Genomic DNA, 132,301 nt, shown 5'->3' with positions numbered 1-132,301 from the left:
GCCACATTGGGATTTTGCAATTTAACGGAGGGACACATTTTTTGGGGGAACAATTGTTTGTTAAAATCAATTTGCGGGGGCCTCCTGAGTGGCGCAGTGGTCTAAGGCACTGCATCGATCCCAGGCTGCATCACAGTTGGCCATGACTGGGAGACCAATGAGACGGTGCACAATTGGCCCAGTATCCGGGTTAGGAGAGGGTTTGGCAGGCCGAGATTTCCTTGTCCCATCGCGCTCTAGCGACTCCTGTGGTGGGCCGAGCGCATGCACGCTGACACCGTTGCCAGGTGTACGGTGTTTCTTCAGACACATTGGTGTGGCTGGCTTCCAGGTTAAGCGGGCATTGTGTCAAGAAGCAGTGTGGTTTGTCTGGGTCGTGTTTCGGAAGGTCGCACAGCTCTCAACCTTCGCCTCTCCCAAGTCCGTACGGGAGTTGCAGCAATGGGACAAGACTGTAACTACCAATTGGATACCACGAAATTGGGAGGGGGGTTTAAGAAGATATAATAATAATAAATACGTCCCGTACTTTGCCCCCCTAGGAGCTAAGGGGTGGGGGCTAGGGTTAGAAGCTAGGGGGTAGGGGCAGGAGCTAGGAGGTAGGGGCTAGAGGGAGAGGCTAGAAGCTAGGGAGTAGGGGTAGAACCTAGTGGGTAGGGGCTAGGAGTAGGGTCTACGTGTAGGAGCTAGGGAGTGGGGCTACAGGTTCAGGGCTACAGGGTAGGAGCTGGGGGTAGGGGCTAGGAGTTAGGGGTACAGGGGAATGGGGTAGAGGCTATTGGATAGGGGCTATGAGTAGGGTTACGGATACAGGGTAGGGCCTATGGGGTAGGGCTACGGGGTAGGAGAAAGGGGGTAGGTCCTACGGGTAGGAATGAGGAGGTAGGGGATAGGGGCTAGTAGTAGGAGCTAGGGGTAGGGGAAAAGGCCTAGAGGGTAGGCGCTAGGGAGTAGGGGCTACGCGTTAGGGGCTATAAGGTAGGAGCTAGAGGGTAGGGGAAACAGGGTAGGTGGAAGGGGATAGAGGATACAGGGGAATGGGGTAGGGCCAAGGGGTAGGAGGTATGTGGTATGATCTAGAAGTAGGGGCTAGGTCTAGGGGGTAGGGACTGGGGGTAGCAGCTAGGAGGTAGGGGATAGGGACTAGGGGTAAGAGATAGGGGCTATGGGTTAGCAAACACACACAACCTGTTCTACTGATATGTTGAACTAGCTGTCAAAAGCCACATTTCATATTATGAGCCAAATCTACTGTAAAAGAGCGTAATGGGAGTTTACTGGTATTGTCATAAACATATAGTTAAAAAGACCTCTCATAAGATTAACAACACTAAAAGAGATGTAAAATACAATCATGGGTGGGAGAGCTTACTGGTATTGTTATAAAGCATATTGTTCATCTGTCTTTATCCCTAATCAAACAACCTCATATCACACAATAGCCAATGAAATAGTCTGTAAAGTAATAGAAGCAATACTTATGTCTTTTGAAATCTGTGGCTTATGGTATGAAGGCAAATACTGATAGTAAAAACAAACATTGCATTGTAGTGAAGTAATTTGATAAGAATTGATCACACTAAAATGCAACCTGGTTTCAGAGCATTTCATATTATTGTGTATGTAAATCTGTGACAATCCATTTAGTATGATATGTTAGGTTTTGTATGTTATGTATTCATTTGTGGATGTCCATCATGCATTTTGAATGATATGTTACGAATAACAATTTATATATGTTACAAATTCGCAAAATGTACAATATGTTAGGAATTTGCTAACTGTACAATATGAAGCAAATTTGCAAAAACGTATGCTGTTACGAATTCCAATTTGATGCGATTAACATTAGCTGGATGGCTAACGCTAACTTTAGCTAGCTGGCTAACAATAGCTCGGTTAGGGTTAAGTTAAGGAATTTGTATAAAAGGTTAAGGTTAGGGTTAGTTAAATGGGTTAAGTTTAGGGTTAGGGTTAGCTAACATGCTAAGTAGTTGCAAAGTAGCAAGTAGTAAAAAAAATGGCTAATTAGCTAACATGCTAAATGAGATTTGAACACGCAACCTTTGGGTTGTTAGATGTTCGTGTTATATAGCCAAGCCATCCACCCCGACCAACCACCCTCCTTTCATCCTTTCATTGAGTAATATTCTGTCTCATGAAACCATACCAAATGTAACATGTCACACTAATTTGAGTGTCCAGGATTTAGATTTACTATGTTATGTCCAGTGGTGACCCGTATTTCAGGGAAGGTGGGGCCCCAATTTTTTTTTTAAATATATATCATTGAGATAATAAAGCCGCATAGAAACGTGGTCTCTTTTCTGTTTTTTATTAGTAAATCAGCTCCAAAATGCAGGTGTTTCAGCGTAGCTCAGTGTTTTCTGTGGGAGTGTTGCACCGTGATTGTCTCAGTGTTCTGTCACTCATGAGGACACATCATCATCGCCAAGTCTAAGGGTAGAGCTAGAAAATTCCAGCCCCTTGGGTGCTGCCACAGAGTTACAATAGAAGTGCCCATCCAAGAAGGCTCAAGGTCATTGGCCACTGATAAAATGTCAAATCACATTACATCTACAATAGCTTTGATTGCACTGATCATGTCAACATCATACTTTCAAAATCTTAGCTAACAGTCATCATCATGAATCAAGTCGACAATCTACTGGCAAATCCTTTTTAATCCTTGTCATATGAAGAGAAATAATGAAGAGAAATTATAGATAAAACGTATTGGTGTTCATCGGCCAAAAACATTACACAACAAGTTGGAAATTGCAAATTCAACAATGAGTGGTTTGGAAGGAATCAGTGTGGCTAACAATCAGTCAGTGTGGCTAACAATCGATCAGTGTGGCTAGCAATTATTAGCCTGCGATTCAGTGGAGTGGCTGTGTGGTCCAAAGTCTAAGATTAAGAGTCTCTTTTCCTAGTTTAAAACTATAAACATTCAACATTGGCCATACTGTCAATGAAGCATGATTTGTGCCGCGCTCAAAACAACTGTTAACTCGGAACTGCAAAATCTGACTTTAGTGAGTTCAAGACAACTGGGAACTTGGGAAAAACGAGTTATGACTGGGAAAATACATTTCGAACATTCATCCAACTTGGAATTGTACATTCGGAACAGGGGCCTCTTTCAAAAGCTACGACCTGAAGATCACTGACGTCATCATGACTCAATCACCCCCACCCCAGGGTTCCCAGGTCTCTTGAAGGCACCCTAAATCCAGAGAATGCCAGACTTGGACGACAAAGTTTGATGACAAAATTTTCCCACGAAGGAAAATCCTTCCTGTTCAAGTGAGTACAACAAGGTGAGTACAAAATATGTATTGTATGCTGTTGCATAAATTATGTAATATGCCAGGGAGATACAGTTGAAGTTGGAAGTTTACATACACATAGGTTGGAGTCATTAAAACTCATTTCTCAACCACTCCACAAAATACTTGTTAAAAAACTATGGTCTTGGCAAGTCGGTTAGGCCATCTACTTTGTGCACGACACAAATATTTTTTTTACAGACTATTTAATTTATAATTCACTGTATCACAATTCCAGTGGGTCAGAAGTTTACATACACTAAGTTGACTGTGCCTTAAAACAGCTTGGGGAATTCCAGAAAATGATGTCATGGCTTTAGAAGCTTCTGATAGGCTAACTGACATCATTTGAGTCAATTGCAGGTGTACCTGTGGTTGTATTTCAAGGCCTACCTTCAAACTCAGTGCCTCTTTGGTTGACATCATGGGAAAAGCAAAAGAAATCAGCCAAAAAGCAGGTGCGAAAAGTGCAAATCAATCCCAGAACAACAGCAAAGGACCTTGGAAGATGCTGGAGGAAACAGGTACAAAATATCCACAGTAAAACGAGTCCTATATCGACATACTCTGAAAGGCCGCTCAGCAAGGAAGACACCATTGCTCCATTAAAAAAGCCAGACTACGGTTTGCAACATTACATGGGGACAAAGAAATGTCCTCTGGTCTGATGAAACAAAAATAGAACTGTTTGGCCATAATGACAATCGTTATGTTTGGAGGAAAAAGTGGGATGCTTTCAAGCTGAAGAACACCATCCCAACTGTGAAGAACGGTGGTGGTAGCATCATGTTGTGGGGGTGGTTGCTGCAGGAGGGACTAGTGCACTTTACAAAATAGATGGCCTCATGAGAGAGGAAAATTATGTGGATATATTGAAGCAACATTTATTTTTATTTTATTTATTTATCCGTTATTTTACCAGGTAAGTTGACTGAGAACATGTTCTCATTTGCAGCAACGACCTGGGGAATAGTTACAGGGGAGAGGAGGGGGATTAACATCTCAAGACATCAGTCAGGAAGTTAAAGCTTGATCGGAAATGTACGATGACCCAAGCATACTTCCAAAGTTGTGGCAAAATGGCTTAAGGACAACTAAGTCAAGGTATTGGAGTGGCCATCATAAAGCTTTGGCCTCAATCCTAAGGAAATTTGTGGGCAGAACTGAAAAAGTGTGTGCAAGCAACTAGAACTACAAACCTGACTCAGTTACTCCAGCTCTGTCAGGAGGAATGGGCCAAAATTCACCCAACTTATTGTGGGAAGCTTGTGGAAGGCTACCCGAAAAGTTTGACCCAAGTTAAACAATTTAAATTTGTTACCAAATACTAATTGAGTGCACGTAAACTTCTGACCCACTGGGAACGTGATGAAATAAATAAAAGCTGAAATAAATCATTCTCTCTACTATTATTCTGACATTTCACATTCTTAAAATAAAGTGGTGATTCTAACTGACCTAAGACAGGGAATTTTTACTAGGATTAAATGTCAGGAATTGTGAAAAACTGAGTTTAAATATATTTGGCTAAGGTGTATGTAAACTTCTAACTGTATATCTCTCTCTCCCCTCTTACCTTGGTAAGGGGACAACGATGACAGGTAGCAGTCACCCATGCAGGCAGAAATCCATAGCCTTTCGCATGAGAAAGGCTGGAGAAAACTTACTAAGAAATCACACATTATTTTGTTTCTTATATTTAGTTGTTTTTGAAGTATTTTAGTAAATTAGGTGAAGAATGCTGAAGGGAGGGAGTACATAAATATTGATTACAGAGTAAGCCAACAAAAGATTCAGTGTCCCTTTCAAATCGCTTAATGAACAAATGGTATGGATTTTTTTTATTCTATTGTACATCTTTGCTTGGAACCATGGTTACCACAAACAAAGACTGCGGATTTAATCAAACACTAATTAATGAAACATATATTCTGCCCTCAAATCAATGGTTGAATGTGTTGAAGATTTCTTTTGACACTACCTAACCCCCCAACAGGTGTATGTAAATGTCTGACTCCAACTGTATGTATACTGTAGCTAAGAAAGTAAGACAAAGTGTATGTTGTATAGTAAGCTGTTAGTAACCCATGTGCCTCACCATAATAATTTGGTCTATTTACCCCTCTTAATTTTGTCTACTGTTCTGACGTGGTGGTGCACATGTAGCCTATAACCTGTTTTGAGAAATTCAATCATCAAATATTGTAAGAGCTTTCATTGTCTGCTTTTTTGCCCCCTTTATTTATCCTACTGTTCTGACTTGGTGTACAGGGAGAACACCTTAAGAACAGCCCATGTTCTCAATTCTGTTGCTGTACATTTCAAAAGTGCTGAACAAATAGTTATATTGACTACATCCATCGCAGCTCTCTCATTAATGTCTTAATCGAAATTACGGATTGCCTCTTATCCGCTTGTCATCCCCTTATGCCCTAGTTTGTACATCTCAATTGTCAGTAGAAACCACATTTGTTTAAGCAAATCAGCCATATCAGCTATGTTTCTTTTGAAAAAGGCAGTAAATGAGGCTGAATGAACTGTTTCACTGCCAGACAAGGCTCCGCTGATAGCCAGGTGTAGCAGTGGTAAGGTGTTGGGACTGCTCAAATCAAATCAAATTTTATTGGTCACATACACGTGTTTAGCAGATGTTATTGCGGGTATAGCAAAATGTTTATGCTTCTAGTTCCGACAGTGCGGCAATATCTAACAAGTAATATCTAACAATTTCACAACATATACCCAATACACACAAATCTAAGTAGAGGAATGGAATTCAGAATATATAAATATGTGGACGAGCAATCTCAGAGCGGCATAGCCTAAGATACAGTAGAATAGTATAAAATGCAGTATATAATGTACCTGTACATGAGGAGTAATGCAAGATATGTAAACATTATTAAAGTGACATTAACAAATGGAAAACAAGCCACTTTACTAAAGTGGCCAATGATTTCAAGTCTGTGTATATAGGCAGCAGCCTCTCTGTGCTAGTGATGGCTATTTAACAGTCTGACGGCCTTGAGATAGAAGCTGTCATTCTCTCTGTCCCCAGGGTGAACAGGCAGTGGCTCGGGTGGTTGCTGTCCTTGATGATCTTTATGGCCTTCCTGTGACATCGGGTGCTGTAGGTGTCCTGGAGGGCAGGTAGTTTGCCCCAGGTGATGCATTGCGCAGACCGCACCACCCTCTGGAGAGCCCTGCGGTTGTGGGCGGTGCAGTTGCCATACCAGGCGGTAATACAGCCCAACAGGATGCTGTCAATTGTGCATCTGTAAAAGTTTGTGATGGTTTTGGGTGACAAGCCAAATTTCTTCAGCCTTCTGAGGTTGAAGAGACGCTTTTGCGCCTTATTCACCACACCGCCTGTGTGGGTGGAGCATTTCAGTTTGTCAGTGATGTGTACGCCGAGGAACTTAAAACTTTCCACCTTCTCCACTGCTGTCCTTTCGATGTGGATAGGGGGGTGCTCCCTCTGCGTTTTCATGATGTTCATGATCATCTCCTTCATTTTGTTGACGTTGAGTGAGAGGTTATTTTACTGGCCCCACACTCCCAGAACCCTCACCTCCTCCCTGTATGCGGTCTCGTAGTTGTTGGTAATCAATGCTGTTGGGACAAACTAACCGTTTGTGGACACCATTCGTCACCGTTATCACGCAATTCATGTATTGTTTAGTGTTGTATTGCGTAGTGGCTTTGCTGGCATGCATCCCAACATAGATTTTTCCCCACCAAGATTTTCATGCTAAAATCACCACTGGTTATGTCTAGTCTATGATACCAGGCTGTAAAATGCAGTGCAGCAAAACAATGGTTGCTGGCTTCTTATCAATGCTTCTGGGAAACATTTGCATAGAAGGCCTGAAAGAAAATGTAGATAGGCACAACTCAGACTTCCTTGATGTCAATGGGAGACTTTCTTAAAAATGTTGTGTGAAGATCTCAAGTCCGAAAAACCACCCAGACTGAGAAAGTTGAAGAATTCCAAGTGGCCTTCCACACATGTAACTTGACTGAGAACCTCAGATGACACTCGTAACAGCCATATAATCGAACCCTAAACTTAGCCCCTAGAATTCCCTTCAAAAACACTTAAAACCGAACCCAGGCATACATCCTAATGCCTCCTCTATTAAAGATGACCCGCCTTAAACCCTAACATTCTCTAACATCTACAGCAGGGATGGGCAACTTTGATGGGGGTGGGGGCCACTAAAAATCTGAACTCATCATAAGGGGCCCCAGTGGCTCGTGGGTCTGTGTACCCACATCCATACCCCTCCAACTGGCATGTAAAACATTTTAGCGGCCCCCTCGTAATAGTGAAGGGGGGGAAAAAAATCTGTTTTAAAGTTAATTTACTGCAATTCTGCACATTTTGCCATGGGGCATAGAGAAAATGTTGCAGTTTTAAAGCAAGTTTGCTGCATTTCTAATCATTTTGCCATGGGGTGGAGATAAAAATGTGCAGTTTTACAGCTAATTTCCTGCAATTCTACACATTTATTGTTTTATTTCACCTTTATTTAACCAGGTAGGCTGGTTGAGAACAAGTTCTCATTCACATCTGCGACCTGGCCAAGATAAAGCATAGCAGTGTGAACAGAGTTACACATGGAGTAAACAATAAACAAGCCAATAAAGGGTCTATATACATTGTGTGCAAAAGGCATGAGGAGGTTGGCGAATAATTACAATTTAGCAGATTAACACTGGAGTGATAAATGATCAGATGGTCATGTGCAGGTAGAGATACTGGTGTGCAAAAGAGCAGAAAAGTAAATAAATAAATAAAAACAGTATGGGGATGAGGTAGGTAAATTGGGTGGGCTATTTACCAATGGTCTATGTACAGCTGCAGCGATCGGTTAGCTGCTCAGATAGCAGATGTTTAAAGTTGGTGAGGGATCTAAAAGTCTCCAACTTCAGCGATTTTTGCAATTCGTTCCAGTCACAGGCAGCAGAGAACTGGAAGGAAAGTCGGCCAAATGGGGTGTTGGCTTTAGGGATGATCAGTTAGATACACCTGCTGGAGCGCGTGCTACGGGTGGATGTTGCCATCGTGACCAGTGAACTGAGATAAGCCGGAGCTTTACCTAGCATGGACTTGTAGATGACCTGGAGCCAGTGGGTCTGGCGACGAATATGGAGCGAGGGCCAGCTGACTAGAGCATACAGGTCACAGTCGTGGGTGGTATAAGGTGCTTTAGTAACAAAACGGATGGCACTGTGATAAACTGCATCCAGTTTGCTGAGTAGAGTATTGAAGCTATTTTGTAGATGACATCGCCGAAGTTGAGGATCGGTAGGATAGTCAGTTTTACTAGGGTAAGTTTGGCGGCGTGAGTGAAGGAGGCTTTGTTGCGAAATTTAAAGCCGACTCTAGATTTGATTTTAGATTGGAGATATTTGATATGAGTCTGGAAGGAGAGTTTACAGTCTAGCCAGACACCTAGGTACTTATAGATGTCCACGTATTCTAGGTCGGAACCATCCAGGGTGGTGATGCTAATCAAGCGTGCGGGTGCAGGCAGCGAACAGTTGAAAAGCATGCATTTGGTTTTACTAGCGTTTAAGAGCAGTTGGAGGCCACGGAAGGAGTGTTGTATGTCATTGAAGCTTGTTTGGAGGTTAGATAGCACAGTGTCCAAGGAAGGGCCAGAAGTATACAGAATGGTGTCGTCTGCGTAGAGGTGGATCAGGGAATCGCCCGCAGCAAGAGCAACATCATTGATATATAGAGAGAAAAGAGTCGGCCCGATTTGACACTCTGTACGGCTGCACAGTACTGTCTTATAGATGGCGGTTATGATATCCGATTTGACACACTGAACTCTGGCTGAAAGGTGCAATTGTGACCAGCTCAGAAACAAGATTGCACAGCGGAGAAGGTACTGAGTGGGATTCGAGATGGTCAGTGATCTGTTTGTTGACTTGGCTTTCAAGACCTTAGATGGGCAGGGCAGGATGGATATAGGTCTGTAACAGTTTGGGTCCAGGGTGTCTATCGATAGCACTTTGAAGAGGGGGATGACGTGGCAGCTTTCCAATCCTTGGGAATCTCAGACGATTGCACAGCGGAGAGGTTGAACAGGCTGGTAATAGGGATGGTCAATGACCTGGATAGTTTCAGAGACCTTCCAGATTGTCAAGCTCAGCTGATTTCTATGGGTCCAAGTTTTGCAGCTCTTTCAGAACATCTGCTGTCTAGATTTGGGTAAAGGAGAAGCCGGGGAGGCTTGGGCGAGTAGCTGCAGGTGGGGGGGCAGAGCTGTTGGCCGAGGTTGGAGTAGCCAGGAGGAAGGCATGGCCAGCCGTTGAGAAATGCTTGTTGAAGTTTTCGATTATCATGGATTTATCGGTGGTGACCGTGTTACCTAGCCTCAGTGCAGTGGGCAGCTAGGAGGAGGTGCTCTTGTTCTCCATGGACTTTACAGTGTCCCAGAACTTTTTGGAGTTAGAGCTACAGGATGCAAATTTCTGCTTGAAAAAGCTGGCCTTTGCTTTCCTGACTGACTGCGTGTATTGGTTCCTGACTTCCCTGAACAGTTGCATATCGCGGGGACTATTCGATGCTATTGCAATCCGCTACAGGATGTTTTTGTGCTGGTCGAGTGCAGTCAGGTCTGGAGTGAACCAAGGGCTATATCTGTTCTTAGTTCTGCATTTTTTTAACGGAGCATGCTTATCTAAGATGGTGAGGAAGTTACTTTTAAAGAATGACCAGGCATCCTCAACTGACGGGATGAGGTCAATATCCTTCCAGGATACCCAGGCCAGGTCGATTAGAAAGGCCTGCTCGCAGAAGTGTTTTAGGGAGCGTTTGACAGTGATGAGGGGTGGTCGTTTGACCGCGGACCCGTAGCGGTTACAGGCAATGAGGCAGTGATCGCTGAGATCCTGATTGAAGACAGCGGAGGTGTATTTGGAGGGCCAGTTGGTCAGGATCATGTCTATGAGGGTGCCCATGTTTACAGATTTAGGGTTGTACCTGGTAGGTTCCTTGATGATTTGTGTGAGAGTGAGGGCATCTAGCTTCGATTGTAGGACTGCCGGGGTGTTAAGCATATCCCAGTTTAGGTCACCTAATGGAACAAACTCTGAAGCTAGATGGGGGGCGATCAATTCACAAATGGTTTCCAGGGCACAGCTGGGAGCTGAGGGGGGTTGGTAGCAGGCGGCAACAGTGAGAGACTTATTTCCGGAGAGATTCATTTTTTAAATTAAAAGTTCTAACTGTTTGGGTGTGGACCTGGAAAGTATGACATTACTTTGCAGGCTATCTCTGCAGTAGACTGCAACTCCTCCCCCTTTGGCAGTTCTATCTTTACGGAAAATGTTATAGTTGGGTATGGAAATCTCAGAATTTTTGGTGGCCTTCCTAAGCCAGGATTCAGACACGGCAAGGACATCAGGGTTGGCAGAGTGTGCTAAAGCAGTGAGTAAAACAAACTTAGGGAGGAGGCTTCTGATGTTGACATGCATGAAACCAAGGCTTTTTCGATCACAGAAGTCAACAAATGAGGGTGCCTGGGGACATGCAGGGCCTGGGTTTACCTCCACATCACCCGCGGAACAGAGGAGGAGTAGGATGAGGGTGCGGCTAAAGGCTATCAAAACTGGTCGCCTAGAGCGTTGGGGATAAAGAATAAAAGGAGCAGATTTCTGGGCGTGGTAGAATATATCCAGGGCGTAACGCGCAGACAGGGGTATGGTGGGGTGCGGGTACAGTGGAGGTAAGCCCAGGCACTGGGTGATGATAAGAGAGGTTGTATCTCTGGACATGCTGGTTGTAATGGCTGAGGTCACCGCATGTGTGGGAGATGGGACAAAGGAGGTATCAGAGGTATGAAGAGTGGAACTAGGGGCTCCATTGTAAACTAAAACAATGATAACTAACCTGAACAACAGTATACAAGGCATATTGACATTTGAGAGAGACATACAGCGAGGCATAAAGTAATCGCAGGTGTTGATTGGGAGAGCTAGCTAAAACAACAGGTGAGACAACAACAGCTAATCAGCTAACACAACAACAGCAGGTAAAATGGCGATGACTAGGCAGAGAGGGTTGGATTAACTACACACAGAGCCTGAGTTCGCGGCTGGGGCTGACAGATAAAAAAATTAATAAACAGAATGGAGTACCGTGATTAATGGACAGTCCAGCTATGTAGCCAAGTGATCATAGTGTCCAGGGGGCAGCAGTAGATGGAACAGGGAAGCCGCCACTACGCTAGCACGCGGGTGACACAGCATTTAAAGTTAGTAGCCCGGGGCTAGTAGGAGCGTCTGCTCCGACGGAGGCCGGTTGAAGGCACAGCGGATGGAGTATATGTCGGCAGACCAGTCGTGGTGGTGCGGCGGGGCGCCGTGTCGACAGAGAATCCAAGCCAGATGGCGAAAGAGGTGTGAAGATCAGAAGTAGTGGTCCAGGGATTACGGCAGGAATCCGGCATTGTTCTGGAGAGATAGTCCGATACTGGTAGACTGGCGAGTATTATCCAGGCTAAAAACAGGGCTGTTATCTGTGCAGAAGGTAAAAGCCGCTAGCAGTGGCTAACAATGACTAAATAGCTTGTAGCTAATTAGCTGGTTAGCTTCTGGAGGTTCTTGAATGTGTTCTAAAATTTTAAATAATAGTGATTCCATATCACATTGGGTGAGGCAGGTTTCCGGAAGGTATAATCAAATTAAAAATCGAAAAGAGATTGAAAATAAAATTGAAATATATATATACAAATAAATACGAAAAATACAAAAGTACACGAGAGGACGAACAAAACCCGTCTTCACTGCTATGCCATCTTGGAAGAATGGCCATAGGTTGCCATAGGTTGAAGGCAAATGTTTGCAGTTTTTAACATGATAGCTGATGATCAATGGGCCCCTACCCCGGTTTGTAATTCGACCATGCTTACTACAAGTTTAGATAGCTGGCCACTACACTAACTTACCAACCTAAAAAAAATGACATGGGCTAATTGAGTGACTGGTGACACACAACCAAATTTCCAAATTGCACCTTATGTATTATATTATTCTAACTATCAACAGTAAGTTAAGACTCCGAGTTTTATGGGGGGGACTCCAGTCTTTACCATTTTGGTCGTCATTGTCAAAAGTTTCACTGCAGAAGTCATAGAAAGGACCCAGTTCCACGAGAGTGCAGTGGACCACACTTTAAGGGTATAAGATGCTATTTGGGACACCCAACCCTGTCTGGATTCTCTGAAAGCACTACTACTGTGTTTAAGCTTCCGTTATCAATACAGGTGCCATTCATAATTTATCATATTTCATTATGACGCATAATATTGCTTGGAATTGCCTTTTGAAGGTACAGCAACAGTCAGGGTGTCTAGTTGTAGTGGATATATATTGACTTTGTGTTCAGGAAATGTTTATTCAGCCAGCCTGACGTATAAGGCATGTGCAATATTTTGTCACCCGGGAGAGGGTGACTGGTAAACTCACTCAATAAAGTTGTGTAAGGCCCAGCACAATATTTGTCCATCCTGTACTTCAAAGGTAGACTATTCAGGATATCCTCTCTTGTATTGCTTAAGTTTGAGTTAATCAGTATGACTCTTATACTGGAAGCAGACAATGCTGTGTTTAACATAGGTCTATGCAGGTAGGCCAGAACTAACAAAGGATTCTATAGGACTGTGGGTGGTTGTCTGGCTAAACATTCTAGATCCCAAACCTTCAAAAATAGAACTCTACCTTTTCTCCAGGAATACCTTTCCCAGGCACCCTCTGTCCCTCGCAGTCCTGGCAAACCAATCTCACCCTGTTTCAAGACACAAAGAAAATGAAGACTATAAACAAGTTAACAAGTTATGGAATAACTACTTCAAATGTCTGTGCTCTTTATACTCTATAGTACATGTACAATGGGACCTAATGAACTTTGACCTCTAAATGAACTTTGACACCTTGCTTACCTTAGATTCGACCACTCCATCTTCCCCAAGTATACCAGGTATCCCAGAGGATCCGTCAGGTCTTGGTTCACCCTGGAAACGACCACAGATCAGACACACACCTCCACATTCAACACCTGCTCATCTCAGCTGTATATTGTATGCTGCATTGGAGACCTTTGCCATCCACTCACCTCTGGCCCTGGATCCATGACTCCTCTCTCTCCCCGTGGTCCGTGCTACCCTGGGAAGCCCTGGTCACCCTGTGGAAAAGACAACTGAATCAGTCCCTGATTAGAGGACCTGGACCCTCTCTTTCTAAAATTATCCGCCGCAATTGTTGCAACCCCTATTATTAGCCTTTTCAACCTCTCTTTCATATTGTCTGAAAATCCCAAAGATTGGAAAGCTGCCGCCGTCATCCCCCTCTTCAAAGGGGGAGACACTCTGGATCCAAACTGTTACAGACCTATACCTATCCTACCCTGACTCACTAACTTTAAACATCAGCTGTCAGAGCAGCTCACAGATCATTGCACCTGTACATAGCCCATCTGTAAATAGCCCATCCAACTACCTCATCCCCATATTGTTTGTTGTTTTGCTCATTTGCACCCCTGTATCTCTACTTGCACATTAATCTTCTGCACATCTATCACTCCAGTGTTTAATTGCTAAATTGTAATTACTTTGCCACTACGGCGTATTTATTGCCTTACCTCCCTAATCTTACCTCATTTGCACACACTGTATATAGACTTTTTTGCAATTGTGTTATTGACTGTATGTTTGTTTATCCCATGTGTAACTCTGTGTTGTTTCTGTCGCACTGCTTTGCTTTATGTTGGCCAGGTTGCAGTTGTAAATTAGCACTTGTTCTCAACTGGCCTACCTTAAATAAAGGTGAAATAAACTAAAAAATAAATAGAGGTGAAGAATGAAAACCAGCAGTACTAAGGAAAGCCCATCAATCCTGGGAACCCTGGGCCTCCTGTGTTTCCCTAGAGGTCAGAAGTTAGAGGATCAGGGGATAAGAGGTAATCCCTTAGTGCAGGGGTTCCCAAACATTTTTTGCGTTGGGACCCCATTTATGATAGCAATCTCATCAAGGACCCTGTCATAATATCAGAGCACAACTCCTACTACAGTGTGATAAAAATGGCATAAAAAAATGGCATTTTACTATGACTTCTGCAGTGCATGGCCGGACTTATCAAGTCTCAGTCCCCGGGACTGGACAATAAAAAAGGCCCCCTCTTGGCATCAGAGAGACCATTTTCAGATTTTAAAGCACATTTCCTGCTATTCTACAAATTTAGACTTGGGGCAGAGAGACAATTCTGTCGCCGGACCCCCTGCATTACCCCACTTTGAGAACTCCTGCCTTACTGTACTCCATGTTTTCATGACCATCATCACCATAGACACACAGCATTTCAATACCTCACATCTTGAGGTGGTTTAGGTTAAGGTCAGGGTTAGGGTCAACATACCTTGTCACCTTTGAACCCATGTCATCCTGAAACACATAAGACACTGAGACATTATCTAGGTACATACTTCACTGTATGAGTATGAGAATACTCCAGTACATGTCATATCTCACATACAGCATAGCGTACACATACAGTACATATTTACATTTACATTTAAGTCATTTAGCAGACGCTCTTATCCAAGCTAGACTAATCAGTGGGTGGAACAGCTAGTGATGGTGTCTCACCTTAGGCCCTGGTAGATCCTCTCCTGGGAACCCTTGTGTTCCCTGAAGCCCTGGAGGACCAATCAGACTCTAGTAGACATACTAAAGAAGAGAAAAATCATTTCTATCCATCAGAAAAGAGCATATTTACAATATGTCTCCGCCTAGTGTACATCCTGACACACTGCAGGGTAATTCTACAAGAGGGCTATGTCAACCATTGACGTACGGAAGATATCTAGTCATAAAACCTAAGTCAAATCAAATCAAATTGATTTATATAGCCCTTCGTACATCAGCTGATATCTCAAAGTGATGTACAGAAACCCAGCCTAAAACCCCAAACAGCAAGCAATGCAGGTGTAGAAGCACGGTGGCTAGGGAAAAACTCCCTAGAAAGGCCAAAACCTAGGAAGAAACCTAGACAGGAACCAGGCTATGTGGGGTGGCCAGTCCTCTTCTGGCTGTGCCGGGTGGAGATTATAACAGAACATGGCCAAGATGTTCAAATGTTCATAAATGACCAGCATGGTCGAATAATAATAAGGCAGAACAGTTGAAACTGGAGCAGCAGCACGGTCAGGTGGACTGGGGACAGCAAGGAGTCATCATGTCAGGTAGTCCTGGGGCATGGTCCTAGGGCTCAGGTCCTCCGAGAGAGAGAAAGAAAGAGAGAAGGAGAGAATTAGAGAACGCACACTTAGATTCACACAGGACACCGAATAGGACAGGAGAAGTACTCCAGATATAACAAACTGACCCTAGCCCCCCGACACATAAACTACTGCAGCATAAATACTGGAGGCTGAGACAGGAGGGGTCAGGAATGCTGTGAACTTACCGGCAGTCCTGGTTCACTCATACCCATGGGACTGGTGGGTCCAGGTCTTCCCTGGTTTCCTTTATCACCCTAGGACACAGGATAAATTAGGATTAGAGTCTGAGATATCACTAGAGAGATTACCCCTAGAGAGTCACCCCTAACAACAGATTTAAACTGGCCTTAGGTGTAGGAAACCCAATGCCAGTATCCCCTGGAGGTTCCGTCACTCCACTAGGTCACCCCAACTTTCTCTGTACATTTTAGCTGTATCTTTATCTAGAACATTTCTGGAGGTATAGGAAGTTTAGCATCATCCTTACTTTGGGCCCTACAGGTCCTTCAGGGCCCTGGTCCCCAGGAACTCCACTAACTGGTGCAGCGGTCTAAGGCACTGCATCTCAGTGCTAGAGGCGTCACTACAGACCATGGTTCGATTCCAGGCTGTATCACAATCGGCCGTGATTGGGAGTCCCATAGGGAGGCGCACAATTGGCCTAAAGTTGTTAGGGTTTGGCCGGGTTAGGCAGTCATTGCAAATAATAGTTTTTTCTTAACTGACGTGCCTAGTTAAATAAAAATGTATTCATTAAAAAAGACCCTGAAAAAGAGACAAGACAAACACCTCGGTCAATGCCTGAATATAAATCTTCTGCAGTGGGCTATAATCACAGGGCCTTGAGGTTTTCACAAATACTGCATAATCCCAAATAAGAAAACCAATCAGTCAGGGCCTCCCAAGTGGCGCAGAGGTCTAAGGTACTGCATCGCAATGCTATAGGCGTCACTACAGACTAGGGTTAGATCCCTGCAGGCTGACCTCGGTCGTCATTGAAACCTCTAAGTTTATTTAGTTTTTAAAAAATATCTCTCCTGGAAATGCGTGTGAGTAAGAACATAGTATGGTATGGCAAACAGGTCATGTATATTTTGGAGGGTCAGGGTGTGGTCAATCAAATGATGTTTCCACTCCCCATGTGAACATGGTCTGGACCAGGTCTGAAACTCAAATCACCAACCGTATTCAGACGATGGACTGATGTTGTTATGGCAACACTGGAGGGGTGTGAGAAGCATTTAAGGAGGAATGAAGAGGGGGTGGATAACATGTGCAAAACACTAATCCTGCTGGACAATAGTCTGGTGGGAGATAAAGACAGTGCACTGCAGGCTTGGATTGACAGCTTTAGATAGGCTCCACTAGGACAAGGATAAGAACTTAGCCAGGACTCACATTCCACAAGTGCAGACTGGGAGAAGAGCTTCATACTCAGTGTGCATGTCCATGAGATACTGATGGTTCCAGTGAAGGGTCGGATGTGGGGGTGTAGACACAGGAATCGTTCAATTTGACCCCTCACTCATTCACACACAGGTATGAATGGGCAGAGTGTTGTGTGGGGAGTGGGATTTATGGCCATAAAAGTTGCATTGTATTATATCGAGTCACCTGCTCTCCTCTGGGTCCCTGAGGGCCTGGAGGTCCGTCTGGCCCCCGTGGGAACAGGTCACAGTCGGGAGGGGAAAAGGGACAAAACAGCCTATTGAGGATATGTGCAATTCTCACTCACAGTTACAAGCTTACAGGCTGTTAAGTCTAGCGTATAGCTATTTCTTCACATAACAATGTATTTCATCCACAGTCGGAAAGCCAAAAGAATGCACTGAGCAGCAGTTAGCTTTGGGGAGAGCCATTCACAATGAACAGAGCAGAGGCATGGGGAGAGTAGGGAGAGTAATTCATAAAAAACCTACTTGATCTCCCTTCATCCTGGGGGTGCCGCACTTGTCTCTCTTCCCCTGGAAAACAGGAAAAAGCTGAGAAAAACTGCATTTTGACTGCGCTGAGCCTTTTTAAACAGTGGCGTGCCAGAGGACCATGGCCACTGGTTCAGACTGATATTATCTAGCTAGCATGTAGTGTAGAACAATCACTACTGTTTGTTGTCAGGGTCAGGATTGTTTACAGACAGGTTATTTCACTTATAATTCACCGTATCACAATTCCAGTGGGTCAGAAGTTTACATACACTAAGTTGACTGTGCCTATAAACAGCTTGGAAAATTCTAGAAAATGATGTCATGGCTTTAGAAGCTTCTGAGAGGCTAATTGACATCATGTGAGTCAATTGGAGGTGTACCTGTGGATGTATTTCAAGGCCTACCTTCAAACTCAGTGCCTCTTTGCTTGACATCATGGGAAAATCAAAAGAAATCAGCCAAAACCCCAGAAGACAAATTGTAGACCTCCACAAGTCTGGTTCATCCATGGGAGCAATTTCCAAATGCCTGAAGGTACCACGTTCATCTGTACAAACTATAGTACACAAGTATAAACACCACGGGACAACGCAGCCATCACACCACTCTTGCTTTATCTTGGCCAGGTCGCAATTGTAAGTGAGAACTTGTTCTCAACTTGCCTACCTGGTTAAATAAAGGTGAAATAAAATAAATAAATAAAAGGAAGGAGACGCGTTCTGTCTCCTAGAGATGAACGTACTTTGGGGTGGAAAGTGCAATCCCAGAACAACAGCAAAGGACCTTGTGAAGATGCTGGAGGAAACAGGTACAAAAATATCTATCTCCACAGTAAAACAAGTCCTATATCACTACTCCAAAACCGCCATAAAAAAGCCAAAAGTAGAACTGTTTGGCCACAATGACCATCGTTATATTTGGAGGAAAAAGGGGAGGCTTGCAAGCCGAAGAACACCGAAGAGCAGCCGAAGAACACGGGGGTGACAGCATAATGTTGTGGGGGTGCTTTGCTGCAGGAGGGACTGGTGCACTTCACAAAATACATGGCATCACGAGGCAGCAAAATTATGTGGATATATTGAAGCAACATCTCAAGACATCAGTCAGGAAGTTAAAGCTTGGTCGCAAATGGGTCTTCCAAATGGACAATGACCCCAAGCATACTTCCAAAGTTGTGGCAAAATGGATTAAGGACCACAAAGTAAGGTATTGTAGTAGCCATCACAAAGCCCAGACCCCAGACCTCAACATTTGTGGGCAGAACTGAAAATGCGTCTGCGAGCAAGGAGGCCGACAAACCTGACTCAGTTACACCAGCTCTGTCAGGAGGAATGGGCCAAAATTCACCCAACTTATTGTGGGAAGCTTGTGGAAGGCTACCTGAAACATTTGAACCAAGTTAAACAATTTAAATGCAATGCTACCAAATACTAATTGAGTGTATGTAAACTTCTGACCCACTGGGAATGTGATGAAAGAAATAGAAGCTGAAATAAATAATTCTCGTTACTATTATTCTGGCATTTCACATTCTTAAAATAAAGTGGTGATCCTAATTGACCTAAGAGAGGGAATTTTTACTAGGATTACATGTCAGGAATTGTGAAAAACTGAGTTTAAATGTTTTTGGCTAAGGTGTATATAAACTTCTGACTTCAACTGTACATATGATATGAGTAATGTAAGATATGTAAACATTATTGAAGTGGAATTATTTAAAGTGGCATTGTTCAAAGTGACTAGTGATTCATGCATTAAAGTGACCAGTGATTGGGTCTCAATGGAGGCAGAAGCTGTTTTTCAGTAACTCGGTCCCCACATTGATGCACCTGTACTGACCTCGCCTTCTGGATGTAACGGTGTGAACAGGCAGTGGCTCGGGTGGTTGTTGTCCTTGGTGATCTTTTTGGCCTTCCTGTAACATCGGATGCTGTCCTGCACCTGACTCTCTACACCAGCTACACATAGGACCCATTACAACAACCTGTAATTTAAATGAATTTTTATTTGGATTTCATTATAATGGACATACACAAAATAGTCCAAATTGGTGAAGAGAAATTAAAATAACTTGTTTTAAAAAATTATAAAAAATTAAAAACGGAATGCTGTCCAGTGAAGTTCATTGAGGGCCGTCGTGGTGTCTGTTTGAGGGGGAATGTACACAGCTGTGAAGATAACTGATGAGAATTCTCTTGGGAGGTATTATGGCCGGCATTTGATTGTAAGGAATTCTAGTTTGGGTGAGCAGAAGGACTTTAGTTCCTGTATCTTGTTATGATTACACAATGAGTTGTTAATCATGAAGCATACACCACCACCCTTCCTCTTCCCTGAGAGGTGTTTATCTCTGTCGGCGCGATGCATGGAGTAGCCCAGTGGCTGAATTGATTCCGACAACATATCCTGAGAGAGCCATGTTTCCATGAAACAGATAATGTTACAATCTCTGATGTCTCTCTGGAAGGCAAACCTTGCTCGAATTTCATCTACCTTGTTGTCAAAAGACTAGACATTGGCGAGTAGTATACTCGGGAGCGGTGGGTGATGTCGTTTACGGAGCCTGACCAATGGCCCTTCTGCCGCGTTGTATTTTTGTGTGGGCTTCTGGGAGTAGATCCATTGTCCTGAGTGGTGGTCCAAACAGAGGATCCGCTTCGGGAAAGTCATATTACTGGTCGTAATATTGGGAAGTTGTCACTCTTCTATCCAATAGTTCTTCCCGGCTGTATGTAAAAAGACTAAAGATTTCCTGGGGTAACAATGTAAGGAATAATACATAAAAAACGAAATACTGCACAGTTTCCTAAGGACTCGAAGCGAGGCGACCATCTCTGTCGGCGCCATTTTGGGGCCTCTGTGCTATATAGCCTTAGTAACCTCAATAGAGTCAGCGGCCTCTGTGCCGTATAGCCTCAGTCAACTCAACAGAATCAGGGGCCTCTGTGCCATATAACCTCTCATCTCCCTAATGCCCCAACTCTGAATGGGGTACTAACCCTGGGAGAGCCCCTGGTTGCATGCAGAGGGTGTGTAGGGGGTTATAGCAAATGGTTGTCCAACTGGTGAACTTGCCAGCAATAACACAGACCTGTCTGTGACCTGTCTGAGGATTACTGCTCCTACTGCAGAGTAAACCTCTGTCAACCTGGACACCTCAACACACCAGATCTGACACACAGACACAACACTGGGAAATATGAAGGAAAGGTTTGAGGTCAACTTCATGTAAATTCAGTCAAACCAGTCATTGCCTTTCAAGAGGAAAATTGGAATTGAAATTTCAGTGTACTTCCGGAACTGACCGTTATAGTGTATGACGTTAACTGGCTACTAGAGGATGCTTTTGATGAATTAAGGTCACTAATTTTAAAATAACTCCTTTCACCTTTCACCTGGTATTAATTGAAAGGAGAAAACAAAAACCAGCAGACACTAGGATTTCTGTGGAATGAGTTTGACACTATCTAGGTTAGCTGATGAGACAGATAAGAAAGTGGACTGACTAGGCTTCCAGGGGGACCTCTCTCTCCTATATCACATATACAAGAATTTGGCTGTGGGCACTGAAACCAAGATATTTATTTTATAGATGTTTTATTTAACTAGTCAGTTAAAAACAAACTCTCATTTAAAATGACGGCCTACTAAGAGGCAAAAGTTCTCCTGCGCGTACGGGGACTGGGATTGTAAGCATTTCACTATAAGGTGTTGTATTCGGAGCATGTGACAAATACAATTTGATTTGATTAAAAATACAAATGTAGAACAAAACACACATCACGACAAGAGACACCGCAAAACCACATAAAGAGACCTAACACAACAACACAGAATGGTAGCAACACAACATGACAACAACACGGTAGCAACACAACATGGCAGCAGCACAAACATGGTACAAACATTGTTGGGCACAGACAACAGCACAAAGGGCAAGAAGGTAGAGACAACAATACATCACGCGATGTAAGAGAAGCAACATTTAAATATACACCTCAGAGATAATCATCTTTACATTCCCAATGGATGATTACAAAAAAAGGGACTTACCCCTGTGTTGACAAGCACATTCTAAAAAATAATAGCTCACACTCAGTGCTCAGTAATGTATGTTCCAATTTAGCCATTTTAATCCTGTTCATTCATCTCACTGCATGAGCTCTACTGAACTGGGATTTAAGGTTTGAGGGAAAATATAAACATCTAGAATTGTATAGTAATGTCAAGACATGTTGGTATCCTTGAGGACAGATCACTCCCACCACTCACCAGTTCTTTAAAGAGTTTATCCTCCAGCAGGTTGTCTGTGAGGCTGAGGACGTGCTGCTGTGGCGGGGTGCTGGCGATGGAACGTAGCCTGGCGTTGGTGGGCCAGTCCCTGCCTGGGTAGTCCGACAGCCTGATGGTGAACAGACAAATGTTGTGGTTCTTGGCCTCGGCCGCAGCACTGGGGCTGCAGGGATGGTCCACACTGTCGGTCATCAGCGACGTCACCCTCAGGCTGTCAGCCGCTGTCTCACGGCTAAACACCTGGGTTTTATAATTATTTCAATGGACATTGGTGTTGGGTTTCATACTTGTTTTTTGTGTTTGGTTTTATATATACACACACACACACACACACACACACACACACACACACACACACACACACACACACACACACACACACACACACACACACACACACACACACACACACACACACAGAAGATTTCTATGACTATTGTACACACTAGATGGGCGCCAACACCATAATACAAAACATTAATTAATGCCAGATCAATTTGGGCCAGTGTAATAGTTTATAGGAACAGGTTGCACATGAAGTCTCCAGTGAGGGAATAACTGCAGGTGTAACATAATGACTATCCAGGGAACCAGAACTACTAGTCTCTGTCAGATCCTCTGTTTCATTCACCCGATAGAATGGATTCTGATGCCAAGTTATCCTCAGTTACCTTTTGCCTCTATAGCAGTAATTTGCAGGATATGGTCAAACCATTTTTTCTTCTGAAATTTTCTCCATTTAATTCCCAAAAAGTTTTACATTTCTTGAATTCCATTTCAATTGATTTATTTCATATGAAATATTTCATTGTAAATATGTTATTATAAATGTATAATTCCTGAGAATTATTCTGAGAACTAGTTAATACTCCCAGATCAATGGATTGATTCATTTAAAAGCACAAACAACCCTGAGCTCATCATCAAAATGACAGGGTTACCCATCATCATTTGTAAAAAATAGCATTTCGATCTGCAACACAACATACAACACATGCGATTTTCATTTGCCTACAACAAATTTCTCTCTGGAAATGACTTGATGTTCAATAGCCTACAGTGCATTTGACACGAATGTTACATAACATAGTTTCAAATCAATTAAACCGTCCCTTGATTCTTATTTAAATACAATGAATCACAGTAATAGTCAGCTAATTTGCTCTGAAATACATAGTCCGGTGGGCAACCTTTTTAATCCCCGGTTTAGTCCTAAAGCAGGAGAGAGCCACCGTGATCAACCTGCTCGAATCGATTCAAACCTGTACAAGGGGGCTGCACTGGAACACTGAATTTTTATGAAGCGCACCGACCATCACACTGTTGTCAAACGGATTGATGGAAAGAAATATGAGTATAGGTTATTGCACATTCTTGACGTTGATAACATCAATAGTCATTCCGTTTTTTTCACTCTACAACATTGAGGTCAGACCACCTTGTGTTCTCAGTCATCATTCATACCGACTAAACCATGTTGTGGCCTATCAACGTGCAACATCCCTCCCACCCAACCTCTAATGTTATTAAAGTGCTACAATTAAATAAATAACGTTAGTTGGACTACTGTATATGTCTATATTCATATCTGTACACTACGGAGTCCCATTGAACCCACACAGTCATGGTGAACCTCTGTTGCCCTTCCGGTTCAGAGTGATCAAGTGTCTAGCATGATCCATTGAGTCAAATATCAATCCTCACTGACATGCCACTAAAAGTCGACAGGGGAAATATGGCCCTAATTATGATTTATAGGTAAAACACATGAGTACTGCAGACCTGGAGCAAATACTTACTGTCAGCCAAATACTTTCAAAACCTGGAGGTGCACTTGATTTAACTTGCCCGGTAGGCTAGCCTACAATGAAGCCAACGTAATAATCCCAAAAGTGCAAACACGGCCCACCTTGTGTGTTGGTCAAACTAATTATAATCAAGTGCACCTCAAGAGTTTGAGTTATAATTTTGACCTAGGTCTGGAGTACATGTAGGTCACCCAACTGCTACACTCTTAGAAAAAAAGGGTTTCTAAAGGGTTCTTCGGATGTCCCCACAGGAGAACCCTTTTTGGTTCCATGTAGAACTCTCTGTGAAAAGGGTTCTATCTGGAACCAAAAAGGGTTCTTTAAAGGGTTCTCCTATGGGGACAGCCGAAGAACTCTTTTAGGTTCTAGATGGCACTTTTTTTCTAAGAGTGTAGGGATGGTGTGAATGATCTGTTAAGGGAAAGGAATAGGTTGAACATATTATTGATCAATGACCATTGAGTAACATCTTGGATCCACTCCAAGCAGCAACCCAGCACTGTTCAGGGACTAGCAAGCACCAGATCTCATCTGGATGACTTCAATGTGAAAGAGACATCATCACTGTACCTGTCTCCTTCCTATAACCTACAGCACATAGACATGACCAAGAGGGTTTTCATGCCAACTCCTGAGGATGTAAATAAAAAATGTCTGAGAAAGAGGGATTGCTCCAACTGAAAAGGTTAACAATCTTCCCATGAGATGTATCAGGTTTGGTGCAACAGGCCAGAAGGACTACAGATGTTGACACAATATGTTTTTCTGAGATGTAATGAAGACACCTAGCGACTTCATCAAGGTCACTCACTATCACAAGATCCCAGGTTCACAAACTTGCTCAAATGACAAATTACCAACCTATATTGACAATAGGACACATGTTGGTGGCATTAGTAGCCTCATATATTTGTCTTTCACAGTACTTAAAATGTCATCCTGAGGAATCGGCCAGAAACATCCCTAGTTGAAGGGTGCTCATTAGCTGGAGGGGGACAGTGATCTACATCTACACTGTGACAGGGACCATGCTGCTTCTTCTTCCACACATTATAAAGATGTCAAACCACAGAACATGTCTGCCAAAAAGTTCTACTTCTGAGAATGTTCAAGGAATGATGCTTGATAACTGCATGGCTGGAATTGAAGTACTGTGTTGCTCTATTGGTAAGAGCAGGACACTATCCAAACCCAAGGTTGTGGGTTCAATTCCCACAGGGATTACAAAGGCCTACACAAAATGTAAGAACTGTCCTATGCTGTAAGTCAATTTGGATGAAAGTGTCTGCACAGTGGCATATAGTGTTATTATTATTCAGTGTGGTTGTTGTGAAAGCCATGCTCTGGCACTGTGAGAGTGAGTACTGGGTCGGTAGCTGGGGTCAGGCTGGGTGTCTGGGCCAGGCTATGTTAAACCAACAGAGCCGGGCATCAGGACCGATGCCAGCCCTGCCACCACTGGCCAGGGAGTTTGAAGGGCGGCTTCCTGACATCTCTTGGGATGCAGCGACTAAACATGAGACTGAGATAACAAAGAAACAAAACTATAGACAGCAGGCTCTGATGGAGAATAGAGGACTCCAACCCAGGTTGTCTTGTCTCTCCATCAGTTGGGCGTTTGCACAGTCTGTCATCCAAGAGGCAAGAACACCAAATAGTGTCATGACTAGACATGTTGTTCAACAGAGTCCAATGTTCAGAGCGTTGCTGCAGATATAAATATGGCAACATTCTAAAGGTTCCATATCATATCTGCAACATTCTAAAGGTTCCATGTTCTATCTGCAACATTCTAAATGTTCCATGACCAATCAGACACATTCTAAAGGTTTCATGTTCTATCTGCAGCATTCTAAATGTTCTAATGAATAAGACCTTGAGCAGGACTTGCAGTGGCATCCATGGTATTTCACTAAATAAATTCCAAAGAGATCTTCTGCCAAGGCCTGTCATTTAGAGAGACGTGAAGCTGCAGAGAATCTGGTGTGTGACCTTTTTCTTTTTAATTATTATTATTTATTTTTTTTACAGCATTTCCATTGCAGCTTGTGTACAAGCACCACAGAGGCTTGGATTTAAAATGTAGTATAATCAAAAAAGAAGTGTTCAAACTGTACGAAATGTGACTTCAAAGTGTTTACATACCCTTACCCAGGTGCCCTCTTCACGACTGTCTTGGTGTGCTTGGACCATGTTAGTTTGTTGGTGATGTGGACACCAAGGAACTTGAAGCTTTCAACCTGCTCCACTACAGCCTCGTCAATGAGAATGGGGGCATGCTCGGTCCTCCTTTTCCTGTAGTCCACAATCATCTCCTTTGTCTTGATCACGTTGAGGGAGAGGTTCTTGTCCTTGCACCACATGGTCAGGTCTCTGACCTCCTCCCTATAGAGCCTACAGTGCCTTGCGAAAGTATTCGGCCCCCTTGAACTTTGCGACCTTTTGCCACATTTCAGGCTTCAAACATAAAGATATAAAACTGTATTTTTTTTGTGAAGAATCAACAACAAGTGGGACACAATCATGAAGTGGAACGACATTTATTGGATATTTCAAACTTTTTTAACAAATCAAAAACTGAAAAATTGGGCGTGCAAAATTATTCAGCCCCCTTAAGTTAATACTTTGTAGCGCCACCTTTTGCTGCGATTACAGCTGTAAGCCGCTTGGGGTATGTCTCTATCAGTTTTGCACATCGAGAGACTGAAATTTTTTCCCATTCCTCCTTGCAAAACAGCTCGAGCTCAGTGAGGTTGGATGGAGAGCATTTGTGAACAGCAGTTTTCAGTTCTTTCCACAGATTCTCGATTGGATTCAGGTCTGGACTTTGACTTGGCCATTCTAACACCTGGATATGTTTATTTTTGAACCATTCCATTGTAGATTTTTCTTTATGTTTTGGATCATTGTCTTGTTGGAAGACAAATCTCCGTCCCAGTCTCAGGTCTTTTGCAGACTCCATCAGGTTTTCTTCCAGAATGGTCCTGTATTTGGCTCCATCCATCTTCCCATCAATTTTAACCATCTTCCCTGTCCCTGCTGAAGAAAAGCAGGACCAAACCATGATGCTGCCACCACCATGTTTGACAGTGGGGATGGTGGGTTCAGGGTGATGAGCTGTGTTGCTTTTACGCCAAACATAACGTTTGGCATTGTTGCCAAAAAGTTCAATTTTGGTTTCATCTGACCAGAGCACCTTCTTCCACATGTTTGGTGTGTCTCCCAGGTGGCTTGTGGCAAACTTTAAACGACACTTTTTATGGATATCTTTAAGAAATGGCTTTCTTCTTGCCACTCTTCCATAAAGGCCAGATTTGTGCAATATATGACTGATTGTTGTCCTATGGACAGAGTCTCCCACCTCAGCTGTAGATCTCTGCAGTTCATCCAGAGTGATCATGGGCCTCTTGGCTACATCTCTGATCAGTCTTCTCCTTGTATGAGCTGAAAGTTTAGAGGGACGGCCAGGTCTTGGTAGATTTGCAGTGGTCTGATACTCCTTCCATTTCAATATTATCGCTTGCACAGTGCTCCTTGGGATGTTTAAAGCTTGGGAAATCTTTTTGTATCCAAATCCGGCTTTAAACTTCTTCACAACAGTATCTCTGACCTGCCTGGTGTGTTCCTTGTTCTTCATGATGCTCTCTGCGCTTTTAACGGACCTCTGAGACTATCACAGTGCAGGTGCATTTATACGGAGACTTGATTACACACAAGTGGATTGTATTTATCATCATTAGTCATTTAGGTCAACATTGGATCATTCAGAGATCCTCACTGAACTTCTGGAGAGAGTTTGCTGCACTGAAAGTAAAGGGGCTGAATAATTTTGCACGCCCAATTTTTCAGTTTTTGATTTGTTAAAAAAGTTTGAAATATCCAATAAATGTCGTTCCACTTCATGATTGTGTCCCACTTGTTGTTGATTCTTCACAAAAAAATACAGTTTTATATCTTTATGTTTGAAGCCTGAAATGTGGCAAAAGGTCGCAAAGTTCAAGGGGGCCGAATACTTTCGCAAGGCACTGTATATCTGGGATAGATGTGTGAAACTGGGGAGAAGGTTGTTTTAGACATGTCAGTTCATATTGTATGATGGAGAGTTGTTTCATTCATGGGAAAGAGCCATGAAGCTAATAGAAGAGATATCTGGCTTGGTATGTAAACTAACATTTAGTCAGACTCTGTTACTCATAGAGACTGTTAGCTCTCTCTCTCTCAAAAAGACAGCTATCTTTGACAGACTGTCTCTGGTTGGATAAATGATGTCAAGTGACAGTGATAGCAACTTAACAATCCCCACTACAGTTTGTCTGAACATCCCACAATATGGCAGCTGACCTGCCTCCCATAGGCTACTCCTCTCACTCATCAAGAAGCACAATATAGCAAGCAGCATATCATATAACATTAGCACTATCAGACAATCATTACAGCTCCTGGGCAGGTCCTATAGATGAGAAAATTACAATAACAATTAGAATTTTACATCCGGTGATATTCAGTCAATTGTGCATCTCAGATTTCAGGTAAAGAATGTGAACCATGCATAGATGTCATAATATTTGGATGGCATTTGCCAAGACTAAAGTGATGAACAATCTCAAACTTGTCAACCCATGAATATATTGATGGGATATACTGAAACAAAAGCAAAAACATTGTTTTTTCAGGGGTGGGGAAACTACTTTTTATTTTAGGGTTAAGTAATACAGTGATAGTGTTGCTGATGGTTATTTAGTCCCTACCTCACCACCTGGTGGTAAAGAAGTGTGGTTCCAGCAGTACAGCAGCTTGTGTTGAACACTTTGCATCAACAGAGGGCGTTACAACACAGCCATGCATGCAGTAGAGTAGAAAATCAACCGATTTTTTTCTTGAGCGGAGGGTCAGAGGGTTGGAACATAATTACAAATCATTTGTAGACTGTAGACTGACCGCAGATTCGCTGGTGTTTTTAGTCTTGTCAAAAATAAATAAAAGGTGCTCAGAAAACATGGGAGGGGAATATATATACATTTTTTTTTATTTAACTAGGCAAGTCAGTTCAGAATAAATTCTTGACGGCCTCCCGTGGCAAAACCCTGACAACGCTGGACCAATTGTACGCCGCCCTATGGGTGAACCAAACATGGCCGGTTGCGATACAGCTTGGAATTGAACCAGGGTCGGTAGTGACACCTCTAGCACTAAGATGCAGTGCCTTAGACCCCTGTACCACTCGGGAGCCCACCCCCCAAAAATTTGACTAGCCAAATGCTTTTACTGTTATATCCTTCCTGTTTGGCCCTGTCCAGGAGTGTCCTCGGATGGGGCCAGTGTCTCCTGACCCCTCCTGTCTCAGCCTCCAGTATTTATGCTGCAGTAGTTTGTGTCAGGGGGCTAGGGTCAGTTTGTTATATCTGGAGTACTTCTCCTGTCCTAGTCGGTGTCCTGTGTGAATTTAAGTGTGCTCTCTAATTCTCTTTCTTTCTCTCTCAGTGGACCTGAGCGCTAGGACCATGCCTCAGGACTACCTGACATGACTCCATGCTGTCCCCAGTCCACCTGGCCATGCTGCTGCTCGTTTCAACTGTTCTGCCTTATTATTGGACCATGCTGGTCATTTATGAACATCTTGGCCAGGTTGTTATAATCTCCACCCGGCACAGCCAGAAGAGGACTGGCCACCCCACATAGCCTGGTTCCTCTCTAGGTTTTGGCCTTTCTAGGGAGTTTTCTAGCCACCGTGCTTCTACACCTGCATTGCTTGCCGTTTGGGGTTTTAGGCTGGGTTTCTGTACAGCACTTTGAGATATCAGCTGATGTACGAAGGGCTATGTAAATACATTTGATTTGTTTAGGACAGTCCTCCTAACCCTCGCTGTTCAAGTTAATTAGCTAAGGAGTAGACCCGCTAACGACAATATTATAAACAGTCGATGCAGTAACTTGGTTGAGTTAAGATAATAAAGCTTGCTTTTAGTCAAGGATGATATCAAACAAATTGAGACACTGCTTATTTTGGGTTTATTAATGAATCTTGTTGTAATGACTAAACAGACCGTTATAAAAGCACTCATTTTTATTTTCCACATCAAGAAATAGAAGAAACTGTACATATACATTTAACACTCATATACAAGTATATTAAAAAATGGCAAACAAGAGAATGGAGTTTCATGTTGACAATGATCTTTAGGAAGTAATGAATAAGTGCAAAGTGCTCATCCACTGGTGGCTATTCCAAATGGATAGTGCTGGGGGAAATCATGGATGACTTTCAGGACTTCATTGTACAGCTCCAGGTCTGGAAAGAAAATTTAAATGCTATTAGTTAAACCATTATGTGAAGAAAATAAAGGGATGTCAAACCAGTTGAACACCGTCTTTGGTACGTTTAAAAGTAGACTCTGTAAGAGGTCAATATCATCAAATACTGTGGGGCGACATCCTAGAAACACCATCATCAACAAGAATTAAAATATGCCAAGACAACCATTATTATTTAGCCCAAATATGTGCTCTCCATTGAGATATGCCCACATTGGAAATATAACATATTTTGTTGACTTTGTTGCAGGAAGTCACCCTGCTGTGTATAATGTCATTTAGCAGTCTAACTTTGAGAACACATTCCCTTTTCCACAGGAGAGATTATGTACTTACCGAAAGGAATGCCTTTGTCTTCTCTGAGTATGTTGTATGCGGAGGCCATTATTGTCCCTTTGTTGGACACCATACCAAGCACCTCCACCACCCCGCTCAGCTCCTCATCAAGCTGGGGAAAAATAAACAATGTTACATCAGGCAATATACTAAACTCAAGTACAATGTTCACTTTCATTGAGTGTGGTCTTTGTCAGATATTTGTATTCTCAATTCCTTGCTACTTACTGTTCAACCAGTCTACTGTAGCTAGCTAGTTAGTTATGTCTTGCAACTAACGTTATAGAAACGCTGTGACTGTACTTACGGGCTCGTTGAGTTCCACTGATGCAGCACTCCCGTCTCCGTCCGAAAGACTGAATGAGTTTCCTGTTGGGTGGACCTGTCATAGACGACAATAAACAATGAATTGCGATTTCGTAATGCTAAGTATCGAATTCCATTGCAATTTCTGGCCGTGTAGTCTGGTGTAACGTTACCACCACGAACCTTTCAAGAGAAGACCGCCATCCAAATCAAATTGTATTTGTCACACGCGCCGAATACAACAGGAGTCGACTTTACAGTGAAACACTCACTAGAAATCCATTTTATAGTGCTGAACTAATGGTGGACCAATAACACTAGCATAGCCCTAGGACCATGCCCCAGGACTACCTGACATGACTCCTTGCTGTCCCCAGTCCACCTGGCCATGCTGCTGCTCCAGTTTCAACTTCCACCTGACTGTGCTGCTGCTCCAGTTTCAACTATTCTGCCTTATTAATATTCGACCATGCTGGTCATTTATGAACATTTGAACATCTTGGCCATGTTCTGTTATAATCTCCACCCGGCACAGCCAGAAGAGGACTGGCCACCCCACATAGCCTGGTTCCTGTCTAGGTTTCTTCCTAGGTTTTGGCCTTTCTAGGGAGTTTTTCCTAGCCACCGTGCTTCTACACCTGCATTGCTTGCTGTTTGGGGTTTTAGGCTGGGTTTCTATACAGCACTTTGAGATATCAGCTGACGTACGAAGGGCTATATAAATAAATTTGATTTGATATTACCTTCTCAACGCGTCCAACGAAGCAAATTGGCCTGCTGATATATCGAGACAGCATATCAGAGTTAATCCTGGCTTTTTGTGACTCGAAAACTGCCATTTCGAAAGATTTTACTGTGCACAACGATTGTATATCAGACAAGCAAGTTGTAGCGCGGGAAATATCATGTATGACGATGTTTCCGCATTGTTCTATGTTACATTCTTTCCCAGGATACAAACTCGTATTAATGATCGTCCATCGTATTAATATTGAAATGCCAGCTGAAGGGATACTTTTTATAAATAAAACTTCAGTCATTTAAAAGTTGAGTATAATAACCAAACACCCGAATCCAAGCGATATATTGCGGTATAACCATTGTGAAACGGATCAGAATTAGATCATTCTCGACATTGTTTCTACACGGACCATTTATAGGACAGGAATGACCGGAAACACGTAAGACACCAAAACAACAACACACGGGCCTATGTCTAACTAGCTACACGAAATCGAAGTGAAATTGCATAGATCATCTAACAATAGCAACATTTTATGTTACTTTACTCAACTTTTTAAAGAAACTAAACACTGGTAAGGTAAGTCATTTGCATTTGTTTGATAAAAACCAAGCTAACTAGACGTTAGAAAGAGCCGCTAACGTTCGCTGGTCAAACGTGACATTTGATACTTCGGAAGTTACAATGATATCAAACTGAAAGTCACATTGTATTTAGTTCTGATATTACAATCTATGATCAACTTTCAGGCATAGTCCTAGGTTCTACATACATAAAGGTAACAACAGCAGAATGTTTACTGCATTTTATCATTCCAAGTGTCGTGATGATGTTGCAATATGTGGTCTTAGTAGTTTTTCTCGCCTTTGCAGACAGCGTAAGGAGTCAGTATGTTCAGTTTTTTCGGACATCGTAATAAAGACTCTTCCAAGAAGTCATCGTCAGAGGGGGATACAGATGGGTTCGTGATAATCGGTGAGAAACACACAACTTCATCTTGCTGAATTTGTAAGAGTAAGAAATGTAAATCTGCTATAGGCGCTCAACAGAACTTTGAGGTTTCAGGCCATCCTACTGCTCAGTAGGCTCCGGTCAGTTTGGAAATCAACACTCACCATTTAACAAGTTGGGCGGAACACACACACAAATAATGCTGTGATTATCATTTAATCCGTGAAATGTGTGGGTTCCACAATGCTCTTCTGGTTGTACAAATCTTGTTTTATAAATCTGCGAGTGGTCTCTAAATGGCGGCTGGGCCTCTCCTGATCACCTACTGATATCACCCAGAACAATGCTTTGGGGGTTGTGTCTCAGATAGTTCCACACAATGTTGTCATTGTGTCCAGTACTATTTTATTATAAAATTGTATTTTAAATGTTTCAAATTGCTGTACACATTTAGTCAAGAACATAGGCATATATTTGGAGTTTCTTGTTCCTTTTTTTACATTTAAATTAACCTTATTTTTTATCACCAAGACTAAATCCTGAACCTCTACTTTGTAACACTAAGCTTCAAAAAGGGTTTCAGTCCACGTACACTAAACAAAAAATATGAACGCAAGATGTAAAGTGTTGGTCCCATGTTTCATGAGCTGAAATAAAAGATCCCATATACACACAAATCTTATTTTGTGCACAAATTTCTTTACATACCTGTTAGTGCGCATTTATCCGTTGCCAAGATAATCTGTCGTATCAAGAAGCAGATAAACAGCATGAACATTACACAGGTGTACCTGTGGGGACAATAAATGGACACTCTAAAATGTGCAGTTTTGTCACATAACACAATGCCACAGATGTCTCAAGTTTTGAGGGAGCGTAGAATTGGCATGCTGACTGCAGGAATGTCCACCAGAGCTGTTGCCAGATAATTTAAGTTCTCTACCATATGCCACCTCCAACGTTGTTTTAGAGAATTTGGCTGTACGTCCAACTGGTTTCACAACTCCAGACCAGGACCTCCACATCCAGCTTCTTCAGCTCCGTGATCGTCTGAGACCAGCCGCCTGGACAGCGGATGAAACTGTGGGTTTGCACAGCTGAAGAATTTCTGCACAAACTGTCTGAAACAGTCTCAGGGAAGCTCATCTTGCTTGTTGTCTTGACTGCAGTTCAACGTTATAACTGACTTCAGTGGGAAAATGGTCACCTTCGATGGCCACTGGCGAAGTGTGCTCTTCATGGATGAATCCCGGCTTCAACTCTTAAAGTAATCCTTCTCATCCCCCCTTAAAAGATTTAGATGCACTATTGTAAAGTGGCTGTTCCACTGGATGTCATAAGGTGAATGCACCAATTTGTAAGTCGCTCTGGATAAGAGCGTCTGCTAAATGACTTAAATGTAAATGTAACTGTACTGGGCAGATGGCATTGTGTGAGCGAGCGATTTGCTGATGTCAACTTTGAAGAGTGCCTCATGGTGGGGTTAGGAAATGGGGATACCTAGTCAGTTGTACAACTGAATGCCTTCAACTGAAATGTGTCTTCTGCATTTAACCCAACCCCTCTGATTCATCAACATCAACAGTGGGTTAACTGCCTTGCTCAGGGGCAGAATGACAGATTTTTACCTTGTCAGCTCAGGGATTCGATCCAGCAACAATTCGGTTACTGGCCCAAAGCCCTAACCACTAGGCTACCTTCTGGTTATGGTTTGGGCAGGCATAAGCTACAGACAACGAACACAATTGCATTTTATCGATGGCAATTTGAATGCAAAGAGATATTGTGATGAAATCCTGAGGCCCATTGTCATGCAATTCATCCGCCTCCGTAACCTCATGTTTCGGCATGATAATACACGGCACAATGTCGCAAGGATCTGTACACAATCTCCGGAAGCTGAAAATGTCCCAGTTCTTCCATGGCCTGTATACTCACCAGACATATGTCACCCATTGAGCATGTTTGGGATGTGTTCAACAGCGTGTTCCAGTTCCCGCCAATATCTAGTAACTTCACACAGCCATTGAAGAGGAGTGGGATAACATTCCACAGGCCACAATCAACAGACTGATCAACTCAATGCGAAGGAGATGTCATGCTGCATGAGGCAAATGGTGATCACACCAGATACTGACTGGTTTTCTGATCCATGACGCTACCTTTAGGTATCTGTGACCAACGGATGCATGTGAAGTCCATAGATTATTTAAATTGACTGATTTCCTTATATGAACTGTAACTCAGTAAAATCTTAAATGATTTCATGATGCGTTTTTATTGTTTTTGTTCAGTGTAGTTTTAAGTATGTCACCAGCATTGAATAATGTCTTTCAACACTTCCTTGAGGTTGAGATGAACCTGAAATGAAAGTAAGGCATTGCACAACAGTTTTCTGGTGCTCAGGGGCATGGTAATTTTGCATAACAAGAAATTAGCATAATATAGGATTGCTACATTCTTTACTGAAAAATGAAATTAAATCCTGCCAATTTTGAAGGTCCAATGCATCAACCTCTTTTTTTAGTACCTTTTCAAATTCTAAGCCTCAAATAATGAAAATGTTATTGTAAGTCAGGAAGCTCCCTTCCCCTCTTTCCTCTACCAGTAAAGAGCAGTATAATTGGCTCTTTAAAAAACGGTGTTGACTGGGAGCCCTGCTGGTGGACCTGGGTTAAAATGCTACTCAGTCATTTCAAATACTTTAGCTGGGCTTGATTGGGCTTGCCTGGTGCAATGGAACCAATAAAGTAGTCACAAAAGTGCAAATGCAACCCATCTGGCACTCCAGATAGATTAAAGCTAACGCCAAACGCATTTAAAGTGATTTCAAATAGTACTTGAACCCAGCTTTGGCTGTTGGTGGAGCAGTAGACACAGATGGTCAGGAGTTGTATGTTTCTCTTGGCAGACAGAAGAGAGCCAGTCTCAGAGCCAATGTTTCTTCCCAGATAAAGTAGAAAGAGTCTGACTGAGCTCACAGACGTTCTAGTGTAAACCCAATGACTGTGCTCTGTTTAATCACGTTCTCTGTTCAAAGACGCCAATGACTGTGCGTGTGTTTTTGTAAGGAAGGAAGGGCTCAGTCAGATGGCTGATGAGGAAACCAGGGAGTTTGAAAGGTGAATCACCATAATGGAATTAATAGATTTACTCTGGGTGTAATGAATTTTGATGGGAGTTGTGGTTGTACTTTAATTGAAAGCCACTGTTAGGCTAATTTGTCCAGCTGCATTGAAAATGAACATTCATAGACAATTTTCTGTAGATTTTTTTTTAATGACTTTTTAAATAGTTTTTACTGTATAAACTTTTACTTTTTAATTATCTGTGAAGGTTAGCTACGTGTTTTCCCTGAAATCTGCCATTCACATTTGCCATTCGCACCACTGCCTCTTTTCACTTTATGCTCTTTCCTGATACTGATGGCTCCAGACCGAAGGGAGCAGTTCTTACAAAGCTGATCTGTGGGGCTCTGTGTGGCAGGGGGCATATCATCTGTCTGGGTCTGTATGGCAGGGGGCATATCATCTGTCTGGGTCTGTATGGCAGGGGGCATATCATCTGTCTGGGTCTGTATGGCAGGGGGCATATCATCTGTCTGGGTCTGTATGGCAGGGGGCATATCATCTGTCTGGGTCTGTATGGCAGGGGGCATATCATCTGTCTGGGTCTGTATGGCAGGGGGCATATCATCTGTCTGGGTCTGTATGGCAGGGGGCATATCATCTGTCTGGGTCTGTATGGCATCATCTGTCTGGGTCTGTATGGCATATCATCTGTCTGGGTCTGTATGGCAGGGGGCATATCATCTGTCTGGGTCTGTATGGCAGGGGCATATCATCTGTCTGGGTCTGTCTGGCAGGGGGCATATCATCTGTCTGGGTCTGGGGCATATCATCTGTCTGGGTCTGTGTGGCAGGGGGCATGTGGGTCTGTGTGGGGGCATATCATCTGTCTGGGTCTGTGTGGCAGGGGGCATATCATCTGTCTGGGTCTGTGTGGCAGGGGGCATATCATCTGTCTGGGTCTGTGTGGCAGGGGGCATATCATCTGTCTGGGTCTGTGTGGCAGGGGGCATATCATCTGTCTGGGTCTGTGTGGCAGGGGGCATATCATCTGTCTGGGTCTGTGTGGCAGGGGGCATATCATCTGTCTGGGTCTGTGTGGCAGGGGGCATATCATCTGTCTGGGTCTGTGTGGCAGGGGGCATATCATCTGTCTGGGTCTGTGTGGCAGGGGGCATATCATCTGTCTGGGTCCGTGTGGCAGGGGGCATATCATCTGTCTGGGTCCGTAGGGCAGGGTGCATATCATCTGTCTGGGTCCGTAGGGCAGGCGGCATATCATCTGTCTGGGTCCGTAGGGCAGGGGGCATATCATCTGTCTGGGTCCGTAGGGCAGGGGGCATATCATCTGTCTGGGTCCGTAGGGCAGGGGGCATATCATCTGTCTGGGTCTGTATGGTAAGGGGGTGGATATCATGTGCCACAGGGGGCATATCATCTGTCTGGGTCCGTAGGGCAGGGGGCATATCACTTTCCCAGCCAGCAGCCTGCCGGTTGGGTAGGTTCAGGCTGAGGCTGTGGGAGAGAAATCCTGCCTACTGGGATTAACCGTTGGGATTGGGAGGCTGGCAGCAGGATCCTCTGTGGCCCTTCTCACCTCCATCCACATTTGGTTATTCAGGCAGAGAGAAATCCTCATGGGGAAAGCGGGCGAGCGAGAGGAGGCAGGCAGTGCATTAAAAAATGAGACCCCCCACACAATGTACAGTAGAATTAACACTGAAATTGTGAAAATTATGATAATCACCTTTTAGTGGAAGAGCTGTTATTTTTATGCCTGGGTTTTTAGCCTCTTTAGGTTTTGGCCCACAGCATGACTTCACAATCTGATTATTCAGACCAATAACCAGTCATCTTTTATTTGCGTTTGTATCCTCCTACATTGAAGGGGTAAGCGGGGTAGACTTTAGACTATCTGCCAGTCAGGGCTGTATATGCAAATATATACAAATTTGTATCAACACGCCCACATGACCAGACTGAGCATTTCTATGGCAAAAGGAAGCTCAGGGAAATAAATTACTAAAAAATATATATTATTTTCATGAAATAAACACACAGTGATTTATTAGACATACAGTGTGATTTTTAAACATTTCATAAAAAGGGAAAAAGATCTGCAGACTCCACCCCTGACGCTAGATGGAGGGATGGCTCACATTTGTCAGGGGCCATGGAGTTTAATCTCATTTTACCTCAGAAGATTAGCTAATTAGCTATTACAATAACAATGAATTCCTCTTCCCAGTCTAAGCTGTTCATCTGTAACACCACATTTTTTTGTCCTGTCAGATGGAATAAGATGAGAAAGGATTTGTTTTATTATCTCCCTAGTCATCTCTGTGACGATCCAATTTCGAGGGCCTTCAGGCCCTCAAAGGCAGGATGTGTGTTTGCACATCCCTGTCTGATGCTGACACTCTTGAGGAGTGGGCCTGGTTGACTGCTGAAGTCATGAGCAGCTGCCTGTGCCTTTTCTGGGAGCCAATCTCCCTCTCTCACAGGCTCTAAGCCCAGTCGGTAGACAGACAATAGCCGTACTTGTATTTGGATGGCTGTCAGTGTCTACTGTCTCACGACAGTTGAAGTTGTCTCTTTCACTAACTTCTTGTTCAATAAGCCTACACCCCCACACCACATTCATTTGAACCTTTGTCCTCAGCGGTTGTGTTTTTGTGTCTAAAGTCTTTATTTATTTAGCTCAGATAGTAGGGCACTCAGTAGCAAATGCCCCTGTTTTCAAGGGAGTCCTGAAGTCATTACAAGTAATGCAAGGGTGTGCATGTGAGTTCATAAGTGTTTTAGTCATTGATCACTGGTCGCTTAAGAGAAGATTGTGACTTAACCCATCTAGAAAATAAACCTGAGGCTAACGGTGTCTATCATTAATAGAGCTAGTTTGTTCTATCCTATCTGGACTGGCAGAGCTGTTTTAAAAGAAACCTGCTAGCCTGACAAGCTGCATGTCATTGTCAAGGTCCACACTCTAAGCAGGTCACACAACTCCAGGACGAATCATGACATAACGTGATGTCATTGACAAGGTCCACACTCTAAGCAGGTCACACAACTCCAGCATGAATCATGACATAATGTGATGTCATTGTCAAGGTCCACACTCTAAGCAGGTCACACAACTCCAGCACGAATCATGACATAACGTGATGTCATTGTCAAGGTCCACACTCTAAGCAGGTCACACAACTCCAGCATGAATCATGACATAACGTGATGTCATTGACAAGGTCCACACTCTAAGCAGGTCACACAACTCCAGCACGAATCATGACATAACATGATGTCATTGTCAAGGTCCACACTCTAAGCAGGTCACACAACTCCAGCATGAATCATGACATAACCTGACATGATGACTCCTTGCTGTCCCCAGTCCACCTGACCGTGCTGCTGCTCCAGTTTCAACTGTTCTGCCTTATTATTATTCGACCATGCTGGTCATTTATGAACATTTGAACATCTTGGCCATGTTCTGTTATAATCTCCACCCGGCACAGCCAGAAGAGGACTGGCCACCCCACATAGCCTGGTTCCTCTCTAGGTTTCTTCCTAGGTTTTGGCCTTTCTAGGGAGTTTTTCCTAGCCACCGTGCTTCTACACCTGCATTGCTTGCTGTTTGGGGTTTTAGGCTGGGTTTCTGTACAGCACTTTGAGATATCAGCTGATGTACGAAGGGCTATATAAATAAATTTGATTTGATTTGATTGACAAGGTCCACACTCTAAGCAGGTCACACAACTCCAGCACGAATCATGACATAACGTGATGTCATTGTCAAGGTCCACACTGCACAGAGCAGGTCGATGCAGAATGTAACTGTGCTCCTTTTCATTCCTCTTCGCTTTCAGCTCATGATCCAAACCAGAACGTTATAAGTCTCTCTCCTTCCCTGACACTGTTTAGACAAGATTTTCATTTTGACGTCCTTAAAAAAAACAGTTTTTTTGCCAGTCCAGTTTCCGCTGACAGTTATCCAAACACACAAAGTGAAGGTATTTTCACGATGTTGAACGTGAAAACGACATGCAGCCTTACAATAATGTGAAGTCAAGTACTACCGAACTAACCTGTCCTCTGTATCATAAAGCAGAGATTGTGTGTATATATATATATTATTTATTTCAGTACTTTAGCTTGGTTATCCCTCTCTCCTTCTGAAGGATTTAGTAAATGGGAGAGAGAAATTCCTGCACGCTATTGAGCAGACGGATGCATGCTCTGTGTTTTACTGACAGAGAGAGAGAGAGGCCTGTTCCCGGATAGGGAGTTGGGGCCTAACTGCCTGTATGTGTACTCTCATGCCCAGAGAGAGAGGCCTGTGTCTGACTGAGTCCAGAGACAAGGCCATGTGTGTACAATGCTGACAACACATAAAGAGGTGAATATAGGCTAGGCTTACTTTACATGGCATTATTTAGATGCCCTTGTTGTCTTAGGACTTGCACTGCTTGCTGTGGAATAATGAGTGCTTTGTAGGTGAACAATGCTTACCATGCCAAGAGTTAATTCACGGATGTGGATGGAAATGTGGGCTTGTCGAGGAAATTGAGGGAAGAGCTAGGGATATTTTTGTACCTGTAGACCTGAGGGGGGAAATCAAAGCTATAAATTCAAGGCATGAAAGGCATTTATATTGCATACTTCTATACCTCAAACATGGATGGATATATGAATATCCATCATAACAATAAATTAAGACAATAGACAAAATATTTGTATTAAAATAACAATTATCTGAGCTTGATGTTAGTGAAGCTGAGAGACATTGTACTACTAGACTAGAGTGAGCCGATAGATCCCATTGTTCATGTGCAGAGTAGAGTAACCTTTGTTTTGTCAGGGTGCTCTGGGCCTCAATTCCCTCTCATGGAGATAATTTAACCCTCTATAGAGAGAGACGTTGGTGGACTGGAGACGCACTGAGCTCTGATCAAAGGAAACTGGTGAGATCAGGGAGGATGACTCCATGCTGGAGAGCGAGTTTACTCCCAGAGGAGAGGGGTAGGAGTGGAGATGGAAATGGTTACAGAGGGGAGGAAAAAGGGAAGGAGGAGAGTTTGAAAAGTGTTTATCTGTGGACATTGACAACATGCAGTCAATTAGTCTAGTTACTAAGGCCTGGTAGTTGTCCCCCAGATGACATGATGCAAGAGGAATGGGGTTGGGAACATAGGCTAGGCTACACCAGAGAGAGGGTTGGGGACATAGGCTAGGCTACACCAGAGAGAGGGTTGGGGACAGGCTAGGCTACACCAGAGAGAGGGTTGGGGACAGGCTAGGCTACACCAGAGAGAGGGTTGGGGACATAGGCTAGGCTACACCAGAGAGAGGGTTGGGGACATAGGCTAGGCTACACCAGAGAGAGGGTTTGGGACAGGCTAGGCTACAGGCAGGCAGAAGAGGGTTGGGGACAGGCTAGGCTACACCAGAGAGACATAGGGGCTTTGGGGACATAGGCTAGGCTACACCAGAGAGAGGGTTGGGGACATAGGCTAGGCTACACCAGAGAGAGGGTTGGGGACATAGGCTAGGCTACACCAGAGAGAGGGTTGGGGACATAGGCTAGGCTACACCAGAGAGAGGGTTGGGGACATAGGCTAGGCTAGGCTACACCAGAGAGAGGGTTGGGGACATAGGCTAGGCTACACCAGAGAGAGGGTTGGGGACATAGGCTAGGCTACACCAGAAAGAGGGTTGGGGACAGGCTAGGCTAGACCAGAGAGAGCTGCAGGTGTGTTCTGGTCCACGTAGTGCTCTGTGGGACTGTATTGCTGTGTTAATGCTGTGTAATCTATTAATGTGATCAGAAGGCCACTCTACTCGTTAAACCACATCTAATCACCCAATTGACCTGGTTGTCCCAATGAAGGAAAAAATACACCAGTCAGAATAATAACTTCTGTTACGAAGACCATTAGGAAAGTAGGACTTGGAGAGGGTTCTAGTAGTGGGACTCATGCACAGGTATGTTGATGAAGAATCTAGGCCTAAGCCCACAGTGTATAATGACACAATGACTCTTTGTTTTTTTCTCTCCAGGAGAAACTGTTGAGGAACAGAGGCAGAAGATCCAAAACATCAGCAAACCATCATGTAACGTCATTCTGCAACCATCAAAGGTGATTGTCTTTATAACCAGGGGACGGCGCTATGCAGAACATACAGTATAACTCTCCGTATGGGATCTGGTCGAAAATAGCACACCATATAGAGTCATTTAGGACGCAACATGGGTTGCGTTACTCAAAACTGCCAAGATGTCCGTCTAGCATGTGCTGTACCAGGAAACACAACTGTTGTAGACTTAAACGGACAGCAGTGAGACTGACTGACTTAAAGCACTGTGAGTTTGCTTTCTTCTTCCCTGTCTGGCCTAGCTCATCCTGCCTGCATTACATACTGCCTACAGTCTGCTGCTGCTGTGTTGGTGACAGATGCTGAGTGGCATGGGTGTGATCCTGTAAACACACAGAGGCTTGCGGGCCAACGAATGCCACTACCATTCAGCATGCTCCATGCCTGCTACACTGGGTCTGGACTGCAGTCTGGACATATGGTGGCTGTAGAAAAGCTCTATTGTGTTGCTGCTAGTTGTCCGTATGATCTGGTTAGGGCTACTAGTCCTTGAAGTTGCCTGTGGCCATTATGAGTTTAATCAAGGGCAATATGTCAATGGAAGCTGTGTGTGTGTGTTGAATGTCATATGGTGACATTGCACTGCAGCTTGGCTCCCGTAGTTCAATGATTGAGATCTACGGTGTGCCGTGCCCTGCCCTCATGTTGTGCACATAGGAAGTTACAGACCCTTGACCTTCATACAGTACAGACACCTACCTACAACACTATAAACCTGTCCTGATTCATACTGTACAGACACCTACCTACAACTCTATAAACCTGTCCTGAATCATACTGTACAGGCGCCTACCTACAACACTATAAACCTGTCCTGATTCATACTGTACAGACTCCTACCTACAACACTATAAACCTGTCCTGATTCATACTGTACAGACACCTACCTACAACACTATAAACCTGTCCTGAATCATACTGTACAGACACCTACCTACAACACTATAAACCTGTCCTGATTCATACTGTACAGACACCTACCTACAACACTATAAACCTGTCCTGAATCATACTGTACAGGCGCCTACCTACAACACTATAAACCTGTCCTGATTCATACTGTACAGACACCTACCTACAACACTATAAACCTGTCCTGAATCATACTGTACAGACTCCTACCTACAACACTATAAACCTGTCCTGCTTCAGGGTGGGCTATATATGACAAATAGAGAGTGACAGATGGTGGGACACTACCTACAGTGTTCTTTATTGCTTGTTACAGAGGTTATATTAGACTATAGTGGTTAAGGTTTAGAAATATAAGCTTACTTTATATGTGAAGTGGTAGAAGTTCTAAAAATGAGGAAAAGACGGCACACTGCTGTTCATGCTCCCAGGTGAGTCCTCGTCATCATCGTGTTTGAGAGCACAAACACTCAGACTCATTAAAGGATGTTTCCGTGGTTACGTCCCAACTGAATGTTATGTTAATTGTACAGGAATAAGCCATTTCCTGTAACAACATCTTCTCTGCATTTAGGCTTTCATTTGGTCTTAATTACAAGGCCCAAAGCACAGCTTTGCACTTGGTGTGTACACCAAATCCTTTTGAATTAACGAAGTCAATTGAAGAGTAAAAATAGTAGGCCTATAATATCATGGAAGACACAGGCTAAAATCATTTTGTGTGGTGCTTGCTTGTGTTTTGTGGTACACTCACTAGTACGCTAGTTGAGTTTCAGTGTTTGCTTGTGTTTTGTGGTACACTCACTAGTAGAATTAGTGAGTGTACACAATTAAGTAAATAAGCGTACTATATACAGAAAATATTGAATTAGTCAGTTCCAATACCATATTTACATGTGCAGGAATACTGAAATGATGGAGGTAGATATGTAAAGGGTAAGGTGACTAGGCAACAGGATAGAAGATAAACAGAGTAGCAGCAGCTTGTATGTGAGTGGGTGTGCGGGTGTGTAGAGTAAATGTATGTACAAATGATGTGTTAGTGAGCAAATCATGTGTGCGTGCGCGCATTAGAGGTCGACCGATTATGATTTTTCAACGCCGATACTGATTATTGGGGGACAAAAAAAAGGCGATACCGATTAATCGACCGATTTAAAAAAAAGTTTTATTTTATTTTTTTTATTTCTTATTATTATATATTTTTTTACGTGTGTATATATATATATATTTTTTTACGTGTATATATATATTTTTTTTTTTTTGTAATAATGACAATTGCAACAATACTGAATTAACACTTTTATTTTAACTTAATATAATGCATATGGGCTTTTGGATGGGTGTTCTTAAGGTGATTCCACAGGTTGGTGGTATTTTTTGATTTAGCAGTTGCTGACTCCATGCTTACATCTTTATCACAAATAAGACACCTTGTTTCCCTGGTGCCAATTCCATGTAATAGTCCCACACTGGTGCTCTGCTTTTCTCTGCCATCTGTAAAACACACACACAGCTCTGAAGTGACAATGACACTGAAGAGTCTGCTTAGAAGACAAATACTCTCAACTGTTTGAATAAAAATAGAGTTTAAGTTACCTGTGATGAATGTTGAAAACAAAAACAAATTTCTATATGCAGGAAATCCTATTTTAATAATGGACATGGTAAGAATTGACTACCAAAGTGCGAGTCATAATCCCCATGACACCTAGTCAAATCTGAAAAGCGGTTCCTTCATTTATTCCATAGGATATTTAGATTAATTTAAAATAAGGTCTGTGTTTCGTGTAGCCTTACACCACCTTGCAAATGTAATAACTGTGTAGATATCCATAGGACAAAGTAACTCTGATCAATATTGGCAAAATATAAGCGAAGATAAAAAAAATTGTAGAGTGGATTTATGAAAATATTTCGACAAACGTTACCTTATCCTAGTGAGATTTACACGGGTGTCAAAACGCCGAGGCGGTTTAAGCCTGCACGAAACACAGACCTTATTTGAAGTAGATCAAGACATTCTCTATGGAAGACATGAACGGTAAAATAACGAAGGTACCCCTTTCAAGTTCAGTCGCAAGTTATTACAGGAATCATAACGCGTCGACTATTTCTCTAAACCATATACCTTTGACTATTACGAACCTGCTGCTGCCTACCACCCCCCAGTCAGACTGCTCTATAAATATCAAATACGAGCCTTAGGTCAAATCCGGAAACGATCACCTCGAAAACAAAACGTTTATTCCGTTCCGTATTTTATCTAACGGTTTGCATCCACGAGTCTAAATGTTCCTGTTACATTGCGCAACCTTCAATGGTATGTCATAATTACGTAAAATTCTGGCAAATTAGTTCGCAAAGAGCCAGGCGGCCCAAACTGTTGACTCTGCGTGCAATGAACGCAAGAGAAGTGACACAATTTCACCTGTGTCACAAACCGGCTCAAAGCCCGTAACAAAAGAGAGACAACGTGGAGATAAAGAGTAACAAAATATATATTTATTAAATAAGTAACTAAGTACAATATACAATGTTGTGTGTAATCAGTAGTGTGAGTGTTTTGCATGCATGAATGTGATAATGCAGGGTGTTGAAAGGTGCCAAAGCAAACAACCCAAAGGCCACCAAGATGCACAACAAAATCTAGAAAGGTGTCTGCATGGAGAGAGTCTCCTCCATGAATGTGGAAGAGGTCTATTTATCCTGGGAGACACCTGGCCCAGGTGTTTCCCATGTAGCTGACGACCCTTCCAACTCCGCCCACCGGCATCCTAATAAGGGAACAAGAACAAAGAGAGAATAGAATCTTTTCAGGATTGGAAGGCCCATGCCAAACCTTTTCAACCTCCTGAGGGGGATGAGGCACTGTCACGCCTTCTTCACAACTGTGCATGTGTGTTTTGGGCCATTTTGAAGTCTTTAGTGATTTGGACACTGAGGAACTTGAAGCGGTCTACCTGCTCTATTGCCGCCCCGTCGATGGGGCTGTGCTCGCCCCCCCAATTCCTACAGTCCACAATCAGCTCCTTGGTCTTGCTTGTGTTGAGGGAGAGGTTGTTGTTCCGACACCATATTGCCAGGTCACTGACTCATCGTCGCCGGTGATCAGGCCTACACCATTGTCAGCTAACTTGATAATGTTGCTGGAGTCGTGTGTGGCCACACCTTGTGGCTTCCTTCCTTAAGACTTTGCAGAGCTCTGAAACATCATCTTGACCGTGTCATGACACTGTTTTGTGTTAGATCACTAGTGTTTTAGTTGCAACCTACCCGCCCTTAAAAATCTGTTTTCATGTTTGCCAAAAATGTGCCACATTAGTGTTCCTTGTCATGTGTAACCTTTCTAAATGTAATGCCTGAAGGTGGACATTTTCTCTCCTCTTCTCCCCAGTCTTCCAGTGCAACACCTTCCCAGGCCCACCACTCTCCAGCCTCCGCTCCACCTTCCGTGATCGCCCCATCACCAGGGCCCATGTGGAAGCCCCCTGCGCCCATCGGGGAGGCCCCACCGTCTCTCCCAGAGCTACTAGGAGATGTCCCGTTCACCCTGGCCCCCCATGTCCTGGCCATGCAGACAGGGGGTCCCGGGTTCCTCTTTTCTGAGATGCTGATGTCCCCCCGAGACATCAACCACAACCTGGCCTCCTTCACTTATGACTTCACCCTGGAGAACTCTGTGCTCTGTGACCATTGACCTGTCTACTTTCTGACTGTATGACCTCTGACCTGTTTGATCTGTCAACCTCCTCCAATACCAACCCTTTGTCAACCCTGGGTCGTGTTCATTGGGCAGCAAACAGAAGAAAACGTACTGAAACCGGGTGGGACAACCTGGGCTTGCCTAATAAGAAAGGCACATTTTTGTTTTTAGAGTTTAGCTACATGTGCTCTATTGAACACAACCTTGGACTGTCTTGTCTCGTTACCATTCAGGTTTAGTTTCAGTTCCATGGGGCTCTGTCTGAGAATGGCAATACTATAATTAATAATAAACTTGGTTCTGGTGATGATCAGCATTAGGTGGGGTCAAAACTGCACCTGCCTGCAGTGATGTAGGTACACACAGTATGTAGGTAGATGGGTACACAGAGTTCCACCTTTTTAAGATTGCAGATTAGGAATACTAGTTAAGCATGTTAATCACTTGCTGATGCATGTCATAGTAGTGCTGGTTCACTGTTTTAAGTGTGTGTGTGTCAGAAGAGCGTTAGCTTCATGTCTGATGATAGGAATGCTTGAACATAGCTGAGGCTTGCGTTGAAGAACAGAGTCAGGGTCTAGATTCACCTGCTGTTGTTGTTGGTTTAGGAATCACTGATTGACCTTTTGGGTTTGCACTAATGTACGTACCAGACAGATTTCAAATGGAATCTTAGGAAGGAAATGACTTCTTTATCTGGTTACGGTTTTTACCCTGGTGTCCTCACCTTTGCCAATGAGGTTAAGAATACTTTAACAAGACATTTCCAAAAAAGTTTGTAGCATAAGCATTTCTACAATGGAACTTTGTAGCTTTTTGATAATGTATTTAAAATGTAAGAATATATATACCCCCTAATTTACAACAGTTATTTTCAGGAGAGTGGCCTTCTCTTTTGGTCATCTTCAGCATGGTGTCATCATGTGTTGTAACCTCCCAAACATTGTATTTGTTATTTATATGGAACCAGGTTTCCTCTAGTTCTCATGGCACAGTTCAGATTTGACAGTGTTTCAAGGTATCCTGTAATATACAGTGCCTTCGGAAAGCATTCAGCCGTCCTTGATATTTCCCCCACATTTTGTTACGTTACAGCCTGATTCTAAAATGGATTAAATAAAACATTTTTTTCTCAGCAATCTACACACAATAACCCATAATGACAAATTGAAACAGTTTTTTTTGTTGATTATTTTTGCAAATGTATTACAAAAAATATACGTATTTACATAATTCAGGCCCTTTCTATGAGACTTGATATTGAGCTCCGGTGCATCCTGTTTCCATTAATCATCCTTAGATGTTTCTACAACTTGATTGAAGTCCACCTGTGGTAAATTTAGTTGATTTAGACATGATTTGGAAATGCACACACCTGTCCATATAAGGTCCCACAGTTCATGTCAGAGCAAAAACCCAGCCATGAGGTCAAAGGAATTGTCCATAGAGCTCCGAGGCAGGATTGTGTCAAGGCACAGATCTGGGGAAGGGTACCAAATAATTTCTGCAGCATTGAAGGTCCCCAAGAACACAGTGGCCTCCATCATTCTTAAATGGTAGAAGTTTGATACCACCAAGACTCTTCCTAGAGCTGGCTGCCCGGCCAAACTGCGCAATTGAGGGAAAAGGGCCTTGGTTGGGGACGTGACCAAGAACCCGGTGGTCACTCTGACAGAGCTCCAGAGTTCCTCTGTGAAGATGGGTGAACCTTCCAGAAGGACAACCATCTCTGCAGCACTCCAGCACTCAGGCCTTTATGGTAGTGGCCAGACGGAAGCCACTCCTCATTAAAAGGCACATGACAGTCCGCCTGGAGTTTGCCAAAAGATACCTAAAGACTCTCAGACCATGAGAAACAAGGTTCTCTGGTCTGATGAAACTAAGATTGAACTCTTTGGCCTGAATGCCGAGCGTCACATCTGGAGGAAACCAGGCACCATCCCTACGGTGAAGCATGGTGGTGGCATCATCATGCTGTGGGGATGTTTTTCTGTGGCAGGGACTGGGAGACTAGTCAGGATCTGGGGGGCAAAGACGAACGAAGCAAAGTACAGAGAGATCCATGATGAAAACCTGCTCCAGAGCACTCAGGACCTCAGACTGGGACGAAGGTTCACCTTTCAACAGGACAACGACCCTAATCACACAGCCAAGACAACGCAGGAGTGGCTTTGGGACCAGTCTCTAAATGTCCTTGAGTGTACCAGCCAGATCCCGGACTTGAACCCGATCGAACATCTCTGGAGAGACCTGAAAATAGCTGTGCAGCGACGCTCCCCATCCAACCTGACAGAGCTTGAGAGGATCTGCAGAGCGGCATGAGAGAAACTCCCCAAATACAGGTGTGCCAAGCTTGTAGTGTCATATCCAAGAAGACTTGAGGCTGTAATCGCTGCCAAAGGTTCTTCAACAAAGTGCTGAGTAAAGAGTCTGAATACTTATGTTAATTTATTATTTCAGTTTTGTTTATTTTTTAAAATAATTTAGCAAAAATGTATAAAAACCTGTTTTTGCTTTGTGAGTTGTGTGGTAGATAAGTGTAGATAAGTAGTGTAGACTAGTAGGTGTAGATAAGGATTTAAAAAATATATATTTTAGAATAAGGTCACAAAAAAAGGTGGAAAAAGTCAAGGGGTCTGAATACTTTCTGAATTCACTGTATCTATATACTGCATTGCACACTGGTAAGCAAATGATCTTGTGAACAATTACACATTCAGTTAACTCTCAATCAAAACTTTTGGACTGCTGTACAAATGGCCAAGAGAAGCCACATTATGTTGCATAATAAACTGTTTATTTTATGAAGTTAACTAATTATGAGTAGTTAACTCACAAGACAACCACTCAAGAATCTGAAAAGATGGCTCATAAGTTGCACTGGTATTTTCAGTGCCATGTTGTGGTATTCCACATCATGTGAAATCCTCCACAGATGCTGCGTTTGTACAGGCAGCTCAATTATTTTTTTTAAATTTGATTTTACTAATCAGATCAGCTCTTGACAATAATTGGGCAAAAAAAATCTGAATTTGGCTGCCTGTGTAAAGTTACTTTATACTGTATGCATTAGGAAATGTTTGGTATTGACTCTCTCTGGACAATCCTTTGCTATGCATAGCTGCAAACCAAGTGTATTCTGTCTGTCTGTGTTAAACGGCACTGTGGATTTTCCCAGGCCTCTTCCTCTCTTTGTCATTCAATCACTGACCTAACCTTGCATGTTGATTTTGTTTCACAGGCATGGAAATACACTGCTCAAAAAAATAAAGGGAACACTAAAATAACACATCCTAGATCTGAATGAATGAAATATTCTTATTAAATACTTTTTACATAGTTGAATATGCTGACAACAAAATCACAAGAATTATCAATGGAAATCAAATTTATCAACCCATGGAGGTCTGGATTTGGAGTCACACTCAAAATTAAAGTGGAAAACCACACTACAGGCTGATCTAACTTTGATGTAATGTCCTTAAAACAAGTCAAAATGAGGCTCAGTAGTGTGTGTGGCCTCCACGTGCCTGTATTACCTCCCTACAACGCCTGGGCATGCGGATGGTCTCCTGAGGGATCTCCTCCCAGACCTGGACTAAAGCATCCGCCAACTCCTGGACAGTATGTGGTGCAACGTGGCGTTGGTGGATGGAGCGAGACAAGATGTCCCAGATGTGCTCAATTGGATTCAGGTCTGGGGAACAGGCAGGCCAGTCCATAGCATCAATGCCTTCCTCTTGCAGGAACTGCTGACACACTCCAGCCACATGAGGTCTAGCATTGTCTTGCATTAGGAGGAACCCAGGGCCAACCGCACCAGCATATGGTCTCACAAGGGGTCAGGATCTCATCTCGGTACCTAATGGCAGTCAGGCTACCTCTGGCGAGCACATGGAAGGCTGTGTGGCCCCCCAAAGAAATGCCACACCATGACTGACACTCCGCCAAACCGGTCATGCTGATGTTGCAGGCAGCAGAACGTTCTCCACGGCGTCTCCAGACTGTCACGCCTGTCACATGTGCTCAGTGTGAACCTGCTTTCATCTGTGAAGAGCACAGGGCGCCAGTGGCGAATTTGCCAATCTTGGTGTTCTCTGGCAAATGCCAAACGTCCTGCACGGTGTTGGGCTGTAAGCAAAACCCCACTTGTGGACGTCGGGCCCTCATGGAGTCTGTTTCTGACCGTTTGAGCAGACACATGCACATTTGTGGCCTGTTGGAGGTCATTTTGCAGGGCTCTGGCAGTGCTCCTCCTGGTCCTCCTTGCACAAAGGCGGAGGTAGCGGTCCTGCTGCTGGGTTGTTGCTCTCCTACGGCCTCCTCCACGTCTCCTGATGTACTGGCCTGTCTCCTGGTAGCGCCTCCATGCTCTGGACACTACGCTGACAGACACAGCAAACCTTCTTGCCACATCTCGCATTGATGTTCCATCCTGGATGAGCTGCACTACCTGAGCCACTTGTGTAGGTTGTAGACTCCGTCTCATGCTACCACTAGAGTGAAAGCACAGCCAGCATTCAAAAGTGACCAAAACATCAGCCAGGAAGCATAGGAACTGAGAAGTGGTCTGTAGTCCCCACCTGCAGAACCACTCCTTTATTGGGGGTGTCTTGCTAAATGCCTATAATTTCCACCTGTTGTCTATTCCATTTGCACAACAGCATGTGAAATGTATTGTCAATCAGTGTTGCTTCCTAAGTGGACAGTTTGATTTCACAGAAGTGTGATTGACTTGGAGTTACAATGTGTTGTTTAAGTGTTCCCTTTATTTTTTTGAGCAGTGTATATACCTGTTATCTTTTGTATTTTGGGGAGATTTAAGTTTGAGTAACTTTAGTTTGTTTGGTTTACTTGGATGTATTTTGGGGGTTTACTTACAAAGTGGTTCATTTATGTGGTTGTGCATGTTTGCTATTAACAATACATTGTTTTAAAAATTATTTAATTATCTTGTCCTGCTGTTTATTTTTTTGTAATTGAACTGAGGTTTCTCTAAAGGTGGTTTACCTATAAAAGCATGAGTACTGTATTTTTATTAGTAGTAGTAGCTACTACACAGGAAATGTGTTTTTATTGGGTTAGAATATGTTTTACATGCTCTAACCCAATGACAACATATCCTCTATCTGCCCTACTTACCTGCTTCTGTTTTCATAATGGCAGTACCTGAGCATCAGCCAAGTATTTGCACATTATCCTGATATCATGTACCAAGTACTCAGTGTTGGGGAAGCTACTCTGAAAATATTGTTACCAATTACTTCACACTGGAAGAAAGTAAGCTACACTAAAGCTACCCTTAAAAAATAGACAGTTTACTTCACTAAAGTTATTTTGAAATTGTAGTCCACTACATCCAAATGTAAATCTGAAATGTCATAGTTGAAAAATGTCAAGAACAGATCCCTCTGTTGTCCGATGTTAACAGAATGTAATTTGTTCTATTAATCAAACTATTTTTCAAGTGAGAATTGGACAGGTCTGATGCTGATTTCACCCATATTTTGTTTTTGAAAAAAGAGTAGTAGAGTTTAGTTCTAGTAGTTAGCTACACCACTACATGGCAAAAAAAGTATTTAACTACTGAAAATACTACCTTGATTTGAATTTAGTTCAACGACCACCAAGCTACTTCAAAATGTAGGTAAATTACTAGTTGAACTACTCCCCAACACTGCAACTTCAAAGTGAAAAAGAGTTTATGAAGGATGTTACATGCAATAGTACATCTGGAAAACCTCAACATTCAGTTGTGGTTTCTTTGAAAATGTAGCCTACCTGTGAAGAAATTTGATTGGCACATTAAAATCAAACTATTTTACATTGTGGTATATCTGGAAAGTTTACACCCCCCTATTCTGAACCCGGTCTTCAGCGCTACTTCTTTTTCAGTCCTTGTCCAATGCATTTTAAATGTGCAATATGCAGAAATGGCTCTGCCATTTCCCGGTTGCTAACAATCTAATAGTTTGCAAAATATTGTATTTTCAGCTGTTTGAAGCTGCTGTACAAAACCAAAAGTAAAAGATGCTAAAGACAACTTATAGCGCACATGGAACAGATCTACCACTTCTTAGACTTGCTTTCAATGAGAGTGACATACTCTATGACTTATATTTCTATGTGAATTTGGTCGGTCACCCAAAAAGTTACATATTGCAGCCAGTGGTGGAAAAAGTACCTAATTTTCATATTTGAGTAAAAGTAAAGATACCTTTAATAGAAAATGACTCAAGTGAAAGTCACCTGGTAAAATTCTACTTGAGTAAAAGTATTTGGTTTTGAAATATACTTAAGTATCAAAAGTAAATGTAATTGCTAAAATATTATTAAGTATAAAAATCAAAGTATAAATAATTTAAAACTCCTTATCTAAAGCAAACTAGATGGCATTATTTACTTGTTTTTTATTTATTTATGGAAAGCCAGGGGCATGCTCCAACAGTCAGACAATATTTACAAACTAAGCATGTGTTTAGTGAGTGTGCCAGATCAGAGGCTGTAGGGATGACAAGGGATGTTCTCTTGATAAGTGTGTGAATTAGACCATTTTCCTGTCCTGCTAAGCATTAAAAATGTAATGAGTACTTTTGTATGGAGGAAAAAGTACTTACTTTTCTTTAGGAATGTAGTGAAGTAAAATTTGTAAAAAATATAAATAGTAAAGTACAGATACCCCCCAAAAAACGACTTAAGTAAAAATTATTGAAAGTACTACTTTACACAACCGATAGCAACTGTAACATTTATTTTGGTTCTGTATCCGCTTTGTTTTTCAATCGTATATGCATTTGATTGTGAATCAGCTATACATATATATATTTTTTTTGTATTTTTAGCCTAGTGGTTAGAGCGTTGGACTAGTGACGTTAGTAACGGAAGGTTGCAAGTTCAAATCCCCGAGCTGACAACGTACAAATCTGTCGTTCTGCCCCTGAACAGGCAGTTAACCCACTGTTCCTAGGCCGTCATTGAAAATAAGAATTTGTTCTTAACTGACTTGCCTAGTAAAATAAATACATTTAAAAAAGAACTTGATCAAATTTGTACAAAAGCAGACTATTAAAACAAGTTAAAAAAAAATATTTGGATTATTATTGTCTTGTTGGTAGTGAAAATACATATGGGGCTTAGTACTTTATAAAACTGTAATACATGTGTTAGTGTAACAGTATTGCTTCTGTCTGTTACATTAGTACAGCAGTATGTGGATTTTTAGGAGGGATCTAGCTACACTATTTTAATATTTCAACTGTGCAGTGGATGTTTCAATTTACGATGTATAAGAATAACATTGCAAGTTGTCAACAACAGAAACCCAGACGACCTTTGTTTTTCTGAAGATTGTGCACCACCCATTTCTCTGAGATTTAACTCTGCAACCAATCGCTTGCTCGAGAGCAGTCTATCTTCAGCCAACTTCAATGAATCGATTGGTGGATGCATAGTGTGCCCGATGACCTCGTCCTTCTAGTATTATATTAACCAATCAGAGGTTTACAGTGAGTTTTTTTGTCCCGCCCTGGTCTGTCAGCCAGTAGTTTGCCAGAAGAGGGACACTGGAAAGGGATTGCGCGTTGGAAGACAGACGACACAGCGACATAGCTAACTAGCTAGCTATGTTGTTATAGCGCATTTATAAGTGCACTTCGTGATTTAAATAGTTTTGTTCGATATGAAAATGTTTAATTGAGTTTTTCGAGAATGCATATTTGTTGAAACACTTCAACATGGACAAGTAGAAGAAAAAGTGAGAAAATGTAGTAGCTAAGCTAACTCTGGGCAGCTTATTAATAACTAAACTCAACTGGACTTTTACAAGAACAAATGTTCCAGCTTTTTTGGGAAAGTTACCAACTTGCTTTATCATGTAACATTGATATATGTGAGTAAACAAACAAAGTACTCGCAAGTAACTTGAGGCTTATTCAAGATTTAACTTTGTATATTTGTTTTTGCCAAGTTTGTGAACTGGAAGAGTTGCACTGTGGCAATCAACATAATGTCAACAGCATCATCAGCAACCAACTCAACCCAACAGCAGCGGGTCAAGCGAAGCGGTGACAGCGGGGTCTCCCCAACCATCTCTCCGGCCGGCTGCAGCAACACCACGATCCGGTTGCAGCCTATTCGTGCCACGGTGCCATACCAGCTCTTGCGTGGAAGTCAGCACAGCCCAACCCGCTCCTGCTCCTCTTCCTTCACAGTCGCGAGCAACACAGAACCGACATCGACGTCCCCTTGCAACAGACCCTCCAGCCCGACGCAGCTGCTGCTCGCGAACCCGGGTGGAAACGGCTCGGTGGAGGGCAGGCTGGTCGCAAGGCAGAGACGCTCGCCGCTGGACAGCAAGAGCTCACCTGAGCGGTGTCCGATCTCGCCTGTTTTCAAAGGTGCAGTAGTGCCGTTTGTCCACCATTTATTGCATCCAAAGCTAGACAGGCTAGCTGTTGCTATAGCTAGCAAGCTAATTGGGTCAGATCGGGGTCTCTGCTAGACGCAATCAGCATCACTAGCACGCAAACACTTATTGTTTTCCCCAACATTTGTGTGTTTATAGGCCAATCCAGATATAGCAAATAACAAACCTAGCTAACCCTGAAAATGCTGACATTTATTGCGTATGTCATATGAATTATTATGGACCCAGTATCCAAATGTTGTCATGTTCAAATAATGAATTGGCATCGAGGCGATGCTTTGAAACCAGATATGTACTATGTTGTTTGATTTGCAAACTACTGCTTTGGGCTTTCGATTTCTGTATCCGTGGCTATTATGGTGACGATGCAGTTACTGTACCTCCAGGCCAGCGCGCGGCAGTTGGATAAACACGACTTGTTCGTCGTATTAAAATAAATGAATAACTGCAACCACATCGGCGGACATGTTAAAAGTATTCAATCAATATCATTCATGATTAGAGTGACATGGAAATGTATTTTGGTATTTTCTCTGAAATTGACGCTTGTTTACCAGCGCGAAGGAATGGAAATAATTACGTCGTTGACTGGAGAAGGTCGCGCGCTTATGGCAACACTGGGGCCTAGCAGGAGCGAGCGCATCTCGAGACGTAAACACGATAATTCTATTGCAAATATGAGTGCTGCTCTTGCTCGTTGCAAATAAGTTTATCTAAAGCTGTAGTGTTATTTGCCACATTAGAGTCAATTGCACTCTCCTGTATTTGACAGGTAGGTAAATACATCCATCTAAGAGGTGAAATGTGATTAGGGATTGCTATTCTTTCCCAGAACTTATGATGGTATGGATTCTTGAAGAGGTAGAGACTATTCCAATCCATTTCTTTAGCTACCAGGTCCACAATATGCTCTCTCTGTGCACCCTCTCTCAAAATAGGAGACCTCAGTAGCCTAGGTGTGCAATGTGGATTCTGCAGGTTTAGTAGGACTGTCTGCTGGTAGTAGTACTGATTGAACAGCGGGATACCACTGCCCAGACCCCTAGAAAGCCTTGACCTCTCTCCATGTCAAGCTAGATATTATGGATGCAATATGGTGAGGTCACTGATCACCACAGAGTTTCTGTACTTTTTAGGTCGGGGGCATTGGACAGGGGGCACCACGACCGGGTTTGAATGGAAAAGGAGGCCTTATCATACAATCTCTTAAAAAGCATATGATATTCAAAGGGCTAGATTTCTCATCTTTAACAGTTTGTCATTTGTACTGTAGTATTTATGAATTTGAGCTCAGGTCAAGCATGTAGGGTCTAGTCTCCAAAGAATGACAAGTGACAACCACATGATAGAAAAAGTAATTTGATACCCTCTGTGTTAGTATGCCATGCGTATGCAGTCATTGTTGATGGCCCTATGTGTTATGCAGTCATTATAACTCATCTATTAACATTAGAGGTCGACCCATTATGATTTTTCAACGCCAATACCGATTATTGGAGGACCAAAAAAAGCCGATACCGATTAATCTTAATCGTCCGATTTTATTTATTTTTATTTATTTGTAATAATGACAATTACAACAATACTGAATGAACACTTATTTTAACTTAATATAATACATCAATAAAAATGTATTTAGCCAGGTTAACCCACCGTTCCTAGGCCGTCATTGAAAATAAGAATGTGTTCTTAACTGACTTGCCTAGTTAAATAAAGGTATACATTTATTTTTTTAAACGGCAAAATCAGTGCCCAAAAATACCGATTTCCGATTGTTATGAAAAATAGAAATCGGCCCTAATAAATCGGCCAATCCGATTAATCGGCCGACCTCTAATTAACACTATTTAGTTCCTACATTAGCATTAAGGACTCCCTGAAAAACACTGGCCATTGTTACTGAGTGGACTATCCTGGTTAAATAAATGAAATGAGGTAGTGCTTTGGGCCCAGTCTGTGTTGGTTATGCAACATGCACAAGTCTGTGCGTAAGCAGGTGTTTGTTTGATAATGGGTGACAAGCAGGCAAGCTCACACTCTGGTTTGTCACTGCTGAAAGCGTTCCTTGGTTCAGTGTGGCATGTTCTGACATTCCATGACATTAAAAAAAGGTAATGTTCTGAGAGATGACATCATCATGCTTAAAGACCAGGAAAACCCCTGGAGAGACACTCCCACAACATTCTCATTCATCTTGACTCAAAGGCCCTTTTAACACATAACCTTTAGCTGAAACTAGCTTATATGAACCAAAAATAACAGGAAGGCGTTTAAAACCATCTGTTTAAAGTTGACTGACACTCAGTCAGTTCTGTGTCGGAGGTAGGCCTATATCCTATCTATGGCTTTCTGCAGAGACCGGCCTAATTCATTGCTACAGGGTTGTTATGTTAAGGCAATGATTTTGTACTGCTTCAACCTAACATATATATGTTAGGGACATGAGTTGCTTTCATTTCCGTAGCATATTGAATCTGGGCTCATATTCCACCATGTATAGAATAATCAATACCTTGTTGTATAAAAGGGGGGGATGTTATGGTTACAGATCTTTAAGCGTATAGCTTGTAAAGCAGGCTTATAGAGGACTGCAGGCTGGGAGTGATTTAGAATACATTATTCTGGCATGAACAGCTTTTATCTTCAGGTAGTAAGTTGGGGGGCAGTTAAACTTTCTAGCAATTTCTTGTAGTCACCCCTTTATGGCCGGTTTCCTGGACACAGATTAAGCCTCAGTCTGGTCCAGGACTAAAAAGCATATTCAGTGGATATTCTGCATTCAAAGTGTTTCTGTGCCCGAGAAAATCGCCCCTCGTGTCAAGTTATGAACAAATGGGACAGTGAATATGTTGACGTAGGCATTATATAATCTAGTCTATGTTCCTTTTGACACCTGAAGTCATTACCTACAAGGGACTTGTGAATTCTGTTCAGGTATAACTTCAGAGAGAGCGAGGGCTGTAAACTACGCTGAAAAGTGTGTGACGCAACAGTTAATGAGCCAGTTCACGATGCTCTCGTGAAGCTGTAAAACAAAGACATGGTAGCTTCCTGTAATAGGCTTGGCATTAAAGGAACACAACACAACAACAACCACCTACTTCCTGATGAAAGGATCCATACTGCAGATCTGTGAGCTACGTCCTATATTAAGCTAGTGCACTACTTTTGACCAGAGCCACAGCCGTTCAAAATGGCACATAGTGCACTACTTTTGGACAAATCTATAGGGCTCTGTCATGCTCAGAGCCTGTTCTGCTAGTGACAGTCTTTGTGCGACCCTGTGCTGAACTGTCAGCCACACTTAAAGTGAGAGAGGGATTATGAGTGATTAACACATGACATCATCACCTTGAACCGAGAACACAACCTGTCTCTCTTCCAAACTCCAATATGGGTCAATGTTGCCTTTAAATAGTAAGGGGTTGAATGAATGAGTTAGTCATGCAGATAGAGAAGGATTGCGTATCTTGCATGAATGCTGAGCATTCAACCTCTGGAAACACCAGGATTGTGGGTTCAATTCCCGCATGGATCGGGAACTACACACACTCAAAATATATGGATGCACTAACTAGTGTAAGTGGCTTTGGATAACAGCGTCTGCTAAGTAGCATGTGTTATTGTACTATTAACCCCCTTTTGTAAACCGTTTAATACTGTACGGATACACAGTGAGAGTGATTTCATCACCTTTATTTAAGAACTATCATTTTGAATCATCACATACTTTTCTGTCACCAATGTCAAATAAATGTCCCATAGCTTCTACATAAAAGGCTTTCATCTTGGCTAGAGAAGCTTGTATCTGCGACCAGACCCAAATGTTAGGCTATTTCAGCTTATTTCTTCCGTTGTTTACATCTCTATTTTTGGCCTGGCTGAAAAATCATTGAAATTTCCAGAAAGCATATGCACACAGGGCATCATTCCAAAGTGGGAATATGTGCTTTTCTTTCATTCTTGTTTTTTGGTATGATGACGGGTGCTCTCAATGTAGAGGCCTGGTTGGACTGACACCCCAATGCTAACATTTATTTAAGTTAAATACAAAATGTATAACTAAAATATAGTTGTATAAGTATTCACCCCCTTTGTTTTGGCAAGCCTACATTAGTTGAGGAGTACAATTTAGCTTAACAAATCAAATAATGAGTTACAAGGACTGATAATAGATGTTGACATGATTTTTTGAATGACTAACCCTTCCTCTGTCCCCCATACATAGAACATCTGTCAGGTCCCTCAGTCAAGTATTGAATTTCAAGCACAGATTCAACTACAAAAGACCAGGGAGCTTTTCAAAATCCTCATAAACGAGGGCAGTGATTGGTAGATGGGTAACAATAACAAATCAGACATTGATTATCTCTTTAAGCATGGTATAGTTAATAATTATGCTGTGTATTATGTATTAAACCACCCGTACACATCAAAGATACAGTCGTCCTTCTGAGCTGAGCTGCAGGACAGGAATGAAACTGCTCAGGAATGTTAACAGGAGGCTATTGGTGATTTTAAAACAGTTGGAGTTTAATGGCTGAGATGAGAGAACTGAGGATGGATCAATAACATTGTAGTGACTCAAACAGAGTGAAAATAAGAATACAAATATTCCAAAACATACAACAAGGCACTAAAGTAATACTGCAATTAAAGGAAAAGAAATACACTTTTTGGCTTAAATGCAAAGCCTTCTGTTTGGGGAAAACCCAACACATCCGTGAGTAACTGCCTCTTTATTGTCAAGCATGGTGGTGGCTGCACCATGGTATGGGTATTCTTTATTTAACTAGGCAAGTCCATTAAGAACAAATTCTTATTTACAATGACGGCCTACTCCGGCCAAACCCGGACAACGCTGGGCCAATTGTGCGCCGCCCTATGGGACTCCCAATCACAGCCGGATGTGATGCAGCCTGGATTCAAACCAGGTACTGCAGTGACGCCTCTTGCACTGAGATGCAGTGTCTTAGACCACTGCGCCACTCGGGAGCCCACCCGGGGTATGCTTGACAGCGTCAAAGACTGGAGAGTTTTTCAGGATGCAAAGAAGCAGGGTAGAGCTAAGCACATTCAACATTCTAGAGGAAAAGCTGTGATGTCTGCCTTACACCAGACACTGGGAGAGGAATTCACAAATCTCTTATGAAACTTACCCAAGAAGACAGCTTTAGTTTCTGCCAAAGGTGTTTTTTTTCATATGTTATTTACTCAGGGGGGTGAATACTTATGTAACCAAGCTATATTAATGTTTTATTTTTCATTCATCTTTAAAAAACGTTTAAATATTTCTTCCACTTTGACATTACAGAGTATTTTAAGAAGATTTTTGACAAAAATTACAATGAAATACATTTTAATTACAGGTTGTAATGGTAAAATTTGGAAAAGTCTAAGGGAGTGAATACTTATGCAAGCCACTGTAAGTAGCCACATAATATAAACCTGTGCATTTTTCCCCTGGTATGATAGATTGGTGAGAGATATGCTATAGTAATGGTTACATTATAGTCAATATGCTATTGTAATGGGGGCTATAACCATATTAGGGTTATTGAATGACTTGAGACTGATGGTTATTGCATGTGTTAGCTGTTGTTTCTGTCACATATGTAACCTAAGGCTTAAACCTGTGACCTTGTCCTGTTAAGATAGGTTTTCCATATGTAAGCCTGTGTTCCCTTAAACATTGTTCTGGTGTGATGTGGGAGAGTTTCTCCGTCAGTCAACACCATTCCTTTCTCTCTGTTCGTTCCCCCGGTAATTGCCATCTATCACCTTAATCTAAGTCATTGTGGGTGTATTTGATACATAGTTAGTCCTTGCCTCACCAATGTCCAGCAGTAGGTGTTAGTCTATGGCCTGAGGAGAAAGTATGTAGGTTTAGAAGTGTCTTTCTAACTGCCATGACGTGTCTAGTACTGTATAGCACTGTATTGTTGTAACTGTCACGTGGCTTTATTTAACAGGCTTACTAGGCCTATTCCATATAGTATCGTATTCTATATTTTCCAGCTCTGTTGAACTATTATTTTAAAACTGACTGCAGATTGGCCCTAGCCTGGCATCCAAACGGATTACGTTTTAATCGTGAAAGCAGCCTTCCGTCTGGTTTAACCAGGCTAGTTTGGATCTTTTTCCTTCATGAAAGTCTCCACTTTAGGCTTAACCTTGTGAAACCTGACCTTAACTGTTGGATGTTATTTTGATAAGGCACTTTGAAGAGCTCAGCTTGAATGTTTATTCTTTGTTATCTGACTGGTGCCGTTTTTGAACCTTCCTTGTGACAGTGTGTCACATTACCTAGCTTTGAAGAAGACATCGTAATGTCTGTTTTGAATGTTTGCATATTGATCCATTCCCTTACAATTTTCCCCCTCGTGTGATAGGGATTTACGCTTCGTTGCAACAGATATAATCAAACTGATCTTTGTTTTTCTCGTTCCCTTATGTTGATATGAATGCTTGTATTGCCGACTAGACCTAACCATTACAGGCACAGAGCTGGTGTGAGGAAGGCCTACACTCATAAGGTGTCCGCATGCTTCAGTTCGACTGACACCTAGCTGAGCTTGCATACACCCTTAAAAGACGGCTTGTAAAACGAGAAAAATGTGGCAATAGTACTGTTTGTCAATTTTGAGACTCCATAGCCAAGATACACTTCCTCAAAATAATCAGAGGTAATTCAAGAAATATCTCATTCATTTTGACGTTTTTTGCCGAACAAAAGTTTGTCCCGCAGTTTTGCATCTGACTAGGATGTTTGGTGCAGTATATCCCTAGTGAAAATAATTTGCATGAGGATGAGTCATCTCTCATTTAATGACAACAGGCACTTCATTGACGAATCCCTACTGTTGACCAATTGCTGATGAGGGGGTGTAGACTTATGCTCTTGACTTTGGCTTGCCTTGAGAATTTTGTGTGTGCGCCCGAACAGCCGAAAAACCTTTGCTGAAGTCAAAAACCAACAAAACTTCACAAAATGCCGTCATAATAAATGCTCTAACTGTTTCGGCTGGGAAGCATGCGGACGCCTTTAGAAAAAGGGTTCGAAAATCCATTTTGTTTCCAGGTAGAACCATTTTGGGTTCCATGTAGAACCCTCTGTCGAAAGGGTTCTATCTGGAATGAAAAACGATGCTACTTGGAACCAAAAGGGTTATACCAGGAACCAACCAGGATTCTTGATAGGGTTCTGCTATAGGGACTGCCGCAGAACCCTAGTAGTAGTAGAACAGCAAACATTTAAATGAGCAAGTTACAACTCATACAAATGAAATGATGAGAAGTCCAATAAGTTTGAAGAGGAGTGTCTTAATGATTTGACCTGCGATATAGATCAAAACCTTTGGGTGAACTGTTGGAATCATAGAAATAACATGATTTATATTAAGAAGCAAAGTGGAAAGCAGCATAATTTTTGTTTGGAACAGTCTGTTGACTGCATTTGACCTAACATAACGGCATGCAACTGTTCCTCAAGAGGAGAGAAAAATGGAATAAACTATAAAAACGGACATTGCACTTGGCTGAGTGGCATTTGAAAATATTGCATGTGATGAATTTCTTGCTATATGGATATTGCACATGTCAATATTTTGTGATTTTGAATGTGAATTAGATTATGATGTGACAATTCTAAAGTATCCCAGAGCTTTTGTGTTTAGTCGGAAAGACTTCAAGACAGTCAACCAGACATGCTGTTTTAGCTTCCTGAGAAGAAACACAAGTAACATCTTTCAAGAAGAGCTTAGCGTATTATTTCCTCTTTCTTACTTCCTGTTACTTCTTACTTCTTCTGACCTCTGCTTCCCTGATACAGCTAACTGCTGCTTGACATAGTGTGTCAGAACACAGCCAAGGCCTTACTAGAAGTACCCTCAGAATGCACTAGTATTTACCTGTAATCCAGTGGATTTTCCCCAGGTGACCCTGTCCTGTGCCTTTCTCAGTGGGATCTGATCCCACTAAGGCGTACAGGACCTGTCAGTCAGCGCAGGGGGCCAGCCTCCCTAAGCCCACCTAGTACACTTGAGGGCAAAACACTGCTGTGCTAATGTCTTTGAAAAACATGTCAACCTCTTCCCTCAAAACCTCCGATCATAGCCGCACATCAAATCAAATGTTTTTGTCAAATACACATGGTTAGCAGATGTTAATGCGAGTGTAGCGAAATGCTTGTGCTTCTAGTTCCGACAATGAAGTAGTAACCAACGAGTAATCTAACCTAATAATTCCAAAACTACTACCTTATACACAAAGATAAAGAATATGTACATAAAGATATATGAATGAGTGATGGTACAGAACGGCATAGGCAAGATGCAGTAGATGGTATTGAGTACAGTATATACATATGAGATGAGTAATGTAGGGTATGTAAACGTTAAAGTGGCTAGTGGCTAGTGATACATGTATTACATAAAGATGCAGTAGATGTTATAGAGTACAGTATATACATATTTTTTAAATATTTTTTTTTATTTTACCTTTATTTAACCGGGTAGGCAAGTTGAGAACAAGTTCTCATTTACAATTGCGACCTGGCCAAGATAAAGCAAAGCAGTTTGACAGATACAACGACACAGAGTTACACATGGAGTAAAACAAACATACAGTCAATAATACAGTATAAACAATGTGAGCAAATGAGGTGAGAAGGGAGGTAAAGGCAAAAAAGGCCATGGTGGCAAAGTAAATACAATATAGCAAGTAAAACACTGGAATGGTAGTTTTGCAATGGAAGAATGTGCAAAGTAGAAATAAAAATAATGGGGTGCAAAGGAGCAAAATAAATAAATAAATTAAATACAGTTGGGAAAGAGGTAGTTGTTTGGGCTAAATTATAGGTGGGCTTTGTACAGGTGCAGTAATCTGTGAGTTGCTCTGACAGTTGGTGCTTAAAGCTAGTGAGGGAGATAAGTGTTTCCAGTTTCAGAGATTTTTGTAGTTCGTTCCAGTCATTGGCAGCAGAGAACTGGAAGGAGAGGCGGCCAAAGAAAGAATTGGTTTTGGGGGTGACTAGAGAGATATACCTGCTGGAGCGTGTGCTACAGGTGGGAGATGCTATGGTGACCAGCGAGCTGAGATAAGGGGGGACTTTACCTAGCAGGGTCTTGTAGATGACATGGAGCCAGTGGGTTTGGCGACGAGTATGAAGCGAGGGCCAGCCAACGAGAGCGTACAGGTCGCAATGGTGGGTAGTATATGGGGCTTTGGTGACAAAACGGATTGCACTGTGATAGACTGCATCCAATTTGTTGAGTAGGGTATTGGAGGCTATTTTGTAAATGACATCGCCAAAGTCGAAGATTGGTAGGATGGTCAGTTTTACAAGGGTATGTTTGGCAGCATGAGTGAAGGATGCTTTGTTGCGAAATAGGAAGCCAATTCTAGATTTAACTTTGGATTGGAGATGTTTGATATGGGTCTAGAAGGAGAGTTTACAGTCTAACCAGACACCTAAGTATTTGTAGTTGTCCACGTATTCTAAGTCAGAGCCGTCCAGAGTAGTGATGTTGGACAGGCGGGTAGGTGCAGGTAGCGATCGGTTGAAGAGCATGCATTTAGTTTTACTTGTATTTAAGAGCAATTGGAGGCCACGGAAGGAGAGTTGTATGGCATTGAAGCTTGCCTGGAGGGTTGTTAACACAGTGTCCAAAGAAGGGCCGGAAGTATACAGAATGGTGTCGTCTGCGTAGAGGTGGATCAGAGACTCACCAGCAGCAAGAGCGACCTCATTGATGTATACAGAGAAGAGAGTCGGTCCAAGAATTGAACCCTGTGGCACCCCCATAGAGACTGCCAGAGGTCCGGACAGCAGACCCTCCGATTTGACACACTGAACTCTATCAGAGAAGTAGTTGGTGAACCAGGCGAGGCAATCATTTGAGAAACCAAGGCTGTCGCGTCTGCTGATGAGGATGTGGTGATTGACAGAGTCGAAAGCCTTGGCCAGATCAATGAATACGGCTGCACAGTAATGTTTCTTATCGATGGCAGTTAAGATATCGTTTAGGACCTTGAGCGTGGCTGAGGTACACCCATGACCAGCTCTGAAACCAGATTGCATAGCAGAGAAGGTATGGTATATGAGATGAGTAATGTAGGGTATGTAAACATTATATTAAGTAGCATTGTTTAAAGTGGCTAGTGATGTATTTTACATACATTTCCGTTATTAAAGTGGCTGGAGTTGAGTCAGTGTGTTGGCAGCAGCCACTCAATGTTAGTGGTGGCTGTTTAACAGTCTGATGGCCTAGAGATAGAAGCTGTTTTTCAGTCTCTCGGTCCCTGCTTTGATGCACCTGTACTGACCTCGCCTTCTGGATGATAGCGGGGTGAACAGGCAGTGGCTCGGGTCGTTGTTGTCCTTAATGATCTTTATGGCCTTCCTGTGACATCGGGTGGTGTAGGTGTCCTGGAGGGCAGGTAGATTGCCCCCGGTGATGCGTTGTGCAGACCTCACTACCCTCTGGAGAGCCTTACGGTTGTGGGCGGAGCAGTTGCCATACCAGGCGGTGATACAGCCCGACAGGATGCTCTCGATTGTGCATCTTTAGAAGTTTGTGAGTGCTTTTGGTGACAAGCCGAATTTCTTCAACCTCTTGAGGTTGAAGAGGCGCTGCTGCGCCTTCTTCACGATGCTGTCTGTGTGGGTGGACCAATTCAGTTTGTCCGTGATGTGTACGCCGAGGAACTTAAAACTTACTACCCTATCCACTACTGTCCCATCGATGTGGATAGGGGGGTGCTCCCTCTGCTGTTTCCTGAAGTCCACAATCATCCCCTTTGTTTTGTTGACGTTGAGTGTGAGGTTATTTTCCTGACACCACACCCCGAGGGCCCTCACCTCCTCCCTGTAGGCCGTCTCGTCATTGTTGGTAATCAAGCCAACCACTGTAGTGTCGTCCGCAAACCTGATGATTGAGTTGGATGCGTGCATGGCCACGCAGTCATGGGTGAACAGGGAGTACAGGAGAGGGCTCAGAACGCACCCTTGTGGGACCCCAGTGTTGAGGATCTGTGGGGTGGAGATGTTGTTACCTACCCTCACCACCTGGGGGCGGCCTGTCAGGAAGTCCAGTACCCAGTTGCACAGGGTGGGGTCGAGACCCAGGGTCTCGAGCTTGATGACGAGTTTTGAGGGTACTATGGTGTTAAATGCTGAGCTGTAATCGATTCTCACATAGGTATTCCTCTTGTCCAGATGGGTTAGGTCAGTGTACAGTGTGGTTGCGATTGCGTCGTCTGTGGACCTATTTGGGCGGTAAGCAAATTGGAGTGGGTCTAGGGTGTCAGGTAGGGGGGAGGTGATATGGTCCTTGACTAGTCTCTCAAAGCACTTCATGATGACGGAAATGAGTGCGACGGGGCGGTAGTCATTTAGCTTAGCTTTCTTGGGAACAGGGACAATGGTGGCCCTCTTGAAGCATGTGGGAACAGCAGACTGAGATAAGGATTGATTGAATATGTCCGTAAACACACCAGCCAGCTGGTCTGCGTATGCTCTGAGGACGCGGCTGGGGATGCCGTCTGGGCCTGCAGCCTTGTGAGGGTTAACACGTTTAAATGTTTTACTCACGTTGGCTACAGTGAAGGAGAGTCCGCAGGTTTTGGTTGCGGGCCGTGTCAGTGGCACTGTATTGTCCTCAAAGTGGGCAAAAAAGTTATTTTGTCTGTCTGGGAGCAAGACATCCTGGTCTGTGACGGGGCTGGTTTTCTTTTTGTAATTCGTGATTGACTGTAGACCCTGCCACATACCTCTTGTGTCTAAGCCGTTGAATTGCGACGCTACTTTGTCTCTATACTGACGCTTAGCTTGTTTGATTGCCTTGCAGAGGGAATAGCTACACTGTTTGTATTCGGTCATGTTTCCGGTCACCTTGCCCTGGTTAAAAGCAGTGGTTCGCGCTTTCAGTTTTACGCGAATGCTGCCATCAATCCACGGTTTCTAGTTTGGGAATGTTTTAATTGTTGCTATGGGTACGACATCGTCAATGCACTTTCTAATGAACTCGCTCACCAAATCAGCGTATTCGTCAATGTGGTTGTTGGAATCAATGCGGAACATATCCCAATCCACGTGATCGAAGCAGTCTTGAAGTGTGGAATCAGATTGGTTGGACCAGCGTTGAACAGACCTGAGCGCCGGAGCTTCTTGTTTTAGTTTCTGTTTGTAGGCAGGGATCAACAAAATGGAGTCGTGGTCAGCTTTTCTGAAAGTAGGGCGGGGGAGGGCCTTATATGCGTAGCGGAAGTTAGAACAACAATGATCCTTAGTTTTACCAGCCCTGGTTGCGCAATCGATATGCAGATACAATTTAGGCAGTCTTGTTTTCAGATTAGCCTTGTTAAAATCCCCAGCTACAATGAATGCAGCCTCAGGATATGTGGTTTCCAGTTTGCATAGAGTCAAATAAAGTTTGTTCAGGGCCATTGATGTGTCTGCTTGGGGGATAATATATACGGCTGTGATTATAATCGAAGAGAATTCATTTGGTAGATAATGCGGTCGACATTTGATTGTGAGGAATTCTAAATCAGGTGAACAGAAGGACTTGAGTTCCTGTATGTTGTTATGATCACACCACATCTCGTTAATCATAAGGCATATCCCCCCGCCCCTTTTCTTACCAGAAATATGTTTGTTTATGTCTTCGCGATGCGTGAAGAAACCAGCTGGCTGTACCGACTCCGTTAGCGTCTTTTGAGTGAGCCATGTTTCCGTGAAGCAAAGAACGTTACAGTCTCTGATGTCTCTCTGGAATGCTACTCTTGCTCGGATTTCATCAACCTTGTTGTCAAGAGACTGGACATTGGCGAGAAGTATGCTAGGAAGTGGTGCGCGATGTGCCCGTCTCCGGAGCCTGACCAGAAGACCGCTTTGTTTGCCTCTTTTACGACGTCGTTGTTTTGGGTTGCCGGCTGGGATCCGATCCGTTGTCCTGGGTGGAAGGCAGAACACAGGATCCGCTTTGCGAAAGTCATATTCCTGGTCGTAATGATGGTGAGTTGACGTTGCTCTTATATTCAGTAGTTCCTCCCGACTGTATGTAATGAAACCTAAGATTACCTGGGGTACCAATGTAAGAAATAACACTTAAAAAATACTGAATACTTTCCTAGGAACGCGAAGCGAGGCGGCCATCTCTGTCGGCGCCGGAAGTTTTTTGGCAACACAACAAAATACCAACATTTACTCAATACTTCCTAGTTATGAGAAACTTCAGCGTAGGTCAAGTCCTCCATAAATCAGAGGTGTTATTGTGCACTTCACCAGTCTGTTTCATGTCATACTGGAATGTTGGTTTTAGAAACCTGGCCTGTTTGGTCAACTTTGCTAAAGGCCTATATATACGCTAGCTAGCATCATGTGAGTTGAAAGTTTTTGAATATTCTAGTCCCTTACAAGGCCACAGGGTTAGGATGGTGTAAATATTGCTGTTTCTATCACACATACACACACCAACCAGAGTGTTGCTAGAACAAACACACAGCCCTTGACCCAGATCCTCAGGTCCCAGGGAGCCTGGAAAGAGCCTTGGGGGTGTGTGTGAGGTATTTTTATCAGGTGTAGGGTTGCCTCATCATGAAGGCTTGGCCGTGAGGAAGGATGGGCTGGGCTGCTCCAAGGGTAACCAAGTCAATCTGCAGTCTCTGACCACAACACTGTGACATTGTTGTTTCAGTCTGCATCCTCACATATTGCCTCTAAAAAATATATTGTGGGGATTCTAAAAAATTGCTTCTGACTGTACAGAATGTGGTGGATTGGCATAGTAATCTGATCTGTTTTTTAATAGATTATAAGCGCAAAAGTAATGTACTGGGTCAGACAGCAGACCTATCAGCTTGCTGCCAGCTCTTACCAAACTTTTTGAAAAAATTGTGTTTGACTAAATACAATGCTATTTCTCTGTAAACAAATGAACAACAGACTTTCAGCATGCTTACAGAGAAGTGCACTCACCGTGTACTGCACTGACACAAATGACTGATGATTGGTTGAAAGAAATTGATTATAAGAAGAATGTGGGAGCTGTACTGTTAGATTTCTGTGCAGCCTTTGAAATTATTGACCATAACCTGTTATTGAGAAAACGTACAGTACCAGTCAGACCTTTGTACACACATCCAGGGTTTATTTTGTACTATTTTCTACATTATAGAATAATTGTGAAGACATCAAAACTATGAAATAACACATATGGAATCGTATAGTAACCAAAAAAGTGTTAAACAAATCCAAATATATTATATATTTGAGATTCTTCATGACAGCTTTGCACACTTAGCATTCTCTCAACCAGCGTCATGAGGTAGTCACCTGGAATGAGTTTCAATTAACAGGTGTGCCTTGTTAAAAGTGAATTTGTGGAATTTCTTTCCTTAATGAGCCAATCAGTTGTGTTGTGACATGTTAGGGGTGGTATACAGAAGACGGTCCTATTTGGTAAAATAACAAGTCCATATTATGGCAAGAACAACTCACATAAGCAAAGAGAAACGACAGTCCATCATTACTTTAAGATATGAAGGTTGGTCAATCCAGATAATGTCAAGAACTTTGAAAGTTTATTTTTGTGCATTTGCAAAAACCATCAAGCGCTATGATGAAACTGGCTCTCATGAGGACTGCCACAGGAAAGGAAGACCCAGAGTTACCTCTGCTGCAGAGAATACATTCATTAGATTTGACTGTCTCTCATGAGGACCACCACAGGAAAAGAAGACCTAGAGTTACCTCTGCTGCAGAGAATAAGTTCATTAGAGTTGACTGCATCTCAGATTGCAGCCCAAATAAATGCTTCACAGAGTTCAAGTAACAGACACATCTCAACATCAACTATTCAGAAGAGACTGTGTGAATCAGGCCTTCATGGTCGAATTGCTGCAAAGAAACCACTATTAAAGCACACTTGCCTAGTTAAATAAAGGTGAAAAAAATTCAAAATAAGAAGACGCTTGCTTGGGCCAAGAAACACGAGCAATGGACATTAGACCGGTGGAAATCTGTCCTTTGGTCTGATGAGCCCAAATGTGTGACTTTTGGTTCCAAACGCTGTGTATTTGTGAGATGCAGAGTAGGTGAACGGAGGATCTCCGCATGTGTGGTTCCCACCATGAAGCATGGAGGAAGAGGTGTGATGGTTTTGGGAGGCTTTGTTGGTGACACTGTCTGTGATTTATATAGCATTCAAGGCACACTTAACCAGCATGGCTACCACAGCATTCTGCAGCGATAAGCCATCCCATCTGGTTTGCGCTTAGTGGGACTGTCATTTGTTTTTAAACAGGACAATGACCCAACACACCTCCAGGCTGTGTAAGGGCTATTTGACCAATAAGGAGACTGAAGGAGTGCTGCATCAGATGACCTGGCCTCCAAAATCACCCGACCTCATCCCAATTGAGATGGTTTGGGATGAGTTGGACCGCAGAGTGAAGAAATAGCAGCCAACAAGTGCTCAGCATATGTGGGAACTCCTTCAAGAATGTTGGAAAATAATTCCAGGTGAAGCTGGTTGAGAGAGTGCCAAGATTGTGCAAAGCTGTCATCAAGGTAAAGGGTGGCTACTTTGAAGAACCTCAAAACCCTTGCATGAGTAGGTGGTGTCCAAACTTTTGACTGGTACTGTATGTGGCTTTTCAACCTCTGACATATCGTGGATTCAGAGCTATCTATCTAATAGAACTCAGATTGTTTTCTTTAATGGACGCTTCTCTAATGTCAAACATGTTAAGTGTGGTATACCGCAGGGCAGCTCTCAAAGCTTTCTACTCTTTTCTATTTTTACCAATGACCTGCCACTGGCATTAAACAAAGCATGTGTGTCCATGTATGCTGATGATTCATCCATATACGCATTTCGAACCACCACTAATTAAGTCACTGAAACCCTTATCAAAGAGTTGCAGTCAGTTTTGAAATGCTTGGCCAGTAATAAACTGGTTCTGAACATCTCTAAAACTAAGAGCATTATATTTGGTACAAATAATTCCTGAAGTTCTAGATCTCAGTTGAATCTGGTAATGAATAGTGTGGCTGTTGAAAAAGTTGAGGAGACTAAATGACTTGGTGTTACTTTAGATTGTAAACTGTCATTGTCATAAAATATAGATTCAGTAGTTGTAAAAATGGTGAGAGTTCTCTCTGTAATAAAGAGATGCTCTGCTTTTTTGACACCACACTCCACAATGCAAGTCCTGCAGGCTCTAGTTTTATCATAGGTTGATTATTGTCCAGTCATATGGTCAAGTGCTGCAGCTGGCCCAGAACAGAGGGACATGTCTTGTTCTTCGTTGTAATCAGAGGGCTAATATCAATACTATTCATGCCAGTCTCTCTTTTGACTAAGAGTTGAGGAAGACTGACCACATCACTTCTTGTTTTTGTAAGAAACATGAATATGTTGGAAATTCCAAATTGTTTACATAGTGAACTTGCACACAGCACTGACACACACGCTTACCCCATTGGACATTCTACCAGGGTTCTTTTCACACTCCCCAGGGCCAGAACAAATTCAAGGAAACATACAGTATTATACAGGGAAGTCCCTTCCATCTCATGTAGTGCATGTGAAACCTGGTTAAAACAACGCCTCTCCCCCATGTGACCTACTTGTTGTGTGTATGTACTGACATGTATGTGGAACTGATAGATGCACACTACATGTTAATGTTTTTAAGTGTACATTATATATATAAAAGTATTTGGACACCCAAATAAGCTATTTCAGCCACACCCGTTGCTGACATGTGTATAAAATTGAATCTCAATCTCCATAGACAAACCTTTGCAGTGGAATTGCCTTACTGAAGAGCTCAGTGACCTTCAACGTGGCACCGTCATAGGATGCCACCTTTCCAACACGTCAGTTTGTCAAATCTCTGCCCTGCTAGATCTGCCCTGGTCAATTGTAAGGGTTGTTAGTGTGAATTGGAAACGTCTAGGAGCAACAACGGCTCAGCCGTGAAGTGGTAAGCCACACAAGCTCACAGAACAGGACCGAGTGCTGAAGCGCAGCACATAAAAATCGTCTGTCCTCGGTTGCAACACTCACGAGTTCCAAACTGCCTCTGGAAGCTACAAGAACTGTTCGTCGGGAGCTTCATGAAATGGGTTTCCAAGGCCAAGCTGCCGCACACAAGCCTAAGATCACCATGCGCAACGCCAAGCGTTGGTTGGAGTGGTGTAAAGCTCTCGGCCATTGGACTCTGAAACAGTGGAAACTGAAATTCTCTGAAATGATGAATAGCGCTTCACCATCTGGCAGTTCGACGGACGAATCTGGGTTTGGTGGATGCCGGGAGAACGCTACCTGCCCCAATGCCTAGGGCCAACTGTAAAGTTTGGTGGAGGAGGAATAATGGTCTGGGGCTGTTTTTCATGGTTCAGTATAGCCCCTTGTTCCAGTGAAGGGAAATCTTAATGCTACAGCATACAATTACATTTTAGAAGATTCTGTGCATCCAACTTTGTGATAACAGTTTGGTGAAGGCATTTTTCGGTTTCAGCATGACAAAGCCCTCGTGCACAATGCGAGGTTCATACAGGTTTGTTAAGATCGGTGTGGAAAAACTTGACTGACTTGCACAGAGCCCAGACATCAACAGGGTCTCTAACACCTTTGGGATAAATTCAACCTCACTAATGCTTCCATTCAGCCACAAGAGCAAGTCCCAATAGCAATGCCCTAACACCTTCCCAGAAGAGTGGAGGCTGTTATAACCGTAAAGGGGAGACCGACTCCATAATAATGCTCATGATTTTGAGATGTTTGACGAGTAGGTGTCCACATACTTTTGATCATGTAGTGTATGTAAATTGTAAAGTATCTTGTCTGTCATGTTTTTTCTTTTCTTTTTTTTTACCCCTTTTTTCTCCCCAATTTCGTGGTACCCAATTGGTAGTAGTTACAGTCTTGTCTCGTCGCTGCAACTCCCGTACGGGCTCGGGAGAGGTGAAGGTCGAGAGCCATGCATCCTCCGAAACACAACCAAGCCGCACTGCTTCTTGACACAATGCACATCCAACCCGGAAGCCAGCCGCACCGATGTGTCAGAGGAAACGCCGTACACCTGGTGACCTGGTCAGCGTGCACTGCGCCCGTCCCGCCACAGGAGTCGCTAGTGCGCGATGAGACAAGGATATCCCTGCCGGCCAAACCCTCCCTAACCCTGACGACACTGGGCCAATTGTGCGTCGCCCCATGGGCCTCCCGGTTGGAGCCAGCTGCGACAGCCTGGGCTCGAACCCAGAATCTCTGGTGGCACAGCTAGCACTGCGATGCAGTGCCTTAGACCACTGCACCACCTGGGAGGCCACTGTCTGTAATGTTTTATCGTTACGTGTCAGACCCCAGTAAGGCTAGCTGTCGCCATTGGTGTTGTCTAATGGGGATTCTAATAAATCGTTGCCTGTGAGAGCCTCCTTAATTAAAATGTCTCATCCCCCTCCTCTCTTGCACACCCTCTCTCTCTTTCTCTCTAGTAGAGAGGTCCAAGCCCCAGCAGCGTAACACGGGAGCCATCCGGCGGACTTCCTCCCTGGGTACCATCACCGGCCCCTACCTTACCGGCCAGTGGCCTCGTGACCACCACGTGCACTACCCCTCATGCATGAAAGATAAATCCACTCAGGTAGGTGCCTCCCCACTTCCTGTCCCCCTAACCTATCCTTCATGTGTCACGCTTTGTTCAGTCCCCCTACTGAGATGAATGCATGTGGCATTTAATTCAACGACAAAGACCTAACGATATTCCAGCTAGAAGAAACTAGGTTTATTGATAGCTCTGGTTTGCTGATCTGCACAGTTTGATCAGCAAAGCATGCTAGTTTTGAACTAGCATGCTGAGGTGAAAGACAGGAAACTACTACAGATGTAGGATCTTAATGTGACTTATATTGTCACAGCAAAATAATCCAGCAGCAACAGAATTTTAACATTTACTCCATAATGGTTCTTGATGGATGGTTAGGCTATTAGCTGGTCAAAAGTAGGCTACGTTAAAAGTGCAAAACTGTTAATATAACTGTGTGTTAGTGTGAGTTTTCAGTGAATTTATGTAAATGACAAAGCTCATCTGTAGGAACATTCTCAGCAACAAAAGAATGATTTAAAAAAAGTGACCAAAATAAGATCCTACATCTGTAATCAGAAGTGGCTGAGTACTGAGCTGCATCGCTATAAGGAAGTGGGCTCTTTCAAATGACTAGTGGCAGTCAAGTTTGTACAGTACTCAGTCACTGATTCACCTGCACACACAGATATTAGTTAGCCGCTGTTGACCTCTTTCACAGGTCTATACACCCTGTTTCCGTCAGTCACTTTGAGATTTACCAACTACGCATCTGTGGGTCTCTCTAGACTTACAATAGATTAACCAGCCTGACTCTCTGTATTGACCTGCCTGGCCTTCTGTGTTTTGAACAAGTAGGCTCTGGGTGTCACTGCAGCACAAAGGTGTCATTGTGGAGAACATGCGAGCTCCTGTCTGTCTGTGTGACACACGGCTTCTGCTTGTCAGATGAAGTCAACTGTTTGTGCAGAGCCATGTTGCTGCCAGTCCTGCTGCGGCTGGAATTTCCCCCTCTTTCTCTCCTCCTGCTTCTCCTTCTTCCATTCTTCACCTTTTCCTTGTAATTTTCTGTCATTCTCAGCCTTTGGGTCTGTGACCTGGAATGTTCTCCTCCTCCCCCTCTTCTTCCTCCTCTTCCTCGCTCTGTTCTGTACATTGCTGTGACCTGCAACACCCACACCATCCTTCCAAGTTATGACAGACAGGCCCAAACACATAGCACTAAGATTATGCCAAGAGAGAAGAAGTATTTGTGTGTGGAAGATTGATTGTGCAGGCTAGTGAGTGTACTGGGCCAGTAGGTTAGGTTAAACCTATTCCTCAACTGGACTAAAACTCCTTTTAATGGACATTCTGTTTTCTGCGTTGAACAGGATTTTACAGTGTCAGCCCAATATTCTGGATCCCTCAAACTGGTCATTAAAGGGGTAGATTAGGCCTTTAGTTTTTTATTTCTCTTCTCTGGGTCTAGTGTGGGAGCCAGCCTCAGTGAGAGTGAACTAGCAGGGTTATGACACCACAGGAGTCAGAGATGACATCCCATAATGACCTCCTACATCCTGTTTTTACTGCACTGCTCGGCAACCAGGGCCCAATAAGCTCCTCAGGCCACCCAAACGCCACATTGCTAGATCATCCCAGAAACCATATTACTGTGGACTCAACCTGGCAGCCGGTTTACTGTATGAATCAACCCGTCCATTCCACTTTTCCTTCACTTCAGCTCTTTGTCCAGATGCATGGAAACATCTGCCACATCTACACGTAGGGAAGGTGGACCTAACAGGGATCGGTATGTGGTCACACATTGTCCACTGAAAGAGGAGAGGAGATGGTGTGTGTATGTGTGCCCATGCGTGTAACTCAGTTTTTGTGTGTGTGTGCGTGTGTGTGTGTGTGTGTGTGTGTGTGTGTGCTCCCCCTCCTCTTCCCTTAAATAGGAGATGAAAAAGACAATGTTCAAAGCTTTCTCTCTCTGTTTCCTGCTTGGTGATGGTGTTGAGCGGGTTATGGAGGACAACCTTTGAAATGTGAAGTCTCCACAGATTAATAGAATAACTCAACTCACCACTTCACAATATCTACTACCGCTTCTGGCTATAGCACTGGCCTAGCACTTCCATTGGCCCTTACAGTGTACATTCTCGGATGCTCTGATGAAAGCATAACCGCTGAAACGCTTTTCACAATAAAAAGGTGAAATTAGGTGGATGTCTCTGTTTAAAGAGTGGAGTGCCGCTGCTTCCCAATGTTCTTGACCTTGGGATTTAATTTGAAGTGTACATTCTCTCCTCTCTCTCTCTCTGCCCTCTTGAAAGCAGAGACACACAGAGCTAGGACTATCTATATCACAGCACCCACTCTATTTAATCCCAGTCTGATGCCTGCCATGTGTGGAGAGCCCTTCTTCTCTCTTTTTCTCCTGTTTACACTCCTCTCTTCCTCCTCCTTGCCTCCCTCAGCTCCAGGAGCAGGTCAGACCAGGGGTAACCAAGGGGACGAAGCAAGGGCTTCTCTCTGTCCAGTTGACATAATAACTTCGTCATCACAGTAGCTGTACCTAGGCTGTGGCGTTTAGAGACCTCCCCTTGTTCTGATGTCAACTGACACACACAACTCACGGCTAGTTATGCTCCATTTTCGATCTTGTTATACAGGATGTACTCATATCAAGGTTTGCATGTCAAACCTTACACTTTGCAAAGGGCACATCTGAAATGGCAAAGTAGAGCTCTGTTTAGGCTTAGGGCAAAGGCCTTTTATTCCTGACCATAATGATCATGACGATTGACGTGGCTAATGAGGATAAGTGGTTGGTAATTAGGTCATGATATCATCGGTCGTTTCCTTGTTGTGTCCAGACACCTGGATGTTGGAGTGAAGAAGCAGGAGAGAGGAGGAGCACACACCAGCGCTCTGCGTCTTGGGGCAGCGCCGACCAGCTCAAAGAGGTACACACTCACACACCACACTTAAACATGTCACAAGAAACGACAACTTGCAGCACTTTCCTAATGACCGGTGGACCAAGGGGGTTCTCAAATCAACAATGACAACATACTGTACAGTAGGCCTCCCTGTAAAACTGATGGAATATGCTATCCTAGCACACTATGTATCCGTATCATTGCAGTCATCCTCCTTTAATCCAGACATAGATTCTGCCATGTTGAGATGGCTTGAAGTTGACAAGACAATACTAGAATGTTATCAGTGTCTATAGGAAACTGCCTACCACCTGCCATCCGTCTCTCTTTCTCACACGGTACCACCTTCTATATATAACTTCCTGTCTGACCTCAGACTTCCGCATGCTCAGGGCTTGGTCTGTTCTAATGCTGGGTGTCAGAGACAGAGCGTTGCGCCGGGCCGGGCGGTCGTTGTCTTATCATCCCCTCTCAGCTCCACCCTGGTGCTATAATGTCACAGGCAGGGAGGAGGCAGATAACACTATCTATCTCCCTCGTTAACTAACCAGACACATAACCCAACAGGCAATTTATGGACAGGAAAGACAGCCAGGCAGGCCTCGGATTCCTCTTTCATTTTTAACCTCTCTCTTTCTTTCTTTCATTCTTTCTCTCCCCTTTCTGTCTCCATCTCTCTGTTTGTCTCTCTCTGTTGTCTCTCACCGTCCTAGTTTAGCAGCTGGAGAACAGCTAAAATAGTGGTGTTGAGGCATGTTCCTTAGTGCTAGTCGTGGAGCTTGGGGCTGTAGTGGAGCTGCAGTGCAGAAGGGTTGAGTTGAAGTCTCCTTCAGTTAGGGCTATATAACCTCAAGAGATCCCAGTGTTATTAAGCGACTGTAATCCACAGTAATCCTAACCTCATAGACCTCATTATTTACAAACACTTCCTGTCACTTAACTCTTGTTGTGATCTTATTTCCTCAGCGTTATATAGGATGTACTCGCTCCACTTTCAGCCGTGTGTAAAGTGCTGCCCGGGCCAGCTTAATGTCTTACAACTCACACACACCCGCGCACGCACACACACAGCAATGTCGCAGGGACAACATGTTTGTTGACTTGCCATGTCATGCTGCCGGACAACGAACACATTCATACTTTGTCACAGCTGCTGACTGGGTTTTCAGTTAGCTACTGTGCACTACCTGTTTTCAGTTAGCTACTGTGCACTACCTGTTTTCAGTTAGCTACTGTGCGCTACCTGTTTTCAGTTAGCTACTGTGCGCTACCTGTTTTCAGTTAGCTACTGTGCGCTACCTGTTTTCAGTTAGCTACTGTGCGCTACCTGTTTTCAGTTAGCTACTGTGCGCTACCTGTTTTCAGTTAGCTACTGTGCGCTACCTGTTTTCAGTTAGCTATTGTGCTCTACCTGTTTTCAGTTAGCTACTGTGCGCTACCTGTTTTCAGTTAGCTACTGTGCGCTACCTGTTTTCAGTTAGCTACTGTGCGCTACCTGTTTTCAGTTAGCTACTATGCGCTACCTGTTTTCAGTTAGCTACTGTGCAAAATCAAATCAAATCAAATTTTATTTGTCACATACACATGGTTAGCAGATGTTAATGCGAGTGTAGCGAAATGCTTGTGCTTCTAGTTCCGACAATGCAGTGATAACCAACAAGTAATCTAACTAACAATTCCAAAACTACTGTCTTATACTCAGTGTAAGGGGATAAGGAATATGTACATAAGGATATATGAATGAGTGATGGTACAGAGCAGCATACAGTAGATGGTATCGAGTACAGTATATACATATGAGATGAGTATGTAGACAAAGTAAACAAAGTGGCATAGTTAAAGTGGCTAGTGACATAAGAATGCAGTCGATGATCTAGAGTACAGTATATACATATGCATATGAGATGAATAATGTAGGGTAAGTAACATTATATAAGGTAGCATTGTTTAAAGTGGCTAGTGATATATTTACATAATTTCCCATCAATTCCCATTATTAAAGTGGCTGGAGTTGGGTCAGTGTCAATGACAGCGTGTTGGCAGCAGCCACTCAATGTTAGTGGTGGCTGTTTAACAGTCTGATGGCCTTGAGATAGAAGCTGTTTTTCAGTCTCTCGGTCCCAGCTTTGATGCACCTGTACTGACCTCGCCTTCTGGATGATAGCGGGGTGAACAGGCAGTGGTTCGGTGGTTGATGTCCTTGATGATCTTTATGGCCTTCCTGTAACATCGGGTGGTGTAGGTGTCCTGGAGGGCAGGTAGTTTGCCCCGGTGATGCGTTGTGCAGACCTCACTACCCTCTGGAGAGCCTTACGGTTGAGGGCGGAGCAGTTGCCGTACCAGGCGGTGATACAGCCCGCCAGGATGCTCTCGATTGTGCACCTGTAGAAGTTTGTGAGTGCTTTTGGTGACAAGCCGAATTTCTTCAGCCTCCTGAGGTTGAAGAGGCGCTGCTGCGCCTTCTTCACGACGCTGTCAGTGTGAGTGGACCAATTCAGTTTGTCTGTGATGTGTATGCCGAGGAACTTAAAACTTGCTACCCTCTCCACTACTGATCCATCGATGTGGATAGGGGTGTTCCCTCTGCTGTTTCCTGAAGTCCACAATCATCTCCTTAGTTTTGTTGACGTTGAGTGTGAGGTTATTTTCCTGACACCACACTCCGAGGGCCCTCACCTCCTCCCTGTAGGCCGTCTCGTCGTTGTTGGTAATCAAGCCTACCACTGTTGTGTCGTCCGCAAACTTGATGATTGAGTTGGAGGCGTGCATGGCCACGCAGTCGTGGGTGAACAGGGAGTACAGGAGAGGGCTCAGAACGCACCCTTGTGGGGCCCCCGTGTTGAGGATCAGCGGGAGGAGATGTTGTTGCCTACCCTCACCACCTGTGGGCGGCCCGTCAGGAAGTCCAGTACCCAGTTGCACAGGGCGGGGTCGAGACCCAGGGTCTCGAGCTTGATGACGAGCTTGGAGGGTACTATGGTATTGAATGCCGAGCTGTAGTCGATGAACAGCATTCTCACATAGGTATTCCTCTTGTCCAGGTGGGTTAGGGCAGTGTGCAGTGTGGTTGAGATTGCATCGTCTGTGGACCTATTTGGGCGGTAAGCAAATTGGAGTGGGTCTAGGGTGTCAGGTAGGGTGGAGGTGATATGGTCCTTGACTAGTCTCTCAAAGCACTTCATGATGACGGAAGTGAGTGCGACGGGCGGTAGTCGTTTAGCTCAGTTACCTTAGCTTTCTTGGGAACAGGAACAATGGTGGCCCTCTTGAAGCATGTGGGAACAGCAGACTGGTATAGGGATTGATTGAATATGTCCGTAAACACACCGGCCAGCTGGTCTGCGCATGCTCTGAGGGCGCGGCTGGGGATGCCGTCTGGGCCTGCAGCCTTGCGAGGGTTAACACGTTTAAATGTCTTACTCACCTCGGCTGCAGTGAAGGAGAGACCGCATGTTTTCGTTGCAGGCCGTGTCAGTGGCACTGTATTGTCCTCAAAGCGGGCAAAAAGTGATTTAGTCTGCCTGGGAGCAAGACATCCTGGTCCGTGACTGGGCTGGGTTTCTTCTTGTAGTCCGTGATTGACTGTAGACCCTGCCACATGCCTCTTGTGTCTGAGCCATTGAATTGAGATTCCACTTTGTCTCTGTACTGACGCTTAGCTTGTTTAATAGCCTTGCGGAGGGAATAGCTGCATTGTTTATATTCGGACATATTACCAGACACCTTGCCCTGATTAAAAGCAGTGGTTCGCGCTTTCAGTTTCACGCGAATGCTGCCATCAATCCACGGTTTCTGGTTTGGGAATGTTTTTATCGTTGCTATGGGAACGACATCTTCGACGCACGTTCTAATGAACTCGCACACCGAATCAGCGTATTCGTCAATATTTCCATCTGACGCAATACGAAACATGTCCCAGTCCACGTGATGGAAGCAGTCTTGGAGTGTGGAGTCAGCTTGGTCTGACCAGCGTTGGACAGACCTCAGCGTGGGAGCCTCTTGTTTTAGTTTCTGCCTGTAGGCAGGGATCAGCAAAATGGAGTCGTGGTCAGCTTTTCCGAAGGGGGCGGGGCAGGGCCTTATATGCGTCGCGGAAGTTAGAGTAACAATGATCCAAGGTTTTACCACCCCTGGTTGCGCAATCGATATGCTGGTAAAATTTAGGGAGTCTTGTTTTCAGATTAGCTTTGTTAAAATCCCCAGCTACAATGAATGCAGCCTCCGGATAAATGGTTTCCAGTTTGCAAAGAGTTAAATAAAGTTCGTTCAGAGCCATCGATGTGTCTGCTTGGGGGGGATATATACGGCTGTGATTATAATCGAGGAGAATTCTCTTGGAAGATAATGCGGTCTACATTTGATTGTGAGGAATTCTAAATCAGGTGAACAGAAGGATTTGAGTTCCTGTATGTTTCCTTCATCACACCATGTCTCGTTAGTCATGAGGCATACGCCCCCGCCACTCTTCTTACCAGAAAGATGTTTGTTTCTGTCGGCGCGATGCGTGGAGAAACCCGTTGGCTGCACCGCCTCGGATAGCGTCTTCCCAGTAAGCCATGTTTCTGTGAAGCAGAGAACGTTGCAGTCTCTGATGTCCCTCTGGAATGCTACCCTTGCTCGGATTTCGTCAACCTTGTTGTCAAGAGACTGGACATTGGCAAGAAGAATGCTGGGGAGTGGTGCGCGATGTGCCCTTTTTCGGAGTCTGACCAGAACACCGCCTCGTTTCCCTCTTTTTCGGAGTCGTTTCCTTGGGTCGCTGCATGCGATCCATTCCGTTGTCCTGTTTGTAAGGCAGAACACCGGATCCGCGTCGCGGAAAACATATTCTTGGTCGTACTGATGGTGAGTTGGCGCTGATCTTATATTCAGTAGTTCTTCTCGACTGTATGTAATGAAACCTAAGATGACCTGGGGTACTAATGTAAGAAATAACACGTAAAAAAACAAAAAACTGCATAGTTTCCTAGGAACGCGAAGCGAGGCGGCCATCTCAGTCGGCACCGGAAGTGCGCTACCTGTTTTCAGTTAGCTACTGTGCACTACCTGTTTTCAGTTAGCTACTGTGCACTACCTGTTTTCAGTTAGCTACTGTGCTCTACCTGTTTTCAGTTAGCTAATGTGCGCTACCTGTTTTCAGTTAGCTACTGTGCGCTACCTGTTTTCAGTTAGCTACTGTGCGCTACCTGTTTTCAGTTAGCTACTGTGCGCTACCTGTTTTCAGTTAGCTACTGTGCGCTACCTGTTTTCAGTTAGCTACTGTGCGCTACCTGTTTTCAGTTAGCTACTGTGCGCTACCTGTTTTCAGTTAGCTACTGTGCTCTACCTGTTTTCAGTTAGCTACTGTGCGCTACCTGTTTTCAGTTAGCTACTGTGCTCTACCTGTTTTCAGTTAGCTACTGTGCTCTACCTGTTTTCAGTTAGCTACTGTGCGCTACCTGTTTTCAGTTAGCTACTGTGCTCTACCTGTTTTCAGTTAGCTACTGTGCGCTACCTGTTTTCAGTTAGCTACTGTGCGCTACCTGTTTTCAGTTAGCTACTGTGCTCTACCTGTTTTCAGTTAGCTACTGTGCTCTACCTGTTTTCAGTTAGCTACTGTGCGCTACCTGTTTTCAGTTAGCTACTGTGCTCTACCTGTTTTCAGTTAGCTACTGTGCTCTACCTGTTTTCAGTTAGCTACTGTGCTCTACCTGTTTTCAGTTAGCTACTGTGCTCTACCTGTTTTCAGTTAGCTACTGTGCTCTACCTGTTTTCAGTTAGCTACTGTGCGCTACCTGTTTTCAGTTAGCTACTGTGCGCTACCTGTTTTCAGTTAGCTACTGTGCTCTACCTGTTTTCAGTTAGCTACTGTGCGCTACCTGTTTTCAGTTAGCTACTGTGCGCTACCTGTTTTCAGTTAGCTACTGTGCGCTACCTGTTTTCAGTTAGCTACTGTGCTCTACCTGTTTTCAGTTAGCTACTGTGCGCTACCTGTTTTCAGTTAGCTACTGTGCTCTACCTGTTTTCAGTTAGCTACTGTGCGCTACCTGTTTTCAGTTAGCTACTGTGCTCTACCTGTTTTCAGTTAGCTACTGTGCGCTACCTGTTTTCAGTTAGCTACTGTGCTCTACCTGTTTTCAGTTAGCTACTGTGCGCTACCTGTTTTCAGTTAGCTACTGTGCTGGCATAAAGCAGTTGAGCAACATATTTTATAATACATGTTGGCTTTTTTCTTTTCTTTACTGTCTTTATTTTGGACCCAGCCTTATAGGAGAGATTTGGCCTATTATCACCTACTGATTCTTTATATCTGGAAGCTGACTAACTGTTGAATGCACCAGGTTCATGATGGCTAAAGAAAGTGGATCACGTATCAGCCTGTCCATTCAGAAAGAGCCTCCTGTTAGGCTCGGTGTTTGTGTTTTGTTTCTATAGTAAAAAGACTTGGTGGAATGTTTCACAATGTTTCACATTGCATTTACACAAACCATCCTTTATCTTCTTCCACCATAGCATGTCTTGCTGGTGTAAAAGGTGACCTGTGTTGTGCTACTATGGTAAAATGACTGAGTCTACAATGACTTCTGTGTAAAGGCGCAAGGAAAATAACATGTCTGGGCTTGTCCTGGTTGGTAGTGAGATGCTGCATACATAATAAGAATAAGATGGCTACCATGTGGCAACTGTTTATCTGATTTGCCATTAACTGTACTGTGCTTATATCTGATATAGAAAGGCCCCCACTTTTCTGAGAGTTCAAAAGGCTATTTTGGCAATTGGAACTTTCCTCTGTGGGCTAATATGGATGCAGAATTATAAAGACATAAAGATTTGGGTCAAATATATATCTAGAGCCACACAAGACAGGAGTTCTAGCCATTTGTCCTTATTGGTCAGAGCACAGGGGATTCTCAAACCAGATAAGACATTTACATTTACATTTAAGTCATTTACAAATTGGTGCATTCACCTTATGACATCCAGTGGAACAGTAGTGCATCTAAATCTTTTAAGGGGGGGGGGGGGGTGAGAGGGATTACTTTACCCTATCCTAGGTATTCCTTAAAGAGGTGGGGTTTCAGGTGTCTCCGGAAGGTGGTGATTGACTCCGCTGTCCTGGCGTCGTGAGGGAGTTTGTTCCACCATTGGGGGGCCAGAGCAGCGAACAGTTTTGACTGGGCTGCGCGGGAACTGTACTTCCTCAGTGTTAGGGAGGCGAGCAGGCCAGAGGTGGATGAACGCAGTGCCCTTGTTTGGGTGTAGGGCCTGATCAGAGCCTGGAGGTACTGAGGTGCCGTTCCCCTCACAGCTCCGTAGGCAAGCACCATGGTCTTGTAGCGGATGCGAGCTTCAACTGGAAGCCAGTGGAGAGAGCGGAGGAGCGGGGTGACGTGAGAGAACTTGGGAAGGTTGAACACCAGACGGGCTGCGGCGTTCTGGATGAGTTGTAGGGGTTTAATGGCACAGGCAGGGAGCCCAGCCAACAGCGAGTTGCAGTAATCCAGACGGGAGATGACAAGTGCCTGGATTAGGACCTGCGCCGCTTCCTGTGTGAGGCAGGGTCGTACTCTGCGGATGTTGTAGAGCATGAACCTACAGGAACGGGCCACCGCCTTGATGTTAGTTGAGAACGACAGGGTGTTGTCCAGGATCACGCCAAGGTTCTTAGCGCTCTGGGAGGAGGACACAATGGAGTTGTCAACCGTGATGGCGAGATCATGGAACGGGCAGTCCTTCCCCGGGAGGAAGAGCAGCTCCGTCTTGCCGAGGTTCAGCTTGAGGTGGTGATCCGTCATCCACACTGATATGTCTGCCAGACATGCAGAGATGCGATTCGCCACCTGGTCATCAGAAGGGGGAAAGGAGAAGATTAATTGTGTGTCGTCTGCATAGCAAGGATAGGAGAGACCATGTGAGGTTATGACAGAGCCAAGTGACTTGGTGTATAGCGAGAATAGGAGAGGGCCTAGAACAGAGCCCTGGGGGACACCAGTGGTGAGAGCACGTGGTGTGGAGACGGATTCTCGCCACGCCACCTGGTAGGAGCGACCTGTCAGGTAGGACGCAATCAGCGTGGGCCGCGCCGGAGATGCCCAACTCGGAGAGGGTGGAGAGGAGGATCTGATGGTTCACAGTATCGAAGGCAGCCGATAGGTCTAGAAGGATGAGAGCAGAGGAGAGAGAGTTAGCTTTAGCAGTGCGGAGCGCCTCCGTGATACAGAGAAGAGCAGTCTCAGTTGAATGACTAGTCTTGAAACCTGACTGATTTGGATCAAGAAGGTCATTCTGAGAGAGATAGCGGGAGAGCTGGCCAAGGACGGCACGTTCAAGAGTTTTGGAGAGAAAAGAAAGAAGGGATACTGGTCTGTAGTTGTTGACATCGGAGGGATCGAGTGTAGGTTTTTTCAGAAGGGGTGCAACTCTCGCTCTCTTGAAGACGGAAGGGACGTAGCCAGCGGTCAAGGATGAGTTGATGAGCGAGGTGAGGTAAGGGAGAAGGTCTCCGGAAATGGTCTGGAGAAGAGAGGAGGGGATAGGGTCAAGCGGGCAGGTTGTTGGGCGGCCGGCGGTCACAAGACGCGAGATTTCATCTGGAGAGAGAGGGGAGAAAGAGGTCAGAGCACAGGGTAGGGCAGTGTGAGCAGAACCAGCGGTGTCGTTTGACTTAGCAAACGAGGATCGGATGTCGTCGACCTTCTTTTCAAAATGGTTGACGAAGTCATCTGCAGAGAGGGAGGAGGGGGGGGAGGGGGAGGAGGATTCAGGAGGGAGGAGAAGGTGGCAAAGAGCTTCCTAGGGTTAGAGGCAGATGCTTGGAATTTAGAGTGGTAGAAAGTGGCTTTAGCAGCAGAGAGAGAAGAGGAAAATGTAGAGAGGAGGGAGTGAAAGGATGCCAGGTCCGCAAGGAGGCAAGTTTTCCTCCATTTCCGCTCGGCTGCCCGGAGCCCTGTTCTGTGAGCTCGCAATGAGTCGTCGAGCCACGGAGCGGGAGGGGAGGACCGAGCCGGCCTGGAGGATAGGGGACATAGGGAGTCAAAGGATGCAGAAAGGGAGGAGAGGAGGGTTGAGGAGGCAGAATCAGGAGGAGGCCAATACACTCTCATATCTTCTGTTAGATGCAGTTTAGCACCGTCTGTGGAGCTTTCAAAGGTGTGAATGGCACCATGCAAATGAAACATATTGGTACATCGTAAATGGCCTTTCGAGATGTGTTTGCATACTCAAATTGACCCAGTCTGTATGCTCGTTTGATGTTTTATGGATTCTTCCTTTAGCTATTAGATCAATGACTAGCCTGCCAGCTAGTCGCCTTCCTTCCACACTCCTTTAGATGGACACTACCATTCAAAAGTTTGGGGTCACTTAAAAATGTCCTTGTTTTCCATGAAAATATACATTAAATGAGTTGCAAAATGAATAGGAAATATAGTCAAGACGTTGACAAGGTTTTAAATAATGATTTTTAATTGAAATAATAATTGTGTACTCCAAACTTTGCTTTCGTCAAAGAATCCTCCATTTGCAGTAATTACAGTCTTGCAGACCTTTGCATTCTAGCTGTCAATTTGTTGAGGTAATCTGAAGAGATTTCACCCCATGCTTCCTGAAGCACCTCCCACAAGTTGGATTGACTGGATGGACACTTCTTACGTACCATACGGTCAAGCATCTCCCACAACCGCTCAATAGGGTTGAGATGTGGTGACTCTGCTGGCCACTCCATTATAGACAGAATACCAGCTGACTGTTTCTTACCTAAATAGTTATTGCATAGTTTGGAGCTGTGCTTGGGTCATTGTCCAGTTGTAGGAGGCCCCAATGCAGGCCCCAATTCAGCGCCGTCCACAGGGTATGGCATGGCGTTGCAAAATGGAGTGATAGCCTTCCTTCTTCAAGATCCCTTTTACCCTGTACAAATCTCCCACTTTACCACCACCAAAGCACCCCCAGACCATCACATTGCCTCCACCATGCTTGACAGATGGCGTCAACCACTCATCCAGCGTCTTTTTATTTTTTCTGCGTCTCACGAATGTTCTTCTTTGTGATCCGAACTAGAGGTCGACCGATTAATTAGGGCCTTTTTGGACGCCGATTATGGCCGATTACATTGCAATCCATAAGGAAACTGCGTGGCAGGCTGACCACCTGTTACGCATGTGCAGCATCAAAAGGACCTTGTGGCTTCAAGGAGCCAAGGTAAGTTGCTAGCTAGCATTAAACTTATCTTATAAAAACAATCAATCTTCACATAATCACTAGTTAACCACACATGGTTGATGATATTACTAGGTTAACTAGCTTGTCCTGCGTTGCATATAATCAATGCGTTGCCTGTTAATTTATCATCGAAGCACAGCCTACTTCAACTTCGCCAAAAGGGTGATGATTTAACAAAAGTGCATTCGCAAAAAAAGCACAATCGTTGCACAAATGTACCTAACCATAAACATCAATACTTTTCTTAAAATCAATACACAGAAGTATATATTTTTAAACCTGCGTATTTAGTTAAAATAAATTCATGTTAGCAGGCAATATTAACTAGGGAAATTGTGTCACTTCTCTTGCGTTCAGTGAACGCAGAGTCAGGGTATATGCGACCATTTCTTCCTAACAAGGACTGTAATTAATTCGCCAGAATTGTGTGGTTTCCTTTTTCCTTTACATAATTATGACATAACATTGAAGGTTGTGCAATGTAACAGCAATATTTAGACTTAGGATTGCCGCCCGTTCGATAAAATACAGAACAGTTCCATATTTCACCGAAAGAATAAACATTTTGTTTTCAAAATGATAGTTTCTGTATTTGACCATATTAATGACCAAAGGCTCGTATTTCTGTGTTTATTATATTATAATTAAGTCTATGATTTTATATTTGATAGAGCAGTCTGACTGAGCGGTAGTAGGCAGCAGCAGGCGTGTAAGTATTCATTCAAACAGCACTTTACTGTGTTTGCCAGCAGCTCTTAGCAATGCTTGAGCACAGCTCTGTTTATGACCTCAAGCCTATCAACTCCCGAGAATAGGCTGGCAATGCTAAAGTGCCTATAAGAACATCCAATAGTCTACGGTATATGAAATACAAATGGTATAGAGAGAAATTCCTATAATAACTACAACCTAAAACTTCTTAACTGGGAGTATTAAAGAACAGGGAATATTGAACCACCAGCTTTCTCATGTTCTGAGCAAGGAACTTAAACGTTAGCTTTTTTACATGGCACATATTGCACTTTTACTTTCTTCTCCAACCAACACTTGTGTTTTTGCATTATTTAAACCAAATTGATCATGTTTCATGATTTATTTGAGACTAAATATATTTTATTTATGTATTATATTAAGTTAAAATTAAAGTGTTCATTCATTCAGTATTGTTGTAATTGTCATTATTACAAATATATATATAAAAATCGTCCGATGAATCGGTGTCGGCTTTTTTTGGTCCTCCAATAATCGCTAATAATTGAAATAATTTAACAATTTAAAAATCATAATCGGTCGACCTCTAATCCAAACACCTCAAACTTAGATTTGTCCATAACACTTTTTTCTAATCTTCCTCTGTCCAGTGTTATTCTGCCCATCTTAATCTTTCCTTTTTATTGGCCAGTCTGAGATATGGCTTTTTCTTTCCAACTCAAAAACAAGGACATTTCTAAGTGATCCCAAACTTTTGAACAGTGTATGTAGGGACTGCACAACTCCCGAGTGTTGCAGCGGTCTAAGGCACTGCATCTCAGAGCTAGAGGCGTCACTATAGACACCCTGGTTCGATTCCAGGCTTTATCACAACCGGCCGTGATTGGGAGTCCCATAAGGTGGCGCACAATTGGCCCAGAGTCGTCCGGGTTTGGCCGGTGTAGGCCGTCATTGCAAAAAATAATTTGTTTTTAACTGACTTGCCTAGTTCTACATGTGATCTGATGTATTAATCACTGGAGCTGCCTGCCTAGGGGCTTTTCCCTGAGCTACGGCGACCCCTGGTGGATATATTGGTGTCAAAAACGTGATAAGATGAAATAGGCTACATTACACGTGACAAAGTTCAGCTGTTAACATGCTACTATTCCTTTCTCTCTCTTTCCCCATGTTTATTTTCTCTCTTCGTCTCTGTCTTTCTCCCTCTCTTCTCCTCCTCTCCACTTCCCCCTCCTCTCTTCCTCCTTCCTCTCCTCCTCCTCTGTTCTCCTCAGCAGATAGCCAAGCTCCGGCAGCAGCTGCGTGGCGGTAGTAAACAGCAGCAGGGAGGTCGTCAGTCTCAGTGTCAAAGAGACAAAGACAGCCTGTCTCCTTTACAGGGACCTAACAACACCATCAACACCACCGCCAACCAAGCACAGGTGAGGCACAATACTGCCATCCAACCCTGAGTTAAAATAAAACGGTGTGTTTAGCTTGTTTGGCAGAGTGGAACCAATGCAATCGGCCCAGAAGTTCAAACTCTGCGCCCTCGCCAACCCAACATGCCAGTGAAGCTTAATCACAAAAACTGTGCTTCTTATAATATGTGTAAGTTGGAGGTTTCATTTTTGAATGTCTCTCTCTGTGGTTGTGTCCCTGCAGTGGTCCTGCATGTCTAAGTCGTCCCTGATGTCCAACATGACGGTGCCCAAGTCCTCCATCACCAGAGTGCCCAGCAGCATGGAGGGAATAAACCACGAGCTGGAGAAGGTCTTCATCAGAGACAATAACGGAGAGAAGGAAGAGCTCAAGGTGGGGGAACGGACTGTTAGACATATACGATCACTTATTTCAACCTGGACTCAGAGCATTTCGTATTATTCTGTACGTAAATCAGAGACAATTCATTTAGTATGATAAGTTACGTTTCATGTTTCATATGATATGTATTAATTTGTGGATGTCCATCCTCCATTTCATATGATATGTTATTAAGAATTGCAATTTGTTGTTGCTAACTCTAGCTAGGTGGCTAACGCTAACTTGAGATTTGAACACATAACCTTTGGGTGGCTAGACGTTTGCGTTATACGCCCAGACCAACCACCCTCCTTTAGTTTTTTGCCTTAAGTAACCTATCTTATGTAACCATACCAAACGTAACATATCATACTCATTTGAGTGTCCCGGATTTACAATTACTATTTTACGTCTAGTCTATGAGACAAGGCTGCATATTTACACTTCATATTTACGCATATTGACTTCAGTCAGGCTCATGTGTCTGGAGGTGACAGAGGAGTAAACACTCACACAAACGCAACCATTCATTCACCTGTTGTGTCACTGTCAAACCTATTACTTGCAAATATTTACTGACCAACATCTTGCTCTCTCTCCTCCCTCCTCATCCCCCTGCCATCCCCAGGTGCTGGAGGTACCAGACGGGCGGCGAGCCCCCTTTCCCCCCCAACAGCGTAGCAGCAGTACCCGCAGTGTGGACACACAGACTCCCTCTGTCCCTGGCCGCTCCAGCAGTAGTTCCAGCCTGTCCCCCTGTCCCTCTCCTGCCTGCCCCCCAGGGTCCGGCTCACACGGGGGCAGCCCTTACTCCACTGACGATCTGCTCTACGACAGGGATAAAGGTAGGACTGTTAGAATTCCATCTCAGACCAAGGGCAAGGCCTCCACTGTCCATCCTGCTGTTGTGCCCTTGAGCACGGCTCTGAACTCCCACCTTGGACTGTGTTTGTGTCTGACCGTTTCTGACCATTGTCTCTGTCTACAGACAGTGGCAGTAGCTCTCCGCTGCCTAAGTTTGCCTCGTCTCCTAAACCCAACAACAGCTACATGTTCAAGAGAGAACCCCCAGAGGGCTGTGAGAAGATCAAGGTGTTTGAGGAAATTAGGTAAGTACAGCAAGAGACCAGGAACCTGGTCCAGGAGGGTTTGATTATATTTTTTAGGATCTCTTTTATCGTACCACATTTTCCAAGTGGTTGATACTGAAGGTCAGTTACTCATAGATGTCATGAAAAGAGTTAACACGCCGTCTCTTCCTTTTCCCTTTGTCCAGCTCCAGGCAGTCAGCGTCCGTCCCTCTCTTCTCCTGCCCCGACAAGAACAAGGTCAACTTCATCTCCACCGGCTCCGCCTTCTGCCCCGTCAGACTGACCCCCGGTGCCCTGCACCTCTCTGTGACCTCTCACCCCGATGATGACCCCGAGGCCGGCCCCAGCTCAATGATGTCAGCATTCTGCCGTGTCCTCCCCTCTCAGGTCCACACCTCCACCAGCACAGACGACGCTCCCACCCCCGAGGAAGCTGCTCCTGCAACGCCCACCTCTCCCCAGCAGGGGGAGACACTAGAGACTGCCCTTCAGACAGACAGCCTGGCCATCAGCTAGACCTGGGCAGAGCTGGCCTCTGTCACATGGTTCTGTTTCTTATTGTTATTAATCATTTGATTATTACGTCCCCACCACCATCATCATCATCATCATCACTGAAGTCTGGTCTCCTTTCTCTAAATGACCTCCCCCTCCTCTCTGTCTCTGCTGAACTCTACATACTCTGCATGGCGTAGTGCTAGCAACAATGTACCTGATGACGACGACGACAACAACAACAAACAACTGAGAAAACAAAGACAAGTGTCCCACATGTTCCTAGCCTATTCCTAAAGCACTGTTCCTGTCAGAGATAGACATGATGTTCTTTAACAGCACGTAATAAGTAGAGATATTGGACGCTGGCATGGGATGGATGGGAAGAAAATTAGACACTTTGGATAAGGGGCATGCGTTTTAAACTGGCAGTGTGTTTAAGATTAAAGACATGCTCCGGTACTTTGCCAACTAAAAAAGTATATTTTAAACCTTCCGCTTTGGGCTGGACGTGTCAATGTGTGGATCATACATGCATAATCTATGAGCAGAATTACTGTCTTACCTCAATTAGCCACGGAATTCCTAGTTTGAAAGCCACTATTTTCTTGAAGATGTGCTGCGCCATTTCTTCTACATTTCCCCCTACATAGGCCAGCCAGCCCCCTAGCAATTTGAGTTCTAGCCAATGAGCTTTGAACGACAGCTAGCGTTATCCAATGAAAATTGCAGGTTGGACCTAATGGCTCAGCGAGAGAGAGATCAATCGCATATGTGAAGTAGTACGCAATTTTCAGGGACTACTTTTGGCTCGTGTGTGCTACTTTCAGAACTACTGGCTAAAAGTGATGCAAAAGTACCGGAGAATCTCTTTAACTTATGTGTTATTGTGTTCTGTTTTGACATTCTCCACAGTATGAATAAGCTCTATACACCATATTACACATTATATATCTTGTGAAAAGAAAAAAAACAACGCTTGTTTAAATAGAAAACGGTGTATTGCTGTGTTATGTTATGTACAGTAACAGAGAAAGGAAGAAAAGAAATGTTCAGGATTTATGTTTACACAATCCAGGTTATGTTTCCAAACCTCCTTTGAAACATGCAAAGAATAATCAAAAAAGTGGGAAAAAAAGACATAAAGAAGAAAATTCTAAATGGCCGCAACAATCCGTTGCACAGTCTCCATTGCGTCTGGCCTTGCTTCAGGTATATATCACAAACGGAGTCTAAACTCAGGAAATTTGGAATGTATGCCCATATTCCATGACACAGGTTGACTCGGCTCCGACTGCATTTCCTTGTTGAAGCTTTGCTTTCTCTCATTCCAGATTCCATTCCATAAATTCTGAACCTTTTATTCCCCCTAGACATGGTGTTATGATGTGCTGCCCTAAGACTTGACCTGTGCTTGGTTGACATGAAAGGTTGACTGTGTTGTTAGCAGTGGTGGAAAAAGTCCCCAATGTCATACTTCAGTAAAAGTATAGATACCTTAATTAATAGAAAGTTACTCAAGTAAAAGTTTTTTTTAAAGCAGGCGGCACAGTTATCTTGTTTTTAAATTATATGGATAGCCAGGGGCATCCATTGTATGAATAGCCAGGGGCACCCTCCAACACTCAGACATCATTTCCAAAAGATGCCTTTGTGAGTCCGTCACAAACATGTACTTTTGGGTGTCAGGTAAAATGTGTGGAGTACAAAGTACATTATTTTCTTGAGGAATGTAGTGAAGTAAAAGTTAAATATATAAATAGTAAAAATATAAATAGTAAAGTATAGATACCCCCAAAAATGACTTAAGTAATACTTTAAAGTATTTTTACTGAAGTACTTTACACCACTGGTTGTTAGGTGTCTTGGTTGTCTTTATGAGTGACTAGTAACAGACCAAGACCACTGTGAGAGATAACGGCTGTGCATGTTTGAGAGAAGTCTGTAATGGCCATGACTGTCGATGCCTGACAATTCTGTGTGGTCAAACCCTCTGCAGCCGTTGTGCTGTGGTCAAGGTCAGGTAGCAACTTCAGTGTTCAACTTCAGGTCAATCTGGGTTGACTGGTCCTAGTCAAGTCATGGCCTGCAGTAACATCAAATAAAATAAGCATTTGATTGGTTACATTCAGGTGACGTCCAGTCTGAGACTGTTTTAGTATCACATAGACAACATAATGATGCTTTACTATTGATTCATAAGACATTCCATGAGATTCTAGCTGGTTAGGGGTCGAGAAGACTCATCAAGTCATGTCCAAACGTTGATCTTTAGGCCCTCCAGTGCGCTGAGGTTAAGGTTTGATTAGAGAGGACCTAGTAGGTTTATTGCACCTGCAGAATTGGTAGATGTTTCAACTTTGGATTTCTAAGGGAAGGAGTAAACTGTCCCGATCCTTATCCAGTCCATGTCTTTGTTAAGCATTACACTTCAGAATGTCATGACTCGTGAGTAATTATTGACATCATCTTCCTCAAAGGAAGCAATTCTCCTATGAGCGTTCCATGTTTGATTCTGTGCACAATAATTCCCTCTGCAGATTTGTCTGTAACATCATTCTTGCATGGAACACAACACCACCTGTACAATGATTCCTTTAATAAGACCTTCAAGTCAAAGATAAACCATAATCAGAAACATTATTTATTTTGATATGCTAATGTGTGCTTGTGGAATTCCTGTCTGCATTGATACTCTTGTTCGTTGTTAGATATACTATATGGCTTTTAAAAATATCAATGCAATGTTGATGTTGTTTTTAATCATTTAGCACCTTATTATCAAGCGATATAGCTTATCCAATGACTTGCATACATTAACTATGTGGCATTGGTTAACTAGATGTGTGCAATAATAGACAAGGTGTTGGTGTCCGTTGGGTCGGATATGTTTCGCTTCTTCTTCACCACTCCCATTTCCTCTCTCTCATTCCTTTGGTTTGGAGTATAGAGCCAAATCAGCACTTAAGCCAGATTCACACTATAGGACTGTACTGTGCTGGCTCTGATCATTTATTTTCCAGCACGGTTCCAGCAACTATAGTGGCTCGGCCCGGTATGGCTCAGTAGTGTGAAAAGCCTAACAACCTGTTGAGAAAGCAATGACTCGACACATAAACCAGCACTGGATATGATGTCACCAGAGCACATAGTTATTGGCTAGCAGGTCATCAGTGTTCATCAGCTCACCCAATCAGCTCGCTCCTCATTGGATCTGTGGGGCAAAAGGTCATGCACAAACACAATAAAAGGATTGGTTGTTGATGTGATTAACCAGTTTGTGTGTTGTTTTGACCATCACTGAGTGTGTGCAAGTTATAGAAGGAGGGAAGTTTGTGAAAGTTATAGTAGGGAAGTTTGTGAAAGTTATAGGAGGGGAGTGTGAAAGTTATAGGAGGGGAGTGTGAAAGTTATAGGAGGAGGAGAGTGAAAGTTATAGGAGGAGAGAGTCAGAAAGTTATAGGAGGAGGAGAGTGAAAGTTATAGGAGGAGAGAGTCTGAAAGTTATAGGAGGAGGAGAGTGTGAAAGTTATAGGAGGAGGAGAATGAAAGTTATAGGAGGAGGAGACTGAAAGTTATAGGAGGAGGAGACTGAAAGTTTTAGGAGGAGGAGAGGGAAAGTTATAGGAGGAGACCGAAAGTTATAGGAGGAGGAGAGGGAAAGTTATAGGAGGAGGAGACTGAAAGTTATAGGAGGAGGAGAGGGAAAGTTATAGGAGGAGGAGACTGAAAGTTATAGAAAGTGGAGCCTGAAAGTTATAGGAGGAGACCGAAAGTTATAGGAGGAGGAGAGGGAAAGTTATAGGAGGAGGAGACTGAAAGTTATAGGAGGAGGAGAGTGAAAGTTATAGGAGGAGACCGAAAGTTATAGGAGGAGAGGGAAAGTTATAGGAGGAGGAGACTGAAAGTTATAGGAGGAGGAGACTGAAAGTTATAGGAGGAGGAGACTGAAAGTTATAGAAAGTGGAGCCTGAAAGTTATAGGAGGAGGAGAGTGAAAGTTATAGGAGGAGACCGAAAGTTATAGGAGGAGGAGGAGAGGGAAAGTTATAGGAGGAGGAAAGTGAAGGTTATAGGAGGAGGAGAGAGTGTGAAAGTTATAGGAGGAGGAGAGTGTGTGAAAGTTATAGGAGAAGGAGAATGAAAGTTATAGGAGGAGGAGACTGAAAGTTATAGGAGGAGGAGACTGAAAGTTATAGGAGGAGGAGACTGAAAGTTTTAGGAGGAGGAGAGGGAAAGTTTTAGGAGGAGGAGAGGGAAAGTTTGAAAGTTATAGGAGGAGGAGGTCTAAAAGTTATAGGAGGAGGAGACTGAAAGTTATAGGAGGAGGAGCTTGTAGTCATAGCAGATAATATTCTAATCTTTGGTGATTTTAATATTCACATGGAAAAGTCCACAGACCCACTCCAAAAGGCTATCGGAGCCATCATCGGCTCAGTGGGTTTTGTCCAACATGTCTCTGGACCCACTCACTGTCACAGTCATACTCTGGACCTAGTTTTGTCCCATGGAATAAATGTTGTGGATCTTAATGTTTTTCCTCATAATCCTGGACTATCGGACCACCATTTTATTACGTTTGCAATTGCAATAAATAATCTGCTCAGACCCCAACCAAGGAACATCAAAGTCGTGCTATAAATTCACAGACAACACAAAGATTCCTTGATGTCCTTCTGCTCCCTCTGTCTACCCAAGGACGCCAGAGGACAAAAATCAGTTAACCACCTAACTGAGGAACTCAATTTAACCTTGCACAATACCCTAGATGCAGTTGCACCCCTAAAAACTAAAAACATTTCTCATAAAAAACTAGCTCCCTGGTATACAGAAAATACCCGAGCTCTGAAAAGCAAGCTTCCAGAAAATTGGAACGGAAATGGCGCCACACCAAACTGGAAGTCTTCCGACTAGCTTGGAAAGACAGTACCGTGCAGTACCGAAGAGCCCTTACTGCTGCTCGATCATCCTATTTTTCTAACTTAATTCAGGAAAATAAGAACAATCCGAAATTCCTTTTTGATACTGTCGCAAAGCTAACTAAAAAGCAGCATTCCCCAAGAGAGGATGACTTTCACTTTAGCAGTGATAAATTCATGAACTTCTTTAAGGAAAAGATTATGATTATTAGAATGCAAATTACGGACTCCTCTGTAAATCTGCGTATTCCTTCAAAGCTCAGTTGTCCTGAGTCTGCACAACTCTGCCAGTAGCTAGGGTCAAGATAGACACTCAAGTGTTTTAGTACTATATCTCTTGACACAATGATGAAAATAATCATGGCCTCTAAACCTTCAAGCTGCCTACTGGACCCTATTCCAACTAAACTACTGAAAGAGCTGCTTCCTGTGCTTGGCCCTCCTATGTTGAACATAATAAACGGCTCTCTATCCACCGGATGTGTACCAAACTCACTAAAAGTGGCAGTAATAAAGCCTCTCTTGAAAAAGCCAAACCTTGACCCAGAAAATATAAAAAACTATCGGCCTATATCGAATCTTCCATTCCTCTCAATTTTTTTTGAAAAGGCTGTTGCGCAGCAACTCACTGCCTTCCTGAAGACAAACAATGTATACGAAATGCTTCAGTCTGGTTTTAGACCCCATCATAGCACTGAGACTGCACTTGTGAAGGTGGTAAATGACATTTTAATGGCATCGGACCAAGGCTCTGCACCTGTCCTCGTGCTCCTAGACCTTAGTGCTGCTTTTGATACCATCGATCACCACATTCTTTTGGAGAGATTGGAAACCCAAATTGGTCTACACGGACAAGTTCTGGCCTGGTTTAGATCTTATCTGTCGGAAAGATATCAGTTTGTCTCTGTGAATGGTTTGTCCTCTGACAAATCAACTGTACATTTCGGTGTTCCTCAAGGTTCCGTTTTAAGACCACTATTGTTTTCACTATATATTTTACCTCTTGGGGATGTTATTCGAAAACATAATGTTAACTTTCACTGCTATGCGGATGACACACAGCTGTACATTTCAATGAAACATGGTGAAGCCCCAAAATTGCCCTTGCTAGAAGTATGTGTTTCAGACATAAGGAAGTGGATGGCTGCAAACTTTCTACTTTTAAATTCGGACAAAACAGAGATGCTTGTTCTAGGTCCCAAGAAACAAAGAGATCTTCTGTTGAATCTGACAATTAATCTTAATGGTTGTACAGTCGTCTCAAATAAAACTGTGAAGGACCTCGGCGTTACTCTGGACCCTGATCTCTCTTTTGAAGAACATATCAAGACCATTTCAAGGACAGCATTTTTCCATCTACGTAACATTGCAAAAATCTGAAACTTTCTGTCCAAAAATGATGCAGAAAAATGAATCCATGCTTTTGTCACTTCTAGGTTAGACTACTGCAATGCTCTACTTTCCGGCTACCAGGATAAAGCACTAAATAAACTTCAGTGCTAAATACGGCTGCTAGAATCCTGACTAGAACCAAAAAATGTGATCATATTACTCCAGTGCTAGCCTCCCTACACTGGCTTCCTGTCAAAGCAAGGGCTGATTTCAAGGTTTTACTGCTAACCTACAAAGCATTACATGGGCTTGCTCCTACCTATCTCTCTGATTTGGTCCTGCCGTACATACCTACACGTACGCTACGGTCACAAGACGCAGGCCTCCTAATTGTTCCTAGAATTTCTAAGCAAACAGCTGGAGGCAGGGCTTTCTCCTATAGAGCTCCATTTTTATCGAACGGTCTGCCTACCCATGTCAGACGCAAACTCGGTCTCAACCTTTAAGTCTTTACTGAAGATTCATCTCTTCAGTGGGTCATATGATTGAGTGTAGTCTGGCCCAGGAGTGGGAAGGTGAACGGAAAGGCTCTGGAGCAACGAACCACCCTTGCTGTCTCTGCCTGGCCGGTTCTCCTCTTTCCACTGGGATTCTCTGCCTCTAACCCTATTACAGGGGCTGAGTCACTGGCTTACTGGGGCTCTCTCATGCCGTCCATGGAAGGGGTGCGTCACCTGAGTGGGTTGATTCACTGATGTGGTCATCCTGTCTGGGTTGGCGCCCCCCTTGGGTTGTGCCATGGCAGAGATCTTTGTGGGCTATACTCAGCCTTGTCTCAGGATGGTAAGTTGGTGGTTGAAGATATCCCTCTAGTGGTGTGGGGGCTGTGCTTTGGAAAAGTGGGTGGGGTTATATCCTTCCTGTTTGGCCCTGTCCGGGGGTGTCCTCGGATGGGTCCACAGTGTCTCCTGACCCCTCCTGTCTCAGCCTCCAGTATTTATGCTGCAGTAGTTTATGTGTCGGGGGGCTAGGGTCAGTTTGTTATATCTGGAGTACTTCTCCTGTCCTATTCGGTGTCCTGTGTGAATCTAAGTGTGCGTTCTCTAATTCTCTCCTTCTCTCTGTCTTTCTCTCTCTCGGAGGACCTGAGCCCTAGGACCATGCCCCAGGACTACCTGACATGATGACTCCTTGCTGTCCCCAGTCCACCTGGCCGTGCTGCTGCTCCAGTTTCAACTGTTCTGCCTTATTATTATTGACCATGTGTTACGCCCCTGAAAACAGGGGAGAAATAACCACGAGAGTGATACGGTGTTGTATTCTCAATTAAACTTTTAGTGTAATGAGAAAAGACCGCGATTTTCACCAGGATAATGGGTGGAGACCAGAGCAATCGATCTCCGGCTCATAGATTAAGAGCATTTCGTAGATCACAGATTAACACTTTTAGGCACCACAAAATAAAGTAATCAATATAACGTTTACACATTACTCTCACAATTCGTACCCTTTGACAGATTTTATCTTTAACACAATTATATGAATGTTATCAATCTCTATCAACTAATACTGAATGCATCTTTTTAACCTTAGATGTTTTAAGATCCTCACATACTATGAACTTACTAATACTTTTTAATGTATAACAGGCTATGAATATTTCCTTTAACCTGTCACACATGCTGGTCATTTATGAACATTTGAACATCTTGGCCATGTTCTGTTATAATCTCCACCCGGCACAGCCAGAAGAGGACTGGCCACCCCACATAGCCTGGTTCCTCTCTAGGTTTCTTCCTAGGTTTTGGCCTTTCTAGGGAGTTTTTCCTAGCCACCGTGCTTCTACACCTGTATTGCTTGCTGTTTGGGGTTTTAGGCTGGGTTTCTGTACAGCACTTTGAGATATCAGCTGATGTACGAAGGGCTATATAAATACATTTGATTTGATTTGATTTGAGGAGAGTGAAAGTTATAGGAGGAGGAGACTGAAAGTTACAGGAGGAGGAGAGTGAAAGTTATAGGAAGTGGAGACTGAAAGTTATAGGAAGTGGAGACTGAAAGTTATAGGAAGTGGAGACTGAAAGTTATAGGAGGAGGAGAGTGAAAGTTATAGGAAGTGGAGACTGAAAGTTATAGGAGGAGGAGAGTGAAAGTTATAGGAAGTGGGGACTGAAAGTTATAGGAGGAGGAGAGTGAAAGTTATAGGAAGTGGAGACTGAAAGTTATAGGAGGAGGAGAGTGAAAGTTATAGGAAGTGGAGACTGAAAGTTATAGGAGGAGGAGAGTGAAAGTTATAGGAAGTGGAGACTGAAAGTTATAGGAGGAGGAGAGTGAAAGTTATAGGAAGTGGAGACTGAAAGTTATAGGAGGAGGAGAGTGAAAGTTATAGGAAGTGGGGACTGAAAGTTATAGGAGGAGGAGAGTGAAAGTTATAGGAAGTGGAGACTGAAAGTTATAGGAGGAGGAGAGTGAAAGTTATAGGAAGTGGAGACTGAAAGTTATAGGAGGAGGAGAGTGAAAGTTATAGGAGGATGAGAGTGAAAGTTATAGGAGGAGGAGACTGAAAGTTATAGGAAGTGGAGACTGAAAGTTATAGGAGGAGGAGAGTGAAAGTTATAGGAGGAGGAGACTGAAAGTTATAGAAAGTGGAGACTGAAAGTTATAGGAGGAGGAGAGTGTGTAAAAGTTATAGGAGGAGGAAAGTGTGAAAGTTATAGGAGGAGGAGAGTGAAAGTTATAGGAGGAGGAGACTGAAAGTTATAGAAAGTGGAGACTGAAAGTTATAGGAGGAGGAGAGTGTGTAAAAGTTATAGGAGGAGGAAAGTGTGAAAGTTATAGGAGGAGGAGAGTATGAATAGTATAGGAGGGGGAGAGTGTGTGAAAGTTATAGGAAGAGGAGAGTATGAATAGTATAGGAGGGGGAGAGTGTGTGAAAGTTATAGGAAGAGGAGAGTATGAATAGTATAGGAGGGGGAGAGTGTGTGAAAGTTATAGGAGGAGGAGAGTGTGAATAGTATAGGAGGGGGAGAGTGTGTGAAAGTTATAGGAGGAGGAGAGTGTGTGAAAGTTATAGGAGGAGGAGAGTGGGTGAAAGTTATAGGAGGAGGAGAGTGTGTGAAAGTTATAGGAGGAGGAGAGTGGGTGAAAGTTATAGGAGGAGGAAAGTATGAAAGTTATAGTAGAGTGTGTAAGGTTTCATGAATTTTTTTGACCTGCCGTGGAAGAGGAAACAAGACAAAATAAACTATCCAAAACACATTTTACAACAACAATACCACCAACAAATGAACTTTCAACCAGCGGTGGAAAGATTCATGCAAAAATGCTACGATGTTCCTGTGTACAGCAACCAATCACACTAACAAAGCTTTGAACATGCTCCGCTCCTCTCTCACCTCTGTGTTAATAGAGACCGCTGTTGCAAGATTAGCCCATATGTAACATTTAGAAAAAAACTCAGGAAGACTGGTAAGAAGCCTCCCTACAGGGCAGTGTTTGGTTTTCCTCTGTTTTGCACACCATTTCCTTGGTGTGTGCTCAAAGATGTTATTGGAGAATGTTGTTAGGCGATGAGCTTGCATACCGAGGGTACAGTACCTTTAGGTGTACTGTACTGTGAGAGTCCGCCCACTGTTCTCAGATGACTGGTCCTGATGCGATGACACACACGTTGTTTTTGTGTTGTGTTATGAACAGCCGTGTGCGTGTGCGGCTGATGACTCTTTTTTTATTTGAATCAACATAGAAATCTTGTGTCTTATTTAAATAAAGTTATTAGCAGAACCAAAGCACTTCCTCTGGAGTTGTGTGTGAATGTCAAAACGAGGTCCACTTATACAGTTTATTTTAAAAGTTTTACAAGTATACCTCATGTACATTATTTAAATGCATACACTATCAAACACGTATTTATTTTCACAACCAGGTTGGGCCTTTTCATGTACAGTTTATTATCTAGCCATCTTTGAGGGGTCGCTATGAAATAGCAGAGTGTCAGTAGAGTGTTCTCTAGTGATAGAAAGGGGCCACTACAGAATAGATTCTACTTGATCTCAAACACATTACTCTCAATACACCATACCTGGTGCCTGCGCTCCAGTAAATACCTTTCTGACACTGATGGTGAGTGTCTGGAAATTAAAGCGATACACTAATTGTTTTAATTCTTTGATTGATATCCACCCCAACTGTGTCATCAACTGTGTCATCAACTGACAGATTGCTATAACATGATGTGGTTAGCTGATACTTCAAATACCGATCCAGGCGTTGTAAGATCTGGCATGCGTCAGAAACGCCTTGGCAGAGGAACACGACCGGTGTGTGTGTGTGTGTGTTTGTTTGTGTGTATGCGCGCATGTGCTTGTGTGTGGTAGACCTCGATATCATAAACTACAAGGACAATCAAAATACATGCTTCAGGGTAGATTCTGGAATCTCAATGGAGACATACTGCATCTATGACGCAACATCTTCTTTACTGAGGATGATTGATTTATTGATAGAGGGTGCATGTGAATGTGTGGCTGAAGTGTTGAGGGTGCATGTGAATGTGTGGCTGAAGTGTTGAGGGTGCATGTGAATGTGTGGCTGAAGTGTTGAGGGTGCATGTGAATGTGTGGCTGAAGTGTTGAGGGTGCATGTGAATGTGTGGCTGAAGTGTTGAGGGTGCATGTGAATGTGTGGCTAAAGTGTTGAGGGTGCATGTGAATGTGTGGCTGAAGTGTTGAGGGTGCATGTGAATGTGTGGCTGAAGTGTTGAGGGTGCATGTGAATGTGTGGCTAAAGTGTTGAGGGTGCATGTGAATGTGTGGCTGAAGTGTTGAGTAAAAAGGGCGGCGGGGAACAAATATCGGTAGATGTAATCTACACACTTTGAATGTATCTCATGTACAGGTGTAGTAGGTCACCCGCCCTATATTTGCCAAGAGCCTCTATGGTGAAAAGTGCAACAAGATAAATGTTGCCCCATGGCCATTAGTTAGTGGGTGACCATGGCTAAGCTGTCATAGTGATGGGAGAGGCGGGGAGGTTACTGTCTCTCTCTTCTCCTCCTGGGAACACAGTGGCAACAAGTACACCCCGCCCCATCCCGGCGTCCCCCCACCCCTTTCCTCCAATCTCACCTTGCGTCTCCCCTTTGACGAACATAAACTCGTTTTTCAACCACTCCACAAATTTCTTGTTAACAAACTAGTCATTTTTCCAACAACTGTTCACAGACAGATTATTTCATTTATAATTCACTGTAACACAATTCCAGTGGGTCAGAAGTTTACATACATTAAGTTGACTGTGCCTTTAAACAGCTTGGAAAATTCCATAAAATTATGTCATGGCTTTAGAAGCTTCTGATAGACTAATTGACATAATTTGAGTCAATTGGAGATGTACCTGTGGATGTATTTCAAGGCCTACCTTCAAACTCAGTGTCTCTTTGCTTGACATCATGGGAAAATCAAAAGAAATCAGCCAAGACCTCAGATTTTTTTTGTTTTGACCTCCACAAGTATGTTTCATCCTTGAGAGCAATTTCCAAACGCCTGGAGGTACCACATTCATCTGTACAAACAATAGTATGCAAGTATAAACACCATGGGTCCACGCAGCTGTCACACCGCTCAGGAAGGAGACGCATTCTGTCTCCTAGAGATGAACGTACTTTGGTGTAAAAAGTGAAAATCAATGCCAGAACAACAGCAAAGGGCCTTGTGAAGATGCTGGAGGAAACAGGTACAAAAGTATCTATATCCACAGTAAAACGAGTCCCATAAATCAAATCATATCGACATACCCTGAAAGGCCGCTCAGCAAGGAGGAAGCCACTGCTCCAAAACCGCCATAAAAAAGACAGATTACGGTTTACAACTGCACATGGGGACAAAGATTGTACTTTTTGGAGAAATGTCCTCTGGTCTGATGAAACAAACATTGAACTGTTTGGCCATAATGACCATCATTATGTTAGGAGGAAAAAGGGGAGGCTTGCAAGCCGAAGAACACCATCCCAACCGTGAAGCACGAGGGTGGCAGCATCATGTTGTAGGGGTACTTTGCTGCAGGAGTGGTGCACTTCACAAACTAGATGGCATCATAAGGGAGGGAAATTATGTGGATATATTGAAGTAACATCTCAAGACATCAGTCAGGAAGTTAAAACTTGGTCGCAAATGGGTCTTCCAAATGGACAATGACCCCAAGCATACTTCCAAAGTTGTGGGAAAATGGCTTAAGGACAACAAAGTCAAGGTATTGGAGTGTCCATCACAAAGCCCTGACCTCAATCCCATAGAAAATATGTGGGCAGAACTGAAAAAGTGTGTGTGCGAGCAAAGAGGCCTACAAACCTGACTCAGTTACACCAGCTCTGTCAGGAGGAATGGGACAAAATTCACCCAACTTATTGTGGGAAGCTTGTGGAAGGCTACCCGAAACGTTTGACCCAAGTTAAACAATTTAAAGGCAATGCTACCAAATACTTATTGAGTGTATGTAAACTTCTAACCCACTGGGAATGTGATTAAAGAAATAAAAGCTGAAATAAATAATTCTCTCTATATGACATTTCAAATTCTTAAAATAAAGTGGTGATCCTAACTGGCCTAAGACAGGGAATTTTTACTAGGATTAAATGTCAGGAATTGTGAAAAACTGAGTTGAAATGTATTTGGCTAAGGTGTATGTAAACTTCCGACTTCAACTGTAGCTATTTCATAGCTGTGGTCTTGAGGAGGAGAGGAGTGACAGACAGTCTGTCAGATAACACTGCTGTTAGCTTGTTTATACAGTGACTGAGGAGTAGGGTACCATACAATATAGTACAGGCTACAGGAAAGCACTGTCACATGGACTGTAAACAGCCTCAAACCAACACATTACGCAGGCTGAAACATGCATAATGTTAAGTGGATGACAGTGGGTCACGGCTCGGTTATATTTGGATATATCCTGTCACACACTGATCAGTTTCACCTGTCCTTGTTATTGTCTCCACCCCCTCCAGGTGTTGCTTGTTTTCCCCAGTGTATTTATCCCTGTGTTTCCTGTCTCTCTGGGCCAGTGTATTTATCCCTGTGTTTCCTGTCTCTCTGTGTCAGTGTATTTATCCCTGTGTTTCCTGTCTCTCTGAGCCAGTGTATTTATCCCTGTGTTTCCTGTCTCTCTGTGTCAGTGTATTTATCCCTGTGTTTCCTGTCTCTCTGAGCCAGTGTATTTATCCCTGTGTTTCCTGTCTCTCTGTGCCAGTGTATTTATCCCTGTGTTTCCTGCCTCTCTGAGCCAGTGTATTTATCCCTGTGTTTCCTGTCTCTCTGTGTCAGTGTATTTATCCCTGTGTTTCCTGTCTCTCTGAGCCAGTGTATTTATCCCTGTGTTTCCTGTCTCTCTGTGTTAGTGTATTTATCCCTGTGTTTCCTGTCTCTCTGTGTCAGTGTATTTATCCCTATGTTTCCTGTCTCTCAGTGCCAGTTTGTCGTCTATGTCCAAGTCAACCAGCGGTTTATCCCGTTCTCCTGCTTTTGCTGTTTCTCCTTTTTCTAGTCCTCCTGGTTTTGACCCTTTCCTGATTCTGGACTTTGTACCCGCCTGCCTGACCATTCTGCCTGCCCTGACCTCGAACCTGTCTTCCACTCTGAACCTCCTGGACTCTGATCTGGTTTTGACCTTTTGCCTGTCCACGACCATTCTCTTACCTACTCCTTTTTGGATTATTAAACATCTAAGACTCCAACCATCTGCCTCTGTCTGCATCTGGGTCTCACCTTGAGTTATTCAAACTTCAAAAAGCCTGTTGATTTAGTCTGAAGTATTCAAATGAAGACACTCAGGAATGAAGTCTTATATCATTACTTGAAAAATTAAATGTTGGCCGACTTGCATATATTTACCAGCTGACTTCATATTTAACAGATTATGGGACATTAAATGGAAACTTTAATGTTAAACTTGAGACATATCGATTTGGAAATCCCAGTTTGACATATCCATTTGTCAATCATATGCCAAGCAGAACGTGAGTTTTGATCCTTTGCGTACAGGAAGCTGGCTTCTTTTAAAGCTTTGCATCTTGAACCATATACCTATTAGGCCTATCGTAACTACACTTTCAGGTTTAGGCACATAATTCAATGGACGCATTGAAGGGGAATTCATGTAGGTCTTACAATTTCCAACATTTGAAATTAGAATGTGTGTTTTAAAAGCAGTTAAAGGGATTTTGGGTGACCTAAAAATTGATTTAAAAAACAATTCAAAAGGAACAATGATATGTACTATTTGTATCCATTAGGTGGCAATATAGGAACAAAAGAGAGTCAACTAAAGCTATGTGGTGTTTAGAGCTATCTAGAGCAGTGGTTCCCAACCTTTTTTGGTTACCGTACCACCAACTGAATTTGCCTCTGCCCGGAGTACCCATGAAATACCCCTCACGTGCATTTTACCAGTAACCCTATGGACCCATGAGTCTTTTTAAGTACCCCCTGTGGATAGGCCAAGTACCCCCAGGGGTCCTAGTACCCCTGGTTGGGAACCAGATAATAATAGATCCTATGAGATTTAAATGACATTCAAATGCAGAAGATGTGCTATTTAAAATGCCTCTGAGAATATAATGCAGTCATAATATATTATGGAATGGTACAAATATGCTCGTTTAAAAATATGTTAATTTTAAGGACGTAAATGTATATTATGACAACATGTCTCGGTCTACCTGCTAATATTCAATGTAATGCATGTCATCTAGGCATTAAAATAACATAAGATCACAAAGTAGAAATGGCATTCGTTATGATATGAATAATTTCTCAGAGTTCTTACATTTGACTGAACACACAGCAGGCAGCCTTTATTTTAACAGAGAAAACTCAATTTGGCCCTGTTTCAATTCTGGCTAATCGGCTTTCAGACAAACTCCATTCTCTGAGCTAATCTCCACCTCCCACCAACCTTACTGGGAAACATGGAACAAAGGTAAGACTCTTTCTTTTAAAATCACATTATGGAACAAAAAGCCTCTTGTAATCCTCTGTTTTCTGTCTGTCTTAGTAGTGTTGCTGTTCCCATATTATTCAAAGCCAATATTTCATGCATAATAATAATACTAATCTGCCCTTCTATTAAAGAAGCAATGGAACAAAGCCAAACCAGTGAATTTATATCACATCAATGACTACCAACGTCAGTCATACAGTATGTGGCAGGCCTATGTGGCATAATCAATTGATGTACTCAATCTACTTGCATTACAAAAACAAAAATGCTACGGTCAGAGATTCAACTGGCAACAACACCCTCCTCACATTCATTTACTGAACTGTAACACTTTACTTAAAGCCCACAGGTAAAATGCATTATGATGCTGTTATAATGCATTATAATGCCTTATACATTGTTGTAACAAGTTATAAAGCATTGTACCTACACAAATTGTGGCAGACTAAACTTGGCAGAGATGAGCAGAGACAGGCAGACAGGTTAGTTTCCCCTTCACCTTAATTCACACCCAGAACAATCAGCTCCTCAATTACTGGCTAGTTAGTGAGAGCTGGCCCCAATCAGAGCCCTCTTCACCTGACCAATCATCACTCAGGACACAGAGTCCAAGCTCAGAGGTTAAACCCACACTTCCTCACTTGAGTTTCTGTCTCTTCTCACACTGAGATAGTCCGGTAGATAAGCTCAAACATTGATCACTTTGGTATAGAAGTGGGAAAATTATACAAGTTTTCTTGCCTCGATTTCAAATTGAAGAATATGATCTTATTTTGGGCTTATCTACAGGATTTAGAGTAGGAAATACTGAATACTGACAAAGTACTTCTGTTAGTATGCTATGCTTTAGTATTTGCATTTATTATGGATCCCTGTAAACTGCTGCCAAGGCAGCAGCTATTCTTCCTGGGGTCCAGCAAAATTAAGACAATTATATACAATTTTAAAAACACTACAATACATTTCATAACAGATTTCACAACACATTAAGCACGACTCTACTACCACATATCTACAACACAAAATCCATGTGTAAGTGTGTGTATAGTGTTTATATTATCATGTGCATGTATGTATGTATGTGTCTGTGCCTGTGTGTGTGTCTCTTCACAGTACCCACTGTTCCATATTTTTTATAGTGTTGTTAAGAAGGAAGAGCAGTTCTTTATTATGGACAGACTTCTCCCCATTTTAGCTACTGTTGCATCAATATGTTTTGACCATGAAGGTTTACAATCCAGGGTTACTCCAAGCAGTTTAGTCTCCTCAAGTTGCTCAATTTCCACATTATTCATTACAAGAAATAGATGACTGGTCCCAAATGAAATGTGTTTAGTTTTGAAATATTTAGGACTAACTTATTTCTTGCCACACATTCTGAAACTGACTGCAGCTCTTTGTTAAGGGTTGCAGTGATTTCTATTGCTGTGGTAGCTGACATGTATAGTGTTGAGTCATCAGCATACATAAACACACAGTCTTAACTCAGAGCCAGTGACAGGTCATTAGTAAAAAATGTAAAAAGTAAGGGGCCTAGACAGCTGCCAGGTACCAAAAAATGTCTGCAGCATTAAAGGTTCCCAAGAACACAGTGGCCTCCATAATTCGTAAATGGAAGAAGTTTGGAACCACCAAGACTCTTCCTAGAACTGGCCTCGCGGACAAACTGAACCATTGGGGAAGAAGGGCCTTGGTCAGTAAGGTGACCAAGAACCCGATGGTCCCTCTGACAGAGCTCCAGAGTTCCACTGTGGCGATGGGAGAACCTTCCAGAAAGAAAACCATCTTTGCAGCACTTCACCAATCAGGCTTTTATGGTAGAGTGGCCAGATGGAAGCCACTCTTCAGTAAAAGGCACATGACAGCCCGCTTGGTGTTTGCCAAAAGGCACCTAAAGGACTCACAGACCATAAGAAACAAGATTCTCTGGTCTGATGAAAACAAGATTGAACTATTTTGCCTGAATGCCTGAATGCCAAACGTCACATCTGGAGGAAACCAGGCACCGCTCATCAACTGACCAATACCATCCCTACGGTGAAGCATGGTGGTGGCAGCCTCATGCTGTGGGGATGTTTAACAGCGGCAGAGACTGGGAGACTAGTCAGGATCGAGGCAAAGATTAACAGAGAAAGGTACCGAGAGATCCTTGATGAAAACCTGCTCCAGAGCGCTCAGGACCTCAGACTGGAGCAATGGTTCACCTTCCAACAGGATAACAACCCTAAGCACACAGCCAAGACAATGCAGGAGTTTCTTCGGGACAAGTCTCAATGTCCTTGAGTGGCCCAGCCAGAGCCCGAACTTGAATCCGATCTAAAAATCTCTGGAAAGGCCTGAAAATAGCGATGCTCCCCATCCAACCTGACAGAGCTTGAGAGGATCTGCAGAGAAGAACGAGAGAAACTCCCTAAATACAGGCGTGCCAAGCTTGTAGCTTCATACCCAAGAAGACTCGAGGCTGTAATTGCTGCCAAAGGTGCTTCAAGATAGCACTGAGTAAAGGGTCTGAATACTTATGTAAATGTGATATTTCCAGTGTTTTTCATATACATTTGCAACTGTTTTTTTAAACAGTTTTTGGTTTTTCATTATGGGCTATTGTGTGTAGATTGATGAGGGACAAACACTATTAAATCCATTTTAGAATTAGACCGTAGCGTAACAGAATGTCGAAAAAGTGAAGGGGTCTGAATACTTTCCGAATGCACTGTACATGGGCTGTATGTTTTTCCAGCAGCAGATTATGATTGGTCATGTGAAAAGCTGCACTGAAGTCTAAAACAATATTTTTTTGATCAAGTTCTCTCAGCCAGCCATTTATGTTTGTGCTGAACATGTTGAATGTCCTTCCCTGATAGCGTGCTGAAAACCTACTGTTTATTTGTTCACTGTGAAATAGCATTGTATCTGGTCAAACACAATCTTTTCCAAAAGTTTACTAAGGCTTGGTAACAGGCTTCTTGGTTGGTTGTTTGAGCCAGTAAAGGGCGCTTTGCTAATCTTGGGTAGAGGAATGACTTTTTCTTCCCTCCAGGCCTGAGGGCACCCACTTTCCTGTAGGTTTAGATTGAAGAGATGGCAAATAGGAGTGGTAATATTGTCCTCTATCATTCTCAGTCATTTTCCATCTACAGTATGTTGTCAGATCCAGGTGGATTGTTATTGTTGATCAACAATCATTTCTTCACCTCTGCTACACTCACTAAATGGAATTCAAAATTAGAGTGCTTGTCTTTCATAATTTGGTCAGTTATGCATGGGTTCATAATTTGGTCAGTTATGCATGGGTTCATAATTTGGTCAGTTATGCATGGGTTCATAATTTAGTCAGTTATGCATGGGTTCAGAATTTGTTGTTGACACGTCATGTCTACATTTTCTAATCTTGCCAGTGACAAAATCATTAAAGTAGTTGGCAATATTAGTGGGTTTTGTGATGAATGAGCCATCTGATTCAATGAATGATGGAGCCGAGTCTGCCTTTTTTTCCTTCATTTTATAAATTCATACATTTCTTTATATAATTTATCTTAGTTTCTTCTTCTCCTTTTAGTTCAGTTTAGTACATGATTTCTCAATTTACAGTACGTTTGCCAATCAGCTGTGCACCCAGACCTATTTTCCATTCATTTGGCCTCATCTCTTTCTACTGTAAGGACCGATGCTGGAGAAGAGAAGCAGGTACGGGGAGTAGAACAGTTAATATGGAACAGACATCAAACAGGACAGAGACAGCGTCAGAACCCAGGTATGCAAAGACAAACAAACATTACCCTGAAGCAGGGAACAGAGCTTGGGAACAGACAGATATAGAGGAGGTAATGACACGGGTGATTGAGTCCAGGTGAGTCCAATAATTGCTGATGCGTGTGACGGGAGAAGGCAGGTTTGCGTACTGATGGTGGCAGGAGTGCGTAACGCTGGGGATCCTGCCGCCTTTCAGCTCCAGGGAGGGGGAGCGGGTGCAGGCTTGACACCTACCGTACAATATTCAATTCCTCATCAATCCACTGGGATTTAACAGTTTTTACAGTCATTTTCTTCATTGGTGCTTGCTTATTTCATAATTTTGTCAAGTGCAGCATCTGGTTGCTCCTCATTACACACCAGACAACAAAATGTATTGTATGACCTCTTATACACTATATCAGGCACAACCTTTGGAACTTTGGTTTTCCTAGATATGGCTACTACATTGTGATCACTACATCCGATGGATTTGGATACTGCTTTAAAGCAGATTTCTGCAGCATTAGTAAAGATGTGATCAATACATGATGATGATTTCATTCCTGTGCTGTTTGTAGATACCCTGGAAGGTTGACTGACAACCTGAACCTTACCGCTTGAAGCCTTTTCTTGAGTTGGCAGCTTGATGAAACCAAGTCAATACTTCGGTCACCCAGAAAATATACCTCTCTATGGATAACACATACATTATCAAGCATTTCACACATATTATCCAGATACTTACTGTTAGCACGTGGTGGTCTATAGCAGCTTCCCACAGAAATGGGCTTTAGATGAGGCAGGTGAACCTGTAGCCATATTACTTCAACAGCATTTGACATGAGATCCTCTCTAAGCTTTACATGAATATGACACAACACAAACGGCAACATGAAGATGTTGAAACCATGTATTGCTACCACTGTATCATCAAATGTATTATCTGAGTGAATTTCAGAGATCGTCAGTAAATGTGTCACGACTCCCGCCGATGTCGGCCCTTCTCCTTGTTGTATGTATCAGTGCTTTGTATGTTATGTTGTGCGACGGGTTTCGTACCCACTTTCTATATTTTGTATATGTTGGTTTTCAGAGTTTGTGAGCATTTATTCAAATACTCAGTTTATACCAAGTTCGTTCTCCTGCGCCTGACTTCCCTGCCACCAGCACGCACCCCATTACAAAATGTATGTTATTTGTTACTAGCAAGTTGAACCTTGTTTCTTAGGCTAGTAACATGGATATGCTTGACTTTAATTTATGGATGTTTGGAAAAATTGAAGACAGAAGGCTAATGTTCAAATTGGTATAAACATAATTCATCTCTAAACCAAATTACCACCAATATTTTCCGTAGATTTAACTGTATTGCTTCAAGGCCTAAATACCCCCCATCAGGCCCACTCTTGCATTGATTCCCTGGTCACAGACAGCTCTATCAATTCTATCAAACCCATCAAATATCAAGCCTATTGTGAAATCAGTCAAAATGTATTCTATGAATCAGGAAAACTAATATATGAGTTAGTCCATGCTCTCAGGGGACAGTAGCCATGGCAGTGGATGGACAGGGGATGATCAGGACTGACAGTCTCTGCTTTATTGTGTGTCTGTCTCTGTCTCGTGGGCCTATTGTGTTCAACTGGACAGTCGGGCAGGTAGCAGGCAGATCCTGTGGATGTCAGAGCCCTGCTCCCTGCCTTGTATGCACATCAGCCTCCCCTTCTCTCCCCTTCTCCCTGTGAGCCTATCCCATTGTTCTCTCTCCCTTTCAAACAGACGCCTTGAATGCTACAATGATCAAGCAAAATAATCAACTAACCTTTTGTTTTAGCAGCCGTTTCAATAGGAGGAAATAAACATATTGTAATGAAGCCTTATCATATTCAGTTCAGACGTTCAGGGTGCAGAGCGATGTGATTTGTCTGCCAGTGTCGTCCAAGCCTCTCTCTCTTTGTCTCTCTGTGTCTCTCTCGCTCTCTCTCTCTCTCTCTTCCGCGACAAGGAGGAGGTTTGAAGCCAGCTTTCTACCAACCAGCACATTCTAATGCTCAATTGTTTTTCCCCCCTCTCTCATGACATCGTCTAAGGCTGTGTGACTATGATAATCGTATGGCACTGGTTGCTCTGTAACGTTGCAGGGACACTGTGGGAACATTGTAGGAATATTGGGGGCTTGTAAGCTGGCAGGAAGGAAGGGTAGGGTATACTGCCATGCCATGGCACCCGCTGTGCCTTTCGTTTTGTTCTAGGCCAAATCATCCGCTGAAAGGCTCTCATCGCTTTCATTGAGTGGCTAAGAGAGAGGAAGCCATACCGACCAACAGTAGGGTGAGCTTTTTACCAGCCATGATAGACAGGTGTCAGACTAGCCAATGTAATGACAGCCTTTTCCCAGTCAAATGATCGACAGGCAGACTGGCCAATAGGACGTGATGTTACTGAAAGACAGGTGTCGAACTGTATTATGGATTAGCATCCAGGCATCTTTCTGACCTGTCCGTAACATGTATCAGTCTACTGTCAACCAGTCCAAATACAGATGAAGCGGATGTCATGAAATTAGGATCAGGATAGATGGCACTCAGTCAACTTCAGATAGTGTTTTCCCGGATAGCGTTTTCAGATCTTGCTTTATAGTGTCCCACCTACTCAAAATGTCCACAGGGCATTTTGAGTCAGAATACTGCCCCTGTGAGAGTGATAATCTGGGGTGTACATTTCTGTATGAGCCAACCTATGGTGGTTGTGAGAGAGAGGTGTCAAGGAGAGAGAGGAGTGGTGATGACCCTGTAAAAGGCATTATTTAAATGAAGCACTTCGCTAGGGAGATTACACCATCAGATGTGTAGGACACGCTCCACTCACAGAGAAAGAAACCAGAGGAATGGAAGATAATGAGAAACAGAAAGAGGAGGAGATGGAGAGAGGAAGAGAGAGACCAAGACCAGAGGAAAGGAAGATAAAGATAATAAAACTGAGGGAAATGACCAGCTAGTGTACCTTTAGCATAGCGCTACAGAGCTGGAGGTGAGAAATAGAACAGAAATGTAGGAAAAACCAAACGCAGGGTAAAGAAGAACGACCCTTCACAATGTTATACACAGAGAGCAGGTCTAAGCATCTGTATCTGTCGGCAATACCACGGCAACCACGTTTTTCTTCACAGTCAGCTTCTGTGGAGCTTGGTGTGGGTAAGAGTGTGTGGAAGCAGCAATGTGGGACCGGAGGAGCTACCCTGAACTATATTACAACATCATCAGAGGATATCAGTTAATGTAGGTTACACCTCTCTGTAGGTAGCAACACAAAGTGTGGATGGAGAACAATAGTTTAGAAACCTTTAACAACTACACCATTAACACCTACACTTACAAAACGTCAGGGTAAGCAGACAATTATGATTTTGGTTCGATTCATTATTGAAAAAAAGCTGCTCTGCTTAGTTTGTGGGATTTATTATCTGCCGAAAATGTACCTCAAATGAAAAGTAAAGTATAGTGTAGTACGGTATTAACAGAGTATAGTATATTATTAGTATAGTATTTTAACAAAGCAAATTTGAGAACAAGTGTACCTATATTCTTCCAGCATATTGATTATGCTACGTGCATGCGCAATACCCTCGGCCACTGCTACTCTAACTTCCTCGATGCATACAAAGCCCTCCCCTGTCCTCCCTTCAGCAAATCCGACCACGACGCCATCTTGCTCCTTCCGTCTTATAGGCAGAAACTCAAACAGGATGTACTAGTGACGAGAACCATTCAACGCTGGTCTGACCAATCAGAATCCACGCTTCAAGATTGTTTTGATCACTGGACTGGAATATGTTCCGGTCAGCCTCAGAGAACAACATCGACCTATAGCTGACTCGGTGAGTGCATTTATAAAGAAGTGCATTGGAGATGTTGTACCCACTGTGACTATTAAAACCTACCCTAACCAGAAACCGTGGATGGATGGTGACATTCACGCAAAACTGAAAGCGCAATCCACCGCATTTAACCATGGAAAGAGGACTGAGAATATGTCTGAATATAAACAGTGTAGCTATTCCCTCCGCAAGGCAATCAAACAAGCAAAATTCCAGTACAAGGACAAAAAGTGGAGTCGCAATTCATTGGCTCAGACATGAGACGTATGTTTTTTATTTATTTCACTTTTATTTCACTTTTATTTAACCAGGTAGGCAGGTTGAGAACAAGTTCTCATTTACAATTGCGACCTGGCCAAGATAAAGCAAAGCAGTTCGACACACACAACACATGGAGTAAAACAAACATAGAGTCAATAATACAGTAGAAACAAGTCTATATACGATGTGAGCAAATGAGGTGAGACGAGGGAGGTAAAGGCAAAAGAAAAAGGCCATGGTGGCAAAGTAAATACAATATAGCAAGTAAAACACTGGAATGGTAGATTTGCAGTGGAAGAATGTGCAAAGTAGAAATAAAAATAATGGGGTGCAAAGGAGCCAAATAAATAAATAAATAAAATAAATACAGTAGGGAAAGAGGTAGTTGTTTGGGCTATATTATAGGTGGGTAGGGTGGCAGGGTCTACAGGAAATAATGGACTACAAAAAACCCAGCCATGTCACGGACACCGACGTCACGCTTCCAGACAAACTAAACACTAATACAGTGCCACCGTTGCAGCCCGCTAACAAGGCCTGCACCCCCCTCTCCTTCTCCGTGGCTGACGTGAGTAAAACATTTAAATGTGTTAACCCTCGCAAGGCTGCTGGCCCAGACGGCATCCCTAGCCGCGTCCTCAAAGCATACACAGACCAGCTGACTGGTGTGTTTACAGACATATTCAATCGCTCCCTATCCCAGTCTGCTGTCCCCACATGCTTCAAGATGGCTACCATTGTTCCTGTACCCAAGAAGGCAAAGATAACTGAACTAAATGACTACCGCCCGTAGCACTCACATCTGTCATCATGAAGTGCTTTGAGAGACTAGTCAAGGATCATATCACCTCCACCTTACCTGCCACCCTAGACCCTCTTCAGTTTGCATACCGCCCCAACAGGTCTACAGATGACGCAATCGCCATCACACTGCACACTGCCCTATCCCATTTGGTCAAAAGGAATACCTATGTAAGAATGCTGTTCATTGACTACAGCTCAGCATTCAACACCATAGTGCCCTCCAAGCTCATCATCAAGCTGGAGGCCCTGGGTCTCAACCCCACCCTGTGCAATTGTGTCCTGGACTTTCTGACGGGCCGCCCCCAGGTGGTGAAGGAAGGAAACAACATCTCCACTTCGCTGACCCTCAACACTGGGGCCCCACAAGGGTGTGTGCTCAGCCCCCTCCTGTACTCCCTGTTCACCCACGGCTGCGTGGCCATGCACGCCTCCAACTCAATCATCAACTTTGCAGACGACACAACAGTAGTGGGCTTGATTACCAACAACGACGAGACAGCCTACAGGGAGGAGGCGAGGACACTCGGAGTGTGGTGTCAGGAAAACAACCTCTCACTCAATGTCAACAAAACAAAGGAGATGGATCATGGCCTTCAGGAAACAGCAGAGGGAGCAACCACCCTATCCTCATCGAAGGGACAGCAGAGGAGACGGTGGAAAGTTTTGAGTTCCTCGGCATACACATCACAGACTGAAATGGTCCACTCACACAGACAGTGTGGTGAAGAAGGTGCAACAGCGTCTCTTCAACCTCAGGAGGCTGAAGAAATTTGGCTTGTCACCCAAAACCCTGACAAACTTTTACAGATGCACAATCGAGAGCATCCTGTCGGGCTGCATCACAGCTTGGTACGGCAACTGTACCGCTCTCAACCGTAAGGCTCTCCAGAGGGCTGCACAACGCATCACCGGGGGCAAACTACCTGCCATCCATGACACCTACAGCATCCGATGTTACAGGAAGGCCAAAAAGAACATCAAGGACATCAACCACCCGAGCAACTGCCTGTTCACCCCGCTATCATCCAGAAGGTGAGGTCAGTACAGGTGCATCAAAGCTGGGACCGAGAGACTGAAGAACAGCTTCTTTCTCAAGGCCATCAGACTGCTAAACAGCAATCACTAACTCAGAGAGGCTGCTGCCTACATTGAGACCCAATCACTGGCCACTTTAATAAATGAATCACTAGTCACTTTAAACAATCCCACTTCAATAATTTTTATTTAGCCTTCATTTAAAGTCAGTTAAAAACTAATTCTTATTTTCAATGACGGCCTAGGAACAGTGGGTTAACTGCCTGTTCAGAACAACAGATTTGTACCTTGTCAGCTCAGGGATATGAACTTGCAACCTTTCGGTTCCTCGTCCAACGCTCTAACCAATAGGCTACCCTGCCACACATGTACAGTGGGGCAAAACATTATTTAGTCAGCCACCAATTGTGCAAGTTCTCCCACTTAACAAGATGAGAGAGGCCTGTAATTTTCACCATAGGTACACTTCCACTATGACAGACAAAATGAGAGAAAAAAATCCAGAAAATCACATTGTAGGATTTTTAATTTGTGTTTTTGGTAGTTGTTTGGGAATTGTTAGTTCACTTGTTAGATTTTACTGCACTGTCTAGAACTAGAAGCACAAGCATTTCGCTACACTCGCATTAACATCTGCTAACCGTGTGTATGTTACAAATAAAAGGTGATTTGTATTAGTATATAAAACCAGATAGGTCGTGATACAGCCTCGATTCGAACCAGGGTGTCTGTAGTGATGCCTCAAGCACTGAGAGGCATTGCCTTATTCCAAGGCACCACTCAGGAGCCCATTATAGTATAGTATTGGTAAAGTATAGTATTAAAGTAAAGTATAGTATATTATTAGTATCAGTGTTAATATTGGTATAGTATAGTACTGTATTAATATTTGTATAGTATTAGTGTAGCTCCTGCCCACTCCCACCGTAGACTCTGGCATGGCATGATGTAACCGAGTGCATAACTCAAGCCAGAGTTAGCTGCCCAGGCCAGGGTTGACAGGACAACCTTCACTAATCAGTTTATATAATAATAGTTTGTGACTGTAGCCCTACCTGGATCACCGATTCTCAGCCTTGTGGCTGGGCTCGGCAGTGGGCTGTCAGGCTTCCACTAATTCAGTGATGAATCGGGGCAATTGTGTATTTTACGACCAATGGAATGAGCTCTGGTGGCACAGCCGGGAGCAGCGTGAGGTGGCTGGAACTCTACAGGAGTTGGGGAGAAGGCAGCAGCAGCAGGGGTAACAAACGGCTCATAAACAAGCTCTCCTTGACAGATCAGCCAATTCATGGACATGTAGGAACAACCATTAACTTCACTTGTAAAATTAGAGATGACCTTTAAATATGTGCAGAGAGAGCCGAGCTGGAGTGCAGATATGGGCTCTGGCTAGAAGGAGATTATTATAGATTTCTTCAGCTTTTTTCAAAGGAGCTCGCTATTTTATCTGCATCACTGCATGGTGGTGAAAAAGTTCTGTTGCACTTCGGAGGGCACTGAAGTATCAGTCTTTCCATTACTGTAGTCTAAAAGGGTGGGTTAAAGTAGAGCAGACACCGTGACAAACATATTGGAAACTGGAATGATGTTTACTCTCAGTACACATAAAATCACATTCAAGTGTAGGTCTAAAGCTGTTTAGGTTCTTTTAAGAGAAGATACAACTCTGAAGATAAAGTTAAGTCTATTTGTAGTGGCAATGGGGGTGTCTGTTGTGTGTGCGTGCGTGTTTGCGGGCTTGCGTGTGCGTGTGTGTGTGTGCGTGTTTGCGGGCTTGCGTGTGCGTGTGTGTGCGTGCGTGTTTGCGGGCTTGCGTGTGCGTGCGTGTTTGCGGGCTTGCGTGTGTGTGTGTGCGTGTTTGAGGGCTTGCGTGTGCGTGTGTGTGCGTGCGTGTTGCGGGCTTGCGTGTGCGTGCGTGTTTGCGGCCTTGCGTGTGCGTGTGTGTGCGTGTTTGCGGGCTTGCGTGTGTGCATGTGTGTGCGTGCGTGCGTGCGTGTTTGCGGGCTTGCGTGTGCGTGTGCGTGTTTGCGGGCTTGCGTGTGCGTGTGTGTGTGCGTGCGTGTTTGTGGGCTTGCATGTGTGTGTGTGCGTGCGTGTTTGCGGGCTTGCGTGTGTGTGTGTGCGTGCGAGCATGTATTACTTCATGTTTTTCTGGAAGAGTAGCTGCTGCTTTTGCGACAGCTAATGAGAATCCTAATAAAATACCAAATAACTCTCTGTGACCTTCTATAACTATCATCACCTCAACCACTTAGTTTGAATACCCGTCCCACTAACCAGACTGGAAATATACGTCTCAGGGACCCACTAAACAACATCTCTACACACACTACTCATACCTCATACTGCAGTCCACCTCATGACATTTGGAAAGCACCATCCCCCATTTCAGCACCTGACCAATCAGCAAATGACATATCAGCACCTGACCAATCAGCAACTGATAAATCAGCACCTGACCAATCACAGCGTGACGAAGCAGGGCTGTAAAACAAGCATCCAGGAACCAATTATATAGAATGTGCTCCATGCATCCATCCAACATGGGAGAGATTTAGAATAAGAAAGATGTTTATTTCCTTCACTTCCTCCCCCCCTCTCTCTCTCTCGCGCTCTCTCTCGCTCTCTCTCGCTCTCTCTCGCTCTCGCTCTCTCTCTCTCTCTCTCTCGCTCTCTCTCTCTCTCTCTCTCTCTCTCGCTCTCTCTCTCGCTCTCTCTCTCGCTCTCTCTCTCGCTCGCTCTCTCTCTCGCTCTCTCTCTCTCGCACGCATGCACATACATGTTGTCGTGTTTTTTCTATCATTAAATTAAGACTTTTAGTTTTTATCAAAGACTCTCTGTAATTAGTATTATGCGATTAAACTGATTAATCATGTAACTGTAATTAACTAGGAAGTCGGGGCACCAAGGAAAATATTCAGATTACAAAGTTATAATTTCCCAATATAACCTTTCAGATATTTTATATCTGATCAATTAGTCTTCAAATTAATTAATTATTTACTTTACCTCACGTTAGCCTCATTCCAAACGTCGTAAATTGTTGGTTATCTGCACGAACCCAGTCTTCACTATGAGTCACCCATACATCAATTGTCTTAAGTCATGTATTTATTAACAAACTAAAGAATCACAGAAATGGATAAACAAACAGTAGATAGTGCCCTAGTGGGCTAAACCGGCAAGTGCCCTAGTGGGCTAAACCGGCAAGGCGGCTTGTTAGACAAAAAGGAAGTGGGGGTCGACTAAGATGAGACACTACAGAGTTGATAATTATAACAATTGAAATGCTAATCCTTTGCACATGAACGCTCACTCATTCGGGAACAATTGCAATCAATATATATATTTACGCTCAGTGTGTCGTCGGGATCTTTGTTGAAAAGTTTGTTTCTTTTGTAGAATTGTCCGTCTTCTCTCTCGCTCTCTCTCTGTTGTGGTTAGAGTGGACTGTTCAGAGTGACATTCATTCATTCGTAATAGAATGGATGTTTCGGCGGTTGTCGTTCTTCGCGTTCAATGATACCGAATTTGTTACGGTTTTCTTCTGTCGAAGGAGAGTCGGACCAAAATGCAGCGTGGTAATTTTCATACATGTTTAATGATGAAGAAAAACGAACAATACAAAACAACAAACGGAACGTGAAAACCTATACAGCCTATCTGGTGACTACAAACACAGAGACAGGAACAATCACCCACGAAACACTCAAAGAATATGGCTGCCTAAATATGGTTCCCAATCAGAGACAACGAAAATCACCTGCCTCTGATTAAGAACCGCCTCAGGCAACCATAGACTTTCCTAGACAACCCTACTCAGCCAAAATCCCAATACCTACTAAAACTCCAATACAAAAACACACCACAAAATAAACCCATGTCACACCCTGGCCTGACCAAATAAATAAATAAAACACAAAATACTAAGACCAAGGCGTGACAGAATTCTTGTTCTTATTCTGTCGGTATCGATAGTCTAAGAGTTTAACTTCTTGAGTGTATGGGGCAGGATTTTAGTTTTTGGCAAAAAAAACGTACCCATTTGAAACTGCCTATTTCTCAGACCCAGAAACTAGAATATGCATATATTTGTCAGATTAGGATAGAAAACACTCTAAAGTTTCCAAAACGGTCAAAATATTGTCTGTGAGTATAACAGAACTGATATTGCAGGTGAAAACCTGAGGAAAATCAAACCAGGAAGTGCTGTTTTTCCGGAAAGCTCTCTGTTCCATTGGATGCCTTGCCTCCATTTAAAGGGATATCAACCAGATTCCCTTTCCTATGGCTTCCTCAAGGTGTCAACCGTCTTTAGACATAGTTTCAGGCTTTTATTTTGAAAAATTAGCGAGAAAGATAACATTGAAATCTGACACGCCAGGTGGATTAACAACAAGCTAAGCTGTGTTTTGCTATATTGCACTTGTGATTTCATGAAAATTAACTATTTTTTGTAATTTAATTTAAATTTGGCGCACTGCAATTCAGCGGGTGTTGATGAAAATGATCCCGCTAAAGGGATGGGTGCGTCAAGAAGTTAACCACGTGGTATGGTTAAAAGATTCAGCAATGGTCTGCAAACTTTGGTCTATTTGAGAATTTCTCAAAGTTGGGTTTTATTCGGAATTGCAGAAAAGGGGCTGTCCCAGGATGCCTGACCCTAACTGGGCTCAGGGGCGGTCCTCTGATTTAGTTCAACTCAAAAGGGAATTGGAGTTTCCTTCATTAAACAGTCCAAAATCACATTACACAATTTTACAAACAGTATCATACTCACTCATTCATCTTATACTACAATTAGATGTAAACCTCATATCTGAGGCTATTATATAAACAACCTTATGGTAATGTGGCCGCACCACCTCCCATGAGCTTTCCCAAGTTGCAACAAACGGACCAGTTCGTAGCTGGATTCTTCACTGATCTTTTATACATTCTCCGGAACATGACATCTGTTCGGACCTCAAGTTCTGTGAGGTGGAAGAAATTCCTTTGTTCTCTATGAAAATTCACTCTGTCTCTTATACTGTGTGGCCATGAGGAGATCCTCAGGAATTTACGACCTATCTCTGACCACAGCTGCCTAGTTGAAGGAGGAAAGGGGGAGGCAGGGAGAGGGGGACGGGGCTTGCTGTCCCCAAAGAGGGCAACGTCATGACAGTGTACTCACACACTTGCGTGCACAACCACACACACCAGCTTCATTAGATTTGCACCAAATTTGTCAAATTAATTGTGTGGAGTGTTTGGGATGGGAAGAAGGTGAAAACAGTGATAACCCACACCCTGAGTGACTGAATTATGTACGAGGTTGAAGGGTTTTTATGCCAGGGGTGTGTTGTGGACCCCCTTCTTTTCGAGAGCCAATCAGACTGCCTAGTTTTAGAGGTTGTGAGTGGGCACAGCGCTGTTGGGGCAGCAGATGGTATTTGGGAGGGTCTGTGTGTGTATGTCTGTGTGTGTGAGATGGGGGAAATTTACAGCAAACAGATCCGTTATCACAGACAGGTCATGGAGAGAAGCTAGAACACCACCAATTTAATAACAGTTCTCAGGCAAACGGCTGGCAGGAGGAAGACTAAAGTGAGACAGAGTAACCTCGTCATGACTCTCAGACTCTGCACACACACACACACACACACACACACACACACACACACACACACACACACACACACACACACACACACACACACACACACACACACACACACACACACACACACACACACACACACACACACACACACACAGGCTAGTACAGCTGCATTATGGCAGCATACTATAGTTTCCTTAAACTAATCACATGTCAGCTAGGGAACTTGGACAGATAGCGAGAGCTATAGGCAATGAGGCATTGTAAGACTCTGAGATGCACAGGAAGCTGCATCAAGGCAAAACAGGTTCTAGAACACTACAGGAACAGACCATGGGCCTTTGCAAGATTCTACCAGCAAGGACGTAAGGATGGAACCTTATGTGACCAAAAGTGCTGCATAACCTGAAACAGAGATAAATTACATAAAGAATGATAGTAAAAAGCTTTGAAGCACCTTAAATGACATTTTGGGCAAAAAGGAAAACTCGGCTCCATCATTCATTGAATCAGATGGCTAATTTATCACAAAACCCACTGATATTGCCAACTACTTCAATGATTTTTTTCAATGGTAAGATTAGCAAACACGCAAACAACAAATTCTGAACCTACACATCCATGCATAACTGACCAAATTCTGAAAGAGTGAGTGTGGATGAGGTGAAAAAAGCAATAACAATCCACCTGGATCTGACAACATACTGTAGATGGAAAATGACTGAGAATGATAGAGGACAATATTACCACTCCTATTTGCCATCTCTTCAATCTAAACCTACAGGAAAGTGGGTGCCCTCAGGCCTGGAGGGAAGAAAAAGTCATTCCTCTACCCAAGATTAGCAAAGCACCGTTTACTGGCTCGAACAACCAACCAAGAAGCCTGTTACCAACCCTTAGTAAACTTTTGGAAAAGATTGTGTTTGACCAGATACAATGCTATTTCACAGTAAACAAATTAACAACAGATTTTCAGCACGCTATCAGGGAAGGACATTCAACATGTACCGCATTTACACAAATGACTGATGATTGGCTAAGAGAAATGTATAAAAAAATATTGTAGAACCTGTTTTGTTAGATTTCAGTGTAGCTTTTGACATTATTATAATCTGCTGCTGGAAAAATGTACTGTATGTGTTCTGGCTTTATATCCTGTGCTTTTTTGTGGATCGAGAGTTACCTGTCTAACAGAACACAGAGGGTGATCTTTAACGGAAGCCTCTTCATCATAATCCATAGTCAGTCATTCCCCAGGGCAGCTGTCTAGGCCCCTTACCTTTTCAATCTTTACTAATGACCTGAGATTGGCTCTGAGTAATGCCTGTGTGTCTATGTATGATGTTGACTCACGTCAGCTACCACAGTAAGTGAAACTGCAACACTTAACAAAGTGCTGCAGTCAGTTTCAGAATGTGTGGCAAGAAATAAGTTAGTCCTAAATATTTCAAAAACTAAAAGCATTGTATTTGGCACAAGCAGTAAAATCTTATTAAAGAAAATATAAAAATACAACTTATGGAACAGAGGGGACTGTGAGGAGACACACACAGGCACAGACACAAGCATACACACACGCACACATGGATTATGTGTTGTAGATATGTGGTAGTAGATTAGTGGCCTGAGGGCACATGCTTAATGTGTTGTGAAATCTGTTATGAAGGTATTGTAATGTTTTGAATTGTATATAACTGCCTTAATTTGGCTGGACCCCAGGAAGAGTAATTGCTGCCTTGGCAGCCGCTAATGGGAATACATAATAAATACAAATACAAAACTTAACTGTTGAAAGCGGGAATTGAAATGTGGGAATTGAAATGTGTTTGTTATTGAGAAGATACAGAGAAGAAATATTGAGAGACAAACAGAGGGAAAATGGAGAGACAAATGTAGACTAAGATAAGGAGAGCAAAGACAGAGAAAGGAGTATCAATCTGCTGATTTAAATCCTATTTTGCTGCTGTGTAGACGCGGAGGGCATTGGCACTCAGGAGCTTTGAGCCCTAGCATAATAACTCAGGAGCTTTTTTTCTCAGCACAATTTAACAGTACACAAACAAGTCGGTATTTACATATAAACAACATTATGAAACTGTTGTTACACACTAAGAATAGTGCGGTACACTATAAAGGCTTGTTTGTTGCTTTCTTGCTGAGGGAAGCTAAAGCATTGGGGCAGGAGAAGAGAAAGAGAAGAGAAGAGGAGAGGAAGTGGAGAGGGGTCATAAGTTATGCTGCTGTCCTTGGTGGAGTGAGAAAGATGGTGTTTGGTGGTGTGGCGCACTGCACAGTGTCATCTCGGAGGTGGCTGCTCTATGTCCCTGCAGGAGATAGTGTTTCCTGAATGACAAAAACACACATACGGACACACACGCACAAACACACACACACAGACACACTCCTGCCTGCATTTATCAATCAGCTTCCTCGAGGCCATCTGCTGTGTGTGTGTGTGTGTGTGTGTGTGTGCGTGCGTGCGTGCGTGCGTGCGTGCGTGCGTGCGCACGTGCATGCGGTCGGTACAGTATAGATAGACGACCATATAAATAGATATAGAACAGATTCTTTGACTCTGGGCCAACTGTGGTGAAGGAATGATGCCATGTTGTACTCATACAGAAGTATTTCAGATACATTTGAATATTATTTATACTTACCTTGAAAGTCAGCAATCCACAATTTGTATTTGTACTTAGCTGCAGGCACCTTGACTGTGAATGATCAAGAGTACAGATCTATAACTTAGGTCAATTACTTTCCTGTTGCTTTTATTGTGACAAATTTAATTGCATAAAAGAGAGTACCTGCTACAACAGATCACCATTTCTTTTTATTTAACTAGGCAAGTCAGTTAAGAACAAATTCTTATTTACAATGACGGCCTAGGAACAGTGGGTTAACTGCCTTGTTCAGGAGCAGAATAACAGATTTTTACCTTGTCAGCTCAGGGATTCGATCCACCAACCTTTCAGTTACTGGCCCAACACTCTAACCGCTAGGCTACCTGCTGCACCATACATACAGTACCAGTCAAATATTTGGACACACCTACTCATTCAAGGGTTTTTCTTTATTTTACTATTTTCTACATTGTATAGAATAATAGTGAAGACATCAAAACTATAAAATAACACATATGGCATCATGTAGTAACCCAAAAAGTCTTAAACTGACACTGTCAGTGATTTATTTAGAATTCAAGGCACACAACCAGCATGGTTATTACAACAGCATTCTGCAGCGATAAGCCATCCCATCTGGTTGGCGCTTAGTGGGACTACCATTTGTTTATCAACAGGACAATTTCAAGGTTTTACTGCTAACCTACAAAGCATTACATGGGCTTGCTCCTACCTATTTCTTTGATTTGGTCCTGCCGTACATACCTACACGTATGCTACGGTCACAAGACGCAGGCCTCCTAATTGTCCCTAGAATTTCTAAGCAAACAGCTAGAGGCAGGGCTTTCTCCTATAGAGCTCCATTTTTATGGAACGGTCTGCCTACCCATGTCAGAGACGCAAACTCGGTCTCAACCTTTAAGTCTTTACTGAAGACTCATCTGTTCAGTGGGTCATATGATTGAGTGTAGTCTGGCCCAGGAGTGTGAAGAAGAACGGAAAGGCTCTGGAGCAACGAACTGCCCTTGTCTCTCTGCCTGGCCGGTTCCCCTCTTTCCACTGTGATTTTCTGCCTCTAACCCTATTACAGGGGCTGAGTCACTGGCTTACTGGGGCTCTCTCATGCCGTCCCTGGAAGGGGTGCGTCACCTGAGTGGGTTGATTCACTGATGTGGTCATCCTGTCTGGGTTGGCGCCCCCCTTGGGTTGTGCCATGGCGGAGATCTTTGTGGGCTATACTCAGCCTTGTCTCAGGATGGTAAGTTGGTGGTCGAAGATATCCCTCTAGTGGTGTGGGGGCTGTGCTTTGGCAAAGTGGGTGGGGTTATATCCTTCCTGTTTGGCCCTGTCCGGGGGTGTCCTCGGATGGGGCCACAGTGTCTCCTGACCCCTCCTGTCTCAGCCTCCAGTATTTATGCTGCAGTAGTTTATGTGTCGGGGGGCTGGGGTCAGTTTGTTATATCTGGAGTACTTTTCCTGTCCTATTCGGTGTCCTGTGTGAATCTAAGTGTGCATTCTCTAATTCTCTCCTTCTCTCTTTCTTTCTCTCTCTCGGAGGACCTGAGCCCTAGGACCATGCCTCAGGACTACCTGACATGATGACTCCTTGCTGTCCCCAGTCCACCTGGCCGTGCTGCTGCTCCAGTTTCAACTGACCTGAGCCCTAGGACCATGCCCCAGGACTACCTGACATGATGACTCCTTGCTGTCCCCAGTCCACCTGACCGTGCTGCTGCTCCAGTTTCAACTGTTCTGCCTTATTATTATTTGACCATGCTGGTCATTTATGAACATTTGAACATCTTGGCCATGTCTGTTATAATCTCCACCCGGCACAGCCAGAAGAGGACTGGCCACCCCACATAGCCTGGTTCCTCTCTAGGTTTCTTCCTAGGTTTTGGCCTTTCTAGGGAGTTTTTCCTAGCCACCGTGCTTCTACACCTGCATTGCTTGCTCTTTGGGGTTTTAGGCTCAGTTTCTGTACAGCACTTTGAGATATCAGCTGATGTACGAAGGGCTATATAAATACATTTGATTTGATTTGATTTGACAATGACCCAACACACCTCCAGGCTGTGTAGGGGCTATTTGACCAAGAAGGAGAGTGATGGAGTGCTGCATCAGATAACCTGGCCTCCACAATCACCCGACCTCAGCCTAATTGAGATGGTTTGGGATGAGTTTGACTGCAGAGTGAAGGAAAAGCAGCCAACAAGTATTCAGCATATGTGGGAACTCCTTCAAGACTGTTGGAAAAGCATTGATTTATTTAACACTTTTTTGGTTACTACATGATTCCATATGTGTTATTTCATAGTTTTGATGTCTTCACTATTATTCTACAATGTAGAAAATAGTAAATAATAAAGACAAACCCTTGAATGAGTAGGTGTGTCCAAACGTTTGGCTGGTACTGTATGTCTCCTATTATCTGCTTCATCTGGACATACTGTAGGGCCTATCACTGGACAAGGCAGCGAGTGAATGTAGCCCTGGGAGACACACACACATACACGCACGCACGCACACACACGCTCACGCACACACACACAGACAGGTACATGTGTAGATGGTGCTGTGTAGCCTGTTCGTGTCTGTGTGAATTACACATAAAGCTGTAATAGGAAGACTATCAGTAGCCTGTATCTGGACGGCCTTGTACCTCACGGTATTTATCTTTTCACGTGGCCGTAAATTTGACAGAACCGCTTTCCCGATGTCAAATCAAATCAAATCAAATGTTATTGGTACCATACAGATATTTAGCATAGTTAAGTGTCACTCCTTTACCATTAGAAAAAAATATTTAGGTAAAAATCAGAGCGGACATTGTACGGCACAACCAAGCCTGTGTTAGTATCAAGCACAACTCAAAACACTGAGATAGAAAGGTATGATTTGTCATCCTTTCTTTGGAATTTTGCTGAATGGTGAAATGTTGAACTAATATTATTATTAGTCTTTTGTCAACATGAACTGGATATTACACAACAGACAGAAAGTAACTCTAAATATATGACAGTTGTAACCCTGTCTTCTTCCTCCTCCGTGTTCTACTCTACCAGCTCCTTGTTCGAGCTGTCACAACAACCAGGTATCAGAATGAACTAGTCTGTGAGTGTGAGTGTGCGTGTGTGAGAGTGTATGTGTGCGTTTAGTGAAAGTTCAGTTCTGCTTTTGTCTGACTTATGTCCCAGCGTACTGTACACTCAGTCCCTCTCATTTCTGATTTACACCGACCTGTGTGTGCGCTTGTGTGTGTCAGAGAGTCATTAACGTGGCTGTGTGAAGGGGGAGACTTGATGGTGTCAGGAACCTTTTCAAGGGTTCCTCTCATAATGAGTGTCTTCACACACACACACACGCACGCACGCACGCACGCACGCACGCACGCACGCGCGCAGAGCAATAAAGACGGAGTAGGACTCTGTCATAACATGGTAAGCCTGGAAAAGGTTACCCAAGCACCTCTTCCATACTGAGATGATATCTTAGGAATTATCCTTAGCAATTAAAACTGAGAAAGAGGGAAAGACAAAGAGGGAGAGAGAGAAGAGGAGAGAGAGACGAGAGAGAGGAAGATAGAGAGATAGAAAGAAAGAAAGAAAGAAAGAAAGAAAGTGAGCAAGCGAGAAGAGGGAACTACTCAAATCTCCTTGTAAATGTCACAGAGCCACTTAAGTAAATCTTTACTGTAATATCTCAAACTGACTGGATATTAGTCATATTGCTGGGGTGGAGTGTGTATGCTCATAGGGGCAGATTGTCCTGTTAAAGAAATAATAATAATAATAATAAATATATATATATATATATATATATATATATACAGTGCCTGCGGAAAGTATTCAGACCCCTTGACTTATTCCACATTTTGATACATTACAGCCTTAAAGCCTAAATTTATTTAAAAATACATATATTTTTATTACATTTTTGCTAATTTATATAAAATAAACAACTGTAATATCACATTTACATAAGTATTCAGACCCTTTACTCAGTACTTTGTACTCAGAACTTTTGGCATCGATTAAGGCATTGAGTCTTTTGGGTATGAAAGAGGGCTTTTATTGACAATTACATGAAGTTGATGCAAGAGTCAATATTTGTAGTGTTGATCCTTCTTTTTCAAGACCTCTGCAATCAGCCCTGGCATGCTGTCAATTAACTTCTGGGCCACATCCTGACTGATGGCAGCCCATTCTTGCATAATCAATGCTTGAAGTTTGTCAGAATGTGTGGGTTTTTGTTTGTCTTGCCCGCCTCTTGAGGATTGACCACAAGTTCTCAATGGGATTAAGGTCTGGGGAGTTTCCTGGCCATGGACCCAAAATATCGATGTTTTGTTCCCTGAGCCACTTAGTTATCACTTTTGCCTTATGGCAAGGTGCTCCATCATGCTGGAAAAGGCATTGTTCGTCACCAAACTGTTCCTGGATGTTTGGGAGAAGTTGCTCTCGGAGGATGTGTTGGTACCATTCTTTATTCATGGCTGTGTTCTTAGGCAAAATTGTGAGTGAGCCCACTCCCTTGGCTGAGAAGCAACCCCACACATGAATGGTCACAGGATGCTTTACTGTTGGCATGACACAGGACTGATGGTTGCCCTCACCTCGTCTCTTCCGTACAAGCTTTTTTCCAGATGCCCCAAACAATCGGAAAGGGGATTCATCAGAGAAAATGACTACCCCACTCCTCAGCAGTCCAATCCCTGTACCTTTTTCAGAATATCAGTCTGTTCCTGATGTTTTTCCTGGAGAGAAGGGGCTTCTTTGCTGCCCTTCTTGACACCAGGCCATCTTCCAAAAGTCTTTGCCTCACTGTGCGTGCAGATGCACTCACACCTGCCTGCTGACATTCCTGAGCAAGCTCTGTACTGGTGGTGCCCCGATCCCACAGCTGAATCAACTTTAGGAGATGGTCCTGGCGCTTGCTGGACTTTCTTGGGTGCCCTGAAGCCTTCTTCACAACAATTGAACCGCTCTCCTTGAAGTTCTTGATGATCCAATAAATGGTTGATTTAGGTGCAATCTTACTGGCAGCAATACCCTTGCCTGTGAAGCCTTTTTAGTGCAAAGCAATGATGCCGGCACATTTTTCCTTGCAGGCAGCCATGGTTGACAGAGGAAGAACAATGATTCCAAGCACCACCCTCCTTTTGAAGCTTCCAGTCTGTTATTCGAACTCAATCAGCATGACAGAGTGATTTCCAGCCTTGTCCTCGTCAACACTCACACCTGTGTTAACGAGAGAATCACTGACATGATGTCAGCTGGTCCTTTTGTGGCAGGGCTGAAATGCAGTGGAAATGTTTTTGGGGGATTCAGTTCATGTGCATGGCAAATAGGGACTTTGCAATTAATTGCAATTCATCTGATCACTCTTCATAACATTCTGGAGTATATGCAAATTGCCTTCATACAAACTGAGGCAGCAGACTGTGAAAATTAATAATTGTGTCATTCTCAAAACTTTTGGCCACGACTGTAGACAGGTGTGTGCCTTTTTAAATCATGTTCAATCAATTGAATTTACCACAGTTGGACTCCAATCAAGTTGTAGAAACATCTCAAGCATGATCAATGGAACAGTGTTTAAACCCTTTACAGTTATTTGGATTTTGACTAATTATCTTTGAAAGACACGGTCCTGAAAAAGGGACAAAACACTAAAGAACAGATGAGCATGCTTTGTAATGTTTCTAAAACAATAAATGTATTACTAGTAAGAAGTAATGTGGTGTATTGTTTAATTGCATTACATTTTTTGTCATTTAACCAAAATATCCCAGATGGGACAAAAATGTTCACCTGCCCCATTAAGGGCGGGAGGATACCGTGGTAATGCAACTGTCATGTTTGTGCCTGTGAGATTGAGTCTGACTAGCATCCACATTGTTTCTCTTCCATAGTAGTCGAAACTCAAACATTGAAAATCAACTTACCTTGTGAAAAAAATAATGTTTTAAGTAAATTAATGCCTGTGAGCAGCGCTTCTAAAAATGAATCTGTCACTCAGCTCTTCACATGCGCACGTACACCCCCCAGCCAGGCAGTGATGCAGAAATACTTTGCACATTTTACAGTGTGCAATATGTTCAGGTCAGGGAGATAGAACAATATTCTCTGGAATACCATAGTAGCTAGCCATAGCTTACAGACAATGCAAATGACACAGAAACTCCTGGCACACGAAACCTCAGCTCTGGGCTGGCGGGCCCTCAGACAGGCTGGGTGACAGTAAAATGCGCATACTAATAGGCCGATTTGCCCACCATTGGAATTATATTTTAATATTATACAATTTCATAACTTAAATAATGACATATGCCATGCCGAGCAAGCCATATCAGTGTTTGAAACCTGGAAATGTTTAATCTTGCCTTGCTTTTAATAGCCTACAGCCAAAATCCAACAATAGAAAAAAAGCGAAGCTTTCCTGATATGCCATTGAAACCCGCATTTCTTATTCTACTATCCAAAGGCAGTAATGCACAATCCTATTGTTGCATCTTCAGATATTCCATCTTTCTAAGTTTCTACCATTAGGCTGTATATCCATCTCATCTATTTTGTTGGTGTAATTTGAGCAATTTTTATTTATTTGGGCTGGTAAAAAAAATCTGAGTGGCTGGTAGATTTTTTAATCTGCCTGACACAGTGGCTGGTGAAAATTTTAGGCCGTGGTTGTTACCAAGTGGTGGTGCTCAAAAAGGTCAAGGTGACCATTTTTCAGTGACTGAAGATGGAGGGCGAAGCAGAGAAAGTGAAAGCTGGGGAACACACACGTTCTTTATTGTATATTGTTGTGTTATGTTTTTTATTAATGGGACAGCTGGTGGTGGAATGTAATGTCTCTAACTGAAATTTACTCAGTGACCAGTTCATAATAACATTGTTCTCTCTCAGATATATTCTATACGTGGTTAGCATGTTCAATTAATACATTATAATAATGTAATGGATGCTTATTAAGATGCTAAAAGTAAATAAATTAAGTTTATGTCTCAGAAATACACCATTTACTTAAAAAAGCACTGCAAATGACCTAGACCCATGTTGGCATATCAAAACGTTTACAAATATATATATTTTAATTTTGGGATGGTTCAAGTTCAGTTTGAGACAGTTGAAATTACACTCCGGGACAATAAGGGGACCGTGAGGAAAAAAGTTAGTAGTGAGCCCTGCAGGGCTGATATCTGTATTTTCAAATTGCATATCTTGAAAACTGAATTGCTGACAAGCAAAACATTTTGGGACTATGTCAACAGTGGACTAATGAAACAAATGGTTGGTTTTCTTTTAAGCAGCCCTGTAAATCTATAACATGGTCAAGTTAAGAAAACATAAAACGAACATCCATTCATAAAGTGGACATATGTAATGAAACAGCTGTTTTTGTTGAGCACATCTCCTTGAACCTGTGTATGGCCTCAACAGGATCTCATAGTTTCACTTATAAATTCAGCGTATTATGGATGAATGTCTATTTTTGCCGCAATAATTCCACGTGGTTTTAAAGGGTTAATTCCGCGTGGTTACAGGGTTAAAACAAAGGTTTATGTTTAGGTATTCATTCTGAGGGGTTAAGGTTAGGGCTATGGTTTGGGGAAGGCTAAAAACAACATCATAAAAAACAATGCACAAGAGAGATCCAGTATAATTTATTAAAAAATAAAGCCAACTGGATGGAATATGGGGAAAAAATGGACCAAATTCATTTTCAATATTCAATATAGAAATGCAACCAATTTTTTTTTATTGAAACTTGTTACAAATGATGGAGTCACGCAAGATTCACCGAATGACATTTTGAAAGAGGAAGTAAAGTACTTTAAGAATATGTTTTCATTTCAGACTCCTCCATCTCCACTAACTGAAAATAATTGTATGGATTTTCTCCCCTAATAATAATGTCAAATTAACATCTGTACAGAAAGACTCATGTGAAGGCCAAATTACAGAGGAGGAACTGCTTGAGGCAATTGGGGCCTTTAAGGATGGGAAAACTCCAGGGCTGGATGGCATACCAGTGGAAGTATACAAACCTTTTTTGATATACTCAGAGGACCATTATTAGCATGTTTTAACCACTCCTATATACATGGTAGATTATCAGACACACAACAAGGTGGTCTGATATCATTATTATTGAAACAGGACCCAAGTAATATAAAGATCTAGTCCATAAAACAAATTGGAGACCTCTTATACTTCAGTGTTGTGATGCAAAAATCCTTGCAAAATGCTTGGCGCATAGAATTAAAAAAGTATTGTCAGATATTATTCATATTATTCATCCTACAGGTTTTTTACATGAACGATACATTGGAGATAATATAAGACAAGTACTGGAAACAATAGAATACTATGAAATATTGGGGACACCAGGCCTGGTTTTCATAGCTGATTTTGAAAAGGCTTTCATAAAGTACGACTGGAGTTTATATATAAATGCCTAGAATATTTCAATTTTGGGGAATCTCTTATAAAATGTTTTAAAGTTATGTATAGTAACCCTAGGTGTAAAATAGTAAATAATGGCTACATCTCAGAAAGTTTTTAACTATCTAGAGGAGTAAAACAAGTTTGTCCACTATCAGCATATCTATTTATTATTGCCATCGTTATTGCCAATGTTAGCTGTTAAAATGTTAGCTATTGCCAATTTTAGCTGTTAAAATTAGATCAAACGATAATATTAAGGGATTAGAAATCCGTCACAAATGCAGCTAACACATACATATGGAAA

The 132,301-nt window shown here is 43.2% G+C and overlaps 2 protein-coding genes, 1 long non-coding RNA gene and 1 pseudogene across 9 annotated transcripts; 2 read left to right on the top strand and 2 right to left on the bottom strand.

Moving 5' to 3' along the window:
• Positions 1 to 29,641: 29,641 nt before the first annotated feature.
• LOC115131419 (replication protein A 14 kDa subunit-like) lies at positions 29,642 to 31,600 on the bottom strand (annotated as a pseudogene).
• A 153-nt stretch (positions 31,601 to 31,753) lies between these two features.
• Positions 31,754 to 51,080, top strand: LOC115131420 (UBAP1-MVB12-associated (UMA)-domain containing protein 1-like). Of its 3 annotated transcripts, XM_029663138.2 has the most exons (5): positions 31,754 to 31,926; positions 32,097 to 32,125; positions 32,220 to 32,322; positions 41,424 to 41,503; positions 45,829 to 51,080. In XM_029663138.2, the coding sequence occupies exons 3-5, from the start codon at positions 32,238 to 32,240 to the stop codon at positions 46,129 to 46,131; spliced, it is 468 nt and encodes a 155-aa protein (XP_029518998.1). In that variant the 5' UTR covers positions 31,754 to 31,926; positions 32,097 to 32,125; positions 32,220 to 32,237; the 3' UTR covers positions 46,132 to 51,080. The 3 variants fall into 3 exon arrangements, with proteins under 3 accessions (XP_029518998.1, XP_029518999.1, XP_029518997.1); XM_029663139.2 differs by lacking the exon at positions 32,097 to 32,125 and having other exon boundaries at positions 31,754 to 31,921; XM_029663137.2 differs by lacking the exon at positions 32,097 to 32,125 and having other exon boundaries at positions 31,755 to 31,926.
• Positions 43,721 to 44,883, bottom strand: LOC135572437 (uncharacterized). The gene is made up of 2 exons (XR_010464299.1): positions 44,031 to 44,883; positions 43,721 to 43,928 (listed from the first exon to the last, which is right to left on the bottom strand). It is a non-coding gene; the product is annotated as an uncharacterized LOC135572437 (long non-coding RNA).
• A 2,613-nt stretch (positions 51,081 to 53,693) lies between the features above and the next one.
• LOC115131418 (glucocorticoid-induced transcript 1 protein-like) lies at positions 53,694 to 93,634 on the top strand. 5 transcript variants are annotated; one of them, XM_065020386.1, is made up of 9 exons: positions 53,694 to 54,025; positions 54,104 to 54,533; positions 73,071 to 73,219; positions 76,021 to 76,110; positions 88,272 to 88,418; positions 88,642 to 88,791; positions 89,408 to 89,624; positions 89,768 to 89,888; positions 90,056 to 93,634. In XM_065020386.1, the coding sequence occupies exons 2-9, from the start codon at positions 54,143 to 54,145 to the stop codon at positions 90,384 to 90,386; spliced, it is 1,596 nt and encodes a 531-aa protein (XP_064876458.1). In that variant the 5' UTR covers positions 53,694 to 54,025; positions 54,104 to 54,142; the 3' UTR covers positions 90,387 to 93,634. The 5 variants fall into 5 exon arrangements, with proteins under 5 accessions (XP_064876458.1, XP_064876459.1, XP_029518995.2 ...); XM_065020387.1 differs by having other exon boundaries at positions 53,694 to 54,533; positions 73,074 to 73,219; XM_029663135.2 differs by having other exon boundaries at positions 53,694 to 54,533; positions 88,275 to 88,418.
• The last annotated feature ends 38,667 nt before the right edge of the window (positions 93,635 to 132,301 follow it).

This window comes from Oncorhynchus nerka, linkage group LG7 (genome assembly GCF_034236695.1).
Source record: "Oncorhynchus nerka isolate Pitt River linkage group LG7, Oner_Uvic_2.0, whole genome shotgun sequence".
NCBI lineage: Eukaryota > Metazoa > Chordata > Actinopteri > Salmoniformes > Salmonidae > Oncorhynchus > Oncorhynchus nerka.
Note: the sequence above shows the minus strand (reverse complement) of the source record. Positions and strands in the feature narration are given on the sequence as shown.

Bases quoted from the DNA above. Each gene is read 5' to 3' on its own strand.
- LOC115131420 (XM_029663139.2), top strand. From the start codon at position 32,238: ATGTTCAGTTTTTTCGGACATCGTAATAAAGACTCTTCCAAGAAGTCA. The intron at 32,323-41,423 runs GTGAGAAACACA...TTTTCTCTCCAG, and splicing joins AGATGGGTTCGTGATAATCG to GAGAAACTGTTGAGGAACAG. The intron at 41,504-45,828 runs GTGATTGTCTTT...TCTTCTCCCCAG, and splicing joins TCATTCTGCAACCATCAAAG to TCTTCCAGTGCAACACCTTC.
- LOC115131418 (XM_065020386.1), top strand. From the start codon at position 54,143: ATGTCAACAGCATCATCAGCAACCAACTCAACCCAACAGCAGCGGGTC. The intron at 54,534-73,070 runs GTGCAGTAGTGC...CTTTCTCTCTAG, and splicing joins GATCTCGCCTGTTTTCAAAG to TAGAGAGGTCCAAGCCCCAG. The intron at 73,220-76,020 runs GTAGGTGCCTCC...TGTTGTGTCCAG, and splicing joins TGAAAGATAAATCCACTCAG to ACACCTGGATGTTGGAGTGA.